We start from the raw sequence: 136,576 nt of genomic DNA, 5'->3' as shown, positions 1-136,576 counted from the left end.
TTGGGCTCACTCATTAAAGGGAAGTCTGGCCCACATGTGAGGAGAAGTGTAGGAAAATATAAAATATATAAATAAATCTGCCTTATCCTATCAGCTTAAGCTTTTGGGATAAGTGGTAATTTCAACATGATCCACTTCATCTGTTTATACCTATTTAATAATCATGTCGAGGTGGGTTGCTTGTTTTGACATGCTAACCATGGATGACCCTTTACGCATCTCAAATGGGGTTAAAAGATAGGTATAGACCCAACTTAACTCGGCCTAGTTATTAAACAAGTTATGAAGGTTTGCTTAGTTTATCTACTTCTGAAATAAGTCATACAAATTTTGAGCCATTTTAATATAAAAAAGTCAAATATGGGTTGGCAAGTTTTTTCTAATGCCCATGTCTTTGATGCAACCTGAACCTCTCAACCATTGCCAACTTTGGAAATAGCAAACATGCAGTTGCAATGCGCGTTGAATAAGAGAGAGAGAGAGAGAGTAAGTAATAGAGTCCAAATCATTTTTAAAAGTCTAATCAAGTTCAACTTACATGGGAGTTGATATGGTGAAAGAGATGGAGTTGAATCTATGTTGGCTTATGAAATGGTAGGATCATTTGATTGGAAAAGAAGAGAGAGCGGATATAATAGTTAATGGATGTTTTGGTGGGATAATTAGCATAGTTTATAAATTATAAGATAAATAGAAAGGATATTCTAGTATAAAAAATGATTGATGGAATCAGCAAGAATTATTTCTTGATTTTAAAGCTATCATTTTCATATAGATTATTATTTAGATAGACTAGGATAGCCCTCTTCGGTACTTCTAAATCACTAAATTTATTAGAGGCAGGATTAGATCCCAAATTACTTGGTTTACTTATTGCATATTTTACAAATTTGGTAAGCCGACACCTTTATTATAAGTGTATTACAATGCTTGACATTTTTGTATTTTTTTTCCTAATATCTTTTTAATATTATTTGTTCCTACTACTGCATCTCAACTAAAGGTCCAAGAGCATGTAATATTAACCAAATTTATTGCTTTTGTGAGGACCCGTGCGGGCGTGTGTTTAGTCCCACATCGGTTATTCGCTAGGTAGATCTTGGGTACTTATACAGGATCAAGGAACCCAAACAATACCTTCCGGCTAGCCATTTTGGGTGAGGTCCTGGGTTGTTACAAATGGTATCAGAGCGGACCCGGCCTATAACTTATGTGGACTAGGGAACACTGCAGCATGGATCCATTGGAATTGACTACGAACAGATCGTGGTGTTTGTGATTAGATTTGAATGGATTTGAACCCTTAACCTGACGAGGACGTCAAGGCTTGAACGGGGGGAGTATGTGAGGACCCGTGCGGGCGTGTGTTTAGTCCCACATCGGTTATTCACTGGGTAATCAATCATGATTTATAAACACCTTTTAGGAGATAGATTTATTTGATTTTTCATTTTTGTTCTGGTGATTGTAGACAAAACAAGGTATTTTGTCATTGAACATACCTTCTAGGAGATAGAATTAGTTGATTACCCTTTTTTTTTTTTATGTTTGTTGAGAAATATAATATCTATGTAACAAACATATCCCTTTGTCATTTGATTATCTGATGCTAGCAAAATAAGAATGGCAGTCTACTATAATGAGTCAAATCACTCCTAGATCATTTAATCTTTTTTATTAGCATTCTTGTGTGCTTGGAATTTGGAATTTTCTACTATAATGAGTCTGCTTTTCACAATATTTTCAAACTTTTGACATAAACATACATTTGCACGTACATTTTTGCTGGTTTATAAAAATATAATGTTGGCTCATATTAATTATCGCAACCGTTAATGTTCTAAAATATTTCAATCCATCATTTGGCTGCAAAAATAACAACCATTGCTACTATAGGGATAGCCCAATGGATATCTTTATTTTTAAGATTGTTGGCTTATTTAAATAGATTTATTTTATTTTTTAATCAAAATATATTTTATTTTAATGGATATCTTTATTTTTCAAAAGTTGTTCTGGAGGGAGATTCAGCCTTCTTGATTGATTGCCTTTAGGTGAAGAGACGGAAGGAGGTGGAGCATCCACTTTTGTGCGACATGCGACAAATGCTACGGAAGTGCCGGGCCATCCAGGTCATGCACGTCCTTCGGAAGGCGAACCAAGCTGCTGATTGGGTCGCCTTCTTCGCTGCACAACATTCCGGAAAGTTTATGTGGACCCAACAGTCTTTAGTTCCTGTTGCTTTCTATCGTCTTTTTGATAGTGATGCAACTGGTTGTGCACATGTGAGAGCAATTTGAGCAACCGACCCACCCAAAAAAGAAAGAAAGAAAAAAAAAAGTTGTTTTGGTTTTTTTTGGTACATTTAAGTTATTTTGTTTATTTTTGGATATTTATTTTTAACATGCATTTAACAATGGGCCTGACAATTGTATTGAGATTGTGGGCCGGAGAAGCCCACATTCGATGGAGACAGCATAAAACCCAAAACCCTACGAACACCAAGGGTATTCCAACCCGAAGCTTCTCTCCTCTCCTGCCGCCTTCTCCGCCATGGCCGAACCCGAGGCCCCTCCGAACCCAGATCCTAAGACCAAGAAGCCAGCTCTCTGCGAGGAGTGCGGCTCCAATCCATGGAAGTACCGCTGCCCGGGCTGCTCCCTCCGCACCTGCAGCCTCCCCTGCGTCAAATCCCACAAGCAGCGCACCAGTTGCACCGGCAAGAGGAATCGGACCGAGTTCGTCCCCCTCTCCCAGTTCGACGACGATCGCCTCATCTCCGGTAGGCCTCTCTTCCCTCTTCCTAGCTCTCTTTATCGATCTTTATTGCCTGTTTGATCGTTCCTTGAGTCGCTGATTGGATTTCTTGCCGACTTGTTTGATTTGGGTGGGTAAAGATTACAACTTTTTGGAGGAAACGAAGAGGGTGGCGGACTCGGCCCGTCGGATGCTCGCCGAGTTCCGGGAGGGGTTCAGGTTTAATAAGATGCCGGTGAGGCTCCGGCTGCTCCGGAATGCGGCCTACCGTCGGAGGATTCGGCTTCTGATTCTCCCGCCTGGCATGTCGAAGAGGGAGAAGAACCAGTCGAGATACGATCAGAGGTTCGTTTGTCTTTATATTCTAGATTTTCTTTTTTTGCTGTTTTTTTATTGATTTTGGAATTATTGATTCTAAAGAGTTAAGATTATTAGATTGATAACAGTTTTAAATTTGATACGGTTTGATATGAATTGTTGATCTGTTAACTAGCGCAGGGGGCCATGCCATACGTGTTGGATTTTTTTTAAAAACTAAAACATCTTTTCTGGAGAAAACTTGTAAGCTACTTATATATAACTTGTATATGCTTTTTATATTTTTATTATATAAGTTTTATTCCGTCATATGTAACTTATAGATTATGGCAGGACCATGCAGTTCTTGCACAGAAGCTTAAAATTTTTAATGAATGAATTTTTTCCCCTTTCAAGAGAGCACTCAAACCCACCAAAACCAACTTATTGAGTTTGGTTTTACTGGTAAGTAATTATGTGCAAATGCGATCAATAGTTATATTGTTCGTAAGTTATAAAAATTTGAAATGTATAATACTGAATTGGTGTGGGACGCAATTTTATTATATTGGTCCATTAACAGTTAACAGAAGGAGAAATCATGGTCGAAGTTATCATAACTGGAAGTTCAAATTCATAACTTCCTGGCATTTCTTATTCAGTGGAAGAGGTAGCATTGTCAGTACTGCAGAAAAAAAGGGAAAAAAAATCAAATTTGCTATTTATTAATTATCTCCAAGGTTCATTGTAATGGTGTGTATCGCTCTGTACTAGAACATACCGTACTATACCGATACTAAACTGAGACATTATACAATTGAACTTTTACCTACTTCTTGAATGTGTTTTGCTTTCCTAAACCTTAGGGAAAATTCATTTAGTTCATACTCCTTTAACCAGTTTCAATGTTAATTTTTGGGGCTACCTGGAGGACCCAAATTAAATTCCAGTTTTAGTGATTAGAGTCATTATAACTATTCATCTTTGCATGAGGATCAATCATCATAGAGCAGCAGATGAGATAAGAATATAATAAAACTCTTGCTTTACCAACAATAAACATCTTAATAACAAGCATTACTACAATTTTTTTTGTATTATGCAGAAAACTAAGAGTAGGTAAAATAGTAATAAAGCATACTCGGAATTCTGAAGGACAAAGAATAAGTAGATGTTTTCCTTGCTAATTTCCTTTGTTATCTTGTTCGGAAACTTCTTATTGGGATGAAACAATTGAATCATGTTATAGCTTCCTATATGTATCTGGTGTTATAGCAAATAGTTGAATTTTTCTTTTTATAAGATCAAAAGAAGATGAAAAGACAACATTATCAAACTTGGGATGAAGAAGACCACAGCGTAGCAAAGCTCAACTTCAAAGATAGAAAAGGTTTCCCTAATTAATTTCCTGTACCACTTTAATTGGCACCCCTCAATGAGTTGTACCAAAAAAAATAGCTGATGGATATATAGTTGAGCTAAGGCTCTTCCTTTGTTGGATTGGTGTTGGATTTGACACATAGAAGCCCTATTTTGGGGAGGATTTGGGGGCAAAAAGGGAGAAGTGGTAGAGAAGGGGGGGGGGGGGGGTGCGCGCGCATGAGAGAGAGAGAGAGACAATAAGGGGTTTTACGTTAAGGTTCAATAGCCAGGCAGCCGGTTGGTGGTTGACCATCTATTAGTCCTGCTTGCTAGCATCAGATGAGGCTTACTTCGATGCTAGGCATGGAGGGGAACCCATCTAATTGCTGTCCCCTTCCCCTGTTCTTTTTGGGAAAGGAAAAGGATGTTAAGCTAGGCTGGGTTAATGGGTGGGTTGGGTCTAAGTTTTGAAACCGATCCAATCTGAATTTTAAGTAGAATTCCTTTCTTATAGTTTCGATGGCCATGATTTTTTTTTCATTTTAATTCAATGGATGGTACTTATATATATATATATATATATATATATATATATATATATATATATATATATATATTATAGATCTATTTAGTTCGGATGACATCGATGTCTTGTTTCTCAATGGAGAACTGTAGGTGGAGCTGATGCAATTCTTTGTTGAGGACAAAAATTGTCAGGGTCCTTGCTTTCAATCAATAGGTAATAGAACTGTCACCACTGTCCTATATGAATCTTATGCTCCAGTTTTTAACAAATATGGTCGCATGATGATTAAGAAAATAGAGGAACATGCTAATTTATGGTATTGCTGAGACTGCGTATCCAATCATTTCAAATTAAAAAGAGATTAGTTTTCGTTTCTTTTCCTCCTATGGTCCTTTTGTGTTATGAGCATGTTAACCAGTATCATCAGGATTGGTGTTAAAATGCCATATTTATGCCTGCAATGCCAATGCTTGGCTGCCAAAAGACGTCTCCTCCCTCATTATATTGAGAACAATTGTAAATTCTTTTGCATATTTGATGAGTAAATATATTTGCAGCTTGTCTGCTTTGTGTTGCTGTTATTTATATTGAATTACCCCCCCTTACAATGATACTTTTTTAGCTACTAATCTCTACCATAACATCTATTAAATATTCATCTATTAAATATTTATGCAGCATCTTTACCTTTTTTTTCATTGTTTACAACATTCACAATGCTTGCCTTTCAATATGCTGTATGAAAGGTATAACAAAACATGACATTTTAAATAATCACGTCACGAATGATACTTGAATGAGTGGTTTCCATGCCTCTTTTTTACAGGCATATTGATATTTATGTTATGACAGAAGCCTATATTGATATTTGGGTTCTCTACAGCTGGCCACTGCAGGATATACAAAAAGTTTCTGATAGTAACTTCTTCAGAGCATTTTTGTTCATTCTTGTTTTGTATTATCCTTGTTTATCCTCCCTTTAAAATGCAATCAATAAATTAATATGCATTTTATGTTAGCAATTGTTCTCTTGACTATCTTGTATTTGGTTGAGCTTTATATTTATTACGTCATATACTCTTGTCCAGGAAAAATTGTATCTCTTGGACACTTGAGTGGAGGTTTCACTTGACAGATATCATCCTAATTGACCACAGGTGAGTTTAAAACATGCAGCCACCTTCTTTGGTTAATATATGCCAAATCCTCTCAAAGCCTGACAAATAAGGATTTATTATCAAAGAACCCTACTTTGTTCTGCTATGCATCCTAGGAATCTCTAGACATTCTTTGGTGGCATGATATGTTTGGACTGTGACAGTGTGACTACTGTGTCTTGTGTGCTTTAACCATCAATTTGAAAGAAGCTATGCAAACTTGATTACAATTTCATTCTTCCAGCGTTGGTGAAAATGTGAGTTTGTCTTCTGTCATCGAGAAACATCTAGCACCTAGTCCATGGAACAATCAGTTGAGTCCATTTTGCAATGTACACTTGGATGATTTGAAGTTTTTCCTTCGGAAGAATGCTAAGGTATTATATGTTTAATTGTCACAAATTCTCACATCTTAAGCTTGAATAATATTTGAGGGCAAGATTTTTGATCCTTGCAGGGAATCAAGTCACCATTTCGTCAGTTGAACATAAAGGCTCCTGTAGGCCTGCAACTGAAGGATTCTATTATCGTAGAGTATCCTGTGATATATGTTTTTCTTCCTTCACACTGCTACAACTTTGAAGTCGAGAAGGACATGAGGTCATTTAGTAAGAATGAGAAACCTCTTGATTCTCCTGGCAGCAACCAAATCCCAAAGGGTACTTTATTTAGAGAGGAGGAAATAGAAGAAGGTGAGATGCTTTCAGACACTAAGGTTGTGGATCTGAGGGATCACAAAAATTTAGAGCCTTGTAATAATACTCAAATTCCTAAGAATGTGACTATATCTGAGAAAGAAGTCATTTGCCCCAGTAGGCAGATGTCAGGTGCAGTTGCTGAAGATTTAAAACCTATTTCTAGCGGTAAGTGTGGAGCAAATGTGGAGGAAAGTAATAGACATTCCAGTAGTGGTGCAAATCTGAAGAATTTTCCTGAGGAGGAAATATTTGACTTTCAGCAGGAAATGAAAGATGCTTATTCAGACCTTATTGGGGAAATAAATCCTGATGATTTTCTGTGCTTGGACGGTGGGTACAGTGAAGAAGATGAATCAGAAGAAAGAAGGAAGAATCCCCTGGGTTCTGGTGGAGAACTATTTATGGAAGAGGCATTAGAGGAAGGGGAGATCCCAACTCCCAATTAACTGAAGATACACAATTATATTCTAGAGCAAGAAGCAACATCATAATTCTGAATTAGGACTGCTATTGAAGCAATTGTATCTTTTGAAATCAGCTCATTTTGGTTTGAACTTTCTTCTGCTAGCACTAATAACTGCAATAGCAACCTCTGGATTCTGGATATGACTGCAGCTTCTGTTTTAAGGAACATAAAGTGAATTAACATGGTTATGACAAATAGAGATCCAATACTTGATGCAGATCACAATTTAGAACATCAATGTGTGTTATCCATATTCACCAGCAGGACAGTCACACTCTGAATCAAAATGGCGGTGGTCATTCATCTGTAGCTTGCAGTTTGTTTATTATCTGGCACTTATAGGGGCGTAGTTGTGGTTCAGTTGCTTCTTGTTTGATACTTCCAGCCTTCGCATGACAACTCTGAGATTGCTTTCCTGTCAGCAATTTCGCTGCTGTGTCTCTGCTAGGGAGTTTGAGGTTTGGTGAGAACCAGCAGCTTACTTCACGGCATATTGTGACGAAGTATTCTGAGAAATATATTTATCTTAATGTTGATATAGATACAGCTTTACTATTGCATTTTTTTTATCGGTTACTTCAGTTCTGTTAATTTTTTCACTACAATTTCTAAGATGGCTTTTTATAGCTTCATCAATGGGCCATAGGCAAGATGAAGTATTCTTTGGGGGGTTCCTTAATGTGCAGATGGAAAAGTTGGTGATGCATCCACATAATACAATGCTCCGGTTCATCTGGCTACAGTTGTCGGACATCAGTTGAGCAAATAAGAGACTTTTTCCCCCTTTTTTTTTGATATAATGCTCCAGAGTCCACTGTGATTGTCCCTCTACCACTCGGAAGGCATCTTCTACATGTTTTCTAATGGTTTAACAGATTCCATCTGATGGTTATCAATCTATTTCACATCCTCTCTTCAGAATATATGCGTCGATCCATCCGGGAAGCCACGACAATTGGCATCTCTTGCAGTTAAAAGCTTGTAATTCTCTTCAAAAAAATAAAGGGGATACTTCTCTCTTCACTTGAGAACTAGGAGTTTGATATGTTATTTCTCTATAACTTCTTTTTAGCTCTCTCACTTGTTTTTTAACAACCTAATGAAAACGACAGAATAGAGTTTTTGGATTTTACGAGTTACTGAAGGAAATCATTAGATCTGCTATTTTGGCATGTCAATAATGTATTTTATTCCCCTGAAATATACTGGGGACAGGATGCATATTAACATTCTCTCTTCTTTCCCCAAGTTATAATGATGGGTATTAACTTACAAGCCATCTCATTTTCAATGTACATTTATCAGGTAGAGTACAAGTAGGATCATCATTAAACTTTGTTAATTTATATTTCATCGACGAGAACACAAAAAATCTGTTTGTAATTTGGTGTTATCTCTCGGACATCTCAACTTAAATTTTTAATTCTCTTGATTGCATGTTTGATTGGCCGTGTTGTAATTTACTGATTTATTTACTATTTGGGCATCTTCATTCTGTTGATAACATGACCAGTATATAATGCATCATGACATCTATTTTGTCATTTTATCAACTTGGCTGTTGCAACCTGAACCTCCAATTCAAATGCAGCAAGATCTCAAGTTTTTGGAGTTCCACATTTGCTTATTCCTATGGAAGAACAATTCAAGAGAGAATTTGTAGAGAATTATGCTGTTAAACACATCGAACTTATCCACAAGCATGATCGATTCATAGCCACTACTTTCATTTGAGCATCGGCATCCATCAGTATCTTCCTATCCGTTGCAGCTGTATATCAAAAAAGATCATGATGTTAGTGGATTATGTTTTTGAGAGAAGATGAAGATAATGGATTATTGTGGGGACAAAAATGCTCCTAGCCATAAAAATATATTTTTGTATTGGTCCGTCATTGGAGAACTTTGATGATGCAATTGTAGTTCCACGCAAGAGTTTAAAGAAACATACAGTATTTGTGCTGTTTTTACTTGCACTGCAGACATGGCCTATCTTAGGTCCCATGCTCTTGTGAAGTAGAAAAATTGCAGTACTTCAAGCCACAAATTTTACCAGCCTTACAAGCTCCAAGTTACTTATCCACCCACAGGAGTACTTGCTTCTTTTGCCTCCATCCACTAAAAAGATTCGATCTAAAAGGTTGTGAATGCGAAAGAGCTGAATCCAGATCCGAAGAACTCATTTTAACTTCTGCGCTCACCTTTCGTTCCATTCGCATGCAAACTACTTCACGTTGCATGCAGCTATTTTGGTACTCAACCAAGGGGTTTAGGTTTAGAATCTCTTTCTTTTTTTGTTGAAACGGTTGATTCATACAGCTCTAGTATAGATATATCCAATAAGGTCAGAAAATAACAAGTTTTAGAGAGCTTTAGGCAACTCCTCTTTTCCCCTCTAAAGTGATTGGTTATATATAAAGCTACTCAGTCTGTGGCTCCGTTTATCTTTCGTCTGGTCATTTTGGGTGAGGTCTTGGTTGTTACAAATTGTATCAAAGCAGACTTGCTCCATAACCTATGTGGACTAGAGAATATTGCAGCACGAATTCATTGGAGCTGACCACGGATCGATTGTGATGCTTATAATTAGATTTAGAGTCTCTCACTAACTAGTAGGTGTGTAAATTATATGAACAGATTATTCCGATATATAAAATATAAATTCCATCGGCTTTTGCTACTATGACTTTTCCCAACCATGATGAGATATATGCTAATGTCCATAGCTAGATTCAAATGATCAAAATAATATGATATCACTCTGTAATCAACATCACAAAACTTTAATGTGAGAGCAATATTAAGTTATCTTCACCAATAACCCTTATAAACTTTATATCATTTTCAATGAGGGAGCTTAACAGCATAACCTTTTTCATCATCAAGCTCTTTCTTTTTGGTCCACGTCGAAAAGAGATGAATTAACTGGTTGAAATCTAAGGGAATCACTAGCCCGTATCTCCTAGAATGACGATGATACTGCCTCAAGCTTTCTCGAACGACCGACCAAATTGTTCTGTTATCTCATATTTGATCTCCATTTGCGAACGCTGCTTTCTCGGATGGTATCACCGGCTGAGAGCGTAAGAATTCGATTCCAAAGCAGAGGGCCAAGAATTTGATCCCAGATAGAATCGATTCCTGAATAAAAAAAAAAAAAAGTCCTCTCCAAATCTTAAAGACAAAATAATAAATAAATAATTATTTTTGCTATTCTATCTATCTTCTATTCTTATTTTTGTACTTAAGCCATCGTTAAAAAAAATTAACAATTTCAAAATAAAATGACTAAAATATTTTTAATATATAGATATGTAAAATAAATTATAATATAGTTATTCCATTTTATTTTTAATTAAAATAAATATAATTTTATTAAAGGTGTTAGAAGAATTATTTTATTATGAGTATTTAGTTTTTACAATAAATCTAAATTTTTAAAATATATTCACATAAATTTGAATTTTTTAGGCGAATATTTATGAAAAAAAACTAAATAAATATGGGCATTGGAAATGTGTCCTCGTTGCTCATAATTACGCGCACCGAATCGCATGCTCCAAACGCAAAGTTGGCAGCGATAGGTGTGGAAGTTGGGAAGCGTGAAGGGAGATCAGAATCTTTTCGATTTTTATTCTGCGGAGGGCATCCCACTTACTGATTCGTTCCTTAATCCATAAGGCCCGATCCCAACCGTCCAATCTTTCAATCCTAAAGCAGAGATCGCTTCCGCCGTGCCAAATCTGAGCGCAACCGGGGAGAAAGAGGGGAGAGACTAGAGAGGGAGGAGGAGGTCGGAGTTCGGAAGTCGTCTTCCCGGGCTAGGGTTGGGGTTTTGGGGGCGGGAATGGCGCAGGTGAGGCGGCAGACGGGGACGGTGAAGTGGTTCAGCGGGATGAAGGGCTTCGGCTTCATCTCCCCGGACGCTGGCGGCGAAGACCTCTTCGTGCACCAGACCTCGATCCACTCCGACGGATTTCGCGCCCTCGCCGAGGGCGATGCCGTCGAGTTCGCCATCCAGCGCGACGACGACGGCCGATCCAAGGCCGTCGACGTCACCGGCCCCAACGGATCCGCTATTTCTTCTTCTGCCGGCGGCGGAGGGAGGGGATACTCCGGCGGCAGAGGTAAGGGAAGCGGCGGATATGGAAGTGCTTATGCTGGAGGTTACGGCAGCAGCGGTGGCGGTACATACGGCAGAGGGTGGAGGAGTGGGGGGAGAGGCGGGAAGATGGGTGCCGGAGCTGGAGGCGGAGGGTATGGCAGTGGTGGTTATGGTGGTGGTGGGCCGTGCTATAACTGTGGAAGGACTGGACACTTGGCGAGGGACTGTAACCAGGGAGGAGGAGGGGGAGGCGGTGGCTATGGCGGCGGCTATGGTGGCGGCGGCGGCGGAGGCGGAGGGAGGTACGGTGGCTATGGCGGTATCGGCGGTTGCTACAACTGTGGAGATCACGGTCATTTTGCCAGGGAGTGTCCTCACGGCGCCTGAAGTAATAGTATTGGGACTAATGGGTGCTTCTTCTAAATGATAGCATCGTGGACTTGATCTTGTTTTCCTTTTTTGTGCGTTTTTGATCTTGTGGGTATTTGTTATATCCTGTCAATTTGAATGAAGGCTTCGTCTACTTTTCTTGATTCAAGGTTTACTAAGAATCTTGTTTGCCCACTTATCACATCATGGAACACAAAGTGACTAGGTGTTTGATTTACAAAAAATGTGACATTTGTTGTGTTTATGACTAATGGAAATTAATATTTGGTGGCAATTGTGGTGCCATGGAAGATTATCGCTTTGATGGTACAACTTGCTTGTGATACACAACAGTAGATGAAAGTATGTACTGTAGTATTTATACTTCATTTGTGACTGTATTCTTGTACTAGGATTGGCTGTTAATAACTATAGATGTTTGGCCTCTGTTGTTATCCCTGATATATTTAATATCGTCACTGCTCTACGATGTATTGCAATGAAATGAAACTAGGATTGGTGGGCTCACTTTTGATATTTTCGGGTTAGCAAAAAACTGTTTTGTTTTCACGGATTCATTGGCTCAAAACCAAGGTCACAAAATGGCTTTCAGGGACAAAGAGGAAATACTTTTCAGTCCTTATGGACTGGCTTGTCTTTATATATGCATTTCCTTTATACACTTAAGTTAGCCATGCTTGCTTGTTTGCTGCTATACATTGCTACTCTCCAGGTTGATGCTGTCATATTAGTATTGTCTTCCTGAGCCTTTTTTAATTGGCCAGTGGTTAGTTATGTTCTGGAGATTGTTGAAGGGCTAGAATATTTTTTTTGAACTCTTGATTGACTGCTCATTGTAACTCTGGTATTTTTGAAGTTTAAATTCTTTCCACCATGGCACTATCTTCTGTGGGAATACTGAGGTACATCATCTATCAGGCTCAAGCCTTACGATCTTATAATAGTCATAGATAAATTGCCATTTGATATTAACGTGTTAGTAATTTGCTAATGCTTATTTGCAAATCTATGTGCTCTTTCCTTGAGTTTGGACCTTGAGCTTTTTTAGCGATGTTGTGACCTTGAGATTTTTTATGCCTGGCTCTATGTTTTTGCTGCATGCTGACATATAATGTTTTTTTCTTTTCCTGACAGAAGTACAATGTATGTTTTTGATGCTTGAGATTTTGGGCCTTCTGCATATGCTATTTGTATTTAAATATAATGTTGGTATGTGAGACTTGAGAAGGGATGAATAGTTTGACTGAAACTACAGAAGGGAATTTTAGATTCTCGAGCTTGAAGGTTTACATTATTGCTCTATTATAGTACAGCCTAAAGAATGCATGTGTTGACAGAATATGATAAGCTGAGGCCGTGGAAGATATGGGAAATTAGAGATTTGCCAGACAAATTTTATTGAGCATTTTTTTCCAAATAAGAGGAGAAAGCATGCCTGGATGTATTAGTATGATTCTTGGATATTGAAATAGCACATGGATGCAGATGAGCAAATCTATAGAGGTGGTGTATCAGTATATGGTGGACTTCTTTTGGTCAATGGTTAGAAATAGGCACCACAATTCTTCTTTAAAAAAAAGAAAAAGTGGTTTGGAAGAAAATAGAGCAGCAATAGTAGCAAATAAAGTGAGAATTCATCGAAATGACTTATTCAGTATAGGATAGAAGATTTGGATGAGAGCAATGAAGATCTCCATACACTAACATGGGCTGGAGGAATGAAAGAAGAGAAAATGTTGTGACTCTATGATTCACATTTGCCACTCATCTTTGTTTTTGTATGGGTGGACATTTTTAACTGAAGAGGGGCAAAGCAAAATGTGAGAAGAGAGTTGCCTTTGAAATGCCTGGATCATGCATAGGCCAGTATCAATCTATTTGAAAATGATTGTATTTAATCACATTTCAATTAAAAAAAAAGAGAGAGTGAATGTATTTTTCTATCAGATCTAGGCTATTTTGATTGTTATATGATATAGAGAAAATATCTATTAAATCATGTGTGCATCATGTTTGACTCATCCAAAGAAACACTGCAACTTAAATTATGGAGAACGACCTTGCTCGTGACATCAAACAGTTAAACAAAACTGAAAATTTCATATACACCTCTGATACCAATTTTACAATCTCTAACCAGTATGCATGAGTTAATGACATCTTCATCATTTTAAAGATCAAGGTGACTAGGTTAGCATTACCATTTCTTTTACAAATTTAGATGACTTATCCGCATCTCCAAATATGGTCTACATTCACGTCAATTTCCTTATTAAATTTTTCCTTATAATTTAGTAAGAATAATAAATAATAAAAAGCAAATCATGAGGTAGAGATACGCACAAGTTTGTGTGTTAGTATGGTTGTTCTTAAGTTAATATTGTATAAGGCATATAGTTGGTAATTCTTCACAAGTTGAAAGAAAGCACAAAGTCAGAAGTCTGTGAAAACAGTTTGTAGCAAGACAGGAAAATAGGCAGGGCTCAGTTGGAATTTTGTTACGTTTGAAGTCAGACTTCTAATGGAGTTAATCACAATGATGGAATCTTATTGCTGACTTTATGTTCCAGAGCGAGATCTGTAGAGCCTTGCTAGATATTAGCTTAGCAGGGATGGTAGCCCAATATCTCTCTCGCTCTTTTTGTTCAGAAAAAAACATCACTGCATATGTGAATTGTCATCAGAAATTCTACAGAGAACAGAACCGCAAAATTGTGTATCTCTATGTTTGTCATTCAACTCCTAATGGTCTACTGGTATACAGATCAGGCAGAAACAATTTTTTCTTAATAAGTTGGTTTCTTTTTATTCAATCATTTATGAAGCTTGTTTTTCTGCTATCTAACTTTTCAACATTCTCAAGTTTGATTTACTGAGTCCAGAAAATAATTTTAAAAAGTTTTTGATGTCCAAATTTTTAAAAACTTTCAAGGTTTTTTTTTTTTTTTTTTGAACTTTTCATGAAGAAACTTTTGTTGATATTATTCATCGTGTGAATTTAACACGAGCCTTCTGGTGCATCTGTCAGAAACCTGTCAGAAGCTTCAACATATTTTACTACATTCTACTAAGTCCTTGGCTGCCTAGTTTCATTTATCATGTAATGGCTAGGTAGGCTGGCTTTGCTATATCTTCTTGATGTTATCTTCTCTTAGCAAGATCTACAGATTCCCTTGGAAAGTACAGAATCATCTGCTATCATATTAAATTATTTCAGGGTGCTTCCTTATATATTTCTGTTTTCAAATTTAGGCCCTCATTTCTTGCAACACATCTCTGTTGTACTACCAGAATTTCTTGTGTTTAGAAAAATATTTTTTCCCTTTACTTTTCATTTTCTCATCAAAAAAATTCTGAAAATTTCATTAATTTTGTGGACATTATGGAGTCAAAATTGGTGGGTCATTCAAGTTGAGTGGCATGTTGCAAAAGCTTTAGTGGCGAATCCTTTCATATATTTGGCGCATTGTTAGCGACACCCACAAAAACAGCCCCTTGAAGGAACTCTGCTTACTGATAATGTGATGCAAAGCAAGAGCATTCACGACATATCACATCTAACAGGTTTAGATGAAGATGTTTTTAGCTGAATAGCTTATTTTCAAGCTTGTTTTTACTGTCCTTGCAGTCGACAAGCCAACTGCTGATCCGAGAGTGAAAAATGATTTGATCTGCGTACCAAATTTAACAGTTCCATTCCCTATTATGTTTGCTGCAGTATGAGAATTCCATGTTTTGTTTCTTTAGAACTGAATGCGTGTACCGAAGAAGTTGGTTTGCCGCTAATTGATGTTACAATTGGTTTCTCAATATTTGGAAGGTGCATTTGTTTTCTGTGAAACTCAAGAATTCATACTTTTCTATACATCTGCCATCTTCATGGTACCTATAGTAATTCATTTGTGCAAACCCATACTAGGAACAGAACTTTGTGATAATTTGGCCATAAACTTTTTTGTTGATGTAACTCAGGACTTGTAGCCTAGCAATAACCCAAAGTTGATTTACTTGCTTGTGTTCTTATTCTTGGAGCATCATTGTGGTTAGTTGCAGCACTTGATATTCCCATAACATTGTTGCGTCTTTAGTTCTAGAGTGCATCGAGCTGGTTGAATTTATTAAGATTTTCTATCCATGTCCTTATTAAATCTTCTCATGCCTTTCTTTCTTAGCAACCAAATGACGAACAATGAAATCTGGATATTCACCGAATTAAATGGTTAGATGCCAGCTTAAATCATTTTCAAACCATATTGTTTAGCTAGTCTTTTTTGGACATCTTCATGCAATTGCTGCATGAGATTTGGAGTGTTTTGGACATGTTCTTTTGTCAGTACCTCCCTAAGGGCAACTAAAAATCACCACTATTTGGTGCTTACGGATTTTTTCAATTGAAAGATGATGCTGTAGCTTGTAAAAATCATCAATTTATTAATAACATCCTGGAGCAATCTTTTGCTCATCTGTTTTAAGCTTTCTGGGAATGCTATGATTTTCTGATGAAGCTGCGGCATGTAGAACATAATATGACATGTTAAGCAAGTGGATTTCTAAATTATGACACGCTGAATTTTGTGGGAATAAAGGGTGGATCCGTATGGACTAAAAGATTTCCCCACAATAAACATTTGCTTTGTTAAGATGAGCGCAAGTCATTAATAACTTACAGGGGATAATTTCTTTGATTTTCCTTGGCAGGCCATCTAGTTATCTTTCTATGCATCTCTAAGTTAATTGTGTTTTTCCCCTTCTTGTTTTTAGCATAAGTGAAATCTTAGCTCGCGGACTAGAAACTCAATACTCAAAATTGACATCTTACTCATAGAATCTGGGGAAAGTAATAGTTTGATGCATTGCTATCCAAGTTTGGTCTTTGGTCATGTATTACTATAAGCACAATGATCTTGAGCTTGCAGGGTAGCCACAGGAAAACAAGAGAAATTTTGTCTGATTTGTTTGTTGTGGAGACTGGAGATGCACAGGGGACATCAAACTCTTTCTCTTCGACTTGCAAGCAATCGAGCATGGTCTGGCCCTCTTCTGTATGGCTTCAGTTGGAGGCATCTTTTTCTTTCCAAAAGAGGAGATGTGAATTAGATATACTTGGGACTCTGTCCAGCTGCAAAGTCCCACTTGCAGCAAGTAATGGACTGATGGAAGTACTGATCTAGTGATGAAGACCCCTCAACAACCCCATACTGTGGTATCCCTACATGATGAGCCATTCAGAACCTCCAAAAAGGGCCCTGGTTGAACATTAGCAGAGCTTTGTCCTAATAATCAGTTGCCATCTTTGTGAACTGGATCCCATCCAATGCGAGGATTCGAGTGTTTTATTGTTCCATGTCCTTCGTAGTGTGCTCCGGTCTCTCTATTTGCAACCCTTCAATTTTGACCTAGGAACTTTCGATCATGAGGACCTTGTTAGGGTCAATTTCTTCAATCTCTGTTTTAGGTTGCTGCGAGAGGAAGTGTTTTGAGCATGATAGTGCAATGAGAAGTGTGTCTGAGATATGTAGGAGGGATCAAATTGTTTTGTAGCTATGGTGGATGGAAGCATGTTTAATGTTTCAGATTAGATCAAGAGGAAACATGTAGGGTTGCAAGAGGCCTTGCATGTATGCTTGTCCATTTTCATCCACAGGGGAAGGTGTCCTAATCTCTGTTGCATTGTAGGATTCTCAATGGTGAGAAGCCTCCAAGTTGGAAAGAACAAGGCAAGGTCACATGGCTCAGCCCTAGAGGAGGGCCACCATGTGCCATGCTCCTCTATAAATTTGTATTATTTATGTATGGAGGAGCAGTACCATCTTGTCCTCTTTAAGTGCGAGGTTGGGTTCATACTCTGGCCAATTGGCCAAGGCCATTCCATGAGATAGCTCAAGGCTTTATGCCACTTGGATCCATCCTTTCCATTAGCTGAAGTAGTTGGGTGATCAATGTGGTAGTTTGAGAACAACTCGAGGAAAGTCTGTTCTCGTATGGTACAAAGCTTGATGGTCTCTGTAGGAAAGGACAGCAAAACAAGGAGTAGAAGGTGTGAGAGAGATCGCTTTCTTTGTGTCGGAGCCTTTGCTTCTTTTCTAATTTGGAGGTCCCCAGGAGAAAGCAGCTTTGGCTATGAGTACAAACATGAGACCCCATTTTCCAAAGTCTCGACCTTGCTTTACATCACATGATTAGGTTGGAGATATGGCATCCACCATTTGGGTGCTCATTTCGGTGTCTGGACTGGCCTTCTTATGTGCACATTTATCAGTAATGATCCAGGTCCAGTAAAAGTGAAGGCAGATGCATTCAAAAGTGGGTATGCATGCTATAGGTAGTGTTTTTCCATCTTGTTTTGTTTCTTTGGACATGAAGTTCAGTTACCTAGCTGAGAACATTTAGGTGGCGACAGTGGCCATATTCTGTAGTTAATCCTCCCAGATTTATGAGGGATCCATAGTTCCATGTAGCAGTCTCCAGGACTGAGACTCTGGCTGCAATCTGTAGGCTGTTAATCTTTTCTTTCGGTTCGAGAGGCTGTTAAAGATGCAGCTTCTTCAGCATTAGGCAAGCATCATCCTGAGGATTAGTTTGATACCCACCTGTCCGTCGATCTATTTAATTTCCAGCCATCTAGTTGTCGTAGTTGAATTCCACCTGCATCTTCCCTTGGTGTTTTTGAATCAATGCAGACCGCATGGTGCTAGAACTTAAATAAATACTAGTTCGAGGGTGTAAATCATGACTGCAGCTCTGATCATGAACAATTCCTTCTGACACGAATGCAGTGTTGCTTGTATATGCTGCTCAACATATGCTGGCATTTCACTTCCTTCATATGGTGGAGCATTTTCATGCAGTAATTCTTTATATAAATCATTGTAGATGATCTATATCCCTTCTTTGAGAACTTCAGAATCTGCAAGACATGGTAGAAAAGGCGCTAAAGAATAAAATCGATCCAGCTGGTTTTAATTAAATCTTTCTCCCTTGATTGTTCTAATAGATTTTTTCGAAAGAGGATAAAGAGGTGGGCATATTTTCTGCATTCGATCAGGGACTAAATTGAGCTATCATGTTTACTTGAAAAGTTTTCTTACTGAGTTGTGACTTGGTCAAGTCTTGCATGACTTCCAGTTCTATTTGGTGTAGATTTACTGCACTCCAATCCTTCTGGACCCAATGATGTCCTTGAATCCATGCTGCTACTCTGTGCAGGTGTGAATCCAGAAAGAGCTTTTGGGTTTCCAGATCTATGCTTTGGTACTGGCCATGACTTATTCATGGTAATTATCTACTTTTCTTCATGGACCATCCCATAACACAGACTTTTCTAGGAACATGAACATGCAAGCTCTCTCTACTTTTCCCAGTTACCACCAGACCACTCACTTTTTCTTTTTTTTTTTTGTTAAACAAAAAATGGTGTACTGAACTCCTTGAGGCTGATGGATTACTATAAGCACAAGTTTGCAGTGGTATGGTAGAATATATGCAAGAGGATGAAAGAGGAGAGATATAAAAATATTGACTTTTCAATTGGAGTTGCATTTGATTAGAGGATAAATACAGCATTAAAGTAGGCCAATACTTGAACATACACATGACTTCATTCCTTTTTCTTTTCCCTCAATTTTTTGATGAGTGGGGTGACAAATCTCCCTAATGCTTTGGAGGGCATTGATAGCATTTGGTGAACAGACCAAATGTATCCACCTGTTGGATGAAGTTTAGCATACTTGCCCACCCCCCAAATCCAAACCCAACCACCAAAACCCACACCACCACAAAGCAGTTCAGAGAGTAGAGACCAGCCCAGCCTCCCAACAATGATGGGGGCCTCTCCACAGCATTCTGCAAGCACCAAATACCCAATTAGAAACATCAAACATGAAATATATTAACTCTAAACTAATGGCTATGTGATACTAAACCTCTCTAGCGGAAGCAGGAGCAAAGGTTATCATGTGTGCCATGGCTGGAATTATGTAGACAGTGAAGCTGACGAGCAGGGAACCGACAGTGGAGTTGATGGGGCCGAAGAAGGGGAATATGATTGCGAGGAACCATATCGGTATCACCACCGGGAGCCTCGCAAGCGCCCTCTTGAACATGCTTTTCGTCTCGTGGATTCCGATCAGTTTCTCCCACACAAAGTATAGTGGTGTGCATGCGAATCCAAAGGTTATAAACTGATTCATAGCATTCGACAGACATCACCATAGCATGGAGCAATTAATAGACTGTGGAAGTCTGTCATTTATGTTGAAGCTAAAGAAAGTTGGATTCTCTCACCTGATGGATGAGCATAAGAATAACAGCAGAATCCCTGAATCCAGACCTTGGGAGCAAAGAGAAGGCATTGGAATGGTCGAGGAGCATGTCGCCGAAGGCCCAGTACATCGAAGCAGCTGAGGGTAGGGTGAGCGTCAGCACATACAAGGTTGCCACCAGATATATAAGCTTAAATTTCTGTGGTTTCCACATTGCATGCATGATCTCTCTGCATGAAGAAAACAACAAGAGTTGCACCATAAAAAACAGTGATGAAATATACGAGAATTAGAAGAGGGTGCCATAATGTTCTCTTGTGAATTAGAAGAGGGTGCCAATCCTCAAACCCCTGAGAAGGCCATCAAGGAGGAAAGGCCCGAGCCACAAAGGCAGGAAGGGTGGTTTGGCCTGCAACTTCTCGTATATATAGGCACTTGGAGTTCAGAACATGGTGCGAGATTACTCACACTGTGACAGCATGGCCTCCAAAGGTATAGAGGATGTTGGTAGCTCCAGTGAAGTATAGAACCATCCTGGTTGGACCTGAATGGGTCACACCTTCCACCTAGGAAACAAATTAATTAAGAAGCCATTATAAGAGGGAAGTAGAAGGAACAATGAGAACAATTTGGCAGTGGTATTTGGGATGTTGGAGGATGACTGTAAGTGTAAACTACCTGCCCATGGAGCAAGGCAGCGGTTGTTAGATACCATGCAGTATAAGTAGTCATGAGGAGGCCTAGGAAAGACCAGATCCTGTAATTGTGGAAGGAGGGGATGAAGATTGTTGCAGCACAACAGGCACCAAAGATGTATGTCCAAGTCCTCTTGTCGAGGCTGTCATTGATGTAGTAAATATTGCTGCGTAAAAGAAAATAGTGTAAAAATGTTCGAAGTAGAGGGAGGCAAAAAATAATAGTAATTAATAACATGTACATTTTGGTTTTTGGTCGATCACCTTGCACATGCAATTAGCTGAATCACTGATCCAAAGAGAAGGAATGTGCAGTTGAAAAACAGACCTATATTCCTCCAGTGCTTCCCCAAAAGCCCATCGAGGACTTCAAACCACTGAGGAGAATCAAAATATAATAAAAAAATAGAACAAATTAGAAAATAACAATGAGTGAAATAAAGTGGAGATGATTCCTCCCATAGAAGATTCTTTCTTTCTTTCTTCTTTTTTTTATCATTAGTTTTCGAGTTTCTCTTCTTTACATATCCTGAAAAGAAGGAGCTCCATACTCTGTCTCTTATCATGCAGCAAAGTGGCTTTTCTGTGAAAGATGGTTAAAATAACTATAATCCCAAACTCTCGGTTGTAAAAGATGGATACTGCTTCATGTCGCCATACAGGTGAAAACGGGCAGCATATTAAGACTACCAAAGTTGCAGCATGAGAGATGTCCTTCTAGGAAAATCTACTAAAACTTTTGAAGATGATCGTTAGAAAGTCGATATATAAATCGTTTTAAGTGAAAGAAAGCATTAATCTACCTGGATGACATGGTTCCTGAAATCCACCTTCTCTCTTTCTTTTCTTGTCCTGTACTCCACATAGAGCACACTGATAAGATAAGCAGTCCAACTCCCCATCAGCCCATAAAACAGCTGAAAGAGGATCCCTGACACCATCCCAAGCTGGGAGAATGAGTATGGCAGCGTGAGCAGCACTTGAGCCACCTACAGCAACACCACAACCACCACCCAAAATCTTAGCCAATGTATACGTAAAAGAAGGTTCATCCTTCAGCATTTTTTAGTCATAATTAACATGAGCAATACCTGGTTCGAAGCACAGCTAAACCATGCATCGTAGACCGAGCCTCCATGCCAGAAGTACCTTGAAAGCTTGCTCTCAGAGCCCTTCGAGTCCCCTTCAACCTCCATTTCGACGTAATTCCCTGCAACAATGGTCTCGACTTTCTCCGACGCCATCTATCTCTCAATCTCCTCCCCTCCTTCCTTTTCCTTCTTCTCCTTGTTTGTATTGCGTGCCAAGTTCGAAAGGAGCTCCGGTGATTATAAAGGAGTCTCTGCATCATTTTCTTCTCCCACCACTCAGTTCACTTTCTTTCCAAAGTGGAGCATGGGACCCAGCGTTGGGGCTGCGAACGCGCGGCCTGGCCCACCAAAAAGGTGTTCATGGGAAGCGTAAGCCCGTAAGAGCCGGTCCAGTAAAACTCTAAGGTGTGCCTTTATGCAACATGTGCTTCCACATGCTTGTAATTGGTGTAGGAGCTCGAGTTTTTTTCTTTTTTTTTTTCTCTTTTTTTTTTGGTACAACATCACCTCACCCTACTTTAGTGTAGGATCTGCCAACAGAATCAGAGACTAGAAACTGGCTCAGAAGCGAGGGAGGGGCCCCCTGGTGTGGCCAAAATATCTCTACAGAGTGCTGCGCAGCGTAAGATGCAACCCAGTCTGCGGTCCTGTTCGCTTCTCGGTATACGTGCACTACTGGAAAGGCTATGCAATCTCTCAGCATCAACCTGATGTCGCACAACAGTGGACTGCTATCCCCCCTCCATCCCTCCTCATGTATCCAATCGATTACTGTGGCCCTCCAAGATAATGTGCTCGGTCCCTAACCTCCGTCTCGCATAGGAAACTCCCTCTCATGCTGCCCTGAGCTCCATCCCTGTAGCTAAGAGCCTATCAATCTGTCACCCACCAGCAGCAATCAACTGTGAATCATGGCCTCTGATCACAAAACCTACACCGCCCCCACCACCAACTCTTGGGCCACTACCATCTGATCAGCACCCAAGGGTGATCGGCAGTCTACTCTACTCTCATCTCTACGAGCAAGGGAAGCAGCAAGTGGGCCCCCATGGAGATGGGCCGAGATCATCTCCTAGGTAGGGAAAGGGATGGGTCTCTAGGATGGGGTGAATGATTGCTTTGGAGTTTGGAGATGGAAGTGTGGTGCTTCGCATGATTAGGGCACACGTGTGACAACTGGCTGCCTCTTGTAAATTAGGCTGTGGGGAATAGGGGGCGCTTATCTCCATGTTGATCTCAGTGTACAAGATATGATGAGGGAGCTCTATAAGGAGGCAGCCTCACCTTCTCCTGTGGATCCAGGCTTCTTCACTTCAGACTTTAGATCTTAGTACCAAAGATAAAAGAGTAATTAAAGTATAAACATTAAATTCCTATGGCCCCTAAGTTACTTTTCTATTTGGTGGGTTCTTAGTGAGTATTATGATTATGGTGGTTGAGACCTCTCCCTCTTCTTTTGTATGTTTAAAGGCATGGTTTCTCTCTCCTAATTCAAAAAAGGAAAAAAAAAAAAAAAAAACTCATGCTCTCTCTCTCTCTCTCTCTCTCATGCAAGGAGAATGGGCTAGGGGAGAGATTTTGAAGGAGACTACACCTTACTAGTTGTAACCTGAGAACTTTGGCTGATTGAGACATTTGATGGCCAAATCCATATGATATTATTAGATGTCCAAAAAGTTGTTATTAGCTATCAATATGACTGATTGGTGAATTAGGTTTTTGCTGAAATTTGGCCAATGGATATAAATTATAGTGCAACATTTTTGAATCATTGTCATAACTATAGCAATAAAATTTGCCCTTCACAATTTTCAGCTTTATGTAGGTGTCAACTATAACGGATTATTCTTGCAATGTGTCCCATAGCCAAAAGCCTAATTATGAACTCAGCCTTTAAACAATCCAAAAGGCCTAGATAAAGGATTGATTTAAATAAAGCAACCAACAGATCAGCTATGATTAGATCATGAACCAAAGTCATAATCATCTCGAAAATTGTTACCAGAGAAGAAAGGTAGCAAGTGCATGCCCCCTGTTTGGAAAGAGGCTTCATCAATATCCTTTTTAATCACTAATCTCTTTTAAAAAGTACTATTTAGTAGGTTCCGTGCTATCATCAACTTAACCCATTATCCTGAAAAGATGAAAATAATGCGATCGCTTCGATCAGTTCCTATTCTTACAGTACTTTTGCATTCTTTTTCTTTTCATCAGGCCCCATTATCATACTCTAATCCTTTAGGGAGCATGGTTGGGTCTTTTGATGCCCATCTGTTAGGTGATGCTTGTTTCTAAGACTAAATGGAATGTTACTCCTAGGAGCTGGCCTATCACTAGTTTGAAGGGCTGTGGCACCTTTTAGCTGCCTTTATTATTATTATTATTATTGCTTTGCTTTCATGAATCATTAGATTTGAAGAATAACAACTAACAAGAGTGGATAGCCCTTCTCGTATTCACATGGGCAGGCATGCTTCGATGAATTGCCGGTGGTCTTTTGGGCAATGAGTTTCTTGGTGTTAAAGTTTTGGGTTCAATGAACATTACCAATATAATATCTTGATGAGTATTATAGAATATGATGTAATTAAGGCAATATTTCTTTTAGAACTTTTAGATTTTTCTAAGATTTAGAAGGTTGATTGGTGCAACGATATAGCTTTTGGCGCAACAGCAAGATCGTAGGTTTGAAACATGAAAATAATCTCTTCGTGGATAAAGCTGTATTCATCTAGCCCTCTCATATCACCGAGCTACCCTTTTTAATGGGTCGATTGTTGCAAACCAAGATAATCAAGTTTTGCAAGTTTTAATCAACTTTCGCTTGGAAATCTAAATTGAGATTAAAGGGTTTAAGATACGTAGAATGAACCCTATTTTTATGTTCAAGCTCGTCGAGAATGAAGAAACTAATTCTACAAGAAAATTCATCTTTTGGTGCGGAGAAACATCAATTTTGTCATTTTCGTTAGAATTTGGTTTATTATAAAAATTGAGGTTCGAAGTCTTCAGAGAATTATATACTTTATGGATTAGAGATGCAATTCCCCTACTTTTGTTTCTTTAAAATCAACCCGAACTTACCACAAACTTTTTTTAAAAAAATCAACAAGTAGCAGAATTCTTAGTAATTAATTAGCATAACTTCAGTCCATAATTAATCCACTTTTTCTTATGTGCCCTGGACATGACATCAGAGCTATTACCAGTTTTTTGTGGGCTCGTTGAGCTGGCTGGTTCTACAAAACGAGCCAAGGACTCAAGCTAGCTTTCTTGCATGCCATGGTTCGTCCTCCTTAATTTATCTATCCAAATGCATAACTGGCTAAGTTAAAGGTTTCTGTGTCGTCTTGACAGCTTTATAGGATATCAAATTTCTTGTTATAAGATGTCAAATTTGAACGCAACTTCACTATTGTTCCTGTACAAAAGATTTTCTTTTCTTCATAGCTCAGTAGCAACATAAAGATAAGATTGTTTCTGTTAGAAAATGTAGATTAAATATTGGATTGAGAAGAGATAGCAGCCAAATGATGGAGAGATCTCCACCTTTGATAGGCTCGTTGGGATTCGTTTGGACCTTAGGCGAGCTTCCATGGTGGCGGTGAAAGTCGCGGCTGCCCTCAAAGTCTTGGTTGTCTCCGGCCGCTGCATCCTCAATGACTCTGAGGGCTCGTTTGGTTCGCGGGAAGCATTTTCTCTCCTAGGAATATGATTCCTGGGAAACAAATTCATAGAAAGAGGATGCCTAGGAAAGTGACAAATTTCCAAAGTGCTTATGTTTGGTTGGCCATCCACTTTCATGGGAAAGTTATGTATAATTCCTATTATGCCCTTAATAAAAATTAGGTTTTTAATGCCTTTTTAATGCTGAAGGGACTTTTTGGAAAAAAATAAAAATAAAGTGATTCCTGCCTCATGGGAAAGTAACTTTTCCATGTTTCTCATGGGAAAGACTTTCCCATGAAATATGGGAATCATATTCCCATGGGAATACAACTTTCCCATCTCTCTCCTTTGAAAATTCCAACCAAACAAGAGGCATCTCATTACTTTTCCGTTGACCACACTTTTCCCCCTTCTTTTCCCGCAAACCAAACGAGCCCTGAGGGCAAGCCACCGGGGACGATGGGTTTTATAGAAATATGGTCGATCTTTTTATGCGGGTACGGAGACATATGTATTAGAGCAGGTATGTGCGGATTTAGGCATAAAATTCCTATGCAGAATTAAGTTCACATAAAAATCAACACGCATGCTCCATGCACAATATCGTAAGCAGAAAAGAGAAGATGGTTCACCAATGCATAGATCATATACGTATGTGCAAATAGGTTGGGGTGGGTCATGAGTGACCCCAACCTAATCTGGTTCTTTGTTTGGGTTCTAATTTTGGATCCAGATCGAACCCAATAAGAAGATCGAGTCGGATCGGATCCATATATAATCCGAATCCAACCCAAAAAATTTGGGTTCGATTCGGATCCGAGTCGAGTTCAGTTCGGGTCAACCCATCCATGGCTTCAAAACTTATTTGTATCCTCAGGAGTTGCGGCCCACGGGCCCAAATAATTTTACAGATTCGGATCGGATCGGATCGTAGGATTAAAAACCCCAAATTAGCCAAATTTCAAATGGGTCGGATCGGGTCTGAATTCAGTAAACCCAAATCCGACTCGAAAAATGGAACAACTCTAATTTTGGGACCCAACCCGGCTCTATGGGTGATCCAAAACAAGTCGCGTCGGATCTAAGAAGGTCAGATCGAGTCAGATCACGGATCAAGCCGACTCATTTGCAGCCTTACATATACATCCTCCATGCGAAAGAAATTCCGCATAGAAATATGCATGGGGACTTCGATGGTTGCAGCTAATAGATACCTCTCCTATCGTAACCTAGTGCTCCCACGAATCATAAATATATTATCATATCCGAATATAGATCCGCATAAAACTAAGTATGTGGACATCCGCACCTAATTCCGCGGGATGCAACTTTTGTTCCGGTAGGAAATGGAGTAGCCCGTCTGCTCCGCCACCTCCCCTTTTTACGGGCCGGGCCAGGCACGGCCCGTTTGGTCTGTAGCCCGGTGGGCCCGAGCCGGGCCGGGCCCATCTCTACTGCCGTCTCTCTCTCTCTCTCTCTCTCTCTCTGAGCTAGGCCGGCCATTGTTGAATGCCCAAAAGGAGAAGCTTTTCCTTGACCTTTTTTAAAAGATTTTAAGGAAAGGGATGAGATTTACCTCACGAAACAAATTTCATTGATCTTACTCACACGAAAGCTAACTTTGATTCAATTCATGGATCCTATTCGTGAAATTTACCTCTTACCTCATGCAACAAATTGGAAAGCCAGAAGAAGAAGAAGAAAATGTGAAGATGGTGAAGTTCTATGTTCTCTTCTTCTACTTCTTCTTCTTCTTCTTTTGGTACATAAGCTATATGATCTCTTCAAATGATTGAATAATATGAGATATAGAGTGCCACCTTGCTTGTCAGAGTACTACAGGTATACTTCGAGCTAGAAACATGGACTCTCTCTCTCTCTCTCTCACACACACACACAAATGAGCTTTTTCTTTTTTTGATCTAAAAATGAGCCTTTTCTTAACAAGTTAAATCGCCTCCAGTTGCAGGTTCGGTGCCAAGTCTGACACCCTGAAACACTGAGCAGTCAAAAGAGAACTTTTATAAGTAGGAATCCTTGCAGCTTTAGCGAACATCAATGAAAAGCCACAGATGGCCAAGAATTCACTAAAGCTCTTACCTTCATCTGGACTCTTCCATATTTGATATCAACTCACCCATCAAATTCGTGAGGAACAAAAGAGAGAGGAAACCTCTCGCCTAAAAGGAAAAGCAGGAAACTTTGAAGACAGACAAGTTATATGACAGTCTTCCTCTTTTTTTCTGATATATAACACGGCAGCCAAAGCCTTTCTTCTATTTAAAGAGATAGCAACCCAAGACCAGCCATGGCAAGGGCTCCCAAAAATATGTTCAACGTTCCTGCGCTCTAGTTACAATTTGATAGAATTTAGTTGTCCTTAATGGGTTGTTCATCAAAGTTAAATTGCTTGGGTTTCACTGTTCCATACACACATGCGATTGACAGTGTTATCAGGCACAAGCACCATCAAAAGGATACTACTTGTTATCTCTGGCGACACTGTCAGTGCTTATTCCAGTGTTCCCCCCCTCCTTGTACTCCTCATGTAAAGAGGAAATGCTGAATAGATAGTTTTAGGCCCTTCACAGAGACTCCGTATTCTGCCGTTGTGTGAATTTTTTTATCATGAATATAGTCTCAAAACAACTGCATGCCTGCATTTCAGTCACCAAATAAATCACTTCTTTCACCTGCTTTATTATGTTTGATGTGTTATACAAAAGCTTGTGAATCATTTCTATAATATCTACATTACATGGCAATGGAAGTCTTGCCTCCAATTGGTTCTGTGCAGTTGGACTTGCTTTTCTCCCAGGGAAGCTGATTTCTAAGCATTCCTGCCTCCCTTTCCCAGATTTGATGCACTTTTTGATCATCCTCATCCTACTTTATGGAGATGTTCACTGTTATTGATTCCTACTACTACATCCTATCTTAGTTGAGGGTTGTTTCCTGCTTCTCTACTGATCAACCTGTATCACCTCTTGATCAACCTGTAAATTAAACCTCCTTCTTACTGGTTCTGAAACTGAATTTTCCTGACAGACAACATATATTGTCATTTAGATGCGGATGTTACAACCATGTCTTAGCAATTTAAAATCGTACTACATCTTAATTTGACATTGCATATTAATCAAAAAGAAAAAAAAAACTATGCTACGACGCATCAAATTTGCATCTGGCACGATATCATATGATCAATTCATGAAACTTTGTAAAGATCACAAACTTACCTCCTCTATACATCTAAACAGCAGATACAAAATTATATCACAAAGATTGAACCAGGTGGTTCATAGTTGTATGCTCGTGTTCATCGGAATGATAGTATAGAAACTCTCGAAGCAACCTAGGAATAGAATCCTATAAACTCTCGACGCAGCTAAAAGGAAAAAGTCTCCATGAAATCAACCAAAACCATTAACTGCTAAATTTCTGCAGGCTATAACCAAAAACTATCTAGCATGCATATTATGCTTTGGCTGCAAAATCTGTAACCTTATTGAGCACTTGATCAAACCCATAAAAAAGCAGCAGCCAATTAAAAAGTAAATGCTGAACATATCACCAATGAGATGAACAAGAGATGGACTGCCAAAAATAGCACGAGTCAAATCAAATATAGTCATGATACTTACATGGTTAAGAATTTAAATTCTATCAAATCAAATCACAAACACTAAGATCAGTCTATGGTCGGCTCCAAATAGATCTATGCTAAAATCCTTAAAACTTGTAGCATCTGTAGTTGTCGAGTTCATTTTCTTAGACCCGTCTATCAGACGGGGAGCCAGGTTATAGGTTGTTTATTGCAAAGTGAATAGGATCTAATTTACACTCAAAGATATCTTCTCAAAGTCTAACTTGGGAGATAGAGGTTTTCAAAAACAAAGATATTGGCTAAGTAGGTAGGCTACTATGTTTTGGCTAACCAAGGTCTTGATTTTTTTTTTAAAGTTTAGATGGAAGATGAGAAAATTTGAAAAGATTTTAAATTTTTGAAATTTCAAGGATATCAAACTTTCAGCTGATTAAAAAAAAACCCAAAAAAATATGGACATTAATTGATTTATATTATTCAAGGTAATAAAGGTTGAGATTTTCTCTGGCTCCATAACAAACCAAGATCTCAGACAGAAAGCCAGACGGATGCAACAGTGAAAAGTGGCGACATTTATACGTTCTCTAGATGGGATCACATCCGTCCATTTTTTTTTTGGAATATTGCGAGGACACACGTACCTGATTGACGGCAGATCTTTAGGATGCCCTCGCTATTTGTAATTTGTCTCCTGTATAATTCCGTCGGTTCTTGACGCTCCTGTTCTCCTTCCTTCCCCTCTCCTCTTCTCCGGTCTTTGCTCGTGGGGGCGAGATGGCGGCGGGCGGAAAGGTCTCCTTCAAGATCACGCTCACCTCTGATCCCAAGCTCCCCTTCAAAGTGTAAGCCTCTCTTTCTTTCTCTCGTTGATTTTTTCTTCGATCTCTGGGGTTTCGTTTCCACGTTTGATCCGTCGATTTCATCTCAGTTTCAGTGTCCCGGAGGCGGCGCCCTTCACTGCGGTGCTGAAATTCGCCGCGGAGGAGTTCAAGGTCCCTCCTCAGACCAGTGCCATCATCACCAACGGTATGATCGATCCTTCATCTCGTTTTAGGTTTTGACCGCGGGTGTTCTTGATGTGAAACTGTTGATTCTAGGGTCAGCATGAGAAGAAAGAATTTGATTTGTCGCAGAATAACGTGATTTCGTGAGATTAGTTGGATTTGGGGGTTTCTGTTTCTGATTTTGTGTAGGTTTAGCCTGGATTTTCTTGGATTATTCTTGGATTATTCTTGGATATGTAATACATTTAAATCTTCTGGATAATCGGGACCAGGATGAGATTCCGTTGTAAACATTGGAGATTTGGCGGAAAATGTGATATAAAAAGTCCACACTGGTACTAAGAATGTTGAATTCGATGAATTTTTTAGGTTTTTCTTCGGATTGTATTTTGCCCACGTGATCTTCTTGTGTTATCTTTTTAGAGATTTAAATTGAACAACGTAAGGTTTTTTTACCTGTATCCGTGTCTACGGTCGAGAAAATTTTGTCTATATTTTTTTTTTCTGATCAGTTTCTTTAAGTTGTATCTGAATGTTATCCTCTTTCTTTTATGTTGTGCAGATGGCGTGGGTATTAACCCACAGCAAAGTGCAGGTACACCTTTGTGATCTTTAGTGTTAGTCTTGGTATATAACATGAATGTTCTTCTCAAGTATGTTATGATCTTCTGATTATTGGGAAATATATGTGGGATAGCTACAGTGATATCTGACATTGGTTTGGAGTAATACTTGGATTTACTATCATGATGATATCATGCATATATGTTTTGATTGACATCATCTTCAGTACAAGGGATGTGCCCATTTGGCTTACCTAAGCTATTTTTGGTTTATGAGGGTTCAGCTGGCTCCCTGACTCATATCCTTTGCGCTGACCACTGACTGAATACTCTGATAACAGGAGCTAGTCAACTAGAATAATAAATCTTTCATTGCCGCCTTTTTCAGCTTTCAGTTATCAAATAGCTAGTTCTTGTCCTCTTTCCCCCTCTTTGATTGTTATGGTTCATTTGAAGTTGGGAATTATCATCTCAGGTGGCAACAAAGGGTGCATTTAGTTTGTTTTCTGTTCATAGGAACCGGAGTTGATAACCCGGTAGCAGGTCAGGCTGCAGGGATGAAAGATGCTGATATAAATCATGCATAATAGTTCTGTAGTTAAGTTTGTGATGTAACTGGTTTTGATTAATATGCTCTGTTTGTGCTATGAGTTCCTTTTTGTCTATAAGTTGATGAAGTCAATAACTGTCGGGCCATGGATTCAGAAAATCATCAACATAGGATGGTGCAATTGGTACTAGACTCTATTGATGTGAAACTAGCATAGATATAGATGCCGATATGCCGAAAGCATCCATATAGGTAAGTATCTGCCATACAGGTGGTACCGACAGTATCGTACTGATCTTACCAGTGCATATTGACGATTTTTCATTCTTTTTGATGCTTTTCAGTTTGGTATGCAATGTCAGAACTGGTACCATACCATTTTGGCATAACAAAGGGTATGGGATTGATACCAGTATCTAAAACCTTGTTTAGGGCTCTGTCAAGACAAGTATTTTATAAATTTATGGATTGAAGGAGGCCAATGGTATCTTGTTGGGCAATCCTCTTTTATTCGTGTCCTTTGATTTTTTTTTATGCATCGCAAGAAATGAGTTAGTTGGATGCATTTCTAGTTACCTGTTTCAGGTGGAAGCTGAGGGTGAACTTGTGGTGCATCTTCTTGTTGGAAATGAAAATGAACAACAAATTGAAATTTAAGTAGATGTCATACTTTGCAATAAGAGTTTTCTAGCAGTTTCATAAATTTGAGTACTTCTATATCCTAAATTTACTAGAGACTAATATATTTTTTTGTTGTATTTAAGATTATTTATAAGCCAATTTGCAGGTCAAAGTCGTCAAATTGAAATGGCTAACTTTGGATGAATATTGGCAACAACAATCATGCAATTTGCCATGCCTCTCAAATCTCTTTGTTTGAAGATGGCCTCAAACAAATTGCTACATTCTGATTCCCCTTATTTTGTTTTTCATATTTTCTTAAACTTTAGCAAATCAATAAGCCAATTTCACAGCAAAGTTGTCAGTTTAAAATGGCGAATACTTTGGATAAAGGTTGGCAATAGTGATAGTGCATTTTTCCGTCCCTCTCAATTGTTCTTGTTTGAAGATGGCCTCGAACAAATTGCTACATTCTAATTCCTTTTAGAATACATGTTTTCTGCGATATTAGGTGGAAGAGATTTTCATCTGACATACATTTTTGTAATCAGACATGAATTGAACATTATTTTAAGGAATTTTCTATCCTGTATCTGGAATATTTTTTAGGGTCGTCTTAGGTTTATGAAAATCTTTTCTTTCATTGAGAAAATCATAGAAACATTTGAAGGTTAGCAGTGCTAGCAATTTCACAAATGGTGTTGAATGTATTGCTAAATTTCTAGCTCTTTACTGAAGCTGCTATACATTTCCATTTCGGCTTGCCACTTCATTGCACACAAGTTTGGCTGATAACTGGAATCATATCCCTTGCACCCTCAAATGTGCTATACATAAACATGAGATGGGTGGCAAGATAGCCTTCCTAATAACTTCAGTTTGAATGATATAATAAATAACGTGAGATAGGTACTCTAGACTATTTTAACTTCCTTAGTCTAAGAATCATGTTAAAAAACATAGAATAAAAGGATTAAGATCTGAACATCATACCTCTATGCATGGCACCATCAGGTGCTTGGTTAGACATTCCGGCTATGCTAGTTCCCTATATTACTGTAGTTGATTCAACAAGGGACGTCTTCTTGGCCTATGAACCCACAACAATATAGTTGGGTACAAACGGTCAGAGGATACTACTAGTAGCCTCCCCTTCTGAGCGCCCTAATTGAATTGAGCAATGCCCGAACTGGACTCTGATACCATTTTAGGGCGAGAGAGGAGAGACGGAAACGAGCTTAGAACGGAAGTGAGAAAATAAAAGTTTATTTCTCCAAGCGGCTTCTAAGTTCTGCCTCAACAAGGATGAGGTCCTTTCTTTTTATAGACCGAAAATAAAACTAGATTTCAGATAGCTCTGAAGTCCGTCTGATAAGCTTAACCAAGTGGCCAGCATGAAAAGACTAAAGTAAAGAGAATTTACAAAAGAAAAAGAAGAAAAGACTTAAAGCTGATTTGCTTTTCTAAAAAGGGATTCCCTTTGTTGGGAAAGATGCGTTTCTTCCGTTTGAAGTAACCAATAATTTTGGCAAAAGTTGATGCTGACGTTTTTGAAAGATGCCTTTTGCCGGATGATGTAGAGATGCCTTTTCCAAAGTCAAAAAGTGATGGCCGATAAAGTTGCTTTTGGAAAACGTTGGTGGCACCGAAAGTAGATACCTTTTGTAGTCTCTATTTTCCACCGTAGAAGTTGTCAGTGACTCAAAAGTTGATGCTGATGGATCACATGCATGACTCTGAAGGAGATTGCTCGGTTGGTCATTCATTGAACGGGCTCTTTGCTTTTGCTTGGATTGGTTTTCACCGCTCCTTTGCGGGGTTTGGTGGACAGAATTCTGTCCCACATGTCTTTTATAGGAGTAGACTATACTTCTTCATTAGGATCCTGTAATTCTTTTGCTAGACACACAAATTTGTTGTCGTGAAGATGATGAGTGCCTTGATGATGATTTCATGGAATCATCATCGAAGGTGCTGAGGAACTGATTTTTCATATAATCAAGACATTTGGCCATAATTTCTTCATTGGAGATGTTGGGGTGCTTTTTGGATAGAATTTTTTTTAATTTGATAAAATAATTATCAGTACAGTCAGCAGATTGCTGAGTTATGGCATGGTAATTCATGCTCTTATACAGAGTAAGATTACTCTTAATGGTGGTAATGATATCATATAATTTTTTTTTGGGCATTCCCAACCACCATTTATAGAGAGATTTTTTGTTAACAAAGAAATATTGTTCTTAGTATCAAATCCTGCTGATAGTGTCCATTTTCAAATCCATAAAATTTTATTTTCAATAAAGTACATCATTGGACACAGACCTGAACAAATTTATTCATCAGTCATTTTGTTAATGGTGGGATGATTATCCACCCATTCTTCATATAATTCGAATATTTCAATTGGCAATATTTTAAGATCTGAACCGAAATAAATCCACCATTGATGGAACCAGCTTGGAACAAGCTTCTAAAGAACATCTGGATTAATTTGTATAAACCAAGAGTGCTTTCTCTTGGAATTTTCATAATAAAACATATTAGTGAAAGCTTGGACATAGTCCCTGTAATTTACTAGGACAATCTGCCTGCTTACCTGGAATGGTCTGCCCTTGTTAGGGTCCAGTCTCTATTCTTGCGGTTAAATGACTTTATGTATAGCACATTTGCCATAATTAATATGGCTCCTAATATTGTTGTTTTGGAAATTGTGATTAATTTTTATAGAATCAGTTAGGAGCATAATTGCTTCCATAATCTGTCTGCTCTTTCCTTTTTGAGAAGGATAATCCAATTTGTCAAAGTATTTTTGACGTATAAATCGAGTCATTCAGATTTTGAATGTCATTATGCCCCAAATACATAATTATTTGCTCAGAATGATTTTCTGAGTAGCTGGTGTCAAGAACATTTTCTTGTAACACTTCTTTCATTGTAGGCTTCAATGAAGATGATGAAGTTTCATTACTTCTTTCTACAACAGATTGCTGTTCAACCTTCTTTTTCATATTAAGATAGGTTGCAAGGTCCACCATTTGTGGTTCTATTTCTGCTTCTGTATGAGACAACAAATTTGCCAAACTCATGGAAAGCGGATTGCCACTGCGTCTCCTGCCAATATGAGACAACAAATTGGTTGAACTCATAGGAAGCGAATTGCTGTTGCATCCCTTGCCACCTCGGGAAGACATTCTTCCTCGAGTGTAATTTCCCTTGTTGGGAATCATTCCTACAAAATTCAAGTGTTAGGGAGAGAATTGTCTCAAAGGAAGGATGATAATATTTGTAATAAGTAAAATTTACTTGTTTTAAGATGTCATCAATATTTGATGCCTTTTCTTCCATACTTTGGACCAATATGGTAAATCTTTGATATTTGATTTACCTTGTCTTACCATAGCCTCTTGTTGTGGTTCTCATGAAGAAGAATTCTTCGACTGGCTGTAATAATTAATGACAGTGTTTTGTGTAGCATGACAATCTTGAGTAAATTCTAAACTTTTTAGTTTAAGATTATTCATGCTTTGTTGAGAAGAGCTTGATTGCTTTTTCTTTTTAATGAGAATATTTTTGATCTCATTAATGACCTCTATTTGTGGGTCTATTATAAAAGAAAAATGTATTTGTTTATCTTGTTTTACAGAATAGATTCCTGTATTATCTGTTTTATTGATAGGTATAATATCATCGAAGAATGGTGTTCCTAGAATGATATTTTGAGTTAAAATTTTAACTATAATAAGTGATGTTTAAATGCAAACATCTTTAGTACAGATGCATGTATCTGACAATTTGTTTTTAATAGGTAGTTTGCTACCTTCTGCTATTGTAATCATTTGTACAGTTTTCTCTAGATAGGCTTTAGGAATTGTTCCTTCTTTGATACAGTTGAAGTCTGCAACACTATATACGAGTGCAACTATGTCTTCTAAAACATAGGTTTTGTTTATAACTATGGTAATTTTTATGTACCATTTTTGGTATGTTACCTGATTCAATATATTTAAATATTCAGGTAAACCTTATGTTTCTTGAAGAAAAATAGTTTTATTCTTCTTTAGATTATCTAGGGGTAATTCCTTAGACTCTATGTGTCTATTTTCTAGATTTATTAATCTAGAATCTATCTGTTGATTTTCAACTTTTAACAGAGTTATTTCTGTTTTTAATTGTTTAACTTCTTGTTTCAAATCATTTATTGAAACAGGTTGTTCTCTAATTTGAGAAGCATGAAACCTTTTTAAGACTTCACTTAATTGATAACCAGGACTAGGTAATATTAGTCTAGAGGTTTCTTCCCTTAATTGATTGTCATGCAGCACAAAACACTGTCATTAATTATTACAGCCAGTCGAAGAATTCTTCTTCATGGGAACCATAGCATGAGGCTATGGTAAGACAAGGTAAATCAAATATAAGAGATTTGCTATATTGGTCCAAAGTATGGAAGAAAAGGCATTAAATATTGATGACATCTTAAAACAAGGAAATTTTACTTATTACAAATATTATCATCCTTTGGAGACAATTCTCTCCCTAACACTTGAATTTTGCAGGAATGATTTCCTACAGGGGAAATTATACTCGAGGAAGAATGTCTTTCCGAGGTGGCAAGGGATGCAGCGGCAATCCGCTTCCTATGAGTTCGGCCAATTTGCTGTCTCATATTGGCAGAGGACACAACGGTAATCCGCTTTTTATGAGTTCGGCAAATTTGTTGTCTCATACAGAAACAGAAAGAGTACCACAAATGGTGGACCTGGCAACCTATCTTAATATGAAAAAGAAGATTGAACAACAATTTGCTATAGAAAGAAGTAATGAAACTTCATCATCTTCATCAAAGCCTACGATGAAATAAGTGTTACAAGAAAATGTTCTCGACACCAGCTACTTAGAAAATCATTATGAGCAAATAATTATATACTTGGGGCATAATGACATTCAAAATTTGAATGACCCCTGGTTTATACGTCAAAGTACTTTGACGAATTGGGTTATTGCTCTCAAAAAGAAAAGAGGAGATAGATTATGGAAGCAATTATGCTCCTATCTGATTCTGTGAAAATTAATCATAATTTCCAAAACAACAACATCAGGAGCTATATCAATTACAGCAAATATGCTATATATAAAGTCATTTAACTGCAAGAATGGGGACTAGATCCTAAAAAGGGCAGACCATTCCAGGTAAGCAGGCAGATTGTCCTAGTAAATTACAGGGACTATGTCCAAGCTTTCACTAATATGTTTTATTATGAAAATTCCAAGAGAAAGCACTCTTGGTTTATACAAATTAATCCAGATGTTCTTTAGAAGCCCGTTCCAAGCTGGTTCCATCAATGGTGGATTTATTTCGGTTCATATCTTAAAATATTGCCAATTGAAATATTCGAATTATATGAAGAATGGGTGGATAATCATCCTACCATTAACAAAATGACTGATGAATAAATTTGTTCAGGTCTGTGTCCAATTATGTACTTTATTGAAAACAAAATTTTATGGATTTGGAAATGGACACTATTAGCAGGATTTGATACTAGGAACAATATTTCTGTGTTAAAGAAAAAATCTCTCTATAATGGTTGTTGGGAATGCCCAAAGAAAAATTATATGATATCATTACCACCATTAAGAGTAATCTTACTCTATATAAGAGCATGAATTATCATACCATAACTCAGCAATTTGCTAATTGTATTGATAATAATTATTTTATCAAATTAAAAAAAATTCTATCCAAAAAGCACCCCAACATCTCCAATGAAGAAATTATAGCCAAATATCTTTGACCATATGAAAAATCAGTTCCTCAACACCTTCGATGATGCTTCCATGAAATTAACATCATCAAGGCACTCATCATCTTCAACACCAGAGGATGACAACAAATTTGTGTGTCTAGCAGGAGAATCACAAGACCCCAATGAAGAAGAAGTACAATCTACTCCTACAAAAGACGTGGGACAAAATCTTATTCACCAGGCCCCGCAAAAGAGCGGTGAAAACCAATCCAAGCAAAGGCAAAGAGCCAGCTCAATGAAGGACTGACAGAGCAATCTCCGTTGGAGTCATGCATATGACCCATCAACATCAACTTTTGAGTCACCGACAACTTCTACGGTGGAAAACAGAGACGACGAAAAGAATCTACCTTCGGCGCCACCAACTTTTTCCAAAAGCAACTTTATGTGCCTTACTTTTGACTTTGGGAAAGACATCTCTACATCATCCGACAGAAGGCATCTTTCAAAGACATCAGCATCAACTTTTGCCAGAATTATTGGTTACTTCGGACGGAAGAAAAACATCTTCCCAACAAAGGGAATCCCCTTTTTAAAAAGCAAATCAGCTTTAAGTCTTTTCTTTTTTTCCTTTTGTAAAGTCTCTTACTTTAATCTTTTTATGCTGGCCACTTGGCTAAGCTTATCAGACGGACTTCAGAGCTATCTAAAATCCTGTTTTATTTTCTGTCTATAAAAGGGAAGGACCTCACCCTTGTTGAGACAGAACTTAGAACTCGCTTGGAGAAATAATCTTTTGTTTCCTCACTTCCGTTCTAAGCTTGCTTCCGTTTCTCCTCTCTCGCCTTGAAATGGTATCAGCGTCAAATTCGGGCATTGCTCAGTTCAATTAGGGCGCTCAGAAGGGGAGGCTACTGGTAGTACCCTCTGACCGTTTATATCCAACTATATTGCTGTGGGTTCATAGGCCAAAGAGATGTAAACCCTTAGGATATCCTTTGTTGAGCCAACCACAGTAATATGGGGAACTGGCATAGCCAGAATGTCTGACCAAGCACCTGATGGTGCCATGTATAGAGGTATGATGTTCAGATCTTAATCCTTTTATTCTATGTTTTTCTAACATGATTCTTCAGGGAATATGTCACTGTTGCACCTGAGTCAGTCATTGAATGGCTAATTAGTTAAGGTACTGTGTGATCCTTTTTTTTCCAATAGTTATTGTTTGAAAAGGATTCATGGAGCCGGCCCCATCTAATTTGGGTTTAAGGCTTAATGGAGTTGAGTTGAGAGTTGTTAAAACTGCTTGGGATTTCTCACCCTTAGGAAGTAATCGCTGATGCAAATGAGTTTATTGCAGTGCCTAACAATTTTTAAAACTACTAGTCAATTCTTGCATTACAGTTCTCCTGTCAGTTGCTTGTGGCAACGTAGGCTCTGTTATCAGGGTTGCTTTCTCTTCCTCTGTTGGAAATGGGACCAAATCATTAGAACATCTTATCTCGAGTTCCAGGAATGATGAGATTGATAACTTTAGGGCATTATTAGGTCAAGCATTTTGATTATTTGCAAACTCCAGAGGAAAGTTCTGTTTAATAATTTTCTTTTAATCATGCCGTTTAATTTGACCGAGAAAGTTCGTAAGCTTTAGTACCTTTTATGTCTAAAAGTTGCTTGAGACTAACGGATATACAAAACCTTATGCTCTTTTCTATAAATTATTTTACAATTCCAGAACATTATTAAGCCAATTTGCCTGATTGAAGTGGCACATATACCTTGGATGAAGGATGAATGGCCTCGAACAAATTACTGCATTCTGGTTCCCCTAATGTTGTTTTTAAATTTTGTTGTTATTTTAGAAAATTCACAAGTCCATTTCACAGCAAAGTCATCAAATCGAAATGGCGAATACTTTGGATAAAGGTTGGCAATAATAGTTATGTAACTTTCCATCCCTCTCAATTTTTTTTTTCTGTTTGAAGATGGCCTCAAACAAGTTGCTATATTGCAATTCTTGTCTGAGTACATAAGCTTTATGAAGTAGGTAAATAACATTTTTTCTAATATCAATTTTTGAAATCAATGACAGATCGAAGATCTAAGGAAATCTTTATGTTCTTTCTTTGAACATCATATCTGGGTCCTTATAGGTTTCTGAATGTCTATTGTTGATTTCTTTTCATTGAGCATCTTTTTGATTTCTTCATTATCTAGTTTGAAGATGGTCAAAAACATACTGCTGCATTCTTACCTCCATTTTTAGCTTGCCTAAGCCATTTTGATTCTATGTTAGTTTAGCAGACTGCTGAACTGACATCCTTCACGCTACCGCTAACTGAAATCTGCTCTTGACTGTAAGAACCGATCAACTAGAAGGAATATTAACACTGCTGCCAACCTTGTCAGCTATCAAATAATTACTTGGCAAAAGGAACCCTGAGATCCTCTTATTTTTCCATGCTTAGGCTTTGTTTGAACCACTTTGGAGTAGTTACCTCAGTTGCATTATAAATTTGTTTGCTTTGCTAGGATTAAGAGCTCGTTTGGCAGTAGGTCAGGTTGGAAATCCAGAAGATGCTGATACATTTCATTCTTAACAGTTTTCTGGTTAGATGTGTGTAGTATCAGAAATTGTGATAATGATGTTATTTTTGTTGGTAACCATGCCATTTTACCCAAACCAAATACATACATTTTGTTAGTTCTATTATTTCCTGGCATATATGAGGTCAATAACTTTAAGGTTATGTTTAAGACAAGTATGTTATTAATTTGCGGAACAAAAAGAACAAAATGTTTGATGGTATTGGTTTATTGTTTAATAATTTCCTTTTAAATCATCTCTTTTAATTTGAGAAACCAGTAATTTTCATATGTTGCACGGCAAGAATTATTTGGTCGTAATTCCTATTATGTGATTTAAGCGGGAGATGAGGGCGAATTTATAACATCTCTTGTGGGAAATGAAGATGGTCAAATGGTTAGAATTTTAATCATTGCAATATGTCCAGGAACTTTTCTTTTGAAATAAGTGTGATGGAGCAGCTTCATAGGTTCTAGTGCTTCTATATCTGAAAGTGTTTGAGATTAAATTTTGTGGAAAACCCTTATTATTTTAGTTATGTTTATCTTATAATTCAAAATTATTTATGAGCCAATTTGCAGTTTAAAGTTGTTCAATTGAAATGTCAATTTCTTTGGATGCATGCTTGCATTGGTAGTTGTGCATTTTTTTGTGCCTGAAATCTCTTAGTTTGAAGATGGTGTCAAACAAATTGCTAAATTCTGATTCTCCTTATTCAACATTTTATATTTTCTTGTGCTTTTGGAAAATTAATCAGCCAATTTCACAGCAAAGTCGCCTAACTGAAAGGTGAATACTTTAAAAGTTGGCAATAGAAGCTGTCCTTTTTCCTGTCCCACTCAATTTTATCTGTTTGGGGATGACCTTGAACAATTTGCTATATTTTTGTTCATGTTCAAGTATATAAGTTCTTTTATAGTAGGTAAAGAACATTTTTTTTTCTCTGACATCCATTTTTTATTTCCATTTTTGAAATCACTAATTGTCAAAAGATCATTTTGAGGAAATCCATCATATCCCATCTTTGAAACATCATTTTAGGTTATTGGAAGATATGAGTGGGTGGTTAAAATCTTTAAGTTGGAGATGGTCTCAAGCAAGGTCCGCCGTACCGGTGGCGTACCGATCCGAACCGGTCCCGTACCGGTCCGAACCGGTCCCGAACCGGTCCCGTACCGGTCCGAACCGGTCCCGTACCGGTTCTTCAACAATAAACTACCGGTACCGAATTTCACGCTGATCCGGTACTGGTCCCAGGCCGGACCGGTACGTACCGGCCCGTACCGGCTGGTACGGACCGGTACGGCAGACCATGGTCTCAAGTGTGCTCCTACATTCTTACTTCATTTTTTAACTTTTCAGTTCTTATACCAAAAGTAGGTCAGCAGTATATGTCTTTCAGAATGTCAAATGAGAGATTATTTAAAGAACCTTGCAAAATATGTTGCAGTCACTATATAAATATGATTTCATACTTCAGTTCTTCCTAAGGGCTCGTTTGGTTCGCGGGAAGCATTTTCCTTCCTAGGAATATGATTCCTGGGAAACAAATTCCTAGGAAGAGGATGCCTAGGAAAGTACTTTTGGCATGTTTGGATGACCATGGGAAAGTGACAAATTTCTAAGGTGCTTATGTTTGGTTGGCCATCCACTTTCCTAGGAAAGTTATATATAATTCCTATTATGCCCTTAATAAAAATTAGGTTTTTAATGCCTCTTTAATGCTTCTTTAATGCTGAAGGGACTTTTTGGGAAAAAGTAAAAATGGAGTGATTCCCGCCTCATGGGAAAGTAACTTTCCCATGTTTCTCATGGGAAAGACTTTCCCATGAAATGTGGGAATCACATTCCCATGGGAATACAACTTTCCCTTCTCTCTCCTTTGAAAACTCCAACCAAACAAGAGGCATCTCATTACTTTCCCGTTGACCACACTTTCCCCCCTTCTTTTCCCGCGAACCAAACGAGCCCTAAATGAAAACCTAGCTACTTTCTTGATAGGAAGGAACCATGTTCCAAGTCTTAAATTCTTGTTTCCTGGCATTTTGGATTCTTATATTTTGCATAACTCCTTGTTTTTTATGGTTCTGTAAGATGCATGTTTATGTTTCCTAGAACACAACAATCCAATAATACGTTCATTGACATTAACTAGTTTGCTTTTGATTTGAGAATGTTATTGTTTAATCCAAGCTCGATAAGACAATATTGATTGTCATATCATTACTTAGACCTAACCTAGGTGTGCATGAGTTTTAGCTGCAGATATAAAATAACACATCAATTCAGCTTCTATGAGCCTGTGATAATAGTATGCATGCAAAAATGTGCGCTATATGCTTTGTCAAAAAGCTTGCTGGAATAAATTCTTTTATATTGCTCAATAACAGGCTTTAATTATCTATTAGGTTCTGTATTTAGGGCACGACAAATCGTTTACATTACTTTAGTGTTACGAGTATGGTTTGTCACCGAACAGACCACAAGTTGTAAGAGAGAGAATTTTTGAACTTGGGAAGCCCCTACTTTGAGCTAATTAATGTAAGCTGTTGTATTTGTTGTGTTGAAATTTTGGGTACCCTAATATTGGTAAGCATTTTATCCACTAAATAGGATGTTACCTTGTCTTTATATGATAACCTAACTGAAGCGTTGTATATGTCTTGGGACTGTGTTGGAGCACTTGGACAACAATCCTTTCTTTGAGTTTGATATCTAAGCAGTGTAACATTTTGTAGTTCTTTTGAGTGTTGAAATTTTGAATGCATTATTTGGATATCATGCTGACCATGATGGTGTGGACTGTTATCACCTTCAATGGCTTGTAGTCCATGCAAGTAGGATTATATTTGTTTTTAATATTGTAATATCTGTTTTCATCCCTCCTCCTCTCAATATCGGAATTAGTCCACAAATTGTAAAATTTGATTGGCAGTCCCCTGATTTATAGTGGAAATTCATTTGCATTTTGGATTCATTAGTAATTGTTTTTGTGTGATTTGCTATGCTTATGCAGGTAATGTATTTTTAAAACATGGCTCAGAGTTGCGCCTCATACCTCGGGACAGAGTTGGAGCTTCACCAACCTCCTAAATGTGCCCTTATCTTATTTCTTTTTTGTAAACAAAGTTTGCTTCTCCTCGTTGCTGTCAGATATTGACCAGTAAGCGTAACTGAATTCCATATATAACTGTAATGTTTCAAAACCAGAGAGGTTATCATATGCATGCATGAAATAGATATGTTTTACAGCAAAATGGGTACCATAATTGATGCGGATCAAACGATGATAATTCTGCTGCAATTTGTTAAAGCAGTCTCCCCCCCGTCATATCATTTCTTTTGGTTAGGCGGAGAAAAGGCCTCCTGCTAGGAAACCGACAAGAGTGACATATGTAGGTCGTATCTCTATAGCTCGATTCCTTTACTCCCTGCATGTGACCTGCTGTTGCTAGCTGGTTCTCGATGAAGGTCAAGAAGGGTTGTATTGCTGATAAATGATTGGATTCTACCATTGGCTGATTTAGCTTCTTGTGGCCGCTTCTTCCAACCGTACGTCCTGCACGTGGAGGTGAGTAATTTCTTCACTCGCTTTATTAAATATATTCATTTAACGCTGTTTCTGTGTCTGGCCTTTCTATGCTCGGATTAGGATCTCATCTTGTTCCTGTTTTCTTCGGCGGAAATCCAGCCAAATGAGGATGAGGGCACGGTTTTTTGAACGCTGAAATCGGGAGGAAAACTAGTGAAAATCGGGTATTCGAGTGCCGAAATTGAGAAGAGAACGGCGGGATTTGAATATCTGATATCAATAACTTTACTGAGCCATTGGCTCATGAATTTTAAACCTGATTGGCGTGGATATAAATCTTTTTTTGTTTATTCATTTTTTTGATTATTTATATCAGAATGGCCGATACGAAGCAACGAAATAAGATTGCATGCTACCTTGTGGCACCCGGTTAGTAGAACGTTCCTATTTCGCTCGGGTCTTCTTGGACGACGACCTCATTGGCCGTTTCTCTAGTCCGTAAAATACGATCCAGCTTCTGGAGTGGACGTCGGCAATCATTCCGATGGGGCCGTGGCGCAGAGACATGGTGGCCTGCCGGCCTTAGGTCCCACGTCGTACGTTGAGGATTCCGAGATGGTAGCCATAAATAACGGACTCCAAGCTGCAACCCCAACTTAAAACAACCCATGCGCCGATCAGCTCGTAAACTCGGCTTGGCGTCCGACTCTTGAGCCGAGGAAGTGAGAAAGCTCTAATGCAGTGCTGAACCGGCCAGCCCTTGAAGGAAACCTCGCAATTGTGCATATACGTCCTCCTACCTATGATTTCCCACGACCCTTCCTTTAACAGCAAACAATTCTAAAACTCATTTAATTTTTTGCATTACAGTTCACTAAGCACCAAAAGTAATTTGAACTTTCTAGAGCAAAGTTACAATAGGCAGCAAACTTTTTAAATAAATTTTGGCATCAATTTCCATCCTTCAAAAACATTTTGGGCCACAAAATCCGAAACTAAATCTCATGCCATCAATTTCCGTCATCCTACTTCCCCTATCTGACCAACATTATCTTAATAGTCTCCCACTGCATGATCAAACCTGCCATTCCATTGTTCATCATGCCAAGAACTTTGCGTAAAAATATTTGTATGCAGTCTATATGAAGCTGAAAGGTAGGTCCAAAGAAAAGAAAAGAGCGGCTTCAAAACTTCAAAGATTCAAAGCTGAAGCCCCACAAGCCTGTCATTTTAGTACTCCAATTCTCTCTCTCTCTCTCTCTTTAAAATAGCCATACCAGCTCCTCTTCTCTTCCTAACCCAGTTTCCAGTAAGAAAAATCTCCACCACGAAATATATATATATATAAAAAAAGCGAACTCCCCCCTCTCATGGCCTGGACCGCCGTTATGAAGGCCAAAACTTGCAGCTTGCCCTTACGGGCCCCACATTGCCGCCGTGCCCTCAGGTTCAAGGCACGGGATGATTCTTCCGAGAGCTCGGCCGCCGTCGAACTCCTTTGCCGGCTCCGGATGCGGGTCTTCTTCCTGGTAGTAATGCTCTACGTTGTTGGATTTCTCTTGTGCGCCGGGGGTGTCTCCATTTTGATGCACCCGGCGGCGGCCCCTGGTTCGGTGTACCGCAGCCCGGAGCTCTTCAAGAAGCTCTGGCCCGAAATGCAGTTGGATAACTCCTCTGGAGTTGATGTGTGACTCTTTTTTTATCTTTTCCCTTTTATGTTTCTGATCATTTACGTCACTTATTTTTTAGGTGCTTATGATCGTTAGCTGTACTGGTGTCCTTCAAATTTTGATTTTTTTTTTCTTTCTGGGCTTTCTCTTCTTTGGAGAATGTCTACATGCTAAGCACATGATTCTAACTCCTAAAAGTTGCATCTTGGATGCAGTTCAAGGTTTGTCCTAATAATCTTGAGAAAATGTTCAGCAGATAGTTTGAGAAGCATTTTGTCGTACTTTCATCGTAACTCATCAATGATTTTGCTTCTTACCAGATGGAAATTGGACCAAAGACCATATAGCCTTGCTGTTGTATAGTGTACTTTAAACTGAAATAAAGAAAAAAAAAATCTAATTTTTATGGAAATTTTCATCACAAGGGCACCTCGTCTTCTACATTATTAGCTATAATTTTGGTTTCTTTTAGCATCCTCCTATTACTCGTTTTAACATCTTGATCCGTTCCATATCATTGTTAACTAACCTGCATTGTTTAATAGATGATGTTTGTAATTACTGAATTTATTCATATACTGATTCTACAGCAAGGTATGGCACACATGATTGACAGATTACTAATATGGAGAAATATGATTATGGGATTGCTGCTATTAGCTACGGATAATCCTGGTTTAGTTTACTTTAAAGATGAATATGGTTTGCTGTAGAAACGGTCAGATTGTAGTAATTTGTAGGCAGAATTAAGGGGGTTTATGTCAGTCCTGCATGATGTGGATGGGTGCGAGAAGTCAATGTTAAATTATGATTTGTTTATCATTTATTTATTTATTTATTTATTTTCATGAACCATACCTGCATGTTTCTTTATTTAGCTTGCACTGATGCCCATATTAGACATTGGTGTCATTACATGTGCAACTATAGTAGGAAGAATAAAACTATCATTCTTATTTGCATTTATAGCAACATTGACTTTTGATATAGTGAAGACCATGTGGAAGAATGTTTATTTTTTTCATCACCATATATAATGAGGCAGAATTTTAGGTACAGTTTGCAGACACATTTGATTTGAACATATTCAAATACTCAAGCATTAGAACTGCAAACATTCTCTTCATCTTTTATTTTGTGTTTGTTGACTTCTCGTAACTTGTTTGTCCTTTGTAATAATCATGCAATAGCTGGGATGCAATTACTTGGATATAATTGTTAGTTTAGTCTTTAGTACCCATCTATGTTCTAGTTGTCTCAGAATATGTGCTGTTTGCTTTATAGTTAAATGCAGTATGGAAACATGGGAGGAGATTGAAGCAGTGGAAACCTTGCACAAATAGTTCACTTGAGCATACTGGTATATCTTGTTCTGATGAAGCACTTTTGCTATTTCTCATATCCTTTGTGAATCAGCAAGAGTTACTCTGTGCTACATTTTGTATACTTTGGGTGGGTGATGTTACATGTAATTGACTAGTATATCGTAGAAATTAAACCTGGTTGTTGGTAGAATTTTTAAGTCTATCATTTTTTGGAAAGTTCCAATTTTATGGGCAAACCCGTAGTATTTCATTGGTATGTTAGTTTGGATTTAATATTAGATGTAGTTAGATGAAGTTGCCAATCAATAATTTTGTGCCTAGCTGGTATTTGCTGTAATTGGTGAAACCACTAATTGAGAGATTTGGGTATCATATATCCTAAAATTGAACATAAGTTTCATAGAACTTAATGAAGTGATCTATGCTGTTGAACATGATTCACTCCACTCTCAGTTTAGTTATTGGCTAAATAAAGGTAGTTGCATTTCATCTAAGATCAAGTTTGATGTTTAAATTTGATTTTTTTGATCGAGACTGATTCAGACCAAGCAATCCCTGCATAAATTATAAGCATGATTCTTAGAAATCCCTGCATATGTTATAAGATGATTCTTGTTTTGGCCTTAACTACATTTTTCTGTTTGTGGTTTTACTCTCTCAAGCAACAAGTCCGCCTAAGCTTAAAGTTTATGGTTCAATCAGGGGCCAGCCTGGGCTTTAGCATGACATTAATGGTCTATTGGAGGACGATTAGTCCTTTTAATATGGAAATTTGCTCTTCCTTTTCCTATGCTGACATTTAGGATTATCCTCAATTTCACAAATATTAGTTATCCTTTCAGACATTGACATGTCATGAGTTTTCAGGTGCCACTGTTGACAGTTGGAATACGTGATTTTTTTGAATATTCATAAGGAGTTGAATTTCATCCAAAGATGTCTTAAACATATCAGTATTTTGTGATAATCTTGACACTTACCAAATAAAATGCAAAACTGTGTCTGATAAAATTGATCAATAAATTACCGTTTTTTAGCCAATAACTATTAGATCAGCTGGCTGGCACCCCTCTCTAAAGTGCTTGCCCTTCAAGAGGTCCACTTTTCAAACCCTAGTAATGGTACATTACCATAATATTGCTCAAAAGAAAAAAAAAAAGAGAAAAGAACTAGATCTGCCCTCATAGAATTGCATTTGAAATAAGGGCAAATGGTCTGTTGAATATATTGTTTTACTCAGAGCATGTGTTTTTGTTGGTGATTAGTAACTTATATCTGGTTTACAAGTTTTGCTGATCTGTTGAAGTATTAAGTCATTTTCCTTTTACCTTTCTTTCTTAAATTCTAGATGTTTGTCTTTTTCTCCCTTTGTTTATGGAGAATTTCTGGTTGCTTAGCTCATGGAGGACAACTTATTCTTCTTTTTTGAGCAAAACAGTGGGAAGCCACATCATATTTAATTGATAAATGATATAAGACACGAACAGTACACAAAAAATGAACTAAAGAAAAAAAAAAGATAAACTAATACATCTGCCCTAGAGCATGTTAAAACTCCTTTTTTTTAAAAAAAAAAAAGCAAAAAACTCATGTTATGAAATCAATCCTGTAATTTCTTTTTGGCATGAATATGGTCTTGAAAGTTCTATAGATCAGCAATCCTTTTTTTTTGTTTTGTTAACATTCAGGGTCAGCAGCTCCAAGTGGTTACCTGATTGTTGATGCTAACGGTGGTCTGAATCAACAACGTTCATCGGTATGATAATTTATCCTCAATACAAGAAACAGCTCCGCACAAATAATCAAGTTTCAACATCTCATGGTTGACTTGTTTGTTCAATACTAAGATTAGTCATCTGCCTTTTTTATTCTTGCAAAATTTGATTGAGAAGGAAGCATGTACTTCTGCTGATAACTCCATCAAGCTTTTCTATCCTGAACTCTTAGCTATCTAAAAAGATATATTAGAGAGTGGAGAAGATAAGAGGTTATATTTTCCCTTGCATTGGATAGAAATATTACCTTAAAACAGTGAGAGAATATCATAGAATACTTATAGGGAATTAAGGATATAACTTCCACTTTTATGTTTAAATTGTTAACTGAAATACATAACCTTTGCTGATTTTTGCTGTCATGTTCACATTTAAACAATTTCTTTTGTTTGCATGCCGCTCTTGTAAAAATTTCAGTCTTCTTGTGAAAGTATGTTCTACTCTTATGTATGAGTAGACTAGATTAGTTATAGCATTTTTATCATGACCACATTAACTTTAATTAAAAGTAATTGACTCAAGAAACATGGAATATGGTTGAGATGGGACATCTAATTGGAGTAGATGAAACTTAGGAAACACCTATGAGTTTTGTGTCGCTGCTTGACAAATGTAGCTGTGATAGGAGAAAGCATACACAGATCATATCTTCTGTTAGTAATTGTGATCCAGACAACCGGCTATTCATCTACAGTTGTCCTCATGAATACGATCATCATTGTAACATGTAATGCTACATTTTGATATAGGAAAACTGTCTTCTTCTCCACTAACTTCAATTCAGAAGATGACATATGGTTTGCAAAAGCAAATATTGAAAAAAAGAATTAAATCTTATTAATTTGAAGATGGTCAAGGAATGTGAAAGTTGACTGCCAAATGACACATTTCAAATCTCTAATCATGCAGAATTTTGAATCACTACTTGGTGAAATTAAAGAGCACTGTAGTTCACCTCAAGGTTGATGTCCAGTTTTAGCCTCCAAGGTTTGTGATCTCAGTTGTTCTAAAAGATCCCTACATGCCTCTAGGAATTGCTAATACAACATATCAAGCAAATTTCTGATCAAACTTTAATTTGCATGACTGTAATGAGCCACACTAATTGCAGGTTCCTCTAGTATACCTTTGACATTGTACATTTTGACAGCATACACATGCTGGAAGAAGTTTAAGCACTCAATTTAAATTTATTGGCTAATTATCTATCCTTTCTTTATGAGCATTTCATGCCGCTATGCCATGCCATGCTGACATGCAAAATCTGTATCTGCTGTGCTCTTGTTTGACTTTTTTTTAAAATTTCGAAATGTTATGTTGGCAGATTTGTAATGCAGTGGCTCTGGCTGGTCTTCTCAACGCAATCCTCATCATTCCACAATTTCATTTTCACAATATTTGGATGGATCCAAGGTAAGCAATATATTCTCTCTCATGTGCTCTTTTGATGTGTTCTTCATGGTGGGAGATTCTAGACAGCTTATTATGATGAAAAAGAAGGAAAAGTTGGCATGAGAACTTGCAGACACCTTATCCTGTCCTGCTTAGGTGTACAGAAATATCTTTAAATTATGAAATTTCTTAACAACTACATATCATGCTGAAGCTTATTTACATGCTAAATTATAAATGTTGTGAATAAAAGATTTCAGGTGCAAGCTGTTACTACTTAATCTGTAATACATTTTATAAATGAACTCATCTAGTTCAATTAATCATATGGTCAAATCTGATGATGCCAGGAGCTGATAAAATTAGTAGTTATTCGCAGTCAGTCATTCTGTTGTGAGATCAATGACAAGTCTCCTAGCTTGGATTCTCTCAATTACGAATAATCTGCCACTAATGAGATCTTTCAGCCAATATGCCTTGGATTAGTTCCCATTATGATTGTTGACAAATTTGGCTTTCATCTGCGATTGCAGTTTATATTTCTATTTATCTGTCTTTGGGGAGTCATGATTCTGCTTGGCCTCGTCATACATAGTAATTTAACAACATTATATGGTAAATTTTGAAGATAGAAATCTGGCTTGTCTAGTGACATAATACAACATTCTGTTTTCATCCTCCTTGCAGTAAATTTGGAGATATATATGATGAAGATCATTTCATAAGAACTCTTGATGGCCATGTGTGGGTGGTCAGAAGACTTCCTGAGACAGTAATGGAAAGATTTGGCAACAACATTAGCAACATACCAAACTTGAAAGTTAAAGCTTGGGCGCCAATTAGTTATTACTTGAATGAAGCATCCCCAGTATTGCGTGAGCAAGGGTATGTGCTTTATTTGTTTATTACTCGTAGTCCCAAGTACTGAAAATTGGTTAGGAATTTTGTTCTTGACAGATGATGCCAATGGAGCAGGTTTATTTATATATGATCTTTAGTAGGTCCTATCATGTTTCTGGATTTTCCAGATGCAATCTCAATCCTTTGAAATTCTTAAAGAACTTCAGGAAATAAATTTTCTATTCTGGTCAGAAGAAGTTCTTAGTAAGTTGGAGATGACAACCAACCCAAATGTTCAGACTTTAGCTTGCTTGCCGGCAGCAATTAAATAGAATCCATAATGATAACATCTTTACAGTAGTAAATAAGTGCAAGTCATTATGTGACTTTGTATGTCTCTTCTCTCCATAAATGAAACTATCAATTGCTTGATTTGTGCTGATAGTCACCAGAAATGAGTGGTCAGCAGTTTCTGTTTTTTTTTTTTTTCTTTTTTTGAGTATTTAACAAAGATCATAATCAACAAATAATCATCAATGATTCTGGTGTTATAACCTTTAACATCCAAATGTCAGATGCTAGTTACCTGAATCAGGAGCAAGTGCATGAAGACAGAGAAGCATGGGGGCAGTGGGTGTGAGAGCAACTTATGGTGAGATTCTGAAGTGGGTGAAGCATCCCTGGGAAGACTCAGGCTATGACACATATTTTGTAAATTGTTGCCATCTCCAGGTCCATGTTTGATAAATGGTGTCAAATTGCCTATACACCAAGACGTTCAATCATGACTCTTGCTGAGACCCTCTGTACTTTCAGAAAAGAAGAAAATAAGACGGAAAATAAAATCAGTGAAGAAGACACAGAGCTCTAAGAAGAAATGCACTCCATTAGTAGCTCATCTGCCTAATCTAGAGATAATTGTTTTTGGAATTTGGTAGGAGATTTATCATAAGGTAGGGGAATTAAGTAGCTCCCTTTGATGCTATTGAGAATGTCAATCATTGATGTCTCCATTCGTCTGAAAAAGGTACCTGAGGGAAACACAGATAACATGCTTAACCAAAATACCACACCTACATTACTTACATAAAGTAAGAAAAATGGAGTTGAACAGATCTTAAGAAAAATCAAATCTACATTTAATATGCAGGCCTGCTTACTCCTGTGATAATAGTAATGCATGGAACCAAGTTGACCTTATCAGGATAAGCATGCTTACTTTCTATTTACTATACTTTGATTGAAGAACCTGGCAGTGCAAATCATATGGTGCAATTTACCTAATACATATGGCATAAAGCATGTTTTTGCTAGGTCTCCTGGTGCTCTATAGTCTATAGTGTACATCTTCAGGATACTGCTGATAATTGTCTACATTTTGTTGTATTATTACTCTAATGTTTAACAAGTATTTTGCAGGGTTATTCGCATAAGCCCCTTTGCAAATAGACTGGCAATAGAAACTCCTCCAGATATCCAATCACTTAGATGTTTAGCTAATTACAAAGCACTGAGATTTTCTGTTCCCATAGTCACAATTGCAAAGAAATTAGTTGAACGTATGGTTGAGAAAAGCTCAAATAATGGTGGGAAGTATGTGGCAGTCCATCTCCGTTTTGAGGAGGTATTGATGGTGGACTCCATGAAATTGTTATATTTCTGAATCTACTAATTGTATATTTAATTTGTTTCTCTTTTACTTCCAATGATAGGATATGGTGGCCTTCTCCTGCTGTGTATATGGTGGAGGGATGACTGAGAAGTTTGAAATGGATTCTGCTCGTCAAAGAGGGTGGAGGGAAAAGTTTAAACACAGAGGCCATTGTTCAAGTCCTGGCCTAAAACGTATGAATGGAAAGTGTCCTCTGACTCCCTTAGAGGTAACTTAAAAGGCTGTTTTAATAATGTATCACATTTGGGCTTTTAATTATGTAGTACTCCATATTTTTTCAACTTACCCCCAAAACTGGGTTATACTGTCTGAATCTTTTCTTGACTACATTGTAGTGTGAAGTCCTTTCATTCCATTTACTTTGCTCTTGTCAGCATAGGTAGGAATGATGCTGAGGGGTATGGGCTTTAATAACAACACTCCAGTCTATTTGGCATCGGGGAAAATATACAAGGCGGATAGAAATTTAGCACCTTTACTGCAGCTCTTTCCCCTTCTTCAGACCAAAGAGTCTCTTGCCACTCCAGAAGAGCTTGCTCCATTCCAGGTATTCTTGTGACAACTCTGCAGCCGGGCTATATGATTCCTTGTTTGTTTTGTTTCTCCCATACTTTTGGTTCAGTATTTGGTTGCTTAGGGAAGTAATGGTGGTTTCTTACAGGGTTACTCTTCAAGGTTGGCTGCATTGGATTATACTGTTTGCCTGTACAGCGAAGTGTTTGTTACCACTCAAGGTGGCAATTTTCCCCACTTTATGATGGGCCATCGGCGATTTCTCTACAATGGCCATGCTAAGACCATCAAACCTGACAAACAAAAATTAGCTGTGTTGCTGCATGATACAAGCATTAGGTATTCCCTTGTCTTCGCTTTTATTCTCATTTATATTATAGATCATATGTTTACTCCCCCTGTGGCCCATAGTTTCCTCCTCCCAGAATTCAAAACTAATCTGACTCAATCAATCATATATTAGAAACCTATGGATCCTTGAGATACATCCAATTACGAAGAAAGCGAGCATTTTAAAGGAGAACTGTCTATGCATCATATTGTTACTTCTAGCTATGCCTTAAATTTAATATCTTTTTATATTTGTCCATCCTTGCTTTCTCCTGTTACTAAGAAACAGTATGTTTCATTGGTTACAGTTGGAAGGTTTTCAAGGAAGAAATGGAAAAAATGCTTCATGAGAGCAACCGAAAGGGCGTGATGTTTCGTAAGAGCAAACAATCAATCTATGCATACCCTTCACCAGATTGCACCTGTCACCAAGATTTGATCGATTCAACATCCTTGCCAACCTATCTCAACCATTAGGTTGGCTAGTATGGTAGTAAAGCCATTGGCCTATTATCTTAACCTTTATTAATACTCTATATTCATGGCTTTGCTAACTTGCCACCGCCGTGCCCTTTTTATATCAGCACAAGTGTAAAGCTCAGCTTGCTGGCCCTATCGAAGCCTTTCATGTACATATGATGATTCTCTTAATGACCTGTCATTTCTTCACCCTAGTGTTTTAATCTGTTTCCTAAACTGTTTTAGTTATTCCAGACTCAAGTGAACTAAGATATTGTCAATTTGTGGTTTCGCCAGCAATTTGTTTGTAACCCATTGAAGAAGACCTGCTGAAAAATTTTATCTGCTGCATAAAAGAAAAGAAAAGGAAAAAAAGTCTTCAAAGAAGAAAAAAGGCCAAGTAAATCATATCCAAATATAATGTAGCAAAGATGTGGTGGAATCCATCTCCATGACTGCCGACAAATCCAAGTCCACAACATTGGTTGCAGCTTAGATGTCCACGTGCATCACGTGGTGGCAGCCCTTGTCACGTGCAAGACCTTCCTCTTTTTGTATTTTTTTTCTCCCTTCTTTTAGATCCTCCTAGCTTTACTGTTCACTTACTTACAGCCCCCAATTTAATCCCCCTATCATTCATCTTTTCTTTTTTCTTTAATCCTCAATCCTGAAGAAGGCAATACCACGATAGCATCCAAGCAAATTACCAATGCTTAAGAGTTAAAAACAATCAATTTTTCAAAATAAAGAGGCTCCTTTTGGTGTCACATAGAAGGTTTTACTAAATGATCCAAAAAAAAAAAAAAATCTTTCAAAAAGGAAGATTAATTTACTAAATGATCAAATGCCATTTGAGGTACCAGCATCTTTCAGAAACCTTTCTTAAGCTGACTTGCTACTTTTTTTTTTGTTCTCCATTCAAATCAGCTAGCCGTTTGAATCTTACCACTTACGTCTTCTTTTACCTTTGCACAAGCAAGATTGTGGGGCTCATTAAGCTGGTTTGACCGCTTGATGAATGATAGCTATGGATCGAAAGACCCGCGCATCAAGTGAGCCCAATGATGCCTTATGGAGCGGGCCCCAGCAGGTGATTTGCTGTGGCTCTACACCAAGTTTGCTCCATGAAAAGCTGCACCTGGTCCTTCTATCTGCGACTGTGCTGCCCATGCTGATTGCTAAAATAAACAAGCAAATGATCTTTTGCAGCTAAAGAGCTATCATGACCCATGACCAAAGAGGACCAAGGGGATCATGTCCTATTACTCTCTGTGTCTCCAAGGACTACCAAGCCTTAGATTCTTCTTCAACTCTCAAATTAATTGATATTTGGATTGCTAAGATGTAACAAGGTGCTATAAGTGAGCTCCCACTAGGTCTGTAAGTGATCTATACCTTGCTTGATTACAAAAATGAATATGTTAATGTAACACCAAAGTAGGTACCCTCCTCAAAAGGTCCGTAAACCAACTGAGAAACTCCACAACCATACCTTCGCCCCAGACAAAAAGGAACCTCCTTTGCAGCTTCACCAATAAAAAAGAAATAGACCCATCACTGAAGCACCTCCTCTTCTCTCTAGAATACCAATGCCATCTGATTCTAAGCAGAGGGAGAGCCCTCTTCAAACCTCTTCTCCAATGGCTGAAGCAAAGAGAGGCAGTAAGCCCGTAAAGAGAAGCAATAAGAGTAAGAGACAAGCATATATGAAGGCGGAGAAGCCGCCTACTTTGAGAGCCTTCAGAAGCTTCTTCTCATGCAAGGACTACCGAGTAGTAGAAGGTAACAAGAGGAAGTGCAAGAGGATTGTGTGCTCCGGGTCTCTCTGTAGCTTGAAGGGCAGCTCAGGTGTCGTAAGGCCGGAAGCAACTTCCCCTGAGGTCTATAAGAAAATGGCTTCTAGCAGATGGTTGAAAGCTCCTCCTAATGAGACCAATAGAGCTGTTTCCAACTCCTCTTCTTCTTTTAATTCTTCTGCTTCTATAACTGCCCCTTCATCATCATCATCATCATTATCTTCATCTTCTTCTTCTCTTGGTGGGTCTTTCAGAGGAAAACATCTGAGAAGGTTCTCTGGTTGTTATGAGTGTCATGTGGCCGTTGATCCTGTTAATGGGGTGTCAAGGGCCCCTTCTATGAGGGCTACTATCTGTCCTTGCCCTGATTGTGGGGAGATTTTTATGAAACCAGAGACTTTGGAGCTTCACCAGGCAGTTAGGCACGCAGGTAACTCTTCATTCTCTTTTCCTCTTCTTCTTCTTCTTCTTCTTCTTCTTCATCCAATTCTTTCCTTCCAATCTCCTTTACTTTCATGCCAATCTTTAGTTTTGACGCTCCTGCGAACTGGGGTGTTTTTACATTTTTTGCAGCTTTGAAGTTTAGGTGCGTATGACTGCAAGATATAAGAGAAAAGATAAATAGTGAATTCTGCTTGGATTTAGATCGAAGACTTTTTTAAAAAAAAAATGAGCAATAGCTTTTCCTCTAGAGAATATGACTCGGTTTAAAATTCAAGGACATGATTTACATGCATTTGCTTCTATTTTTGGTAAGAAAATGCTGCCTTCTTTTCCTAATGGAAGGTGTTGTGATGCGAATCCAATCACTCCGGCAACCACTTTATCCTATCTGTTGCGTTGATAAATCCTCAGCCTGAACCCACTCATATTCCTTAAATTTAGTTCATCAACCAGTGGCATCCTAATCCTTTATACAGAGAATTTTCAGTTTCTTATTGCATCTTCCTTTGTATCTCAAAGTTCCTATAACATGTCACTGATGCAGTATTTTCTCTCTGCTTTTCTCCCTCGAGCTAAGCACCGACAAAATAATCTAATATTGCAGATGTTTTAGCTTTTATTAGTGATATAAGCTTTTTCACGTTAGTGATGGCTATTGAAGAAAAGGATTCCAATATCTAATCTCTCTGTTGTTTCCTTTCTCCATTCAGTATCAGAACTGGGTCCAGATGACACCAGCCGAAACATAGTAGAGATAATATTTCAGTCAAGTTGGCTCAAGAAGGAACCTCCAGTGTGCAAGATAGACAGGATCCTTAAGGTCCGCAGCACCCAGAAGACCATAGCTGAATTCGAAATCTACAGAGACTCCATAAAGAGCAGAGCTAACAAGGTGGCAAAAAAGCACCCAAGGTGCATTGCTGATGGGAATGAACTCCTGAGATTCCACTGCACAACCTTCGCATGCTCCCTCGGCCTCTGCGGATCCACCAACCTGTGCCAATCAGCTCCACAATGCAATGTGTGCAGCATCATACGAGATGGGTTCAAGATGGACAGTCTTGGAAAGATCCAAACTATGGCTACCAGTGGAAGGGCGCATGATATGGCTCGGAATGCATCGGGCGATGCAAAGAGGGCTATGTTGGTCTGCAGAGTTATTGCAGGGAGAGTGAAGAAGAGCCAAGATGCTTTGGAGGAATGCGATTCAGTCGCCAATCAGGCAGGAGTTGTTTACTCGAATTTGGACGAACTCTTTGTATTTGATCCTAAAGCCATCCTACCTTGTTTTGTTGTTGTTTACAGTGATTACTAGAGAGATATCTCCATAGATGACTTGCTTTTCACTGTGTGATGGTTGGACTTGACAAGCAGGCTTTGTTTATTTAATCAACTCCTTAGTGGAATCTAATGGATTGCATGTTTCCTTCATTCAGGAGTTTGTGTTTTGTTCTACAATCTTGCCATACTTATGCTTTACTATATATTCTAGTATATATGTTGCTGAAGCTATGTTGGATGCATGGTTGCAAAAGAATGGGGGCATGACGCGATCCGAAAAGGTGAAGATTAAACGATTAGGATCAGAATTTCATGAAAATCAAGTGAGAAAATAAATACTTCATAAGTTTTCCTATGGAACTGTTCGAAATGGTAGATGTGTGAGTTCTTGCATATCAAAGTGATCAAATAAAAACCCAGTTTAAGCGCAGTTTTGTTAAATAAACAATCTTGCCATAGTGATTAAGAAACTGCCTAAAATGTGCTGCCAAATGGGTCCCTGGATGCATGTTTGGATCTTGGATCCCCTTTCTGAACATTAAGTTGAAGATGCTAGACAAATGCTATAGGACATCAGCTGTAGGGTGCAGCTGACTACTTGCATGCCTGAAACAGCCATGATAATACCATACAGCCATTCATGCTCCCCGAAAGGCAAGCAACATGTTCTAGCACAAATCGACTCGTGAAACTTTTTTTCAGAACTCTATGGAAGAAGAATTTTGATCTGGGTTTCCTTAGATATACTGAACAACTGATGTGGCATGTAATAAGCCAAAGCAGATTCACTAACAAACACAAACTTAATAACACTTGTTAATTCAATATTAAATGAGTCGATAACCAATTCCAAGCTGTCAGCCATTGCTCTCTGGTGGAATGTGCTACTGGACTGTAGACGAGGTCCCCTCTATTTAGCTGCCAAACTGATGATATGTGCGGGTTTGTTTATGTCCAATCTTCTTGTCTAATATCACCTACCTAAAAGTCTTTATGTGGATTGTTTTATATGGGAGTTTGTAGTTACCTGTTAAGATATCCAAAGTCTTAACTTGCCACTCATAATGATAGTAAAACTGTGTCCTTATTCGGTTTGTTTTAGTGAATAAAATACTTGCATGCAGTTTCTTATTTACATGGAGGAATCATCTCAGAAAGAGCCAAGCCAACGATGCTCTTCTGGAACTGGCAAGATATAAAAAGGTTTCTAGTGGTAACTGCTGTAAATGGCTCATTCCCAAGTGGTAACTTGATTTCACAGGCAGGTTATATTTCGTTTACCATTTGTTTCTCTGTCTTCTTGAGTGTAAGCCATTTGTTTCGTCCTGTAATATTGGTTTGCTCACTTTGCTGGTGATTCTTTTCCTAACTCGAGCAATATATTCAGTTGAACTCATACTAGACATATGGCAATAATGAATGGGGCCTGATGCATGCAGAAAAAAGGTGAGCAATTCATGCAAATAAATTACTTGCCATTGTTGCTAAAGGAGCAAGTTAATGATTCCAATTATGCTATCATCCATTACTCTCAGGTGGAGTTGTGCTATTACCCTGTGGTTAAGGTACCCCTCCATTTAGCTGCAAATCTGATTGTGCATGCGCTTGTCTGTGTCTAATCTTGTTTAGTGTCACTCTCCTGGTGTCTTTATATGGTTTGTCTTTAATGGGTGCATGTAGTAAAAAGAATAGTTGAGACATCCAGTACCTGTGGCTTGTTTCATGATGGTGTTTGCATTGGAGTACTATTTTATTGTCGCTAGATCTTATGAAAATTGATGTCCTTATCTGGTTTGTTTTATTCGAGTTTGTAGGGAATAATTTGTTAATCTACAGTTGCCATGAGCCTAAGATACAGTGAGGAATCATCTCTGCAATAGCTTGAGGACAAGCTGCTGTCTTTTCTGGAACTGGTAGCTGGTGAGCTCTTTCTTTCTTTCTTTCTCTCTTCTCTTTTTTTTGGAGCTGGGAACTGGTAAGCTCTTTGCTGATTCTCTTGGGAGAGAGCTGAAAGTGCCGCAAGGTCCGAGACAAAGGATAAATGAAAGGTCCGGCCTGGTCCACTGATCCGCCGGCCTGCTTGCAGAGGATGGCCCACTGCCGAAAATTGCCGTCTGTGTCCCTCTTCCTCTTCCTCTTTTTCCTCCTCCGGAAGACCCTCACCCACCAAGCTCTTATCGGACACCACTAGACTCGATTATCATTAGTTAAATCCCTATTAAGTTATTTGTACCCTAGCTTGACCCTTGACTAGATGAATTTATCTTGATCAGACTGACCTAAATTGTACCACCTAGTTGATCATGTCCTTCCTCCATCCTGATTGCGGCATGAAGCCACATACCCTATAGTACTCTAAATAGGGTCATGTTGCCTAATTTTAACATGTTTTTAGTTGTTTTGGGTTTTTTATTATGTATTTGGGTTTCAAAGTTGTTAATTATGGATTTTAATAGCTTTAAATAGGATTCAAAGTTGTTGGTTATAGATTTTAATAGTTTTGAATAGGTTTGGGTGATTTACTTAGTTGAATTTTAAGGATTGAAGACGAAAGAGGTAAGTGGTCCTTATACTCCTTATTAATTTTCGAATTACCACTTGTTTTCAATGTTTATGATTTGTGAAAATGGTATTTGACATTGATGATTCATATTTTTCTCAAATTAAAGATCAGGTACATATATTATGAAAATTATGCTTTATTATTAAAAGAAAGGTTTCATGAATGTTTTAATAAAAATAGCTTGTTTATGGACTATGAACCATATCATGTCATTTAGTACCTTTCAACCTACTTATATATGTATGCTTTAAAAATATATAAAAATATTTTCAAAGCTCATGGATAGCTATGGCAGCCTACAGAAATAGGGTCAACAAAATTCTAAAGCTATTATCCAACGAAAACGGCCATCTGCCAACAGATTAAAATTAGTATTGAATACAAATTATGATACTTTATCAATTACATTATCGACCTTATCATGAGTATAAAGTGACCATAGCATTAAATGTTTTAAGATACTTTATCGATTACGATTATGATACTTTACGAGCAATCTTTTGCACTATGAAATGTCTAAATGCCATATATTTATAACTTTATTTATGCTATACATTTGGAACCACGTTCATGAAACCTTTATGAACCAAAAATTTGCATCTCATCTTGCCCAGTGTCTTCTATGGTTTGTTTTGCATAGCTGTTCGTAGTGCCTGGTTACTACATCCAATGTCTTGTACTACTACTAAGATTGGTTGTAAATCTTGACAAAACCAGGATACTCATCTGATTTGTTTCGTATAAGTGTATGTGGTGAATAAACCAAAGATACACTAAGCAGCCAGGAATCATCTTAGCAGGAGCCTAGAGACAAGCTACAGGCTCTGCTGGAGCTGTCAAGCTCTTTGATGCTTCTCTTGGGACAGAGAAAGAAAGGCAACAGTAGACCAAGGACCATGCACAGAGGGCTGCGAGCTACGTTGCATGAGAACAGTCCATGCACACCAGTCTCAATTGGGTCCCAGGAGACCAGGTCCTGCCTTATAGTTGTGGGACAGGTGCTGGAGTTGGCAGCTCCAAGGACCATTGACCCTACCTTTATTTGGAGGATGGGATGGATGGGCGTTTACAGCTTGCCATCCCAGAGTTGGTACAGATGATCAGAGGAATGGTGCTGTAGGGTTTAATGCTGAGGTTAATTTAGATTAAGATATGGATTTGTCTGAATAAACTGGTGTTGTGCCTTGAGATTGAGGTGTTTGTGATGAAGTGGGCATTTCTTGATTGAGCTTAATCTAGACCAAACCATGAAACTTTCTTTTTTTTTCTTTTTTCCTCTTAGTTTTCTTTATCCCCTAATTACTTGTCCAAATATTTTTGAAGAGTTAAAGATGAGAATAACCAATCATTTTATAAAAATAATGGAAGAAGGACCCATATGTTTTTCCTGCCTTTTTTTTTCAGAAATTCTTGTCGAGTTAGCAAATGTCCCATATGGCCATGCACATATCTGGCCTATTCCCATATGACCATACACATATTCACCATCCATCACCATATAAATCTAGATACATTATTTTAGTAGATACCACCCTCTTGATTGAGATTCTCCTTTTTATAAAAGAAGAGAAACATATCAAATAAATGTATTGAGCTTGTTTATGAGATCAAGTTGTGCATGCTTCCTCTAAGCTGCATCTCACATATGCAATTATTTTACTTAATTAAGAATTTTGCAAAAACACTTGTTACAAACAAGTAAATATTAAACACCACATACAGATCTACAATTATTTTTTCTAACATATACCAAAGTCTAAATTTTATATAATACTCGTCAATCAGGAATTGATATATATAGAACCTATAAATATTTTTTGTCAACATATTCCATTTTCATAAATTTGCTGGCTTTGTGCAGAACTAATATAAGATTCTATAAGATTCAAAAATGTAAGGAATCCATCTAACGATCTATCTATGATTTTTTTTCTCATCTCTATATGTAACTCATAAATTAAAAATCACAAATAATAGTAACAGTAATAGTAGCAACAGTAGTAATATATTATTATTATTATTCTACATAGAGATTGCAAATACATTACAATTTATGTATAGAGAGGCAAACCACAGCGGACTGGGTTGTATCTTTTGTGGCTAGCCGTCCATAAGCTATCCCATGGGAATTTTTTGTTTCTTTTTTCTACTCTTAAAAATTTTGTATGATAACTCTTATGGATATATTTATATGTGCTATATTAAAGTTGATCATTGGTCTGATGCCAGACTTAAATTATATTTATTTTTAGTCAGCCTTTGGGCCAAATTTATTTAAAATTTAAATTTGTTTGTGCCTAAGCCCAGCTCAGAACATGATCATGGGCCGGATTTGTAACATATTTTCACGTGGCAATTTGAACGAATTGTGTGGCTTCAGATCCTGTTATTTAGTTAAAATGATGCCCCCTTTTTCAGAGGCAGAATTCCAGTAACTCAAAACAAACTCATTGAAATTAGAGTTTGACCTTTTAACAGAAAACCACTGCGTTAATTTTTTATTAACGTACGGTAGGCATCTGTAGTGAGCCCCCAACTGTGAACTAAGATAATGGAGTTCTAATTTTTTTATTTTTACTTAGGTTACCTTTTTTTTAAAAATAAAATTACGAAAGACATCCTTCAAATTTGGGCTATTTACATTTAGACCTCAAATATATTTAAAAAAAAGTATCAAATAGCTATAAAAAATTTAAATTGTTATAATATATCTTGTCTGTTTATCTAAATCCTAACACTATTAATGGAGTGAGAAAGAAAAAATAAAAATACCCTTGATTTAGAAAGATAATCTTTTGTCATTCATCCATCTACACAAATATTAAAGTGCTCCATCCTCTGTAATCCATCCACCTGCATAAGTCTCAAAACGCTCGATCCTCTATCATCGGTCCTACACAAATCAAAAAATACTTCATTCTCTATTATTCATCCACATGTACAAATCTTAAAATGCTTCATTCTTTATCATACACGGGCGTTGAAGTGCTTTAGGCTCATCATTCATCTGCAAGCACAGATCTCAAAAAGCTCCGTTTTTTATCATCCATCTATATGCATAGATCTCGAAGCATTCCATTCTCTATTATTCAATTGCATGCACATATCTCATTTCATTTCATCTGCTAACATTCATCTACTTGCACAGATTTCAAAGCACTCCGTCTTTTGTCATTCGTATGCTTGCACAAATTTTAAAATATTTCATCCTCTACCATAGATATTAAAGTACTCCATTTTTTTGCCATTCATCCGTCTATATAAATCTCAAAATATTTCTTCTTCTGTGTTGAAAAAGTAGTTCCCAAATTTTACAAAAAAAAAAATAGTCATCAATTGATCGATAACATTCTTGCAACTGGTGGAGGCATATTATAATAAACTTTAAATTTTTGATGGCTCATTGATATTTTTTAAACGTCTAGGGGATAAGAATAACGGCCAAAACTCGATTGTCTCTGTAATTTTTCCAAAAAACATAAAACGATCGGAGTATGTTTATCACTCGTCCAAACTTATGAACACCACCACCACGCATCGGAGGACGGAGAGCCAGATCTCTTCCTCCGCCGATATGCCGGCCACCGGCGGCGCCTCTCCGTCCTCCTCCTCCTCCACCACCACCACCGCGGCCTCCTCCTCCTTCGCTGCTGCCGCCGATCAAAACCCTAATCCCAGGGGCAACAATTCCATGCAATCTTTGTGGGACTCTATCAATAAGGGTCGATCCTGCATCCACGCACTCGCCGCCCTCCTCTCCGCCCCCGATCTCGCCTCCCTCGCCGACTCCGACCGGCCTGCCCGCTCCCTCCTCGACTCCTCCGACGCCTACGCCGCCGTCTCCTCGGCACTCTCCGCCCCCCTCTCCGGCTCCGGCGACGACCCCTTTTGCAAGTGGCTCTACGAGACGTTCCAGTCCTCCGACCCCGACCTCCGCCTCGTCGTCCTCTCCTTCCTCCCCCTCCTCTCCGGCCTCTACCTCTCCCGCGTCGTCGCCGCCTCCGCCGCGGCCGCCGCCCACCAGCCCTCCCTTGCGGGATTCGAGGCCGTCCTCCTCGCTCTCTATTCCACAGAGGCCAAGGCCCGCGCCGGCAAGCCCCTCCTCATCTCCGTCCCCGACCTCTCTCAACCCTCCCTCTACCACTTCCCCCGCCCTCCCGCCTCCACCGCCGGCCCCCGCGGCTCCGCCGCCTCCGCCCCTCCCCGCCCCGCCGCCCAGCCCTCCATTGGCGTCCTCTCCCCTCCCCTCGAGCCCCAGATCGCGGTCAAGTCCACCAAGCGCGCTTGCATCGTCGCCGTCGCCCTCGACTGCTACTACAAGAAGATCGCCCTCATGCCGAGCCGATCAAAGCTCGATCTCTGCGAGTTCGTCGCCTCCTGGGCCGGCCAGGACTGCAGCTGCCGCTTCGAGCTCGACGACGAGCCCAATCCCTCCTCTACCTCCTCTCCATTCTCCTCGCCAGAAATTAGGAACTTCTTCGAGGATGACGGTGGGGTCGGCAACGCGGCAGAGGAGATGGGTAGGCTAGGGATTCAAGAGAGCCCCAACGGCCACCAATGCAATGGGGAGGAGAAGGAGGGCGGCAGGACTTCGAGGGGGTCGAGGGTGCCGCTCCCATGGGAGCTCCTCCAGCCGGTGCTGAGGATCTTGGGTCACTGCCTTCTTGCGCCGCTGAACCCACAAGAGGTGAAGGATGCTGCGTCCATGGCCGTGCGGTGCGTGTATGCTCGGGCATCTCATGAGCTGGTACCGCAGGCGATCTTGGCCACCCGCAGCTTGATCCAGTTGGATAAGAGCGCTCGGAGGTCAGCGAAGGCAGCGACAATGGCGGCGACACCGGGTAGGGCTTCCAATCCAAACACGCCGAGCAAGCCAAAGAAGCCAGAGATCCTTTTGGTCTCAAAATGATCGGTTAGTACATGATTTGCCTTGAAGGTGTTTGCTTTGTGGTTAGGTGTTTGCTTTGTGGCCTCCTGGAAGAACTGAGATCATTATCAATTGCAGCGTAGATTATGTAACAAGTTTATGGAGCGTATTTTTGTTCTCGTTCAGTGATTATGAATGTATGAATGTATTTTGTGTTTTCTATTAGATGCAATGTTGTTTACCAATGAAAAATTAGTCCTTGCTCATTAGAGATTTCATTCGATGATTCTTGTATCTTGCATCATAGACTATCTCGTTTCTTTTCGTTTTTGTCTCCCTCATGACACCTAGTCTTCACTTGAATTCTAGCTCGGACTGCCTCAAGAACACCAATGGTGGATGAAGGTGCAAATATGGCCTATAACTCTTTGGGACTTGACTCTCAACAATATGTAATTTGCCTAGCCATTTGCTTAATTGCCAATTGGCATGTTAAAGAAGAAAGCAATTGGCAGTGGTTCAGTGCATAAAATTTTATAAATCCAATTGGCATGACTGCCAACCACTCTATAGCTGTCTTTTAGGTCGGAGAGAGGAAGCTGCCTAGAGCATTCTGGGATTCATTGTATTTTGGTTTTTTTGGATGTATCCATACTAAAATTATATAAATCATTCGTTTCATTCGTTTCATTATATATATATATATATATTGGTTGCGACCCTTTACTCTCGCGTAAATATTATTCATTTCTAAATTGATAGTTGTTAGATGACTTCCTGCCTGCAGTTTTATATGTTGGTATGTTTGGAATTTAGGGATAAATGCAGGTTGGGTGGACGGAGTAGATAGGTAGACAGACAAAGTTGGGCCCAAATTGATGAAATCATGTTGTTGATAGTTGTAAAATAATGAGGACAGTGGATGTAATAGCAGCTTAAAAGGAGAGTCCTCGCATCACTGGGGGCTGAAAATGACTTCCCATGGGCCAATTTTGTCCAGCTGTGGAGGAGGCTGATGCAGGTGCCTTTACTTGGCAGCAGCACACCACACACAGGCTTGGATGGTGGTCCCAAGAGTAGAAGCCAGTCATACCTTTTTTGATGGAAAAGGCCTGTCATATGAGTAAAGGTCCATTATCTTGTTCTCTCATGTAATTATATCCCTTGGTTCTTGACATTTTCGTTCATATAACTTTAGTGCAACGGTAGGTCAAGGTTTATGCAAAAGTGACCATGATCATACTTGTATATATGCGCAAAACCTGGTGGATTGCATGATCTAAATGATGTATATGCCTTGCAATCATGTCTCCTAACAAGATCCCCACAGCACCCTTCGCAGCACATCATCTCTTTGAAAACTTTGTTATAATTTCTTAGCCAGATAAAGATCTGCTGCAATCTTTTCTCACATTCCATTCCTTCATCTTCATTCTACCTGATTAGTGGATTGGCGGTCATTCGAGGTATCTTTTGTCGTCTCGGGATCAAGGTTTTAAGTCCTGGCACGATAGAGAGTGTCCCAGCCGGCCTGTTCCTATGAGAAAATAGGATGGGGATGGGATCGAGACTCCAAAACTCATCCATGTAGGGAAATAAAAGAAAAAAAAGGAAAGAAAGAAAGGAAGAGAGAAGACAAGAAATGAAAGAATGAAGAAAGAAAAGAAAAGGATGAAAGAAAAAAGAAAGAAAGAAGCAAATGAAAAGATAAGAAAAAAAATGAAAAAAAAAAAGAAAGGAAAAGAAGGTGAGAGATATCGAGGGTACTACGGGATTCTTGACTAGGACTGTCACTAGCATGAGGTAGGATAGTAGGGCATCCTATTCCATATAAAAATTGGGATACTCTCCATCCCACGGGATTTAAAATTTTGCTTGGAATACTTCTTTTCTTTATTCATATTTCTAAAACTTTTATTTTTCTTCTGTGCCAACACTTCAGATTTACCGTGCATTCTTCCCCTTCGGCTTATTACTTGAGCAGGAGCCAAATGTTCTTGAGCGTCGAGGATGTGGCTGCTGTCTTGAACAGGAGGTGTACCCTTGTTTTTAGACCAGGTTATCACAGAACACTAAGTTGGTTTGAGAGGGCTGTGATTTGATTGCTTTACAATGTTTACAGTTTTTGATCTAAATCTTTGATGAACTAGCTCAGTAGAAGATGCATACGAGCATCTATCCTTTTTTTTATAGCAAGTATCTGACTAGCACACATGATTCCACCTTGTATTCACCAAACAAATCTTCCTTATTGCAAGGAGTCTCCCACTCCGGGTAGGCCTGACATTTGTTTTACTAGGTTTCTTGGTCCTAGGCTATTAATGTTTTTGCAGGCCGTGCATTGGCAGAAGATTTTTGTGAAAACCTGTTTGTTTTGTGATGACAATTTTTTAGCATTTAAATAGATAATTTATGAGGATTACCATCATATTGAGGTGATGAAACAAGTGTATGGCTTTCAGAAAACTGATGCTATTTGACTGCTTAAGTGACAAAGGTGAGAATCTTGGATGCACTGTTTGTTTGAGAGGACTTACAAAAGAAATGGCTATTTTATGGTTAAACTGTTGTCAATGCCTGAGCTTTTCATCCCTAACCTCTAGCTCATTGCTTTGCAAGTTCAAGTGAGCAAACCAATTCTGCAGAGCAGATAAACCAATCTGTTTTCTACTTATTACCATAGCAGGAATTTTTCTCAATTAAACATGCCATTGTTCATGTAATATCTTTGATCTGGAATAGTTGTACAGGTGGGAATACTGATTCTCTTTTTCTAAATAAGAAAATAAAACCTGTGAGAATAAATTGAGGTGGAAATAAACCTGTTACTGAATAACCTCTTATATGACTGATAATAGTCATCGAGGCCTATCATCGATGGTCTTGTAAGAGATTCAGATATAAATATCTGTAAACATATACCTGGGTCTGAAAGAAACAATAGATGCTGAAGGTTAAGGGAACAGGAAGAATCAGAAGGCTGCTGACCTTGCAATCCGAGGATTTTCTTCTGTTAAATAAATTGCAGTCTCTGTGACAAAGATTTGGTGAGGAAGGAGACTCGAGAATGCTGCTTGTAACGCATCCACACAATGCTTCAAGAGCAATTCCCAATATATACAAGAAATTTTACAGAAAATATTGCTGGGAAACCAAAGAGGCTTTAGAGAATATATGATAACCACATCCATCATAAAGAATTACATTAGCCAAATCAATTGGCAAATTTGGCTGAGAAATAACAAGTTAATTTTCACAAATGCTTTGACACCAATACATATACTAACAAAATCAGAATGCAATACCGTGCTAAAATGATCTTTACAGGGAAAGAATAGCCAAAAAAAAAGGACGGTCTCAATGCAGGAGGCTCCCACCATTACATGGTTTGGAGAAGGCCAAATGTTCACACCTTACCATATGTGCGGAAAAGATGTTTCTGTGTTTCTAACCTATGACTTTCATATCTTAATCAAACAATCTTACCATTGCGCCGAGGCAATGAATGACCAACGCTTAGGGCATGCAAGATATAAATTCTGGCTTTACAGTGGAATTTGGAATGGTAACTTCTGGAGAAATTTGTTCAGATTAACATTCAAAGTTGCAAGATAAATATCAATGGGACCATTGCAAGAAGATTTGCAAATTTTGAACATTCTCAGATACCTATAGTAAGGAAGACTTGGCCAAAGCAGACCATCCAGGAAAAGTCACAGTCGTGATGGATTACAATTGACAACTAGGTTATTCTGAAGAATAAGCCTAACATACATCAGACAGTAATCGATGCAGACCAGAAGCAGCAAAGAAATTTGATTATAACACAATTAAAACAACTCTTTTATAGCTCAGAAAGATGTAAGGCAGATCATATGTAAATCATTGCCTCATGCATGCATCATTCGCTTCCAGTGGCCATCAGAAATTCACCCTCGCATACCAAATCACCACCAACATATGCCTTCCCTTCCATCTTCGCTATCCCAAAGCGTTTTTGCAGTTTGACCAGTGTCATCCTCATAACTAAGGTGTCCCCTGCGATCACAGGCTTCCGAAACCTCACTTTGTCGATCCCGGCAAAGAAGAAATTGTCACGAGAGCCACCCACTTCGGGTTGCAGCATTACTAGACCACCAACTTGGGCCATGGCCTGCAAGGCACCTCCATCATTATTTATCAAAAGTACACAAAATGTACAGCGCTGTCTCAGCTAGAAACAAGGTTATGGTGATGACAGAATTGCAGGTAACATCCAAACAAACTGCAAGCACATGGCACTCAGAGAAAATACCATCGGACTTTTACCCTTTTATAGAGTCAATCATTAGGATGGCCTTTCCTTGAACGTATGTGTTTCACAAACACCAAATATATAAAATGAAACATTTTCCTTTCTGTGGGGAACTTGTACACAGTGGAACATTAAATGAACCTATTTCACACGGGACTCAAAAGTACCATGTGGCTATAGCAATGTTAGATTACATGATCTGCAGTGCTTCAGCAGATGAAAAGGCTTGGCTTAACGATTCCTGATTAAGATCATATTGATTTTCAAACTAGCATTGTCTAGTTTCCAGGTACATCATCATAGTGATGCTCAAGCCAAGAAATCAAAGTCTAAGCACTTCTACGACAGACAATCAAAGCTTTGAGAAGTCATGGCAGCAAAGAGTACCTAATGTATGGAACAATGAAGATTTTAGTTTTCAGCTCATAGTATTTGTATTAGCATCACCAAATAAACATGGTTGAAACAATATGCTACTAAACTAATACATTCTGCATCATCTATCCAAGAGACCATTTGCAGCAGGTGCTGTGTGCATCGGCTATGACAAGTTGCCAAGCATGAAGCTCATTTGGGCAGAAATTTGCATACGAATTCAGATTTGGTTCCTTCACTGTGACCATACATTATTGCTCAGTTTAAATTGAACCTAAACACAAAATAACTTAACTGTAGATTTTGAGTACCTGATTTAACATTTACTAGAACTACTTCCAATGGGTTTCTTTAAAATGAATCCTCTTTTATGATCCAAGCTGAAAACAGCCTAACTGAGAAAATCATTGACACTATTTATAGGAAACAGTCTGCTCCAAAACTATTATTGTCTTCTTGCTTAGTTTAATGGGATGCGCTAAGACCACGAGTTATCCTATATATGTTTCAAGCTGGGAACTTAGGAGCTGGAAACAGGACAGCAAAATTTCAAATGATACCTCATGAAGAGTATGCAAGGAACTTTGTTATTATCTTCAAAAGGACAGTAATGACTAGAGTGCCTCCTAACTGGTTCCTTTGCAAAGTCACTATTGACACAAGAGTCAAATGAATAAAAAAGGATTGGCACTAGGAAGTTTCGAGATATTCATCAAGGTTTTCTATACTCCCTTGGCCTACCAAATCAACTCAATAAGATATTTGTATGGTGTAGGGCTCAATAAGGTTTTGTACAGACACATGGTACAGCTGTTATCACACCTCCAGCAACATCCTATGTGTCAATATAAGGGTGTACCATACCAACCCAACCCATACCAGTAAGCTGCCAGTATAGAGTCGGATACTGAGACAAAAAGCCCTAATATTCGCATACCAAAAAAAAGGTCAGAAACGGTCTGAAATCTTACATGAAATAAAATACATGAATGTAATACTTAAAACAAACTATACAGGTTATAGAAGGATTGACCAGACGTTGAGACACGTGCACTTAATAAAGTTATCTAATATTCTCCAAATGAGGCTGATAGTAGTCTATGTTTTCTAGACCTCTGGGTTACCCAAATAGTTCTGCCAATACAAACAACGTGGCTTGACACTTGGGTATGGGTTTGCAAGAAGAATTTCTGTAGAATAGAAATATCCAACATGTCAACATGCACCTACATTTGATACCCATACCCAAGTCTGCATAAAATAAGCATTGGCCCTTGAAAATATCTCAGACCTTGTCTAGCAAGGAAGGAAAAACATAGACTTAAACTATGGGATGAGTATGGCTTCACATAGGGCAAAGGAAGGTCAGTATATACAAATATAAATAAAATGCCTTTTCAACGTTGAACTTGTCAGATGAGCACCAGCATATTACTCGATTCCAGGAAAAAAGAAGAAGAAGAAGAAGAAGAAGAATTGAAAATTAAATATAAATAAAACCACCTGTATCAACTGAGACTCAATGATCTGGTTTCAGGCTTAAAATCATTGTAACAAAGAAGCCACATTGGATGAGCCTCTTTGATGAATAAATTGAATATTTGCCTCTAACATGCATGGATGAAGTAAGTTTTGAGACACAGCGCAATCTTGGTGGCATGATGGATAAAATTGACAAAATCTGAAACCAGATGTCTGTAAGTTCTCAAGTCAAGTGTGAAAGGAAAATTCTAAAGCATGCTCCCTGATAACTTTAAGAATATTAAGATAGAGAGTAAAAATCGGTCAAGCTTACTGTGTGTGCATTCTAGAGAGCTGTTAAGCAGGTCTAAGTTGCGAAGAATTCACCATGCGTAGAAATGTAAGAGGTAAATAGTTAGCACTACTACTAAATTGTTTGGTAAATGACCAAGCAATGAACAATCAGTAGATGCGACATGAACCCTTTAATAAAGCATCATGGATTAACAAAAATTATCATATTAATTACTGCTTTATATTCATAAGGTGTAATTGGATAACAATAAAATAACCATGTTTCTTGTCGACCATCACAGTAGCATAACTCCCAAAAATAATTGAAACGCAAAATAACGGAGCGAACAAAAAGGTTACAAAATTATACCTCAACCATGAGAACACCTGGCATTATTGGGCGCTCCGGGAAGTGACCAGGAAAGAAGTTATCATTGATCGTGACATTCTTGATGCCAACAGCAGTAACTCCAGCCTGGTACTCGACCACTCTATCCACTAGAAGAAACGGGAACCTAAAACCCAAACAAAAAAACGGGGGAAAAATTTAATCCATCCACGGCGTAACCCAAATCTATTGAAATCAAGATCGCCGCTTGACCAGAGAAACCCACCGATGTGGCAAAATATCACGGATCTGGTTGATGTCCAAAACCGTCGGAAAAGGCGGAAACCCTTCAAGATCACATTTTTATAAGAAAAGGCAATTAAATCAGTCCAAACAAGCTATAAATCGGTGATCTGAGAGGAAAAGAACCAAAATGGGACTTACTCTTCTCGATCGGGACTTCTTCTTCCGTCTTCACCGCGCTATCGACGGAGCAGCGAGTCGGCAAGTGGCTCCGCCTCTCCATTCCGAGCGTCCGAGCGGGGGATTTAGGGTTTGAGAGCGATAGAACAGGAGGAAGAGCATTCCTTGGCTGAGATTTGGGGGAAGGAAAGGAGAGGAGGTCCGGATTGGAGCCATGGCGAGAGAGGGACGGATTGGAGTGAAGCGGAGGCGCAGAGAGGAGCGATCTCGCCATCGCGGAGGCTTCCATTTCGAAGAAGAGAGAGAAGGGGGGCGAGGGGAGGAAAAAAAAACAAGTCGGGGCTTCGGCGAGAGGCGGTGGAGGCCGGAGAGGGGGTTTTATGGGTGGGGACTTGAGATGGGAGGGGGCGGAGAGAGCGAGAAGAGGCCGTCCGTTTTGGTGTATATAATTGACACACTGTCCGTCCTACCGGTGCTTCTTCCTTTTTTTTTTTTTTTTTCTTTTTTTTTATTCAAGAGAAAGGGAAGGAGGAAGAAGGGATAAGTCCACCTCCGCATAGCAGTCCCCACTGAGCTCCCACCCCATCAGGAGAATGTTCGATGCGGGCAGAAATGACCATGTGTTGGGCACTTCGGCCGGTTTTACTCATACCCTTTCTATCTGTGGGCCCAGCTCGATGATTCCTTTGGGCTCCGGCACGAACTCTCCGTATGAGTACGTCACATCTGGCACCACCGAGGCTACCAACGGACCAATAACCCTCCCAAACTTCATATCTAAGCAGAGAGCATCCGGTCTTCATAATTTAATCGACGCTCATGCGTTTCGAACTCGGAACCATTTGGTTGGAAGTAAGGTCCTGTTTCACTAAGCTACCACCTCAGTGGCCCTACCGGTACTCTTGAGTCTAGAGCTGATCAAAATCCGAGTCGGGTCGGACTCTACAGCAGAAATTAGGCCCGATGGTCTTGCCCAGGCTCGGCCGGCCCGACTGTCGGGCTTAAATTTTTTTCTAGGCCCGTCCCGACTTTATAAATCTGGTTATAGGCCTGTCTAGCTCGGCCCGACCCGATAGGCCCGATACAACATGCCCGTTTTTTTTCTTTGTTTGAAATCTAGAAATGGGCCAGAATGGCCCGACCAGGCCCGGTCCGATTTTTTTGGTCGGACCGCTTTTTCTGCCCAGGCCCGACCCATGAGCCTTTTTTAATGCCCAAGCCCAAAAAATTTCAGGCCGGGCTGAAAGGCCCGTGATCAGCTCTACTCTCCACTATAAGTCTATAACAAACAAGCGATAGAGAGGCCTCCTGGCGTTAGCAGCCTTGGAGTTTGTGGTGCCAAAACTGTGCCGGGTCGGATGCTTGACCAAAGCTCAGTCTAGTGACTAAGAGTACAATCTTAGCATGAGAGCCAGCCCAATTATGAGATTTTGGACTCTACCTATAAAAAGTAACCATGTCCAATACTTTGTATACTTTATATAGCATTTCGAATCTAAGCATTCCAAAAATGGCATAAACAATGGGCTATTTAATGAAGAAGAAATTTGAGGCCCTTACCTTTGGTTGGTATATTTGACTACTCTAGGTCTGGTTTTCTAGTACTTGAGTTGTTTTACGTCTTCGAAGATGCATAAAATTATAAACACCTTGACTCCTATTCCTTTCTTCATTTTATTTTCTTCGTCCAGAGCGGTTGTTTGCCTTTCTAGTGTGAGAAGAGATTTGTAAGGGATTGAAGATTGCAAAAAAGGATGAATTGGAGGAAGAAGAAAATGAACATCGAGATGAATGTTCCATGAGCCAAATGAGTATTCCTACGGACTGGTCAGTTGACTTACTCTACTTGTAGGGAGCATGTTTGTGTTTTTTTTTGTCATCAAAGATCTTATATTGATTGTTTGATCTCTTTCTTACCAAAAGAATTAATGAAGCAATTGAAACTCTGGATGTGGAAAAGCTTTGTGATAATTTTCGACTAATAGAATATGAGATAGATATAAAGAGAAAACCCTTAATTTCGTTAAAGTGGCATGGTCCCTTCCCATTTGGATTGAGGCTGCTTGTTAAATAAATCTAGAGTATAAAATGTAGCCGACTACAAATGAACATGTCTGAGCAAATATGAAAGAAAACACCAAGCTTTTTTCGAGGAGAGAATGAAAATTTATTGCTCTACGGCCCTTAAACGATCAAGACTTAGTGTATGTTACATAGGAGGCTCTAGCACCGATAGCAATCTTAGTAACATTAGGGAATGGGACATGGAATAGTGATATAGCTTACTAATTCATGTTGCATCTTATGGTAATGACGATTCTCAAGTTTTTTCTCCTCCGAGGGCCTGACTTGTGGATGGAGAATGAAATTTAATCAGGATTCTAGATGAAAAAAATTTCATGCACCGAGGAAAAGTTGAGCCATGAAATGGCTAATAACAGGGGTGAGATGTCATGGAAATCTCCTCGGCAAATGCTTATGTTTATATGGATGTTCACTAGACTGAAGTATCCAATGGAAAAGATTCGGCCAATGGTAACTTTCCAAAATTAATAAGAAGTTTTAGATGCATCCAAATCATCAAAATCCTTTCTCATTTTTCTCCAAATTATCTGTTCTTCCCATAGAAATAAGTGAATCCAGTACAAGATAAAGTTAACACTTATCTTAAATGATCTTCCAATCTTTAAGGAGAATTACTTGGTTCTTGAAAATGGATCAATTTAGAGTAGAGAGGTGCATATGATAGTTAGGATGCCAAATTAAATGGCATAGTTAGGTATCTTAACCCATCATTAGGCTAAGACCCGGCCTGGCTCAAAATAGTTAGTGAACCAAGTGAAGGTTTAGTCTAATTTATTTGAAAAAATTAATATAGATGCAAATAGAAATCCAATATCTCCATGGCAAACCATGCACATCTACATGAGAAAAATAGATGTCCAAAAGCCGAAAAACCATTCTATTGGCGAAAAATTGAAATTTATAACTTATAGCTGCGATGATAAGCCTACAAATCTAAAATCTTATGGTTCTCCTTATACCCGGAGACTTCAATTTTATCTTGCTGCCAATTAGAAGTCTGATCGATTGAGATCCTATTTATTGAGAGTCAAATTTCGAGATGCATAATGATACATTTATATAGTCTTTAGCATGGCGATTTTTTGAAAGCATATAGAGTTGTTTGGTAGGGGTACTACAAGAATAGTTTTATCGAGAGAGAGAGAGAGAGAGAGAGAGAGAGAGAGAGAGAGAGAGAGAGAGAGAGAGAGAGAGATCTATGTTGGCACGCTTGTATAAACTTTGGAGTAAAGATATTTGGAGAACAAAGGATGCTTTTTAATAAGGATATTACAAAATTAGTTAAAATTTTCAAATATTATAAGGGTATTATGGATATGGACATTTTGTTGATAATGAATTTTTTTTTTTTGGTTTATTCCCACACTTATATAGTTTTTATAATTGATCAAGTTGCAAATTATCTTTGATAAATTTGGGATGATGTTGTTCCATGGCATGTGCAAACTCTTGAAAGAGTGCAACTCTTTTCGAACTACTCATGTCTACTAGGGGACAAACAATGCTGCTGATGGAGTTACCTCCCACTTAGCTTATCACTTTGAAAGTTTTCTCGGAGAAAACTACGTGCTTCTCCACCTTTCTGCCAACTCTTTTTTTTTTTTTTATTTTGTTGATTGCATTCACACCTACCGTGTGTGCGGCGTTATTGTACTAAGAAAAAAAAAATTGGGAACAATTTCTGGATATTTTATTTGTTGAAATTGACTATTCTTCTTATATATATATATATATATATATATATATATATATATATATATATATATATATATATATATATATATATATATTGATGAACTGGATGACGTGCATGTTATTAAACTGTGGACACTAATAAAGTAATAATTCCAAATCCAATCTACTGGGCTGGGCTTCGTATTACTTCTTGGTCCAACTCGCAACCGCCTTGGGCGTGGGCTGATCCAAGTAACAAATCTAGCTTGAGAACCAGCAATCAATTCGGCCGGCACGCTACAAACTGGAAACCAATCATAACGCGCCACGTAGATGTTTCAATTTAACTTAGCCTTTTCCTTGGGAGAAGGCTACGCTATCCCAACAAGTCCAAAGAAAAGGAGGACACAGAAAAGAAAAAATAAAAATCGAGTTGTTTTCCAATTCTACGTGCTCTTAGATTCAATTTACGCAACGACCAAGACCCAAGATCCTAGATTGAGACCCAGCTCGGAGAATCGATGAGATTTAGAGGCGGTTGGAGGATCGAATCTGCCTGAAGAACTTCGGATTCCAGTCGAATTTGGAGTGTTTTTCCGAAATTTTGATCCGTGCTTCTGCCGTTTCTTGGAGAGGTTAGGGTTTTGGTGCGAGTTGGATTGGGTGCGGATTCCGGATGGTTTCGGAGGGGGTTTTTGATCTGAGAAATGGGTCTGGTGGCTGATTTCAGGTATGAAAGACGGAATATTTTTTGGTAAATTCCGTGCCTTTCTTTGCTGGGATTAGGGTTTTGGGGAGCAATCTAGGGTTCTGATTCGAGTTCAAAGAAGTTAAGTCTCCTCCGTTCCCAACAGGAATTAGAGTTTTTAGTTGGACTGCAAGCTAATAGATCTGAGGTTTGAGGTTCTTGTTGGGGTTTGCCTGTTGATCTCTTTCTTTCTAAAAGCAGTAACAAAAACTTGAGGGCTTCGAAGGAGGCAACTGAGGCCAAGAAGAATGCAGCCCAGGTATCGAAACCCCGGGGACGGAGTTCGGCCGGGTGGTCCTGCGGGGCTCGGTGTGGCCTCCGGCCGGATTTCGGCCTTCGGCCGGAATCATGGCCGTGGCGGCTTCAGCCGCGGCAACCTGAAGCCCTACAACGGTTCCCGCAAGTTCGACATCCTCATGGAAGCTGGACGGCTTGCGGCCGAGTACTTGGTCTCCAAGGGGGTGCTGCACCCGAGCATGCTCCCCGGGAGTTGGCCAAATGGGAATTTTCAGGAATTCAAAGGGCAGGGCAGAGAAAACCCCGTCCCACCACAGTTTTCTGATGGCAGGGCTTCGGCCCTTACTCGGCTTGGGAACTCAGTCCCTGATGTCGGCCATGGCCGCAGGAGGTTTAACGATGACTATGATCGAATGGGGTCGAGAAAGAGGGGAAGGAAAAAAATGGGCTATTATAATAGAGGTTATGGTCCAGATTGGGGTAGAGAGAGGGGAAGGAATGTGCCATGGATGGATAGAAGTAGAGGGTATTCTGATAGTGTGGAAGATGAGGAGGATTTTGCTCCTGGGTATCGTAGAGAACGACGCAGTGGGTATGATGAAGTTGGAAGCAGTGTCTCGAGGGTTGCTGGAGATGAACCACCATCAAAAAGTGAAGTTGTCGGTGAATCGGGATCAGAGCTTGATGATACTGGATCGAAGGCAAGTTCTTCCAACACTAGGAAAGATGTGCTGCCAGAGGGGGAATATGTGGATATGAACAAAGGGATGGATGATGTGAAGGTCTCAAACTCAGAAAGTGGAGAAGTTAAGAGCAATGCGAGCGGTGAGTTGGAGGAGAAGACTCTGCTGGAGGAGGATGTGGCTGTGAATCCTTGTGGTGCCGAAGATGGCCCAGTGATCAAAGATGGCAGCAATCTGTTAAAATTATGTGGTTTTGCAAAAGTACCTACCAGACCCCGGTCATCACTGTTACATAAAATTCCAGTAGCTGATCAAGCTCCTAGTGCTGAGGGCAGTGACAAGGTTGAAGTTGTTTCTGGAGGAGGGTCTGACATGGTCGTTGAAGAAACTCCAATTGAGAGTTCCTCAAAGGATTCACACACAAATCAAATAGACAGTGCGAAATGTGAAGTACCTGCTGAATCTGGTGTTCCTGTTGTGCAATCCTTGGAAGAATCTGCAGATCTTGTTCCTGTAATGCAATCCTTGGAGGAATCAGTAGACCCTCAACGTGAAACCCTTCAAAGCCCTTCAGGTTTTGAAACTTCCACAGTCACAATAGATGTGAAAAATGAAGATAGTTTTGCGCAACAAGTTCATGAGAAAGGGGAATGTGAATTACAAGCTAATTCATCTCCATCCAGGGCATCTCAGGAAAATGAATTCTCTCAGCTGCATGATGTGAGAGCAACACAATCTAGCACATTTACTGAGATGCCACCTCAGGATGAAGAAATGATTGAGGCAGCTGATCAAGCGAAACCAGATGGTGGTACTTTAGTTCCGAAGGTTGAAGCTGAACCTCTTGTCAAGTTGGAAGAAGAGAAGAATAATCAACCCACTTCATTTAAAATCTGTGACCTTAACCTTATGCAATGTCCTGAGATAACTGAGATCGCTGATGATCCTGTTTTGAACCAAAGTTATACTTCTGCGCCTGCTCTGGAAACTGACACGCAACTTCCCATAAATTTTGGCCTGTCAATAGGAAGCAATGCAAATGATGCATATGACTACAACCGAGTTTCAGGTGTTGACAAAGTGATTCCAGTAATTGATTTGGATGCTGATTCCCCGGTTGAAGCCAATGCCTGTGATTCTTCAAAACCTAAGTGAGCTTCTTTAACATGAAAAAGAACAGCTTTATATGTTCTTGCTAGTTCATTTCTGAACTTTTCAAACATTATAGATGAACTTATGGAAAGCTAATTTCATAAAACAAGGGACCCATTTTGGGTTTTCATGTGCTGCAAAAGTGACCGTTGTTTTATATTACTTATATCATTTGGTAGACTAGCTCTTATTTATATGCATAACTAAACCATAATGTGCTTGTAAAACAGGAATGAGATGATATATCCACCCCTGGACAATGTTTTGAACCACCAGGCACATACAGATGTTCTCCCTGGCATTCAGGATGGCTATGGTCTTGGGATCACTGAGTACCTTGGAGCTGATATATCACAGGCAGACCTTAATAATCTTCAGGCTGGAATTGGTCTTCATGGTGCAGAGGTACTATAAACCTACTAATTATCATGGTGACTCTGTCTCAAAACTGAATGCTCCATCTGCCAGTTAATGATCTTATCATAACTTGGACATCATAAGCATTGCAACTTTTTCCTTACGTATGTTGCCATTACAGTATCAAAAAATACTAAATATTTCTTTTGGTTATCCTTCTTCTAGGGGTTTCCTGGAGTCGATGATTCAATATATGGATCTCTTGGAGATATAGGTACAGTTGATGTTTAATTGCTGTTATGTGAATTTTCTTAAAAAAATGGCAGCTTTACCAACTTATATGATCTGTGAAGTCAATTTACTTCAAGCTTTTAAAAAAGCTTATATTATATCAAGGAACCAGAAGTCATCATTTCTAGATTGAGATCTTTTTCCATGTGTATGTGTGTGTAAGAAGAATTTAGAAAGTAAATCCTTAGATTTATCCAAATCTTTATACTGTGAATAATTGTTGAATTAGATATAGACTTGCTAAAGAGTGAAAGGCAAAAACACAGAGTTGTGGTCCATGTTCACGTCAAAGTTTATTTTCCCGTGCCTTTTCAAGAGGATTATTTCAACAGTCATCTTGAATCCAATTGATATAGTCAAAAAAATAGGTCTAACAAAAGTTAAACACAACATGATATGAAGTGTCTTGGCATCCTTCTTATAATTAGCAGTGTTTTAAAAAGCGGCCGCGATATTTGGACAACCAAGAGACTGAACAACACATATGTACAGTATTTTTTTAATATCTAAAAATAAATAAAATATATTAAGTATGATAAAAAACAATAATTATGATAGTAATATTTTGCTTGATAGTAAATAATATTAATAGCAGGAACAACTAACAATTAGTGCGTACTATCTAAGACTCATTTGGTTCGCGGGAAGAATTTTTCTAATTGGAATGTTTTTTCTGGGAAGCTGATGCTCAGAAATATGATTTCTGAAAAAATGATTTTTGCATATTTGGTTGACCATAGAAAAGTGGCATATTTCAGAGTGACTTATATTTGGTCGAACATCTACTCCATTCTATCTAAACGCACATTTGAAAAAAAAATTATCCCAATTTACAACCGGTAGAAATTTCAGAGTGACTTATATTTGGTTGAACATCTACTCCAACCAAACATGAGGCTTTTCTTCATTTTTCTGCTGACTATATTTTTCCCTCTCCTCTTCCTATGAACCAAACGAGTCCTTCGTACTTAATACTGACAGTGATAGTTATAACATAATTGAAACCCGCATTTAACCTGAACATCAGTTTGAACATGCTTCATTTGCACTAGCCCAAAAGAGTGGGCCACATATTTGGCTTCGTAATGCTAAGTTGGTGACGTATGCAATATTGCAATGCTAATTGAGCTGCTCGGATGACGACATAGTACTAAGTCGATTGTTTTCCTAGCTCATATATGGTATCACCACATATGGGGACCGCATATAGGCAATACGGTGCAATCAAGGGACTGCGTATTTTTTATGCAATCATATATGTGGCTTTATGCGCCACATTTTAAAACATTGATAATTAGTACATATATAGATTTTTGTAATTTTACTCTGATTTTATATTCTATTAGGATTTGGTTTGCACATATGAAACATGGATACTTCAAATCAAATGCCATATTCGTATTGAATATGTATCGGATACCAATACTCTTTGGATAGTTCTCGGATACATGTCTGGCATTTGTGTTAGATATACTATTTTTTTAAATTAATAAAAAAAAGCTGGGGATACTTTCCGGATGTGCTCGAGATACTTTGCCAATACCTCCAAAAATGACGATGGCATTTTCTTTTTTTTAATAATATTAACCTTTTAAGGTAAATGTCAGTTTTGGAGTCTATGATAACAAAAAGTATATATCGGGGCTCATGGATTCAATTATGACTAAATAACATGCTTGCAAAAGTTGATACTGGTTAAGGGTAGAGCCAAAAAAATTTTGTTAGGGGGGCAAAAATTATAATACATTTACACTAATGGATAACTCTTTACAGAAATATTAGATATTTAGATTTATATCGAAATGTTAATGGATCAACTATTTAAGCTTTAAGTCTAATTCTTTATAAGGTCCTATTGGAATAGGGAGATATTCCTTTGATAATCAAAAAATGATGTCAGAATTACTAAAAATTGTAGAAATTTTAAGCACAAAATGCAAGAGAATTACAAGAAAAAAGTAAAAGAAAAATACAATAGTAATCCTAAAAGTGCTATGCTTCTTACATATGATCATCTCTCTCTCTCTCTAACTTGTTCTATGATTTTGTTCTACCCTCAATTTTTTTTTAAAAGGCAATATATGAAATATGAGAAGGAACTTTACATTTATGGATCTTTTAATAGGGATAGGAATTATGCTTGAATAGGCTTTCTAAAATATAGATAAAGTTTTGCATTGATGGGTTTCTGAAATATGGTAGGAGAAGATGAGGGGCAAAAGAATCACAGATTAGATATCTAGGGGGGCCAACCATTCAAATTGCAAGTTATACGAACTTGAAGTCCACATGGATAAAACACAATTTCACCTAGCTAGGGAACACTTGCCCCACCCTATGAAGCACAAATACTTCAAATTACATATGCTGTCCATATCATATCCATATTGGATATTGACACTTGTCAATTACTTCTCGGACACATGTTGATACTTATGTTACATATCCTATTTTTCAAAATTTTAGAAATAACACTGGATATTTCCCAGATACACTTTAGATACTTCCCTAATACCTCCAAAAAATGAGGGAGAGGCTCAATTTTGTAGTATACTGATATTAATATTCAAATATAAAGTTTAGATTATGGTCTATATAATAATGACATAATGAGCTTGTAGAAGTTAATGCTACATGATAAAGTATGGAATGCTATTTTGATAGTCTACTATGCTTCATTAATGCCTTTTTTTATAACAATACATATTCATTTATCCGTGTATATGCATGCATGTGTGTATAAAATAAATACATGCTTATATATGCACGTATGTGTGCTGTGTTGGTGTATCCGTGTCATGTCATATCCATGTTCTATATCTTTGTCCATGCTTTATAAGCCCTACCTCAGCCCCGTGTGGCTCCGCCCCTAATACTAACATATAAAATATATCTATGTTATTGTGGTAGCCTACTATCCTTTTATAGATGCTTGTTTACATGCATACATATGTACAAATATGTTCTATGTAGTTATGCATAATGTATAAAATGCATTATAGTTCTTGATTTCTAGCCGTATCGTATCCTCTTTTTCTGAGATTTACCATATCGGCATATATGTATTGTGTCATATCCGTATCCTCTATTTGTGTCCATGTTTCATATGTTTGAACATACGCAAAACTTTGTGCTGCCAGATTTTTGTCCAGAACCTGTTCTGAATCATAATTTGTATCCTTATTTGGCTAGATATGGATACAGATGTTGAGACAGATGAGAAATGTCTGGTTCACTTTACAAGCTCTGTCTAAAGATTGTAGATTTGTTTCTTTGCAAGTTTTGAGCTTTATCCTGAATAGCATTTTGTGTGATTTGCAGGCTTTATGGAGGTCTGGGACCAGCCGCCTCAGGATTATGAGCCACCTCCGGATTATGAGAAGTTCTTTTGAGCCATTTCCTGAGTTGTGTCATTAGATGTAATATTGCCTGTTCATTTTCCAGCAGTTCACAATTTCTGGACCAAAGACATAGAATATAGGAGAATAAATAATTTCTGGTTGCTGGGTTGTTGTAGTAGTTTTTGTTTTCACTATTTAAGTGCCATATGATTACAAAAGCATGGATCAATGTCTTTTTTTATGTCTAGTACATGAAGCTTCATGTCATTAAATATAGCATTTTCTTTTTCTTCTTGATTGAAGTTTTTATTCCCTGACCAATTAATTTAAGTTGGTATTTGCTGAATTAATATTTACTGGTGTGTTCATTAAATAGTGGGTTGATGAAGATGAATTACATGATTTTTCATTTATATCTTGTTTTCTGAATTTTCTTTCAACTTCAGCTGGTCTTTTATTTGATACATATGTCTCCACTTTATGTTGCACAAGCACACCATGCACATAAATCACCATATGAACATATCTAAATATACAGACTAAATAAAGGACCATGATAGGCTTAAGTATCATTATTGACTGCCAGTAATGTGGTTCTGTGCGTCTATAAGGGGAGGAGTTGATTGCTTGCTTTTCCTGATCTTAGCAAAGGAGTTCACTACAAGAACAAGAACCGATTCTTGATTTTTAAACTAAGAGTTGGTCCTTGCTCTTCCAGTAGACCATGTGGATCCTCTCACTGTTTATTTTCCTACAACATTTTTTTTTTCCCCGGAAGAAGTGCCTTCTTCCATCATGGTTGCACACTTACCCTACATGTCATTCTAAAAGCATCAGGTTAGCTTATTAAAACCAAGGATAATGCTCGATGAATTTGTCTTGGATGACTAAATTCCCATGAAATTTCTGTTTTGCAATAAATATCTGTTTTGAGCAACCTACATGGCACAAATACCTCTCATCTTCCCTTATCAAATTGGATGGACACCGACTAGCTATGACTGCATAGTCAAACTCCCAGATTTGCTTTTGAACTAGTAGTTTAACTCATGATTTTAATAGTTTTTCTTACAAATGTCTGATTCATTATTTTGAAATGACTAACAGGGGAAGTCCTATATGGAATCTCTAACCAAATCTCATCATCAAGTATTTCTTATTATTAAAATTATACTCCTATGAATTTCTAGTTGACTTCATTGTGATATCTGTAGAGATGGATCCCCTTAATTTTCATCTTATTGGGCTCCCATTGAAAGTTGATATTTACCTTTATTTCCCATGCTCCCTAAATCCATTAATTTTCTTGGTTATAGTGCACTATTGAATCTAAACTACAACGCACTCTTCATGGCTTGAAGAATAGCACTTGGGCTACAGCAGATGTATATTTTTGCAATTATTGTAACGTGCAGCCTATAGAAGCTTAGGAAATGTGAAGATCTCATTCCGACTCCTTTTCCCATTCATTCCTGGCTCTTAGATTCAAAAGATTTTGACCGAGATGTGTGAAAACTTCTATAATAAGCATCCTTGACGGTTATCAATATTAACTAGCAAGTCACATAATATTACTGATGTTGTTGGAGAAATGATTTTAATCCAAGTCACCAAGCAACCGGACTCACTTAATTTCTTCTATGTTTCAACATACGCACATGATTACTACTTCTGGAAAGAATCTTTTTCAGATGCTATATGTTATTCCCTTAACTAGAGATCCTTTAAGTAGCCATAGTTTCTTTTGCATCTGACACTTTGTTATTGCTGCCTTTTCCAAGATTGTTTCAGTAGTAATTTTGCTATTTTTCGTCTCTCATGAAGTGAATTGAAGCAGTGTTTTCAGCATCTTGTGGTCTTTAGACAAGCTTGTGCCTCATTGTGTCTGTCTCTGAAGTGAAAAGATTTGTGTGAAATTCTTTAATAGCTTTTCTCCTAAGATGAGTTCCAACAGTTCTCTTGTTAATGAGTTTGATATTGATTAGATTTATCTACAGTGGAAGTGATGTCCCTAGATTATAGCATGCTAAGTTTGACTAGGTGATGCTTTAGTGCTGACTTTAAGAAGAAAGTGTATTGATGTTTGGTACCAAATGAGACCTGTTTATGTGTTCATCATTGCCTTGTTTGTATCGTGGACGTGAAAGGAAAGCATGTAGGAAAGATACCTCCTTGGAGCAAGATGCTGAATATATATATATATATATATATATATATATATATATATATATATATATATATCCTGGCCTGGTGTTTTGAGTGGCAAGAGAAATAGAGAAGCAGCAATGGTTCATGTCTAACTGGCGATCTTGACGTTATTTATATATTTTGCTTCAAATACTTGAAGCTCTGCAGAAGTTATGAACTGCATTTGGGGAGTAGAATATATATATATATATATATATATATATATATATATATATATATATATATATATATATATATATATATATATATATATATATCCTGGCCTGGTGTTTTGAGTGGCAAGAGAAATAGAGAAGCAGCAATGGTTCATGTCTAACTGGCGATCTTGACGTTATTTATATATTTTGCTTCAAATACTTGAAGCTCTGCAGAAGTTATGAACTGCATTTGGGGAGTAGATGATATGTAATGCTGAAGTAGGGATAAATTGGATTGGTGTTTTGGGGATTTCCCTGTAACTTTTTTAGGAGCCAATAGCATTATTCGCCTGCTAATGAGTTTGGTGTTGTTTAGATCTACTTTTTGATACATGTTGGAATGCCGTGAGAAACCAGGAAATCCAGAGTTCAGGTCATCCAAATTATGACTCCACTTGTGGTCCCCAACTAATGAAGACATATATGATGCATGAATGGGGGATGGTAGAAGTTAACATTAATCTGGTTGGGCAGCTTTTTTTCAAGAAAGAATTATTACATATATTTTTGCTGCTAGTTCAAGACAGGCATGCTATAAACAGTTGGACACCAACCTGAAAGTTCCTCAATGCATCAAGTGTCTGAATAACTTGGTTTCAGAAAACACTGACTGCTATTGTTTGGGTGGCTGGATGTATCTGCTGCCATTCTGATGACAGATTTCAGATGATGGGTATCGCATCCTTTTTGAGCTTAGCACCACTTGATTTTTGGACTTACGGCAATTTGTTAATTTTGTTAGTTGATTTGTAATTTTTTGCTTTGATTTGCGTTGCAGCTCTTATTCCAGTTATTGATGAGTATATTAAGTTCAGATCCTATTTCTCATTCTGAAACATGTATCTGATCATGACACCTAAAGCTACTGCATTAGCTTCCATTGATGTACTCGGTGGTTCTGTAACAGCTTGGCTGTAGCACTGTAAAGTCAACTAGTAAAACTCAATGAAAACTAGCGACCAACCAACGGTCGCATCTTCGCAACTTTTATGAAAGTATTTGACCATCATACTATTGGTAGAAGAACACAATTTAATCAACCTTGCCGCATGCGATAAAATTGAGACAAAACAAGGTGGGCATCAATAGGGAAATGTTAAAATTTTGAGAACATATTTGCATAGGTTTTATGCTTCTTTTGTTTTTTCTGAGGCGTCGTTTCGGTGAGCCTGATTCATGTCATTTCTTTGCGCGACAGTCATGTTTAAGAGTATTTGTAACCATCCCATTCCACGCATTATAAGACATCCGCCCAGCCAATTCCAAGTTATACATAACTCATTATCAGCCCTCTAAACTCAATCCAACGAACAAAGAAGGATCCAAGAAAAGGCAAGGCAGGATGGTCACGGGGTAGGGCGGATCCGGACCCACACCCCCTGGCTGGGCAGCCCGGCGTGCACCACGAACCAGAGGTAGTACCCCGGCGGCGCCACCTCCGGCGAGGGCGGCGCCTCCGCCTCCGCCACGTACTCGAAGGGCCCCACCTGCGTCACCCTCCCAACCGGCAGCACCACCGCACGCTGGTTCATCCCCACCGCGTGCGTCGCGAATCCCGGCGCCATCGCCACCACCTCCACCAAGCCCGTCCCTGTCCACTCCACGTACGCCACCACCTCGAACCGCACCGCCACCACCTCCCCGTACCCCACCTCTGCCTCCTGCGCGCCCACCGCCACCACCCGCGGCCCCGCGGACGCCACATACGGCGGGCGGAACGCCTCTAGGCTCAGCTCCGTCGGGTACGTCACGTTCGTGAAGTTGTACCCTACGTGCGGGTTGCTCCCCCCGACCAACACTCGTCCGTATGGGTCCAGAAGCGCGGTCGAGTGGTACAACCGCGGGATGCTCGACCCGTTCAGCACCGTGAACCGGAGCTCGGCCGAGGCGCCTGGGCTGTAGAGAACCGGGTTCATGACCGGTTCGCGGGCGAGCTCCCAACCGGCGGTCCCGGCGGCGGCGCCGTTGACGATGAGGACGTCGCCGGTGGGGAGGAGGACCATGTCCCCCATGACCCGGGGCATCGGCATAGTCTCCATGATCCAGGCTGGGTTCGGGTCGGCCGGGCCGATCCGGCCGCAGGTGGTGGCGGCGGGGAGGAAGACACCGCGGAGGGCGCTCTCGTAGGAGCCGCGGGGGGCGCCGCCGCAGATAAGGACCTCGGGCCGTGGGAGGGTGGTGCCGCCAGGGGCCAGGCGGAGGGGGAGGAGGACGGAGGACCCGGAGCTAGGGTAGTTGCGGGGGACGTCGTCGGGGATGGGCGGGAGGCGGCGGAGGACCTGGTGGCTGGCGATGTCGAGGATGACGGCGCGGGTGTTGGCGAAGACGAAGAGAGTGCCATCGGGAAGGAAGTGGAGGAACGGGTACAGGTTGTTCTCCGCGTTGGCGTCGCGAGTCTCCTCCAAGAACGGGAACGGAAAGAGAGCTCCGTGGCCACCACTGCCGGCGGCGGATTCTTGGCTGGGGAAGAACTCGTAGGAGAACTGACGGCGGCCGCCTACGATGAGGACACGGCCGTCGGGGAGGAGCTGGTCCGAGGCGTACCAGCGGCGGACGGCGAGGTAGGAGGGGAGCTCTTGCCAGTCGGCGAGGGGATCGCCGGAGACGGAATCAAAGAGGCGGATGGAGTGGTCCCCGTCGTTGAAGCCGCCGGACTGGAGGAGGGTGCCGTTGGGGAGGAGGGCGCCGGAGGAGCACCATGTGTCGGAGAGGAGGGTGAGGGGGCGGAGGGCGGCGGAGGGGAGGTCGAGGAGGACGGAATGGGCGGTGCAGTCGATAGGGAGGGCGAGGTCGGCAGGGTCGGAGCGGCAGCGGCCGCCGGGGAGGGAGATGTTGGAGGGACCGAAGTCGGTGCGGTCGAACATCACCACCTTGTCGCCGGGGAGCAGCTGCATGTGCATTGCCGAGATGCCGATGCTCGCATGGAGAAGCTGCCACTCCCCGCCGCTGCCCCACGGCGGCGCCACTACTCCCTCGACCAGAAGAAGAAATGAAGCCAAAAGAAAGGTGGCGGTGGCGTTCCTTGTTCTTGTTTTGGTTCTTCTTGTTCCAGTCGGAGTTGGGATGGTTTTCTCCATGGCTCTCATCTTCTTGGGGTGTTAACCTGGTGGTGGGTTTGAGGGGTTTTAGAGGGTTTCTTGGGTTCTTGAGAGTGAGCAGATGGAGAGGAGTTGGGAGGAGGAAAGCACACAAAAATGGGACGATTTCGATGCATGGAGGAAGGAAAGTAGCGCACAGGTGACATGTGGCTCGTTTTCTTCACAATCGACGTCATTGACGAGTTTGACCGTAGGGTCAATTAGAAAGGTGGCTTTGTCAAGGTTGGTGAGTAGCAGGAGAGAATTGTAGAAAAGGGAATGGTTGACAATTTTTGTGGCCGTTGGATTTTTTGGGCCGCTGGGTGTGCCGGTGGTTAATTAGCTCGAGCTGCATGCTTGTCCGCACTGACTCACCGAGTAGTCTATATATATATATATATATATATATATATATATATATATATATATATATATATAGATCGGCTGCTCATACTAATTTCTGACCATAGCCAACAATGTCAAGATAAAAAAGACAGCTTAGTAAAAGAAAAACAATAGAACTCTGGGTCCAAAGAAACTTGTTGGAGTAATATACAATGTAGGAGGCAACCCAGTTAGCAGCCCTGTTTGCCTCTCGGTATACATGCATGGTCTGCAAGGTATCACACTCCCTTACCAGCCACCATATATCAAGAATATGCTCCCAGCCCCAAACACATATCGTATAGAAAATTCTCTCCTATGTTGTCTTGAGCTACGTTCCAATGGCTAATGCCTCGAAAGAGTGTCGACCTCCATCCCCCCTACGCAACAACCAACCTAGAGTCCTGGTTCCTAATCCCAAATGTAGCTCAGCTCTGTCGCCGCCACTTGGCATGCTTCCATCAAAATTCATCTTAAATTGGTCGGGGGTGGAGGTTCTGAAGAAACAAGGACGAATAATGTAGTAGCAAAAAGGGGGTTCCAATTTTTTCTAGCCATCTTAGATGAGTAGTGTTTTTCATCCAACTGCATTCATTTCCATGAGATGCTATCCGTGTTCAAGGAGATCGCTTTCATATGGAAATCTCGGCCTTGGATCTGATCCTAAGGATGCTTAAAAATAATATATAAAAAAGATATGTATGCAGTGAGAGATGATTTCTATATTTTTAAATAGATGATATTAAAACCAAAGTGGAGCAACTTTATCATCACATCGCAATATGTTCTTTAATATTATGAGTTACATTCAAGTGGAATAATATTCTGCAGTTCAGAAAATATAAGGGTAACATCTTAGCTATTTCATATAAATTTAAAATTTTATGCTGTCTGCGACTAGATCATTTGTAGATTTGGAGCAAGGATAGCATGAAAGAAGGCCGTAGGTGCAAGGTATTCCCGATGTTCGACATTTTTTTGTTTGGGGTGGCACATATATTCTATTTGAGAGAAATTTTAGACAGCCTCCATTTTCGCACCTGATTTCATATAGGGCTCGTTTGGTTCGCAGGAAGCATTTTTTCTTTTAGGAATATGACTTCTGTGAAGCAGATTTCTAGAAAAAAGATGCTTAGGAAAGTACTTTTGGCATGTTTGGTTGACCATGGGGAAGTGACAAATTTCTAAAGTGCTTATATTTGGTTGACCATCCACTTTTCTGAAAAAATTATGTATAATTTCTATTATACCCTTAATAAAAATTAGGTCTTTAATATCTCTATAATGATTCTTTAATGCTGAAGGGCCTTTTTGGGAAAAAATAAAAATTGAGTGATTCCCGCCTTATGGAGACTTTTTCATGAAATGTGGGAATCATATTCCCATGGGAATACAACTTTTCCATCTCTCTCCTTTTGAAAACTCCAACCAAACAAGAGCATCTCATTACTTTTCCGTTGACCACACTTTCCTCCCTTCTTTTCTCGCGAACCAAACGAGCCCTATAGTTCTTTTGCAGCAATCCCTCCTACTCTGATAGAAAAATGTAGTTCCATATACCCTAATTGCAGCAGAGGACTCGTACTTTTAGAAGAAATTATCCACCAACATGGCCATGCACCATGCCAATTTTGTCATTCTATTTTTACGAGCCAGTCATCGAGATGAGTGCCTGACGAATAAGGCTAACAGAAATGAACAAAAATCATATAGGCAGGGCATCAGAGAAATATAGAGTGAGCTTCTTATTTTGCCATGTTTCCTTTAGCACCTATCTTAAAGAAAAAAATCTAAAAGCTAAAGACTCCTCTTACTAATGGAGCCATTAGTTTCGTAATTTTTTTTAAAAGAAGTATGGCATCCTTTTTCTTCCTTATTTTCAGAACCTAATTATTACTAGTATACATTATATAATCAGATGATGCATACCAAATAAACTAATCATAAATCAAGTCAATACACATCTCTAAATAAATCGATACATAATTTTCAGAACAAAATATTCACTAGTATACAATACATAGTCTGATGATACACACTTAGCAATTTAAACAAAACTATAAAATAATGTACTAGTATTGTTGAGCATCATTTTCTGAAAAATGTATTTAAATATGTATATTGGCTTGCTAGATAATTAATTTATTTGATGTGCATTACATGGCTATATAGTATGTACTGATAAAAAAACATACTCTGAAAACTATGTATCGATTTGCCTAAATATGTGTATTAGATCAATGTTAGGTGTGCATCAAAGAGACCTGCAATATGTATCAAGAAATCAATGAGTGTATATCACCCGACCAGAGAGTGTGTACCGGTAAATATGATGTTTCAAAAATTATGTATCAATTTATTTTGAGATGTGTATTGGATTATTAAATGACTAATTTGCCAAGTATGAATTATCTAGTCGTGTACTAGAAACTACCTATTAATTTATCTAGAGATACATATTAACTTGTTAGATGATTAATTTGCTTGTCATGTATCATCTAACTATATAATATGTACTGATAAAAAGTATATTCTAAAAATAAGAATAAAAAGGATGCTGCATTTTTTTCGTAATCACGTGATTGACTACTTTATTAGTAAATTAGAAAAGATGTTTTTTTTCTCTCCTCACAGTGCCTTTACTTTTAGGAATTAAACAGGATAATGCTCGATTGAAATCAGGACAAGGGCAACATTGAGCTAAAATTACCAATATCTAACAGCTAATGGCATCTTCTCGAATTGTTAAAATTCCCAAATTCAAACACCGTCTAGGTCATCAGCTTAGAATGTTGGAGTCAAATGGTTGATTAACATATATAATTAGGGGGGCCAAACCCACCCATGTAGCAGCTCTTACTGGCTCTTCTTTCATCAAAAAATGTTTAAAACAGATTGCAAGTGTGCCCTCTTCGGTTTATAAGTTGCTTCATAAGTACGAACTAAGTAGAAGGCATTCGGTCTCTATATTTAATTGACGTAGCTTGGAATAGGTTGCCGGGTAGTTCTATATACACCCCCCCTATTGCTCAGGACACCCCCCAAAAACCAAAAATAAAATACCCAAACTAACCTTTAGTGTAATTACCATATTGCCCTTGAAATTTTCTCATACACCCCCCTTCCTCCTCCTCCGTTTCGTTTTGAAAAGAAAAAAAAAAACATCCCTCAAACCCCCCTTAAACCCCTCCTCCCCCGTTCCCCCTTCTCCCTCTCGTCGCCGGCATTCTCCCGATCTCCGACCACCTCGCCGGCTTCTCCCGGAACCACCTCGCCGGCTTCTCCCGAATTTTTTTTTTCACGGTTCGTGCTCCGTTCGGCACTGGATCGCCGAACAAAAGGCTTCTGTTCGGCTGAACAGTGCCGAACAGAAGCCTTCTGTTCGGCAACCCTCAACCGAACAGATCTGTTCGGCTGCACCGTGCCGAACAGAAGGCTTCTGTCCGGCACTGTTCAGCCGAACAGAAGCCTTTTGTTCGGCGATCCAGTGCCGAACGGAGCACGAACCGTGAAAAAAAAAATTTTCGGGAGAAGCCGGCGAGGTGGTTCCGGGAGAAGCCGGCGAGGTAGTCGGAGATCGGGAGAATGCCGGCGACGAGAGGGAGAAGGGGGAACGGGGGGGTTTTGGGCGTTGGCGAGGTGTTTTGGAGGGGAAGAGCGGGGTGGGGGGGGGGGTTTGGGGGGTGTAGAGAGCAATTTAGGTGAGGGGGTGGGGAGGGTGGGGGGTAATTTAGGAATTTTTAATTTTTTAGGGGTGTCCTTAGCAAATGGGGGGGTGTAGAGAGTATTTAATTTTTTTTAAATTTTTGGGGGGTGTCCTGAGCAATAAGGGGGGTGTATATAGAACCACCCTGGGTTGCCCCGATAGAATTTTAGCCTCGTTTCAGCGGTGCTACCACTTGGGAGCTCTGCCATTTTTTTTTTTTTTCAAAGCCCATTTAAAGCGATTCGTCCTCGTGTTCTCCGATCCGACTTCGAGCATTCGACAACTGGAATGAATACGGAAGCAAACGAAACGGAACTCGCCGACGCGAGTTAAACAAAACGGCAGGGAGAAAGAGAGGGTTGGACGAAGACACCGTCCTGAGAACCCAAGCTCTGTATCTCTCGTGGGCTCCGCCCCTCTTCTCCCCCACCTTATAAACCTTTCTCTCAGATCCCCTCTTCCTAGGGTTCCTCTTTTTCCAAGGAGAAGAAGGCGGCGAATTGAAGCCCTGATCGACGGATCTCGTCATCGAATCACGCCCGTCATTTAATGGTGGAGGTCAGAGGTGCGCTATATGTCGTGAATCGTTTACTTGCTTTTTTTTTTTTTTTTTCTCCCCATCAAGATTCGTTCTTGATGATTGTCTTCTTGGTTTCAATTTGGTATCTCGGACGGATGGTTTTTGGTTTCCTGATGGGTTTCGAACGTGTGTGCGGTTTCTTGGTTTCAAGTAGGTCGGAGATTTTGTTGATCTGGGAGCTATGGGAACTGATCGTGGCTTTCGTGATGCGCGTGATATGACGAAAATTTATTCCTATTTGTCGATTTGGATGGGTTTTCGAATTAAAGATGGTTGTCTGGTTTAGTTTAGTTTTTTCCCCCTATGTGGACGATTTAACTATTCTTAATGTGCAAATGCTTGGCTAAATAAGTAAAAATTAGAAGTAGAAGAAAAATATGAACTTTGAAATTTTCGGCTTGGAATTTGAGTAGGGTTCTTGAAATTAATTTTCCTTCCCAGAATATAAAAAGATGGATGACGGGGTTTCATCACTGGAACAGTGCTTCTTTCTTTTGCTTCTCTGTTAGATCAAATTCATGGTTTCTCAACCCTTTCTCTTTTCTGAGCTGAATTTGTGGAAAAGGCTTATTGTCAGGTTTTATGTTTAGAAACATGGATTTCGAATTTCATCAACTTTTAATATTGCCCTCACATTTGGGTTTCTAGAGTCAAAATAACGAATGAACTCCTCAGATTGAAAAAGGTCAAATTTAGTTATCAATGAGACTAGCACACAGCAGTTAGATTTACGTAGTAGGAGATGTAAAATACAGCTAAAAAAAACTTTGCGTATGGTGCAATTTGTCCATTCTCGAAGAAGTCTTTTTCTTGTTTATTTCAGAAATATATTTATTTGAGTATTGCTTTTTGTTGCTATTGTTGAAGCTTCATTATGGGAAAAAAAATGCCTGGCAGGTTTGCATGGTGTCAAGTCTTTCAGTTGAAAGTTTCTGCTGTTCTTGAGCAGTAGGAAATTAAATAACTTCCTTGGAAGATATGAATCCATATATTTTTGGCATCTTTGTCCCCCTTCTGTTCTCTTTTGTGTTACGGAAAACAAGGGATGGGAAAAAAAGGGGAGTGCTTGCTGATGTTGGTGGAGAGCCTGGATATGCAATTCGTAACTACCGTTTCACTTCCCCAGTGGAAACACAATGGGAAGGGATCAAAACACTTGCTGAGCTGTTTGAGAAATCCTGCAAGCTGTTTCCGTACAAGCCTTTATTTGGCTCCCGGAAGCTTCTTTCGAGGGAAACAGAACAAACTCAGGATGGTAGATCTTTTGAGAAGCTCCATTTGGGGAACTATGAATGGATGAGTTATGGTGAAGCCTTCAAAGCCGTCTGCAGTTTTGCATCCGGTCTAGTGCATCTCGGCCACAAAAAGGGTGAGCGCGTCGCTATCTTTGCTGACACACGGGCAGAGTGGCTAATTGCCTTGCAGGTGGTTTATCTGATCCGATAACTTTGGTATGCTGGAAAGGAAATTTGTTATCTAAAAACTGTTCAATTTGATGCTGTATGCATGAGAATTTTACTTTTCTTTATGCGTAGTAAAAGATAAAGATTCTTATGATGTGTAAGCACAGAATGTGGGCATAGGTGGGTATATGCTTCTTTGCATTTTTATTTTAGTTAGATGTGCTTTATAGTGATTAAGAAAATGGAAGTTTAAAGGGTGAAGTATCTTATTTTCATATTACATGACTATGATCAAATGCTAACGAAATTTAAATTAAAAAATTTAAATACTAAAAATACAAAACCACATTTGCTTAGCATAGACTAAAGAGTATTATTATAAAATATAGGACACAATTCAACTTGGAACTGTCATACAATATGAGTATGTTCTATAAGCAATTACTTATTGAATTTTATCTTGTTTTTTGTAAGTGGCATGTTATATCCCAACACTATTTAAAGGTGTCTTAATTTTCCCACTTTTCAATTCCCACAGTAAACCTAATAGACTTCTCTCTTGAAAAGTTTATATTGTTCTAATCTAATCCATAAAAAAATGGATTCTAGCATTGATGGACTCTAAGTTGAAGTCACCCAAAGAAACAATATCCTTAAGTTGGGATTCCCAAGATTTTTTGCCTAACAAGAGTCGCATGTCTGCCAAAATCCAAATTGACAGTGATTTGTTTATCATAGCAAAATTTATTTTTTTTTGCATTAATGCAATATAAAATAAATCTTAAACAATGTATTTGTTGGCTTTATATCTAATATCTTTGGCCATAGCCATGTGCATTATAACTAGTAATCTTGAAATGCAAATTAATGTCTTGCAAGATTTTTACCTAAGGTTTTTGACTTTGTGGCAGTACTAAGTGTAATGCATAACAGTTACATTATTTCCTGCTGACTTTCATTTTCAAGTTGCTAATGCTGGTCATTTTGGCTTTTCCTGAATAGGGTTGCTTCAGGCAAAATATCACAGTGGTCACTATATATGCTTCCTTGGGGGAGGAGGCTCTTTGTCACTCATTAAATGAGGTCAGATGTTGCACATTTTCTCCACATTTAGAGTCTATATAATCCTGCATCAATTTGACTAAAGTTTGATGTATAACATGCCCTGATGATTTATATGCTTTCAAATTCTGCTCACATTTCAGCTGATATAGCCAGATTTATGTATTTCAATCTTGTGACATATATAGTTAAGCGTATGTGGTGGTGTAGGCCTTGTTATGCTTAAAAGTATTGTTATTGTCCTCTTGTAATATTTATTCTACTCAGTCGGAAGTGATTTGGTCATTCAAATGTGCACTTTTCTGTTCCTAAGCTTTACATTTTATTTATACCTAAAGTGTACTTTATCTATATCCATAGTTTACTTATGTTTTTCCCCATTCCATCAATCTTTTTCTTGTAATGGCGTTGCATTGATATTTCCAGATACTTAACAGGTTTTTTCATTATTATTGTTCAGACAGAGGTTTCGACTGTAATCTGTGGTCGTCAAGAATTAAAAAAGCTGGCTAATATAAGTGGACAAGTTGACACCATAAAGCGTGTGATTTATGTGAATGATGAGGGTATCTCAAGTGAAGTATCATTTGCTGAGAAGAATACTAGTTGGACTATAACATCATTTGTGGAAGTAGAGATACTGGGTCGGGAAAATCCTGTTGATGCAGATTTGCCTGTCTCAGCTGACATTGCAGTGATAATGTATACGAGTGGTAGCACTGGCTTGCCTAAGGTTGGTTTCAGCTCTAACATTCTTTTCTTTATATTAGTTTACATAGTATATTTTATGATGTTTTTACAAATCATTTTATTTTTCTGACTGGTAAGCTGGGTTTGAAGCTATCTTATTGCAGGGTTAACAATGTTTTAACCTTACGACCTCAGATTGCTAAACATTTCAAATTTGCTGAGCTATGTGATTACAGTTTCCTTGTCATGATATGTACTATACCTGTTATTTAACCACGTGTCTTGATTAGTAATTTTGTTCTGTCAGCCATCAACTTTGATTCTCTGAGAAAGTTCAGATATGTGCATGCATTCATACGTCTATCTATTCGCTATTTGCTTGATCACTAAACAGTTATTTTAGTTACTTTATTTGTTAGTTATCAAATTATTTTTTTTATAAAGGAGTTCATCTACATGCATAGCTAGTTGGTGTTGAAATTCCTTGGCCTCCTTTTATTTCTTTGCAAGCTTTACAAGAAAAATCAATTATTCTGAAATTTCAATTTTTATATGCTTTGTTACATATCCTTGTCATTTTCTTTTATCTCTAACTGAATTTGTCACCGTATCCATATGCTTTGTTACATATCCTTGTCATTTTCTTTCCTTGACCTCTGTATATTTCTAAGTCCTCTGTTTCTCACTTTCAATTGAAAGCACCTTTTTTGTCCGTGGCTGTCTTTTGGGTCCTTACATTTCATACAAACTGTTTTTGCCTACAGTGCCCTTTTTTGAACTCCCTAGTAATTTTTTTAATTATTTATAATTAAATTTGCTGTCAGAACTCTTATTTATATTTGTTTGCTTTTTTATAAAGTAAACCGTACTTTCTTTTGCTATTGCTTTCACTTCAATTCTTGGTTATATTTTGGTAATATGATCCATGAAAAATATTGCATACGAGGAATGGATCCCCATGAGAAATCAAGGGCTCAAGATTTCAGAATGACAATGTAGGTGGAATAGTGCCGGAATATGTTACTAGTTTGTTCAAAAGCCTTTCTTCTTGTCATGTTTTAGTTCCTCATTAATAAGAAAGCTGATGTCGTTAGCATGGATCTATTTACAGGATTTTTTTTAAAATAAAAAAGCTATTTGAAGGACCTTAGTTTCTAATTCTCTTAATTGTTTTATTCTTATTGAGAGATGACCACATTCAAATTTCAATGTTGCCACCATTAGGGAAACAACCTTAAGTTATAGACTTTGAGCACTCAGAATATATGGGAAGATGGGGCAACACGGCCTTACCCAAAATTATTTTCCCACTAGAGCGCCTAATATTTGGTAATATCTGTCTGTTGTTGAATTAGTCTATATTTTGGTCTCAACCATGCTTTTGATCTTCTTTTCACTGAAAGCAAACTGATTGTTTCATAAAAATCAGGAAATTAACCTCCATCATCAATTTGTCATCATTAGCGTTGAAGCTGATTGCCCATGCAACATGAGTTTGTTTTTTAACAATTCGAGAATTATTTTTGCTGCGCATGAGAAAGTCATGATTGTAACCTAGATGAGTAAGTAGTAAGTGGATAGTTGTCAATAATAAGCTCATCTTCTTGGTGCCTTACGAGCAGTTCCAAACATTCTATGTTAGCTTTTGTATCATTTGCGGCTTAGATGCTTTCAATCTCCTTTTTGCTATTCTCTGAACCATTGTTTAAATTAGTAGAGAATTTTGTTTGTGTAATTGTATGAGTTTAAAGATACAAGTTTGGAGCCTAAATCCTATCATGGTGAGTATCTGAATAGAGAATCTATGATGATAATCATGATTGACATCTAAAATGCCTGAAAACCTGAAATTAAATGTTCCAGGCTTTCATAGATATGTAATGAGTGGTAAAAAACCACTGCTTTTTTACATCAGTATAACTTTCGAAATTAGTCAAACATGGCTAATTTGGCTCATTTTGTTAACTTTTAAATGTGTAAATTGTGATTAAGAATGGAGAAGTACTAGTGCCACAAATAAATCTCACAAAAGAAGTTACAAAGGTGAAGTGTAACTTTTCTATTGCACCACTCACTGACAGCCTGTATCATGTCAATGTCATTGAGCAAAGCAATGAGAAGTTACATGTCAGATGTGCAACTTTTTCATGTGAGATTTCTGTGTTACTAAAGCATTTTGCTAGACAACATGGATCCTTGACTTACACGACCTGCCATCTGTTTTGTTGCACTAGTTCTACTAGCTGTCATATTCTATTCACTTGATACACATGTCCAAACCTTCAAGAAATGTAGGTTCTATTATTTGGTCATCTTCTATATATTTTGTCATCTCTTATTAATAAACGTCTAGCCCTCCTTTCTTTAGATAGCAAATGATGTATCATGCACCAAAAGAATCTGGGCTCGTATCGTATTAATGAAAGTCTAGCCCTCCTCTGTTTAGATGGGAAACTGTGTTGGGATGAAAACTTTTGAGTACAATTATAGCTGACCGCCTTTCTCTGTGTGTGTATGTGCGTGAGTTCTCATACATGCATGTTTGTTAGGATCCCGTTGTAGTGAGTATGCATGGGAAACAATCATTTAGATCTTTGTGTTACCAAAAACATTGTAATGCCGAGGATTCTTCTTAGGCTATTTATCATCTAATTATTTTTTCTGGCAACTTTCATGAAGGGGGTAATGATGACACATGGCAATATCCTAGCTACTGTTTCAGCTGTTATGACAATTGTCCCTGCACTTGGTAGTAAAGACAGATACCTGGCATACCTGCCTCTAGCTCATATTCTTGAGTTAGCAGCAGAGGTAAGGTTTTTTCAAATTATATCAACTTTGAACTTAGATTAAACTTTGTGCATGTCATTCATTATTAAGCTTATTCGTTTCTTTAACTGATTTTCTGTATCAACCTTATTTCCCATGTAGCATGTAATGGTTGCAGCAGGAAGTTCTATAGGATATGGGTCAGCTTTGACTCTTACTGATACATCGAACAAGGTAAAGAAAGGAACAAAGGGTGATGCTTCCGTCTTGGGACCAACACTGGTGGCTACTGTACCTGCTATTCTTGACCGTGTTCGTGATGGCGTGCGGAAACAAGTAATGCCATTTTCCATGTGTATTTTTGACTATATTTCTTCACATGATTTCTATGAGACTAATTGCATGCATTCCTTTTTCTTTTTCCCTGTCTAAATTTCAGGTAGATGCAAAGGGTGGCCTATCAAAGAAATTATTTGATATTGCATATGCTCGTAGGTTGGCAGCTATTAACGGAAGTTGGTTTGGAGCGTGGGGTCTAGAGAAAATCCTATGGGATATTCTCGTCTTCAGAAAGGTTCGAGCAGTCTTGGGAGGTCATGTCCGTTTTCTACTTTCTGGGGGGGCTCCTCTCTCTGGTGATACACAGAGATTTATCAATATATGCCTTGGGTTAGTATGATACCCGGAGATTTATCGATAAACAAAAATAATTAAAAAATAAATTATGAGTACCTATTACATGCATTTGCAGGTGTTTTAATAGTATGTGTTGTAAATAAGAATTTATGCTTTCATTATTCTATATGTTAGGAAAAGATGAAGTAGCAGCTTAAGGACTGTTGCTTCATGCAAACATAATTCTACAATAGTTTTTCCTTTGGGGATAATGGAACAAATACAACAAAATAGAATAAATACTCTTGTTGATTTTACCGATTAGTGTGTGCAGCTTAGAGCCTGAGCTGTTTGCATATTTTGACAACATTTCTAGTGCTTTTTGAGGAAGTTATTTGAGTATTTTTGTTCTTATAATTCCTGAATTTTCTATAAGTCAGTCAACTATTTTGAATGTGATAGGCATTGCATTTCATAATTCTGGGCAAGTGTCATTGAGAGATCTTGAGTGTCAATAAGTGGAGCCATGTAACTACTTAAAAATGAAGGTGCATAATTGGGCTTGACCTTTATATTTGCTGGAAAATTTAGTTAGAGGAACTCTAGATCTTAGTGTAGCAAAGAAAAGGTTGGGGAAATTTCGAAAACAAATTCAAATGTGTGGAGAGGTTTCTAGATGAACGTAAACTCTCATAATTAAGGAATTTGCTAGAACCAGTAATCTTATATCATGGCATTGTTAACTCCATAGATTAAGCTGATTTCTCAACTTGTCTATTCCTCAACCAGAAACATAATCCCCATGTTTAGTTCCTACAGAGTGCAGAAGGTTTCCATCAGGGTGGGTAATGCTGATGATAGGTGGGAAGAAATCTCTGTCTAGTAGTTTCAGATAAAGAATGCTACAAATGAGTTCCTAGATAAGGTTTGATAAGAAATATATGGTATTGAGATTACAAGAACAAGTTTTAAGTGCGATTTCAGCTTTGAATGCTGGTTGCATGTGTGGCAATACACATTGTAAAACAAGGACAGCCATCATGGCTTTTAAGAAGGTTGGAGATTTGGAAGTGATATCTCAGATTTATTTTCTCCTAAGAACTACAAAAGGTATCTTTGCCTTTTCAAGTTATCTTTTTCAATTCAATTAAACTGGAAATTTGGAGCAGCCAACATAACATCCAGGAAATATTGACTACTTTTGTCTAGTTCAAAGTTTGTACAGAAATGTCAAGACATGTTGAAAAGGTTGTTAGTTATCTTTGCCAACCTGGATTCCTTGTTGGTGACGATACCACACGAGGAGGTAAATATCCGGAAGTGTATATTATATTGGCCATTGGGCCTCATGCATGTTTGAAATTACTTTCTGCTGACATAGATTCTTTATGAAATGGTCCTATTTATTTGACATTTTTAGTAAGTTATCAAGTTGGGGTTGTCTTAATGTTGCATCCTTGCAGTATAATATCCAAGATCAATACTAGATAACGTCAACGTCTTGCCTTCTTGAAGCCATTTATTCTTCTTCAGTGACCACAGTTTTGAATGCTGGTACCAAACTCCATACCGTTTTTCCATTGGAATGGTACAATATTGAGACACTGACGCTACTATTGAACCTGATAGATTCTAAAAAAATCGAAAAACCATTGGTACCAACTGGTACAGCCCGTATGGCACCTTTGTTACACATTAGTATAGACCGGTATGGGTTGTATGTATTCGTACAGCTGTTTCAGTGTCCTGCACCTACACCAGTGCTGGTTTTGTGCCAGAAATGTACGGAACCGGCTGTACTATCCTGTTTTAATGATTTTTGAAACCATGTCAGTGATTGTCTCGTGCAATTTTAAGACGATTCTTCTGTAAAGAAGATATGGGACATGTGCAAATCCATTTTTAGTGCAAAAACTTTGGTTTCCAACTCATTTGGCACCAAGCAGCTTTCTTATAGGCGACCTTGCTATACTAAGCGAGACATGTCACTAGTTTTCGAGTTTGAATTCCTCTGAGGTTGGAAGTATTACAGCTTCAAATGTTGAGTTAATCAATTATATGTAAACATGGATCGCTTCTAGTCAATAGTTTCATTTAATTATTTGACCTAACTATATTTGCATTTTTATATCTGTTGTGGCTAAAATGCCTGTGAACCTTTAAACTGACCTGCTTTATATGATGTCCAGCGCTCCGATAGGGCAAGGATATGGTCTCACTGAAACTTGTGCTGGTGGAACATTTTCTGAATACGACGACACATCTGTTGGTCGTGTTGGTGCTCCGCTTCCTTGTTCATATATCAAGGTAAGAATGTTATTTGTTCATTTCTTTGACAAGAATAGCTTGTTGAGGATATTGTTTTGGCATGACTAGTTCCTCCTATTTCTAATGGTTTCTTTAATGCTTTTTATCATCTGCTTTCCTATGATTACACCTTTATTTGGGAAGGGAAAGGATAAGAGTTTACGATGCCTTTGTATATGCTAATCTTTGACACGTTCTTTGTTTTCATGAAGTCCACTTTACGAAGTATTCATTGTTTCATTGATTTTATTTTTCATTCTTTTATTGTTTATTACTATTCATTTCCTAAAGATTGGCAACTTTCAACGGGAGGCATAACAATTATTTTATCATTATATCATATATTGTTGGCAAAAATGAATGTATGTGGCATAAGATCGAGTCCACATGAATCCAACCCCTAGTAGTTAGTTGATCTTTTAAGAGTATATGACAATGACAGTTGAAGAACTTTTAGTTTATATAGATATATGTTTTCTTTCTACACTTCATTACTTGTATATGTTCTTAATATTCTCATTGTAACCTTTGTTATATCTTTCTCTTATCAAAATGATCAAACTACCTCTCATGGTACTATGGCATTAGAACCACATATTCATGTGGTTTTGAGGAAAAGTACCAGTTGAAGGATAAGAGGAAATCATCTTTAATTTTAGCAATATTCATGTTCTATTTCCACTCTTGTTTTTAATATCAAAGCCTAATAAAACCTCATGGAAAAAAATCAACAACATGAAGAGGTAATAGTATCTTTGCTGCCCTGGATGTTCAAGCTTTCTGAAGACTAGCCCGTGGAAGCTCATTTGTCAGGGCAACTAGATAGTATTGAGAACTGCAATTGATAAGAGGTTCCACGCATAATTTCAAATCTGATTTATTCACTATATATGCATCACCATCCAATATTTTGTAATTTCCCTTATATTCCACATGAAGAATACTTATTTTTCACTGAACACAGATGTATTGACTGAAAAAATGTCCTTTACATAGTTTTTCCTCTTATTAAGTGTAAAACTTCCACAATCATTAACATAAGGTACTTCTATGTATCAGCTGATTGATTGGCCAGAAGGCAGTTATTTAATTACAGATTCACCAATGCCTCGAGGGGAAGTAGTTATTGGGGGTCCAAACGTAACTCCAGGATATTTCAAAAATGAAGAGAAAACAAAGGAGGCTTACAAGGTAGGTTGCTACCACGATGCTGTGGGAACCTGTTTTATGTAATTCTTTCGAGGCTAATCACCAGGTATTGATGTCTTATTGCAAAGGTTGATGAAAGGAGGATGAGATGGTTTTATACTGGTGATATCGGGCGTATTCACCCTGATGGTTGCCTTGAAATTATTGATCGTAAGAAGGATATAGTGAAACTCCAGCATGGTGAATATGTTTCTTTAGGCAAGGTATGAAAATTTATATATACTGTCGTATTATTTCAAACCAACTTCACATATGAAGATTGCTCGCAAAGTCATGTTATTATCACAAAATAACTATTCCTTCACAGGTAGAAGCTGCTCTCGTTGTGAGCCTTTATGTTGACAACATCATGCTCCATTGTGATCCTTTTTACAGTTACTGTGTCGCACTTGTGGTGCCTGCACAACAAGCAGTAGAAAATTGGGCTATAAAGCAGGGAATTGCTTACAGTGATTTTGCAGATCTATGCCAAAAGGATGAAACTGTCAAAGAAGTACATGGATCATTAGTACAGGTTTGCATTTTTATTTTTCTTATTATTATATTATTACAAATAATTATAAGCAACTGTGTTAAATGCAAGGTGGTTCCCTTGGTTTCATCAAGTATGATTTACTGGGACAGCTATCCTCGTTGCCTCCAAAAATAGTTTTAAGGTTTCTAGTTTTGTAAAATCTGGTTGTAAGTTGTTAAAATGTCATTATATAATGCTCATTTTAAAAATATGCTAAGTTAGTAGGTCTGATTCATGTTTATTATTACATGTCTATTAGTAGGAGTTAAATTTTCCGAATCAGATTTAAGGGATATACTAGACATTGTTGTAATTTAGAAAATGAAACATGATGCAAACAAGAAAAAATAATCCATCTGTAGCATCTTTTTTTCTGCAAAACCTGTTCTTATGTCCTAATTGAATGCCTAGATGTATGACAAGCAAAAGATTATGACTCTGACTGACTAACATGAAATGCCTGCTGATTTTCCACACCCTATTTGGTAACTTACCATGCACTGCTAAGACACCCAGGCTATTGTATGGTGACCCTACTGATATACTCTAGGACAGCCCTACCACATTTTTCCATCTCAATTTAATGATGGTGAGAGCAGTTTTTGAAGTTTCATAATTATAGAAGAGCTTTATGATAGGGCCCATCGTGGATGCAGCTGAGAGTTTCTTTCTATTTTGTTTTAAAGAAATCTGTGAAAAATTTATTGTTGAAAGAAGTGAGGATAATAATGTTAAATTTGGAGGGGTCTATGCTACGAGCTATGTTAATAGGCATTTCCTTAGGTGGCAGTTCAAAGAAGTGGCCTATCCTGAAAGGGTCTTGCTGCAAGAAATCAGTGTTGTCAAAGGTGCACCTAGACGACATGGCCCATGCAAAGCTCAGGCCTTGCACCTTGCCTACCCCAAGGCGAGCCCCCTTTGCTTAGATGTCACAAAAGCGCGCCTTTTGTATGACTGTTGATAAAAAGCCGGGGCACAAAAAAGTGCGCCTGATTTCTTTTAAATCTCAGCTGTTGCTAATAATCATGATTTGGTGGCTTATGGTCAAAAGGGGAGCAAGATATGAAGGCAGAATCAAGAGAAAGGTGGATTGAGGGAAGATGCCAAATCCAGGGTTCTGGCATCCAGATAAGGTTTCTGATCCTTCCATCTGGTAGATTTCTTCATTCTTGTTCTACCACCAGCAGAAACAGAGGATGCCTCTGATCTTCTTCTTCGTCTTTAGCTGCTGCTGCTTTTCTCCTCTTCTTCAGCTGCACGCCTGCAGCCATTTTTCTATCCAGCAGAAAGGGAACTAGCTCCTTCTCCTCCCCCTCCCCCTCTTCAGCTGCAGCTGACTGGTAGGCCTGCAGCCATATTTGAATTTTTGATGTTTGACATGCCATATCCGGCATGTATAAATCTGAATTCTAATGCTTCTTTGTTTGTAGTGATGTTCATAAATTGATAATTCATTGTTAGAATCATGCATTCACTATTATTTGTATCTATGCTGATATTTTTGCACCTCACTTTGTCAAGGCTGTCAAGGTGTCCGCCTTGCATTATACCTTGCACCTTGCTCCAAGAAATCTTGGCGTGTTGCTGCACCTTGGGACTTTGACAACTATGCAGGAAATTAAATGAACAACCTCTAATGGAGGACAGCAATCCCACCTCTCAAATGTCTCGAGAGTGCTAAATTTTCCAAAAGTGGGAGTTAGAACACCAATTTCTTTTTTTTGTTTTTTTGGCTAAGGAATTTTCAATTTTCTTTTTAACATATGATGCTTACACATTGGTTCATAGCTCTGCTAATTATTCTGTTGTTGCTGGTTCCCGTCACTGCTACTCTATCATATGGTTATAGGGCACGCTCAATCTTTCTTTCAAGGTTGTATCGTTGCATTATTTATTTTTTCTATGGCCTTCTGCAACTGATTTATTTATGGTTGATTTCTTATCATTTATAATATTTGAAATGACCCACAAAACTGCTGGTAGGTATGTTTTCTTGTACTTGCGGCTCCCAATACTTTCTACAATGGAGAAACAGAAATACAATCAGTTGCTGATTTTTCATTTTGATCTGATATGGTACAGGCAGCAAAACAGGCACGCTTGGAGAAGTTTGAAATTCCATCCAAGATCAAATTGATTCCCAAACCATGGACACCTGAGTCTGGTCTTGTCACGGCTGCACTCAAGCTGAAGAGAGAAAACATTAGAAAGGCATTTGCTGATGATCTTGCCAAGTTGTACGCTTGAATCATAGGTTCATGAGGCTTTCAGTTTGAACAGATGCAGCAGATGGTTATTTTTTTTGTTGATGTGGAACTGTCCTTATTAACCCTATGTTCTGTGCAAGCTAATTTTGTTTTTCAATCGAAATATTTAGTTTTTAATACAGCTTATTTTTGGAGAATCTGCAATCTACAATTGCATTATTTTCAATAAGATATTAAATAAGCTCATGAACTCTTGAGTCAATGAATCAAAGAATTTTATTAAGGTGCAGAATAGATGTCTGGTTATGATACCATGATGACATGTACCAGGTGTTCTAACAGCAACCTCGCACATCTAGTAAGAGAAATTTTCTATCATATGCAAGACAATGAAATTGAGGTTTAGGGAAGCTGCACTGCCACTGGCACTGCAAGGCCGAGTCATAACAGAAGCTGCACTTATGGTGAATTTCGCCTCCACTGAAACTACTGTGATTTCATGAAGCCTGTGACAAATGTTGCTGCGGTATGTGAAATACTGCTCAAATCCAAATTGTTTATGCTTTTATGTGTGTGGGCATGGAATCACATTCCTCCAGCGAGCATTAAGGATTAAAACCCATTCATACTGTTGGGCATGCCAATTAGCAACACAAAAAGCAAGACCATTGGAAGTGCCAACAAAATAAGGAAACTGCTGTCTATAATCCAATATTCATTTCAGAGAGACCCATACATCCCAACGACCAAATTTATCATGTTCAGTTTATGTGAAGGAGACCACCAAAATAATCCAGAATATGATTTAAAACCATGTGTAGATAAAGTACACCCATGATCCTATATTTTCTTTACAGCTTCTATTCTTTGATTCCCTTATCTTCTCTTTTTAATTTTCTTTTGAATTTAAAATACTAGAATAAATTAGGGCTCGTTTGGTTCGCGGGAAGCATTTTCCTTTCTAGGAATATGATTCCTGGAAAACAAATTCCTAGGAAGAGGATGCTTAGGAAAGTACTTTTGGCATGTTTGGTTGACCATGGAAAAGTGACAAATTTCCAAGGTGCTTATGTTTGGTTGGCCATCCACTTTCCTAGGAAAGTTATATATAATTCCTATTATGCCCTTAATAAAAATTAGGTTTTTAATGCCTCTTTAATGCTTCTTTAATGCTGAAGGGACTTTTTGGGAAAAAGTAAAAATGGAGTGATTCCCGCCTCATGGGAAAGTAACTTTCCCATGTTTCTCATGGGAAAGACTTTTCCATGAAATGTGGGAATCACATTCCCATGGGAATACAACTTTCCCTTCTCTCTCCTTTGAAAACTCCAACCAAACAAGAGGCATCTCATTACTTTCCCGTTGACCACACTTTCCCCCCTTCTTTTTCCGCGAACCAAACGAGCCCTTAATCTATGAACTCATGAGCACAGATATACTGCTTATCGAAGGAAATTCAAATTTTGACTCCAGAATTGCTCATTTTACTTTCTGGTAATGCAACTGTTCTTAATCCTTAAAAATCACCACTCTTTTTAAGGAAATTTACAACATAGACGATGAAAGGACAAATACAACACAATCAGCTCTTAGTCGGGGAAGAAAAAAGAGGAGGAACGTAATATGCTGACAATTTGATAATTATGAATAAAAGAAATACAATTCTAATGAGCTACATGGGCCAGTGGATGTGGATGATTATACAGAAATATGATACTGCACTCAGAAGAACTGATATTTGTTTTTGTAATCAATATAATTTTTTCTTGAAAAGGAGGAAAACCCATAAATTTAATGGATAATTCCTTAGCTTTTAGTTCTATAATAAATTAATAGTTTAATTAACACATCCATGGATTTGAAGCGAAGTCTTGGGATCTATTATAGCCATGCACTCGGTGCGCCAAAAGAACCATGTACCGTACCAACACTATGCTAATGTGGACCAGTACGAGATCTGGTACTGAAACGGCGAATCTTGATGATAGTACAGATAATTCAACAAACAGAAAAAAAAATTATAATTGTTTTAGGAAGAACATGTTATGAATATTTATCAGTGGAGTAAGTCGATAGCTACTAACTAGTTGATAAATGGAGGGGGCGGGTGAAGTTGCAAGAAACTGTGTTTTGCCAGTCTGCATAAGAATATGAATTGAATTAATACACACCAAAGCTCTTGACCAGGTATCAAAACCCAATTCAATTTTAGAACCATTTAACCTCAAACAATTTTTTTCAACTAAGGGGTACCTTTTTCATACCTTCGTTCCATACCACCTTCACGAATGATCAGAAACACTAGCATGCACAGCCATGACAGGGAGAAATTAGAAGGTAGGTAAGTCTAAGTGGAGATCAGACGAGTAACTCAAAAAAGAATCGAATCACTTGAGGAGCAACTATACCGCAATTAGAGCCCGGAATCAAACAAATTCAAGAAATGTTACTTCAAAGGAAAGATCGAAATCAAGAAAAAGAGCTCATATACCAAGAAAGAAAGATCAAGCATTGCAGTTATTCCAAGTCCACCACCTCAAAACCCGCCAACTTCATTAAAAAAACGAACGACCAAAAGATTTCAAAGAGAAGGGAAAACGGATTCTTTACTCTTCAGTCGACACCAAAAAGGGATCTTTCCAGCGAAAAACACCGAAGGCGATTCCATATTCCTATTGATGCGATAAATAGAGAGGGAGAGGTTAAGAACAAGACCTTCTCGTCGCAAGGGCGGCAGAGGGCGTCCTCGTCGGCGGCGCAAAGCAAGACCTCGGTGGCCGAAGCTCAGTGTGATCTTTTTTTCAAAAAAATCCTCGGCCATAAGATTCTTGATGGGTCCGGGCATATTGGCCTTCCCATCGTGTCATGCAGGCTTCATCGAGACCTCGGATTAGTGCTGTTACCCAAGATATATGACGACCATTGTGCCCACCTTGGGCTATCAGCATTCTCCCTGATGGCAGCATGATTAAATAATCTTTAACAATCCTTGGAATATATACATATATTTGCAGTCATGCTGATTCTATAATCACTGAAAAAGGTTCTGCCGCATTCGCTCGAGTGTCATCTTTGGGTTTCTCTAACAGCACTCACCAAGCTTCATTTAGGAACTGTTGCTAAGCTAAGTGCCCAACAGTTGTTCTTCAGATTTGTGATGGATTCAGAGGACAGCTGATGCTAATTACATCGACTCTTGCCAATGACCGAGTTGATAAATAAACCAGGGGAGGACAGCTAGAGGTTTCAGGTTTCACTAAGAAAAAGAAGATGGGGCTCTGTGTCTATGACTTCTAAGTGCAAGAAAAAACAGAGAAAAGAAGAAAAAACACTGTTTTCATTGCCACGAAATCAGCTAGGTGTAGGCGTGCAACTTGATGTTATGTTAATGAAAAAGTGTAAGCTGCATCGAAATCTATCCATTATTTGAGTCTTAATAGCATTGCTTGCTTTGTGATATTTAGCTTTGAAATTTTCTACCACAAATCAGGAATCGTCTCGTAAACAATCCATTGCTTTGTGCGGTCATATAATATATATATATATATATATATATATATATATATAGAGAGAGAGAGAGAGAGAGAGAGAGAGAGAGAGAGGGTTATCAATCAACAATGGACTCCCTGCAAGCATGGGGTAGAAAAATATACCAGTTTTCAAATGCTTTTCTAGAAAATCAAACAGCAAAAAAAAAAAGAGTTCCCTTTTGCTGGTTCTTGAGACTCGCCGAATGGGCAGGAGGTTGGCTTTCTTTCTAGCTGCACACATATATCGGAAGGCGAACAGAGCCGTAAACTGGGTCACCTCTTACGTTGCTCGGCATACCAAAGAGTTTTTTGGAACTAGTGCCTCTAAGATTCTTTCTCCTTTCTATCATTTTATTATCTCTGACTTGGCAGGTTGTACCTATGTAAGAGCTATATTGAATGCCGTTTTCACAAAAAAAAATTAGAATCGAAACCAAATACTAACTCTAGTATCAAGCAATCCCTTAGTTTTTTATCAAAAAAGAGAGATGAAGGGGCTCCAACTAAAAATCGAAGCGTATTTACGAGACATGAGATCACGGCATTTCACGCTTTCGCACGATCGCATTCATCGCACGTGGCAGTGCCGGTGAATAGGCCAAGTTGGGATGCTCTCCGGCTTCGAAAGGTGGGCGACTTTAGCTCGAGATACGAACAAGCCTACCAGCCTTTCATCCACGAGCGAAAACTCCAAGCATGGACATGCAAACAAACCTACGTGTCAACCTTGCCTTTCACTACCATCCTTTTCTTTTTACCAACAACTATTCTCTCTCTCTTCCTCCATTGCTCATCTCTTCGAACCTTAGCACCATGAATGGCTATGGAGAAGAACTCCCACGCTGCTATTTCCACCCAAGGCAAATCGTTGTGGGGATATGTTCCCTTTGCTTGAGAGAGAGGCTCCTGTGCTTGGCCGCAAAACAAGGCCATCAGCACCAGGCCAAAGACACCCACAGATCTTTCCGAGTTCTCAAAGGGAAGCTCACCATCTATCTTCCTAGATTCTTTGTTCTGAGCTCAATCCTCCACCGTTTCAGATTCCAACATCAAAGAACGAACGACAGCTTCAATGAAGGCTCGGACGTCGCCAGTCAAGGTACTCATCCAATCTCTGCTTCTATCTGTTTTTTTTTTTGATATTGAAAGAAGTAAAAGAAGTTCTCGCAAAAACCATCTAGATGTTTCTTTTTCTATCGTTTCTTAAATCATATGAAGTATGTAGCATATATATATGAAGCAAATTCAAGATGTTCTGAAATTGACAGTAGTTGAGCTCGGTGCATCCGTTTCTTCTTTACCAGATTCATTCATGACCATCGAGTTCGACAACGAGCAGCATGGACCGCAGGGTCATGAAAGATCGACCATGAAGGCTTCCTTGAAGCTTGTGGACTCCACCAGCAGCAGCCACCAGGCCATGCCATGGCAGCACAAGAATGGAGGAAATGTGGTGGAGTATGAGAAACAACCTGGTGTGCCAAGGTGGCGCAAGCGGATTGGCCGCCTGTTCAAGCTTGCAAGGTGGAAGATGGCGACTCGCTAGGCCGGGCACGTGGAAGGGGAGGATTGAGAGGAGGAAGGGTTGGATAAGGAAAGGAGAGCCATAGGAGGAGGACCACCTCAAAGTAAAGAGAAGGAAGGAAGAAGGTGGAGGCAGAAAAAAAGACACAACAAGCTTCCACCGTGACAAAAATATTTAGTGCTCTTTCTTTCTGTTGCCAACGGTGCATGTAATTAAATGTATGAGGGAATTAAGATGGACTTCATTAGCAAATTAAATATATATATATATGGATCTGTAATTAGAAATTCTAATTTAGATCTTGACAAGGTTCTGGTAGAGATAGCTCGCAGATTTTTGTTGGTAGTGTCGGTCTGGTTGCAAAGTAGCAGGTCTCTAATTTGTAGTGCAAAAGTTACTTGCAGGAACATGTTGAAGCATGTCTACTTTTCCTAAGGAATCAGCTTCTTGTCTGCTTCCAAATGTAGTTTATTTTGTTATACAGAATCCATTCTCCAGAGAAAGTTGTTCCAACTTGGTTTACCATAAATAGAACTAGCTAGGAAGCATCAAAAATTCATTGAGATCGATGATCGTGATGGAGAACACGACTGTTGCTGTGTGCTGCAGCAGAACTAAAATCTGAGGTTACAAATTATCTTTAAGTTTGTTTAATATATACTATGAGGATTCTTTCTTATTGCTTTAAAATTCTCTCTTAGATTACAACATTGTGTTATCCTTGCACTCCTTGATGGTGGTTTGCTGCTGCATGAGATAAATTAGGAATTGGATGCCCTAGCCGATCGATAAGCAGCAGAAAATATACAATATTAGTTTTCCTCAAATAGATATACTAAATTTCTTTTCTGAAAATGACAAACTAAAGGTGTTGTTACAGAGTAGTGATACATTTTTTTTTGGAAATGTTAAAGAGTCTGATGCACCCAAATCGACAAATGATTAGACCGATTCACTAGCTATGTATATATGTATATATATGATAAATTGATTCATATCATTCTCTACGCATTTCTAGCATCTAAATTTAGCATTGGATGATAAATGGTTAATCGAATGCAACAATCTCAAACAGAACATCAAGAAAGAATGGGACATATCACGAGGGAGTTCATCATGTACCAACCGACAGGTTGTCTATTTTGGAAGCACATCCTAACTAGCTATTCTATCAGTGGAACAAGAATAGACCTGATCAGGTTTAATCTTTGTTTTCTTGATAGACTTTCACCATTATTACACTCTTTTTTCCCCTCTCTCTCTCTCTCTCTCTCTCTCTCTCTCTCTTTACGCAATAACATGACAACATGTAACTGTAAGTAGTGTTCCATTTCAATGGCCATATCACATATTTTCAATTTCCAGTTCAATACATTAATCCAACCACATCTCACCATATCAGTGGGTACAGAAAACACTGCATGGACAGCGCATTTAAGCAAGACTCTTAACTGGTACTTCCTTAGCTTTAATCATGCACGATTAATTAAGAGACAAAAACAGAGCATAAGAAATGCCATGCAAATGGTTAGAGACATACAAGCAGCCACGAGAACAAGTTCTCCACCACATGGTCTTGCTCAGGGAGTGGCCCAATCTTCCATCCATGCTTCACCAACAAGAGCTGAGATTTGATGGTAGAAGATGACGAGACAACAAAAGGGTCTGCAAACAGAGAGAGAGAGAGAGGAGATTCTTTGTATACGATCTTAGGTAGGATATCACATCCATCGCCCACTTGGCCGTGGCCCCTTTCGATCCTTACAACAAGTGGTACATTCGTTAAAGCACATGATAAACATACGGCCGCCATCACATTTGTATGCATGCGTTGGGGAGTGGTCCAAAGTCATTGTGCCCCCTTCCCCACCTTCACAAGCTTATGGTGTGTGGCATTCATCATCATCAAGACTGTAGGAATTAGTTCTTCAGATATGTTTTGCCTCAACAACAACTGTTCTTCATGGCTTGAAGATTTCAGTAACGACGATGACAGCAGCGAGCATGCATGGCCAAAGCCGCCTTCTTTGAGTCTTATTTGTGTCCATATCTCTAGAGATCAAATAGCTGGTTATTTGGGTAAATTGCTGAACAGAATGCTTTAAAAAAATATTATGGGAGAATTCTGTATGAACTGGTTTTATTAGAAGTATTTTTGCGCATGATGGGGTGAGAGTGGGGACTACTTCCATTAAATTCGGAAGAGTAGCAAGTCTAGTTGAGATTAGTAAGACAGGATGTTTGCACAACTAGTTGGCTGGATAACCTTTTGGTTTGAGGTTGTCCTATTACCTTTTGGCTTGACCATGATAAGATCTTTGAGAACTTGAAAATTATTGCTGTATATAAAGAACTTTTGAAGTTAAAACTTGCCATGAAGATTGAAGACAGTACATCCAGCCATATTGGTCATAAGGTGATTATTTGCTTGCCATGGTACTTGATGGTCTTTCTGAGCGACAGAAGAGCAGATATATTCGTAGCGAAAGAAAAAAAAAAAGACAGAAGAACAAATATACAAGCATATAAACCCATTTTCCTTTGTTTCCTCCAATCATGCAGTGCATAAAGCAAAATATAGTTCAAGGCAGGGCTAAAAAAAGAACTTGGGATGGCACAGTAAGTGACTGTTATGCTGGAGGAATTGGTTCTTTTTTTTTTTTTTTATCACGCAATAATGGAGCTAAGTTATCCAAGTACAACAAGACTGGATCTATTCTCCCACCTTCAAACAATTTGGTCAAACATTTCTACATCACAATACTTGTCGCTTTTCGAGAGCAATTGATTGCCCATTGCACCAGGCCATGATTAAGAAACTGGAAGGAGGTTCACATGCTCCTATTTTCAGGATACCATGCCATTCAATTCATATGACCCTTAGCACATTCATCTCCAATAATGCCCCGCCGAACCCTCTCCACCATATGTTTGTTGGCCTGTTTCTTGACCCAACCACCTGGTGTTACTGCCACTCCAATCTTCATCTGCCCCTGCTTTAAATTTTTCCATGGATGAACTCTCCAGTTTCCAGAGCAGCACCCTGGCATATAGAAGGTCCATATTGAGACCATCCCCAGAATTATGTGCGCATGCAGCACCATGAATTAATCCACATGAATGTGTCATTTATCATCCTCTGCTAAGTAAGCATTCCCTGAGTGTCTGCTAATTAACCCCTCTCCTTCATGTGGTTGTTTTTTTTCCATACAATCATTCATCTCACACCCATTGTAATAATCTAAAAGACCAAAGTTCAGATGTTGCTTACCCTTCATATGATGTCCATCGTCTTCACAAGGAGCCTAGACAGCAAGAGCAATAACCGCAACAACCTAGGTCGCGTTCGGTTATCGAACTATTTACGCCCAAGGATTGCAGCATTTTGTTATCAGAAATGGAGACTACCCTCTGCTTAAGTTTAGATTCATGGCTTTCCAAAAGTGAGTAGCTTGCCATGCTCATGATCAAGATCGATACTTAAATTGTCGAGCTTGAGCCGATCAGAACTGGCAGAGTCATCACCCTCTCCCCTGATGGTCTGATCTTTCTCTCAATAGTGCCATTGCCTGTAATGTGGGTACACATGCTATGCACCAATTTCTACTTGGAGAGCAATCTCCATGTCCAATACAGCAATTTATGCACTCAGGTCAGACACTGCAGTTGCAGAAAGACAACAAAGCAGAAGCTTTCAAAAGATAAAGTGATAATACTCTTCCTTCGGCGACTACTTAAATGAAACAGAGCACTTGCAAGTACAGAGTAACACATTTTTGACTCCCTTCGGTGCCAATATTTGGAAGTGGTGGTGCCTTGAAAAACTAGACAAAAAAAGTTACTGGAGTAACATTTAAATCCAACAAGCAAAATTATTTTCATAAAGTTATCTGAATAATCTGGACCAGAACAAATCTAGGAAGCTACTTCTTTGCTGTGGCGAGTGGATTGTCAAAGTAGCTTTTGGAGGGTGTTTTCCCTGAAAAAAAGAGTTGTTGCCTGCATCGGTTATCTCCAAGGAACCCCAGTCCGAAAAAAACTCTCGGAACTTCAGACTTCTTCCTGGCAGATAACAAAAAAGATGCTAAAATTTCAAAACAAACATGGCCTGCCTGATTCTAGTATCCAACACATCCACAAAGTAAGTTTTGCAACGACATGAAGCTCTATGTGGGCTTATATTTCATAGCTAAAAGTGAATTTAGAATCCAATGATTCCAATCTAAGCACCAAAAGGGAAATTGATTCTCATTTCTCGTTTCAGAGATCTGTAGAAAATATTTTGGTATGGTAATTGGACAAAACTTTCGAGCAGGACTGATTTGGGTAGAAAAATAACAGTCCAAAGCCAATTTGCAGCCCAGCAATGCTTTGATTCTGAAATCAAAAACCTCACTCAAGATTATATGATACCTAAAATGGAGTTAGAATTTAAACCCATTATTGAACTAGCTGTTGCTGGATGTAGGAGTAGAATCTTCAGCAGGTTCAGCAGCCTCTTCCAGTTGCTCAATGGAATCTTCAGTATCTGAAGCTGTTTTCGCAACACCAGAGCCTGTGGAAACTTTGACCTGGGCTGGCCTTAGAAGCCGATCTCCTAAGAAAAACCCACGACGAATTTCTTGTGAAACAATGCCTGCCTTGAACAGTGGAGACTCTTCTCGGGCAACAGCCTCATGAATCTACATACCAAAAGAAATATAGGAATGTTATGAAACTGAAGTTTGATCATGTGAAAGTGATAATTCATACCATGCCTTTACAAACATGATATGAAGCTTACTGGAATAATTCGTCGTATCAGCCCGAACTGGACAGTACGGGCCATACTGTGCTATACCGATTCGGTTCCAGTATCCAGTACGGATGACGTACTAACACGCGATACACCAAAAATATCCCATACCATACCATACCGATACAGTGCTAGTGTAGCACTAGTACAAAGTCCGGTACTGAGATGATGAACCTTGCTTACTAGGAAGACACGATAAAATGCAAATAGAGGCAATATAGAAGTAACTAATAGAAGCCCGTAGAGCTAAGCACCCAATATTATAGCAAATTGGTGATTATAACTTCAATCCAGTATAACGGCCCATTACATCTTAATTACTTCGTAAAATTATATCTTTTCTTAACATAAGTTTCTTAAATCCTTCTTGTGACATTTATGCTACGTTGCAAAAGATCTTAGGGTAAACAAGCATAAGTGGGACCTCATAAGGCCCCACAAACAATTTCCAATGCTCGATTACAACAGCGGATCCACATTATTTTCTGTTATTAAAATGAACTCTGTTTAATAAATCATAGTTAAAGCTTATATATAGAGATATAAAGAATTATCTACTGTGTAAAGGTGACTTGGTGTCACATTTCTTGCTGTGGGCTAGACCCCACTTAAAGTATTTGATTTGTGCAGGACCTCGCCAAGTTCGGTTCAACTTCACTTTGTATAAAATAAATACTAATGCGCCCTGAAGAATATAGATTCTAGCTTTTTTGCCTTGGCAAGTTTGCCCATAAGACATATATGCCATGTGATCACCTGGCTTGAGTCCATTGGGCATGGTCTTTGAAGGAGCATCGACTCATCTTTATATGGCAACATGCGGCACAAAATTAAGTATGATGACCTTTTGAATAGATGACCCTATCCAATTGTACCAATTTAACATGTAAATTGACCTGTAAGTCTTGTGTGACAATCTAAATATGAATGAAGTATTTAGTGGGAAATTGTCGGATGATATAAAGTACCATGATAAAGCAAGGTTGACACATCACAAACACATTTGACTTAATCCCATCAAGCCAATTAATATATGCAAATTCAGTCAAACCAGCCTAATATGACACCATGAATAGTATGAAGTATCTAGTATTGGGAACGGTGTCCTAACTACATGATAAAATTAAGATATCCCAAGTAAGAGACAACTCGAATTGGGAAGAAAAGAAGTAGAAAACTCCTAACAATGGCCGAGCATGTATAGAATGACTGTTGGGAAGCCAAGCTTGAGAAGAAAGAAAACTAGCTATACTATTCCTCTTCCACAAGTAAAGCACATCTATATAGTTCAGTTACAGACTAATCCTACACACTCAACTAGTTCTAAAACTCCCAAAAGACAAACTAGACTAGCGCTTGGACTATAATAAAGACAAACTTTGACTATGCAGCCACGAATAAAATGTTAGATAACAAAGCCTAACAACTACTCCTATCATATTTCAGATTGGATATGGACACCTTTTCTCCAAACAATGTATTCGAAGCCTTTGGATGGACCTGGACTCCCATGCATCAAGAATTTGTTCTCATCATGCAACTTGCGGTGCAGGTATGCCAATGACTACCTTGAAAGAATGAATTACATAGTATGAACCAAGTGAGCTGAGCAAACTACATGATAAGTTGGATTTAAATAGGACTAAATAATTAATGTTTAATTTGAAGGTTGGCATGCATGGTATATGGAAGATATGGAGATTGGCTTAAATGTTTCTTGGAAGCATTAGAAAGCAGGTGCATGCACACGAAGATAATTCTGGGGTGGAGTAGCACTCTAAGATCCTAGTTGTAATGACAACACCTTTTTGGGTGCTGGAAGCCATGGAAGAAGCCACACTTCTCTCCATGACTTGGTATCTTCTCATTGAGAGGAGAATAGTTAAGCCCTTCTATTAGGTAAACATTTGGATTCCTATGCCCATGAGATAGACATCTCCCCAGTAGTTCTCACATGACTTTGCAATTATCAGCTTGGCAACTACATAGCAAGTGTCTGATATACACATATTTAGACCTACTTGGAGGCACATATACCGAAAACATAATAAGCTTGCATGTGCGAAAGATCATGTACCAAAATCACATGCTATGCATGTGACCTTGACCACCTAGAGAACTAATTCACATATTCTCATAACTGAACCAATACCAAGTGAAAGCATTCCTAAATCATTCTCATGTGGGACAAGCAAGTTGCAGCCATGACATTATAAAATTAAATCGTAGATCCAACCTAGTCTGAGCTGTACTCATATTGGGGCCTCATATTGGGGCCGAGTACAACTCATGCTAAGCATGAGTCATGGGTGTGAAGCACTTAATGCATCAGCTTGTATGGCTTCTTGGTCCTACATATTGCCGTCAAAATAAAAGTTGGCCTAGGTCAAGCGACAATCTGCATCATCAGGTTCAAGTACCAATCAACCCACCTTGATCAAGCACACAAACAAGACAAAACCATGGTGTCCTCTTGCATGCAAGGTGTCTGCCATAGCACTTCTTTCATCCCTTTTCCAACAAACAGAGCAAGCATGATTTTCATCCATGTGAAGCAAAAGAATGACTGAACCAGTGGGGAAAATTTCGACAAATTTGACAATGAGATGCATCTAGCAAACATTTCTATAACCAAATCAACACCCTGTACGACTTCAGAGACACATGCATATATTTGAATTTTCTTCAAAGTTTATATGTGAAACAGAGAGCTCTGACACTCATAATGCAATGTCCAAAAATGATGGATGTTTAGACCCAAGATGTGCTACGTACTCACATAGCTAGTCATACTTATAAAACCTAAAGTGAAATAGAAATTCTCATTATATCATACCATTTATGATTTTTCTGCTTGGAGGCTCCATAATGAATAATAATTCATAACCTTCCTAGAGAGAATAACTAGGCTTAGGATCACTTGATTCATTTTCCATAAAATAAACCCTGCTTACTTGTAATAGGATTTAGAATACTATCTGATTCAAGTTGACCAAAACAAATAATATACTTTCTAATTTCTGTAGATTCAAAGAATTACCTCAGAACAAGCTTAACGGTTCTTTATTCTGTTAGCAGTTAACCATGAAAGGAAGCCGCCCCCCTGCTCCAACCCACAAAAAAAGGAAAAAAATAACTGGCCTAGACAAGTGTTGCGCTTTCATATTATGCATCTAGATAACCACTGGTTTTTTTATGCACCAACACAACAAATTTCATTCCATTGGCAAAAGGACAGTGGAGGACATCTTTTTCCAGGAAGCTCCACAATATATGAAAAGAATGTTAAAGAATCTTACAACTTCCTATCAACCTAATGTCAAAAACTATGCACAGTTTTCTGCATGACAAAATTTCTGGTTGGAATAATAGGACACTAAATGAAAATGTTCCAATCATTTAACAAAAGGAAAATTGGAATTGATGGGAAAAAAGAGTATTGCCTATGGTTTGAGTTACCAACTTTGCAAATGCTTGAACAAAACCACATATAGGATATCCTTTATGCATAGGAAAGCTGAAAGTCATAATTATATTGAATAATATCAACTATAAAAATAATAAATATTATGCACAACTGGAAATAACCTTCAAGTTCTCAAAGTTACTTTAATCTGATAAAAATCAACTAACACTAACTGGTCAAGCTGATGCTAGAAAATTTTTACAGGGTCTTTAATAAAAGGAGAGTTTATCTACTTTTGCCAGAAGCCATTTGGAAGAGTGTCATTCGGGACAAGATATACTATTTACTTGGTTAGCCATCAATAAAACACTTCACTCCGGAAAATCTAAGGAAATTGGTCGTCTCCAAGTTCCCATGCCTTTGTTCTCTAGAGTAGGAAACTACCAACCATCTCCTCTTCGGCCGTAGATATATGCTTGGAGACATTTTAAACACAAGCTGAAGTTTAGAAATCTGCCTAACTCTCAGATTTCTCTGGACAACATGGAGGTGAGATACTAGACCCAAGTAGAAAAAAGGATGGGATATTTTTTGTGGTTATTCCTTGCTGGAGCAATTGGTTAAAGAAGCAGCATGGACTTTCAAAAATTCCAGCAAGCCCAGTTTGCAGACTCCAGAAAGCATCAAATTCCTTGTCAAAAACTGGTCTGGAACTACACCAGAAAGAAACAAAAAAAGAGCTTTCTCATGTTTTCAAAACCCTTACGCTGATGTAGTTTTATTTTGCTTCCTTTTTTTTTTGTCCCCCTCTGTCTAGAGCTCTAGGAACACCATGTACCATGTTTTCCTTTCCATTATTTTAATGAAAAGCTAATTTGGCTTTGCCCAAAACTTTCTCTCAAAAGCTAGTCTGGTGGATGCAGTTTTCCAAATCTATGCTGGCAAAACATAATCAAAAAGGCAATCACATAGTTCTGTTTAAGATATTAGTTAAAATACATTCAAAACGTATTATAGTTGAACTTAAAGTTCCACTCAAGGTTGGGGAGGACTTCAACAATATATCTACATATGAAATAAGGAAGATTAAAAGGGAAAAAAGAATCTTGCAATTATATTGGTAAAATTGCTCAACTCACTAATGAACCTATGCACATGACTATGATAATATAAAATAATTTTATGCAACAAGACAAGCCCATGGTTCTGTAGTATAATTTTCTTTGCTTGATATGCAATTAAGAAAAACTGCTAAATAACCAAAGAAATCAGTAAGTTATATCCATTGATAACTCAACAAACAGAAACTACAGCCAATGACTCAGGGAAACACGGGAAGCATATGACTGGAGAAATAGAATGGTCTGTAATATTCCACTTACTGCAGGATCAAATGGCTTGCCAATTGTCTCTACTACAGATACACGAAAGCTTCTCATGATCTCCACGAACTGCTTGTATATACCCTGATAACTTGCATCAATCTTCTTCTCCTTATCTGTTTCTGGTTTCATCTTCTGCTTGGCTTGCTCAAAACTGTCAACCATGGGCAACAAGCTCTGAAATACTTCCTCTTGAATATCTGATGTAAAATTAAGACAGTCCTTCTCAAATTTCTTTCTAAAATTGTCAAAATCAGCTTTCAAGCGGAGAAGTCTATCCCTCCCAGAAGCTATTTCTGCTGTTATTTCTGTACATTTCGCAGATAAATCATTCTTCTTGTTCTCAGCAGCACAAAGTGCCACCTCCATTTCACAAACACTCTTTTCATCTCCATCTATGATAGCCTTCTTGTAAGCTTGAATTAGCATCTTCATAGCAGGTATATCCTTTTTATCTTCCTTGTCTTCTGATTTATTCTCCGGGGTCTGGTTCTCCTCATCCCCATTTATTGCCTGAAGAAAAATGAACAGTATCAATATGCCATGTTTGCTGGATAATTAAGGATTAGCACTTAATAGAAAAGGCTATCATTGCTGTTTGAATGGATTCATAACACTATCCTTACAATTCTGCAAGAAAGTATAGCTTCATGCCATCGAAGAATTCGTGATCTTTCAATATCTAGTTTGCACTAGTAGGAATATTCTAAAATAACAAAATAGATGATGTCTTCTACATCAATAATAAAAATCTGTTGATAAATTATCCCCTTAAATTGATCAAGGAATATCATTTTATTTTTGGTAAGTGGATCACTTACTCATTCCCGAAATGTCATATTAAGCACAAGTTATTCAATGATTTGTGAGTTTCACAACATATTAACCACTTGTGATAGCGAGTAGCAGAAGTGCACAATAATGGCAATAAAAGTACTTTTTTGAACAATGACATATCATTTTTTCTTTTCGCTTCTGGTGTTGTTACTGCAGCTATTCTTTCTTGTCATTGCCTCTCAATTTTAGCTTTCATACGCAATATTACACACGATGATCCTTCTTTTCATTTTACTCATTCATCAACGTTTTCAAACTCATTTTACTCATTAGTGGATGCCAAACTTGTCATCATGAGCGAACCCACCGATACATGCATGCATTTGTAACTGTGTGTACTACTAGCCTGAACCATTGAGAACCTGGGCTTTCACAGCATGCTTTGTTATAAGGTCAGGGAACAAAGATGTTAAAATATATAGAGAGCAGTATCTCCTTTCTGCAGAATTGCTGCAGTTAAGCACAGAAATCTTACAGAATTGGCCACTATAATATGTCTCCAGGGCCCCTTTTCCTTTTTCCTCTTTCCCCTCATCGCAAACTCTCTCCATCACTAATAGCTAGAAAATTTGGAATCACCCTCCCTCCTAGTCTCCCTTCCCCAAAAGAAACCTACATATCTTCACAGTTCTTCTGAATAAAGAGTTTTTTCTCTTTTTTTTGCATACACGAAGCTAGATATTATTTGTAGCACGTGCGTAAATAACATAATCAAGGCTACCTTGAGCATATATATCAAAATGATTGAAACGATCACCTTTAGCTCTCGATTCTTATGTTTTCAAGAATTATTCCACGTATAAGGTAAAAATAACCCAAAAACAAGAATCTTAGAACATGCATGAAGAAAAGAGATTGGGGATACGGCTAAAAGGAAGAACAGCCACACGCATTATTCCACAAAACATTATATAGAACCGGAATAGTTGGATGGGAATCAAAGAGCAAAGAAGAGGAAAATACGCACTTTTGGATCTGTTTCCGCGACCTTTTGAGCTGCCCTGAAGGATCTCCGGGGAAGTTGGGAAGCGAAGAGGGCTGTGGGCGCTGAAGTGGATCTTCCGCTAGGGTTTTGGGTGGAGGGGAGAGCAAGGGTTAGGGTTTTGACGGGTTTGGGCGGGGTGGGCGAGAAGAGAGGGCGAGGGGCGAAGGAGAGGGGGTGGGTGGAGAAGGCGGCGGCCATTGACGGCATTTACCGACCAAGCAGCTTCCGATCTCTCTCTCTCTCTCTCTCTCTCGCGGGGGAAGGCCGCGGATAGCTTATCCTAAAATTCCGGATTTGCCATCGGCTCGTATTCTATCTGCGCCTTATTGGTTGCTTCTGACCGTCTGATCGGCGTGGTCTACTACGGATCTGATCTGGGGGTCCATCAGAGATTCGAAATGCCGTTCCACCCGTTCTCGCGAACCAGCTAAAATGGTTCTCGTTTTCTTTCTCACACGCTCGAGCACACAGACAGATATATATATATATATATATATATATATATATATATATATATATATATATATATATATATATATATATATATATATAGTGTGTGTGTGTGTATTACTTTGGTTTTAATGATCGGACCGAATATAAACAGTTTCAATAAAATTTTATTTTTGAAAAAAAAAGAAATAACAGATCTATACACACACACACACACACACATATATATATATATATATATATATATATATATATATATATATATATATATATATATATATATATATATAAATAACAGGGAAAGCTTAGGGAGTGGATAATCCTAGTTTACAATCCGACAAGACAAACACCAAAAGCATCAGCAAAATTGATGATACATTATTTCATTATTTTTTTTAATAGAAGCAGATTGGACATGTTATATAATGCAACTCGTCGATGGCCAGCTCAAGTGCATAGAATAAAGAGAAATGCAGTAGGAGTTTAAATTATATTCGTAGAGGTAGGTTAGAGGATCTTGGTTTATGGGTTGTGATAGATGTTAGAATCTATTAATTGATTGATTATGCCAAACTTATTCGGCCTTATTAAACTTTATCCTTATTAAACTTAGTCGGTCTTAGCCTCCTAGTCTATATAAAAACTGCTCCTAACTTCTGTATATTGTAAAAGACTGGCAGAAATACAATTTTCTTTCTCTTTTTCTCTTATTTTTCTCTTCTTCCCCAAATATTTCAACAGAATATTTCCCTCCACCTTGTGCTCATGAAAACGAGCAGCGATCATAACGGTGGAACACAGAAATGCAATTACTCATACAATGGTACATTCAAGTGGATGAATCCTGAGATTGTGTGTGTATGTGTGGGAGAAGCCCCAGAATGGTTACTCAATCTTATGCTGTCCATAGGAAATCCCAGGAGAAATAGGTTTGACACAACTATTAGCAGGTGTACTTTTTCTTCCAGGCTGCCAAACCAGGAAACATTCGTAAGTCCTTCTTACCATTTCAAGAAGACCACAAACTCCTTCCCATGTAAGAATTGAACAGGCATAGCGTATCTCTAATGATGTTCCAACTTCCAACCAAAGAGATCAAAGCCCACCCATCATTTATGGAGAATTCAATTAAAAAATAAAAATTTCGGCACAAACACAGACACACGCTCAGAGAGAGAACAAGAGAGTTCATTACATCAGAATATTTATAATTCAAATTATACATGAAAAACCAGCATAATGAAGAACCCACCAAGATCTTAGTGAACTACAAAGTACCCAAAATTATTACATAATTGGGATGAACCTTTTCAGTATATATCTGCAAGCAAAATGAACATAGCAAGAACTATGACATCGCTCCTTCCATTCTGGGTGATGGAGGGGGATCACCCCCACCCTATTCGAGCCTTTTTTTTCCTTGCTTTTTTAGGAGGGAGAGAGAGAGAGAGAGAGAGAGAGAGAGAGAGAAAGCAGCAATAAGTAGGATTTTCTTTGTTCCCCCCTTTCCCAAAAGGAAGAACATGAAATTCTTATTCTTTCCATAGGAATCAGGATATTGGATCCAGCCATAAGAAGAATGATTGATATTCTTATCAGCCATCACAGAACCATGTAATACCCTCAGAACAAAATAAACAATAGTTCAACACATTAGCATTTTTCACCATATGTGAGAAAAAGGAAAGAATACATATTTCTTGGTACTGAATTAACAAAGATAACCATGAACATAATGGAATTAAAGCCTTAATAAGCTATTTTCTACCTTTGCTTGCTTGAGTAACTATTATCTCAGTTTTTCATAGATAAGAATGATCAGAACAAATAGTTCAGTATAATGGAAAAACCAGAAAAGACACCTCCTGGTGTCAAGATGTCAGCAAGTAGGGCTGACACACAGCAGGCAATCCCTCATCTCAGGTTCAAAATGAATAATCTACTAAGGATCCACGAAACTACGACTACAAGGAAAAAAGAAACAAAAAATAATATACCAAATGGTGGTGCCCCTCCAAACCATCAAGAGGGAGATGAAAATTGTCAAATAGCTCACACAAATGGATGGTTCAAATATCACAGAAATTCAGTTTTCAGTGTTACTACATAAGAGAGACAAGGTAGGACTTAAAATGCCGCTTGCTAATCCTGTGACTTGAGTCAAACCAGTACTGGTGCAAGAGTCAGATGCTAAATTTAATCTCCATCCTTTCTTCATCAAATACATCTGCCAAAGAGAGAAGACAACAAAAGCATTACGTAGCTTACAAGGACATACACAAAACTTTAATTAAATAGTATCTAAATAAGATACTACAAATTAGGCCATGGCTTCCTAATTTAAAATGTTATATACTATGAGGGAAAATGATATACTAGCTTCTTAGGTCATTTCTCTTAAAGAAACCATATTTTGGTAATCCATATTTGGAATAAAGAGGCTCACGCCAAGGAGGCCTAGAATTTCCAAGGTAGGTGAAGAGAATATGCCAAGTTGTGAGCTATTATAGCATTTTGCTTTTACCACGAACAAACAAGCAAAATAACATAAAACATGTCATTATTCTGCCCTGTCCCCACATCCCTCAAAGTTGCTGAAGAATATTCTAAGCATTCATTAAATATCATAAAAATCAAACCCCCTACTTGGTTTCTTTAACAAAAAGGCAAAGGAAAGTAAAATAAACTAGATGATTTCTCAATGATCTCATAAAATGCCTCAATAGCAGAATGATCTTCTAATTCAGGAATACCTCTCCTACAGGCCAGAAAAATGAAAATTAGCTTGTGAATTTGATACCAGACTAACTAGCATCACATATAACATATGTATGCTGGAGTCATCGCGAGCTCCAAGAAATTAATTATTTTTTTTTGGTTCCAGTGCTGGTCCATGTTGGTTAGGTTAAAGACTTTGGCACAATAGATACAAAGTCCAGTCTTGACAGCAAGGTTTGTTGTACCGTACTATACTGGACGTACCATATCGACACTCGATACGCTAAACCTTACAGTACCATACCGCATAGCAACACTATAATAGGATGGTAACAGTATAAGGTCCGGTATCAAGACGGCGAACCTTGCTTGATGGAAAAAAAAAATAGTTGATCAGTTAGATATGGATTATCAAATTGAAGGTTGTCTTTTAGTAAGTAGGATAGAGTTGAGAATGTACTGCACAGTGGTTTTAGAGAGAGTTTATGGAAAGAGAGATAGTGTGGCATGCTTTTACTTTTAGACGAGATAGGAAAAATGATTAAGAGAGTTTTTTCTTCATATTTCATACATAAAAATATTCCCTCTATATTATTTTCTTCTCTTCCATTACTTATATTTTTATTTGGCTGGTGCGATTTTTGGATCTTGGGCTAGTGCATTTGATCAACATCGAAAAGCACGCCATTCTACATGGTATCAGAACCATGGACTATGAGATGTGGTAATTCAAATGCTTCCAGTAATTCGCTACATGGCAAGTGTTAAGACTCTTATTGGTGAGATTCGATGGATGAATCATCATGGCTAATGCTACTATCATCTTTCTCATGGGGATTATTCTTCTATTGCTTATTGTTATGCTTCCACTATTATTAATCAGCTAGAATCCACTTCTTATAATGAGGCCAAGAGTATTGATAGTTTGGAAGGATGCCATGGAAGAAAAGATTTCAGAAGAATGAGACATGGGATTTAATTCCTTTGCCTAGTAGTGTTTCTTACTCTTGCTTGGAAGTGGATGTATAAGGTGAAAAGGAAGAGTGATGGCTCTATTGAACTTTACAAAGTTAAGCTTGTAGCAAGAAGATTTTCACAAAAATATGGAGTTGATTTTGATGAAACCTACAGCCTAGTTACAAAATTAACTACATTCAAAGCACTTATTTTCTTAGCAGCTAGCAAGGATTGGTCTTTGTGAGATGGATGCAAAGAATGCCTTCTTATATGGTGATCTTGACAAGGACATTTATCTATTCCAGCCTCTTGGCATTGTTGACTCTCATTCTGAATTTATTTGCAAACTTAAGAAAGCTTTATATGGTCTCAAGCAGGCATCCAGAGCATGGTACGAAAATATTGCATAGTATTTATTATTTTGTGATTATTCTATATTTTCTACAGATTCCAGTTCAAATGTGAAGCACGCTAGTAAACGTATAGTTAATTGTTGGCCTCTATGTTGATGTCTTGATTGTCATTACAATAATGTTGATGAGGTCCATAGTGTTCATGAATATCTATAGCTACTTCAATTTTCTTGGCTTTGAAGTAGCTAAACTCAAAGATGGCTATTGTATTGTCAAAGAAAATATGGTATTGAGTTCTTGAATAAGTATAGATTGGCTAATTGCAAGCATATGTGGAAAACAATTGAATAGAAACCTAAGATTCTTGATGGTGCTACCACATATAAACGAATTGTAGGCATTTTTGGGTGACAGAGAAGCGTTTGAGAGAGTTTTTCTCTTCATTTTTATATTAAAATTTTCTCTATATATTATTGTTTTCTCTTCCATTATTTATTTTTTTTATTTTATCAGTGCTTGTTCTAGATCTTGGGCTGGTGTGTTTGATCAACATCAAAAGGGCCAGAGTACTTCATTGTCATCTGCCTCAACTTACAAGACTAAGTGCCAGTTCAAAAAGTAGATATGAGGATGGAGAGCATTTACATGTATATATTGGTGCATAGGGAGGTGACTATCAAGGAATTTAAAAAACAAAGATGAGCTCAAGGTGCATCATTTAGCATAATCATAAATTACAAAAAAGGTATTGAAGATGGGACCATCTTATTTGAGGTTCCCCAAACCATGTACTACGCGAAAGCAAAAACAACAGCTTTTCACTAACCCTATTAAAGAACAAGAGGAAATGTAGGATGTTATTGAGAAAAACATTGTAAAGGACTTGGTAGATCTTTAAAGTAGCAAAAGGCATAAAAATAAAATTTTACCATTTTGGATTGAAAAATTACCATACATCAGCAAGAGTCCCTTATGTTTAATATAATTCAACATGAAAAAGCCGATCGACAATGTAAGGAATGAACAAGTGAGAAGAAATGAAGGAACCAGAAAGATTCATAAAATTATCGATCACACTATACTGCTAAGATGTTAATCTTTATGAGATGTGTGCACTGTGGTAGGCAATTTAATTTTACAAAGCTAAATGGAATCGTTGTATACCATGCCAAGTAAAATACCTGTATTTATGATATAGAATGTGAATATTATGTACCCCATCTAAGTCACACTAACAACTTTGCTTTTATCTCCTACAATCTATTAAAGCTTGACTCCATGTTATCCTATTTTTGGATTTCTTTTTTTTTGGACGTAGCCCTATGTTTGGATTTTAGAGGAGATAAACATATTTTCAAGCATTTCAATTGCTAACACTCATTCCTTGTACAGAAAAAAAGGGGCTTTCTTCTATCAATGATGTTTTATATCAATCAAGTACTGTCATGCCTAAGAACTATTAGAAGGTTATAGCAGATGGTACTAGTAAAAGCATCTGAATCCAAATTAACTTTGGATTTCAGAACTATCACCAATTTCACAATAAATGCCTATTTAGGAGACCCAGGTGATATTTGGTTCTGTAGATATATAAAACAGATATCACAAAGCTTGGCACAGAAATATTGATGAAAAACAGATGAAGAACTGCTTTTTCATTAAACAGATTTTTCGGTATTCTGCCTCATCAGTTTTTCCAAAAACAAGTTTTATACAAACCAACCAAATAAGTATTTTTATAAGACTCGTTTATTTTCAGATTTTGCTTACACTTTAGGCACATTTTAGTAGAACTTGTCAAACATATATCCCATCAACATCATCTAATGCATAAATAGTAAAAAATTAACAGGCCGAGGATGACCCTCCAAGCTATTCTGTAAATACCAGAAAAATTCTCCCTTAGCTATTAAATTCTATCCACTATTTTGACTTTTGAGTATTCTGGGACCTCCAGTCATCAGATTGTTTATTTATGTGCCCTTTTCATGATTGATATGTCATAAAAAACCGAATCAGGGAAGTAATTTTACCTGAACCATAAATGCTCAATAAACGAATAGTGCCATGCATCCTAATCAAGTTTATTTTCTTCATATATGAAACGCAGGTAAATTAGTTATATGGCAAATCTGACCTTCAAAGCTCAGACACCTATCTAGAGTGCTTAATTATACAGTGCCAAGTAATCCCTGAATCACAAAAGCAAATTTCTCAAAATCAAGAAACTTCTTTCTTGTCTATTAACGACAGTGAAATCTCCACTCATCACTTAGTGTAACCCTACACCTTAGCATAATGTTTTGTCCATCCTAAATTACAAAAACAATTTGATGCACGACAAGATCAACTTTTGTTCCCAATATGATAACAAAGCTTTTAGAACTTAAATTTCCAGGATCACTCCTGCAAAGAAAAGACATTCGACACTACTAAAAATCAACTCCAGCAAATAACTGCAACTATAAAATTGTTTACTCAAACTCCAAACACTTAAACTATACAGAAGTGGCTTAATTGCTCAAATTTTCAATTCCAAAAATAGCCCTTATTCGATTTATCTTTTAAAAGGTTTAAAATATGCTAGACTTAAGGGACTCCAAAAACTTCAAAACAAGATATGTCAGTATATTTGGACTCTGAAAGTTTTAAAAGAGCAGCAAAAGAGATGCTTTTGAATAAGGTCTGCGGAACCGTCCTGAACCACCCAGTTCGGGGTGTCCCAGGCTGTACCGGCAGCGGACCGAGACGGTTCCGCCATTGAAACCAAAATGCCTTGCCGGAGGGGAAGGAGAAGAGGAAGAGAGAGAGAGAGGAGGAGGGAGGGAGAGGGAGAGGGAGAGGAGGGAAGAGAGAGACCGGCTAGGAAGATGTGTCGGTATGGACCCGCGCCTCTCTCGTTCTCCCTCTCCCCCGCCGTAGAAGATGTATCGGTACGGGCCCGGCACGGCACGGCGCAGGTCCGTACCGACTCATCCCACTGGGCAATCGATACGGTGCCCAACTGCCCGGTACCAATTCCGCCAACATTGCTTCTGAACCTAAAGACTTATAATGCATTTCAGTTAATTATGGATTAATTATTTTCAAGTACTTTTAGAATTTAGTTTTTAGTTCAATTATCTGAATCTAAAATCTTTAGCAGTCACATCTAGCTATATGTGCAATATAACTAGTAAGTTTGAATTGATTTTATTTCCAAATTGTTTGCTGGAATTGCAAAGATAGGTATAATCTGTTGGTCAGTTAAGAGTTTGGATTTTAACATCTCTTGCAATAGGGTAATGAATTCCAACAAAAGATGCTAATCTAAAAGGTTTAGCTCATATTGTCTTAGAAATCAGCCTCTTGTTAATTAGTATAGGAGAAGCTATGATGGAATACTCTTACAAACAATTTTACCAAGATAAAAAAGTAATCTCAATTTTCTTATTAAGTTCCAGATAAAAACTTGACTACAAGAGGCAAAGGATCACTAATCCTATGCTGAACTCTAATAAATCATACGTTACATTTAAGTCTTCCAAAATTTAGCTAACAAAAGAAAATAAAGACACCATAAAAGTACAAAACTCAGATAAATGAAACCCTACATAGTATGCCACTAAGACCACTTTAAACATGATCATACGAACTTCAAAAGTTTCGTTATTGTTCTCTATTTCGGGTTTGGAAATGTAGACAATGATTTGACTTAACATAAGACTTCAAAACCTACCACAGGATAGACACAGAAAACAAATTTGCATATTACAAAAAAAATGTAAAAAAAAAAATCCTGCTTCTAGACTCTTAAATGAAGGAATCTTGACATCAATCTTGCCTCTCCAAGTCACCCATTGATAATAGATCCTCCAATTATGATCAAAACACCAGGAGATCATCCCAAAAGAAGTTCTATTTTATCATGAATCTCAAATGGTTGTTCTTCTCATTGATGGATTCAAAGTGAGAATTATGACAACTAGGGGTCCTCAAATAATGATGGACGACGATGATTTGATAAAAAGCATGTACCTTATGAAGCATCTTTCTGCTTTTAGTAACCTCCATAAATCAGATATTAACCTTATTATGTAATCTTGGATTATCATCATGCTTTATTCACTCTAAACTAAAATGGATCTACCCCATATCTCTCTGATGACTGTATCTTTGCCAACATTCCAAAGTAATTTCAGATTTAAGTTAAATTCTTAAAATATTGACCATTTGATGCTGCCCCTTTTGTCCAGAAATGGTTTGTGCTATTTCCTTATTAGTTCAAATCAAGCATTCAACTTCTTAAAAATCACATCTAGTTTCTCTAGATCTCCACAAAACTCATCCCAATGGAAGAACTCCAACTTACCAAGCGAGCTGCTAATTTTTGTTAGTAGTTACCTAAATTTACCTGTTACTTTCCACCTACTACTCAATTCCTAAACTTCTGCTTGTAGTAGGGAAAATATACCAAAATATCAAAACCCAGTGGCATTAAAAATTTAATAGAATATCACAGTGGTTAAATAAATCTTAAAAAGTGCTCATAAGAAAGCAAAAGAATGCATGTACAGAGCATGGCACTTAATAATAACCCTCCTTGGCACGTGCTGTCAAAACTGTGGTGAAATTATCTTTCAATAGTTTCCATGTCAATGCTTATCACTTCCAGCAAAATATGTCAACTCCGATGTCACTTCAAGGGTCTAGAACTATTGAGCTATTTAGCTTCCAATCTAACAGAAATTACACCTTATAACAACCATACACAACTACATAGATACATGTTCGTACAACTGTGTTAAGCACTTGAACTCACTCCATATGTTTATTTAACATTTATTTTTTAAAAATATAAATGCCACGCCTTTGTGTCTTCTCCAATTTATTTTCCTCTACAATTAATATTTAGGTTATATTTTCCATCATTGTTTTCTTGCTTTTTAACACATACCAGACCATTTTTTGAGCTCCCATATCCCTGAAAGTCCTTACCACCCAAATCAGAGAACCCCAATTTTCACTGAGGTTGTATCTAGCCTTCAATACAAGGTACCTTGGTGACAACCCTACTTCATCAGAGTTTGATCTATCTGAATAAAACCTAATTATTACAATGATAATGAGATGGAAACTAGGACAATGTCAAAGAGCATCCCAATGCACGAGACTCCTACCACTGTGGGGTTGGGGAAGACCAGATATATGCAACCTTACCCAGAGGTTGTTCCCATGGAAACAGGGACAACATGCACTCAAATATTTAACAAAAGAATTCTGAAGCACCAACTTGCTAAGGTGGAAAATTGATGTCTAAATTATTTGGCAGCACTGATTAATGAATGTTAACCCAATAGCAGTAAACAACAAAGGCAATAGATCAAAGATAATTCAGTTTCAGAAGAAATCTTAATTACCTAAAAGTAAGCAAGCATTCGCTCAGGTAATTCAGTTGTTGCCCTTGAGAACTCAAATCCAAGAATATACATTAGCTTCTGATTATCAAATCTAAGTATTTGAAAGCAAGGACTGGTATGAGATAAAAACAAAATAGTGATGTCACCTAGGCATTTGAAATTTTGGGTTTTTTGACATGTCATACACTTAGAAATGGATACTCCACATTATTTCATGACACTGCATGGTCAATTATAATGGCACCATCTTTTTATGTCAATGCTTGGCTCTTCCAGCAAAATGTGCCAAGCTAATGTTATCTATTGTTTTACTCATATTCGTTAGCCATGTGTTAGCCAATCCAACTAGTTATGCATTAGGTATATATCCAAACATATTTATTCAAAAGGAGATAATTTGTGACATTAGCCTTCACCATGTTCCTTTAAAATCCTCTCTTGTGTCTAGTGTTATTATTCTAAAAAATATAACTAAAAATGAAAAGATGGCTTGACCTAGCAATAAAAGCATTCTGCAGATTAATGGAATACATATTTGTGTTATAGTTAAAAAGACAGCAGTTTTGGCTGCAAATAACAAAGTTAGTGTTTTTCAAATGTTAAAAAACCAGTGACTCATGGCACTAATATCTATGTAGATGCATATTAGTTCTTCATTCCTCCTTCAGGTCCACCTTTAATCAACCTTGAAACCATACTACCACCTAAAGAGCCAAGTTATTAGTTCACTTATTTAACAAAAATGAGGGTCATTAATCATGATTCTAGGTGCAGTTAGCGAGTATCGCGGCTTGTGTAATAAGATCAGTTATCTTCGAGATAGAAATGAGAAGTTATTAGTGCACAGAATAATATAATATGAAATAATGCACAGAAACATAATTCGATCACTCATACATGCACTTGTACCTGAACACAGAGGGCGGATCTATGTGGATGATCTGACCGAACAACTGAAAAGAAGGCCTAATATCTTCTTTATTTGGATTGCGAACTGCAGTAGCATGAATCTCCATGCCTTGGAAATGGATGCTACCTCGGCTGAGAGGAAATGAGCTCTCTGATTGTGATGTATTTGCAACATTCAACTCCTTAGAGACCTCAGTTGGTTTCTGCAGCACACCATTGCTAAACCGATTATCAAAGTGCAAGTTATGAGTATTGCTGGGTGCAAAACCGGGACAATTAGGTACACTCACTGAATTATGCCTGGCTCCCTGCATGCCAGCAGGAAACAAATTGTGACTGAACAGTGATGGTGCTGCACTGGCCATCATCGTATTACTCATTCCTGTCATGGTAGAGGGCATTCTTCCCTCTGAATCTATGAGTAAATTGGAACACTGTAAAATCCTTGGTCTGTTTGCGTCAGAGTTTAGGGTTTGCATCTGAGGAGTGGCAGAATCTAAGTCCACTTGCCAAGGACTGACACTTTTAACATCTGCCGAAACCTCTGCATCATCCCAGGTAACCTAAATGGTAGAAACAGTAAACACAAGATCAGTTAAGTGAGCTTACATAATACACATTCATAGTCAAATTGCTGTCTACTCTTTTAGTTTCTACTTGAATGAATTGAATTTCGTAAGGAGATGCCGAAAGAAGATATGGAAGGACTTTCAGCAAAATAAGTCAATTGTTGATGCCTGAATTTATTTTTGTGATGTCTGTACAAAAAACACCATTACAGTAACACGGTAGCATGTGTTGCTAGCTAACAAGACACTCCTCTGTGTACCCTCCACTTGACAGCCACAGTTTCAAGAAAAATCTAGCAGTTTCAACAGTAACTAATAAAGACTTGCAGGAACATAAACTGAGGAGATAAATTACCTCAACAGAGCACCTCAACAGCAGGCGGAGTTCTATAATCGGAACCCCACCTAATGGAAACAAACAGAGGAAATAAATTACCTGAAGCATCCGCCACGGAGAAAGGGGCCACCGGTCTTGGTCCTGGGAAGTGGTTCCGGAGATTGTTCCCCGTAACAGTCTCGTCCTGGACAACCCCCGTGTCTCCAACGACATCCTGACCCTCATCCCGGCAGTCCAAGGCACACTCAACGCCGCTTTCACCTTCTCCACCCCTACCACAAAGTCCGCTGCCGGGGCCTTTGGATAGTGCACCACCTCAAACGGCCTCCCCATCCTCGCCAGTCTCAGCGCCTCCGCCACCGCCTCCGCCGGAATCCTCCCGCTGGCGTTCCTCGAAAAAACATGTCCGGCGCCCACATTCACCTCAAACCTCCCCTCCGGGGGCGCCGCCGCCGGGGGAGGAGGAACCTGGGGGACGCAGGCAGAAAACCTCGACGCCCGCCTGATTCCCACGTAGAGCCGGCCGTCCCGGTTCTTTATGAAGACCAAGGAGTCGCCGGCAATGAGCTTCTTGGCGTTAACGAACCTGCTCCACCCGGTGGTCAGCAGGTGTCGGCGGGGAACCCCCCGGTAGATATGCCGGAAGGTCCACACCTTCCCATGAATGTCGCGGATCGTCAAGTTCTGGGCCGGAGGCTCCGCAGCCATGTCCAGCGGCGGAAAGATAGAGTCCGCGCAGAACCTCGGCACCGAGAACCCCCCGCCATTGTTCGCATCGCTCGACGTCAGAACCTTCATGACCGCCATCGCCCCGACGTCGTCCGGTTCCTCCACCGAGGACGACGGCTGCTCCGGCGAGAAAGGCGGCGGCAGAGTGGTGCGGGGCTCGAGCAGGATGCGGGCGAAGACCTCGTCCGTGTCGGGGTTGGCGTGGAAGCCGATGGCGGCGGCGCGGCAGAGGAAGAGGGCGGGGCACTGGCCGCCGGCGGTGGAGACGGGGAAAAAATCGGGCGGGGAGGAGGCCTGCTCGGCGTGGCCTTGGGGGAAGTACCAGACGAGGGAACCGACTGCAGGGAGCTTGGCGGCTGTGCCGGCGCAGGCGTACCAGACCTGGGAATCGACCGCCGGCAGCTCGGTAGAAGCATTGATCGCCATTGGGGTTTCTAGAGCTCGAGATATCGGCAAAAAATAGATGGAGGGTTCGGGTTTCTATCTCTCCCTCTCTATATCTCTCTCGCTTGCTCGCCTCGGTCGCTGGCTTACTTGGAGCTCTCGGTCGGAAGAGCTTATATAGAGTGCCGGCGCGGAAACAGGCGGAAACGCGCTGCCAATTTAGATGGACGATATTGCCCCTAGAGAGCCGCGTGGATTGAAGTATATCCGTAACCGACTACTCCCCCCATTTCGGAATCCGGATGAAATCCGGTTTACAAGGAGGGGGCGTTGTTACCGTTGTACGAGTGCGAAATCGTAGGAGAGGTGGGTCCCCGTGGGAGTCCGCCAAGGGGGATCGTCTCCCCCGTCCGATCGCCACACCGCGCAGCGTTGGCAGCTGTGTGGACCGTCTGATCTTGAGATTCTTACCAGATACCCAGTCTTAGATTTATTAAGCTTTTGTAAAGTTCGAATAATTAGAAATTTAGATCCGGGTGGGACCACGGCGTCCAAACTATTCAATTCCACGCGCACTTTCGTCGCTAAATTATTTAAATAATTGAGCTGAAAATTTCATTAAATTTAATAATAAAATTAATATAATAAGCAAAATTATTATAATTTTGCTGATTGTACTAATTAAATTTATTGATTGAATAAATTTTTAGTTAAATTATCTAAATAAATTTTATTTTTTTAATTTTTTATTTGAACTTTCAATTTGTCGCTACGATGGAGACATGGAGCCATGCTTGACTAATTAATTAGCTTTCCATGACTGCAGTCCACGCAGAGGCGGAGGGTGACCAAACTGTACGTAATATGTTAAATAGATGAGTAGTATGAAGACAAAAGAGGACCTAAGCGTGGGGTGTACCACGTACGGATATCTAGCATTGTCGCGTACGCTCCAACGGCCAGCAGCCGTCAAACGGTAAATAATATGCCATGACACTTCCTTCCTGCGTGGGGACTGGGGAGATGGTGACAAAATAGTTTGGAAACTTGATAGAATAACATAATCAGTGATTACTTCGCTTTTTTAAATTTAATTTATAACTCAACAGCTTCAAATGCTGTTGCACTCTAAGAAAATTAAAGTACCAACTAGCTAGTTTCAAATTTGAATCCGGCCTAACCCAAGCCGAGCTAAACAAATTTTTAACAAATTAAATAAATTTAAGTAGGTTAAATAGATCAAGCAAGTCGGGTTAAGTAGATCATAAACAAGTTAGTAATTGAATCGGGTGCGTATGTATATAATAGACAAGTCAATTTACAAGGGGTTGCTGCCCAGGAGCAACATGCAAAACTTCGCTTCCTAACCCTGCAGCACAATCAAACACCCTTTTTTGGGCTCCGCATGGTATTGCACCATGTCCATCTTCTTCTTCCCCATAACCTGATGCGAAGGGATGATCCAGTAGCATCTCGGCCGTCCACCTGTTCTTTGGGTCCTTCACTAAGCACCTTTTCAAGAAATCCTTCCCCTCCTCCGAAAGGCTCTCCGGAATCTCCGGCAAGACGTCGCCGCGACCGATCCGAAACAACACCGCCGGCAGCTCGAGGTCGGCCGGGAAACTTCTTGCTGGCTTGCCGGTGACCAACTCGATCAACGTACACCCGAGAGACCATATATCCGACGGCGGCTCGTACTCGTTCCGAGCCACACCCTCCGGAGCCACGTACAGTGGTGTGCCTCGAATAAAGAACCCTCGGGACCTCTCCTTAGCTCTCTTGGCAAGCCCAAAGTCGGCGATCTTGACCTCGCCGGAGCCGGACACGAGGATGTTGTGCGGCTTGATGTCGCAATGCACGTAACCCTTTGCATGGATATGGGCGAGGGCTCTAAGGATGGACTTGGTGCAGTGCCGGACTTCGGACTCGGAGAAAGGGCCGTGGGAAGATCGGAGGACGTCGAAGAGGCTGCCGAAGGTTGCGAGCTCAAGAAAGAGACTGTAGGTGGCCTCGCCATCGTCGTCG

General features: G+C 38.7%; 12 protein-coding genes, 1 long non-coding RNA gene, 3 other non-coding genes and 3 pseudogenes across 19 annotated transcripts; 13 read left to right on the top strand and 6 right to left on the bottom strand.

Annotated features, from left to right (window-relative positions):
- Positions 1-2,489: 2,489 nt before the first annotated feature.
- On the top strand, positions 2,490-8,291 carry LOC103701256 (uncharacterized). The gene is made up of 5 exons (XM_008783254.5): positions 2,490-2,782; positions 2,898-3,102; positions 6,031-6,099; positions 6,344-6,476; positions 6,557-8,291. The coding sequence occupies exons 1-5, from the start codon at positions 2,554-2,556 to the stop codon at positions 7,241-7,243; spliced, it is 1,323 nt and encodes a 440-aa protein (XP_008781476.3). The 5' UTR covers positions 2,490-2,553; the 3' UTR covers positions 7,244-8,291.
- Positions 8,292-10,797: 2,506 nt separating this feature from the next.
- Positions 10,798-11,959, top strand: LOC103701257 (cold shock domain-containing protein 4 pseudogene; annotated as a pseudogene). Its single transcript, XR_015977392.2, has one exon. The product of XR_015977392.2 is annotated as a cold shock domain-containing protein 4 pseudogene (transcript).
- Positions 11,960-19,263: 7,304 nt separating this feature from the next.
- LOC103701258 (auxin transporter-like protein 3) lies at positions 19,264-22,049 on the bottom strand. The gene is made up of 8 exons (XM_008783257.6): positions 21,806-22,049; positions 21,518-21,703; positions 20,979-21,091; positions 20,698-20,881; positions 20,488-20,585; positions 20,042-20,249; positions 19,681-19,938; positions 19,264-19,600 (listed from the first exon to the last, which is right to left on the bottom strand). The coding sequence occupies exons 1-8, from the start codon at positions 21,956-21,958 to the stop codon at positions 19,409-19,411; spliced, it is 1,392 nt and encodes a 463-aa protein (XP_008781479.3). The 5' UTR covers positions 21,959-22,049; the 3' UTR covers positions 19,264-19,408.
- A 7,639-nt stretch (positions 22,050-29,688) lies between these two features.
- LOC103701259 (ubiquitin-fold modifier 1) lies at positions 29,689-43,413 on the top strand. Its single transcript, XM_008783259.5, has 4 exons — positions 29,689-29,923; positions 30,010-30,107; positions 30,648-30,680; positions 43,173-43,413. The coding sequence occupies exons 1-4, from the start codon at positions 29,856-29,858 to the stop codon at positions 43,247-43,249; spliced, it is 276 nt and encodes a 91-aa protein (XP_008781481.1). The 5' UTR covers positions 29,689-29,855; the 3' UTR covers positions 43,250-43,413.
- LOC113462353 (small nucleolar RNA snoR86) lies at positions 31,985-32,105 on the top strand. Its single transcript, XR_003384553.1, has one exon. It is a non-coding gene; the product is annotated as a small nucleolar RNA snoR86 (small nucleolar RNA).
- Positions 32,170-32,292, top strand: LOC113462354 (small nucleolar RNA snoR86). Its single transcript, XR_003384554.1, has one exon. It is a non-coding gene; the product is annotated as a small nucleolar RNA snoR86 (small nucleolar RNA).
- On the top strand, positions 39,453-39,579 carry LOC113462355 (small nucleolar RNA snoR86). Its single transcript, XR_003384555.3, has one exon. It is a non-coding gene; the product is annotated as a small nucleolar RNA snoR86 (small nucleolar RNA).
- A 156-nt stretch (positions 43,414-43,569) lies between the features above and the next one.
- LOC103701261 (O-fucosyltransferase 10-like) lies at positions 43,570-53,874 on the top strand. Of its 2 annotated transcripts, XM_088720501.2 has the most exons (11): positions 43,570-43,727; positions 43,848-45,373; positions 46,643-46,718; positions 48,372-48,439; positions 49,783-49,871; positions 50,538-50,735; positions 52,110-52,314; positions 52,403-52,570; positions 52,742-52,909; positions 53,024-53,214; positions 53,514-53,874. In XM_088720501.2, the coding sequence occupies exons 2-11, from the start codon at positions 45,059-45,061 to the stop codon at positions 53,680-53,682; spliced, it is 1,647 nt and encodes a 548-aa protein (XP_088576627.2). In that variant the 5' UTR covers positions 43,570-43,727; positions 43,848-45,058; the 3' UTR covers positions 53,683-53,874. The 2 variants fall into 2 exon arrangements, with proteins under 2 accessions (XP_088576627.2, XP_089786405.1); XM_089930279.1 differs by lacking the exon at positions 43,848-45,373 and having other exon boundaries at positions 43,626-43,727.
- A 212-nt stretch (positions 53,875-54,086) lies between these two features.
- Positions 54,087-57,335, top strand: LOC103701262 (uncharacterized). Its single transcript, XM_008783260.6, has 2 exons — positions 54,087-55,890; positions 56,615-57,335. Exons 1-2 carry the CDS (start codon positions 55,254-55,256, stop codon positions 57,217-57,219), a joined length of 1,242 nt encoding a protein of 413 aa, XP_008781482.5. The 5' UTR covers positions 54,087-55,253; the 3' UTR covers positions 57,220-57,335.
- A 5,901-nt stretch (positions 57,336-63,236) lies between these two features.
- LOC103701263 (uncharacterized) lies at positions 63,237-64,896 on the top strand. Its single transcript, XM_039133219.3, has one exon. It carries the CDS (start codon positions 63,266-63,268, stop codon positions 64,655-64,657), a length of 1,392 nt encoding a protein of 463 aa, XP_038989147.2. The 5' UTR covers positions 63,237-63,265; the 3' UTR covers positions 64,658-64,896.
- Positions 64,897-68,256: 3,360 nt separating this feature from the next.
- On the bottom strand, positions 68,257-72,276 carry LOC103701264 (uncharacterized). The gene is made up of 4 exons (XM_008783262.6): positions 71,812-72,276; positions 71,654-71,714; positions 71,410-71,554; positions 68,257-68,768 (listed from the first exon to the last, which is right to left on the bottom strand). Exons 1-4 carry the CDS (start codon positions 72,077-72,079, stop codon positions 68,517-68,519), a joined length of 726 nt encoding a protein of 241 aa, XP_008781484.4. The 5' UTR covers positions 72,080-72,276; the 3' UTR covers positions 68,257-68,516.
- A 3,645-nt stretch (positions 72,277-75,921) lies between these two features.
- On the top strand, positions 75,922-82,660 carry LOC103701265 (uncharacterized protein At4g26450-like). The gene is made up of 4 exons (XM_008783263.6): positions 75,922-78,368; positions 78,600-78,774; positions 78,952-79,000; positions 82,339-82,660. Exons 1-4 carry the CDS (start codon positions 76,546-76,548, stop codon positions 82,407-82,409), a joined length of 2,118 nt encoding a protein of 705 aa, XP_008781485.4. The 5' UTR covers positions 75,922-76,545; the 3' UTR covers positions 82,410-82,660.
- A 2,139-nt stretch (positions 82,661-84,799) lies between these two features.
- Positions 84,800-86,094, top strand: LOC149767832 (uncharacterized). Its single transcript, XR_016400365.1, has 2 exons — positions 84,800-85,436; positions 85,542-86,094. It is a non-coding gene; the product is annotated as an uncharacterized LOC149767832 (long non-coding RNA).
- A 15-nt stretch (positions 86,095-86,109) lies between these two features.
- Positions 86,110-87,678, bottom strand: LOC103701389 (aldehyde oxidase GLOX pseudogene; annotated as a pseudogene).
- Positions 87,679-92,082: 4,404 nt separating this feature from the next.
- On the top strand, positions 92,083-105,532 carry LOC103701266 (long chain acyl-CoA synthetase 9, chloroplastic-like). The gene is made up of 12 exons (XM_039133217.3): positions 92,083-92,495; positions 93,408-93,935; positions 94,916-94,996; positions 95,436-95,708; positions 98,345-98,476; positions 98,597-98,770; positions 98,874-99,103; positions 101,239-101,356; positions 102,416-102,547; positions 102,634-102,768; positions 102,873-103,079; positions 105,162-105,532. The coding sequence occupies exons 2-12, from the start codon at positions 93,489-93,491 to the stop codon at positions 105,324-105,326; spliced, it is 2,094 nt and encodes a 697-aa protein (XP_038989145.3). The 5' UTR covers positions 92,083-92,495; positions 93,408-93,488; the 3' UTR covers positions 105,327-105,532.
- Positions 105,533-109,473: 3,941 nt separating this feature from the next.
- On the top strand, positions 109,474-110,638 carry LOC103699511 (uncharacterized). Its single transcript, XM_017841088.5, has 2 exons — positions 109,474-109,915; positions 110,121-110,638. Exons 1-2 carry the CDS (start codon positions 109,513-109,515, stop codon positions 110,360-110,362), a joined length of 645 nt encoding a protein of 214 aa, XP_017696577.4. The 5' UTR covers positions 109,474-109,512; the 3' UTR covers positions 110,363-110,638.
- Positions 110,639-112,977: 2,339 nt separating this feature from the next.
- On the bottom strand, positions 112,978-122,201 carry LOC103701315 (Co-chaperone GrpE family protein). 2 transcript variants are annotated; one of them, XR_015977391.2, is made up of 4 exons: positions 121,729-122,078; positions 119,925-120,437; positions 113,613-115,023; positions 112,978-113,384 (listed from the first exon to the last, which is right to left on the bottom strand). XR_015977391.2 is itself a non-coding variant. In XM_088720499.2 (4 exons), the coding sequence occupies exons 1-3, from the start codon at positions 121,951-121,953 to the stop codon at positions 114,790-114,792; spliced, it is 972 nt and encodes a 323-aa protein (XP_088576625.2). In that variant the 5' UTR covers positions 121,954-122,201; the 3' UTR covers positions 112,978-114,403; positions 114,755-114,789. The 2 variants fall into 2 exon arrangements, 1 of the variants encoding a protein (XP_088576625.2); XM_088720499.2 differs by having other exon boundaries at positions 112,978-114,403; positions 114,755-115,023; positions 121,729-122,201.
- A 1,672-nt stretch (positions 122,202-123,873) lies between these two features.
- LOC103701391 (auxin response factor 18-like) lies at positions 123,874-134,701 on the bottom strand. Its single transcript, XM_026802258.3, has 4 exons — positions 133,538-134,701; positions 132,823-133,095; positions 132,533-132,735; positions 123,874-124,423 (listed from the first exon to the last, which is right to left on the bottom strand). Exons 1-4 carry the CDS (start codon positions 134,591-134,593, stop codon positions 124,414-124,416), a joined length of 1,542 nt encoding a protein of 513 aa, XP_026658059.3. The 5' UTR covers positions 134,594-134,701; the 3' UTR covers positions 123,874-124,413.
- A 1,163-nt stretch (positions 134,702-135,864) lies between these two features.
- Positions 135,865-136,576, bottom strand: part of LOC103701392 (mitogen-activated protein kinase kinase kinase 20 pseudogene) — an 831-nt pseudogene continuing 119 nt past the window's right edge.

Source organism: Phoenix dactylifera, chromosome 4, assembly GCF_051530095.1.
Source record: "Phoenix dactylifera cultivar Ajwa chromosome 4, Ajwa_hap1_PhDact_Kaust_v1.1, whole genome shotgun sequence".
NCBI lineage: Eukaryota > Viridiplantae > Streptophyta > Magnoliopsida > Arecales > Arecaceae > Phoenix > Phoenix dactylifera.
The sequence above is the reverse complement of the archived record's forward strand: the minus strand, read 5'-3'. Positions and strand labels throughout refer to the sequence as shown.

Bases quoted from the DNA above. Each gene is read 5' to 3' on its own strand.
- LOC103699511 (XM_017841088.5), top strand. From the start codon at position 109,513: ATGGACATGCAAACAAACCTACGTGTCAACCTTGCCTTTCACTACCAT. The intron at 109,916-110,120 runs GTACTCATCCAA...CTTCTTTACCAG, and splicing joins CTCGGACGTCGCCAGTCAAG to ATTCATTCATGACCATCGAG.
- LOC103701265 (XM_008783263.6), top strand. From the start codon at position 76,546: ATGCAGCCCAGGTATCGAAACCCCGGGGACGGAGTTCGGCCGGGTGGT. The intron at 78,369-78,599 runs GTGAGCTTCTTT...CTTGTAAAACAG, and splicing joins TGTGATTCTTCAAAACCTAA to GAATGAGATGATATATCCAC. The intron at 78,775-78,951 runs GTACTATAAACC...TCCTTCTTCTAG, and splicing joins TTGGTCTTCATGGTGCAGAG to GGGTTTCCTGGAGTCGATGA.
- LOC103701264 (XM_008783262.6), bottom strand. From the start codon at position 72,079: ATGGAAGCCTCCGCGATGGCGAGATCGCTCCTCTCTGCGCCTCCGCTT. The intron at 71,715-71,811 runs GTAAGTCCCATT...GTGATCTTGAAG, and splicing joins AGAAGTCCCGATCGAGAAGA to GGTTTCCGCCTTTTCCGACG. The intron at 71,555-71,653 runs GTGGGTTTCTCT...TTTGGGTTTTAG, and splicing joins CGTGATATTTTGCCACATCG to GTTCCCGTTTCTTCTAGTGG.
- LOC103701315 (XM_088720499.2), bottom strand. From the start codon at position 121,953: ATGCCGTCAATGGCCGCCGCCTTCTCCACCCACCCCCTCTCCTTCGCC. The intron at 120,438-121,728 runs GTGCGTATTTTC...ATTTTTCTTCAG, and splicing joins TCGCGGAAACAGATCCAAAA to GCAATAAATGGGGATGAGGA. The intron at 115,024-119,924 runs GTAAGTGGAATA...TTTGGTATGTAG, and splicing joins GCAAGCCATTTGATCCTGCA to ATTCATGAGGCTGTTGCCCG.
- LOC103701266 (XM_039133217.3), top strand. From the start codon at position 93,489: ATGAATCCATATATTTTTGGCATCTTTGTCCCCCTTCTGTTCTCTTTT. The intron at 95,709-98,344 runs GTTGGTTTCAGC...ACTTTCATGAAG, and splicing joins GTAGCACTGGCTTGCCTAAG to GGGGTAATGATGACACATGG. The intron at 98,771-98,873 runs GTAATGCCATTT...TCTAAATTTCAG, and splicing joins GTGATGGCGTGCGGAAACAA to GTAGATGCAAAGGGTGGCCT.
- LOC103701262 (XM_008783260.6), top strand. From the start codon at position 55,254: ATGCCATCTGATTCTAAGCAGAGGGAGAGCCCTCTTCAAACCTCTTCT. The intron at 55,891-56,614 runs GTAACTCTTCAT...TTCTCCATTCAG, and splicing joins CCAGGCAGTTAGGCACGCAG to TATCAGAACTGGGTCCAGAT.
- LOC103701391 (XM_026802258.3), bottom strand. From the start codon at position 134,593: ATGGCGATCAATGCTTCTACCGAGCTGCCGGCGGTCGATTCCCAGGTC. The intron at 133,096-133,537 runs GTAATTTATTTC...TCTACCATTTAG, and splicing joins CTCCGTGGCGGATGCTTCAG to GTTACCTGGGATGATGCAGA. The intron at 132,736-132,822 runs GTGAGTGTACCT...GGTGTGCTGCAG, and splicing joins AGGGAGCCAGGCATAATTCA to AAACCAACTGAGGTCTCTAA.
- LOC103701261 (XM_088720501.2), top strand. From the start codon at position 45,059: ATGGCCTGGACCGCCGTTATGAAGGCCAAAACTTGCAGCTTGCCCTTA. The intron at 45,374-46,642 runs GTGTGACTCTTT...TTTGCTTTATAG, and splicing joins ATAACTCCTCTGGAGTTGAT to TTAAATGCAGTATGGAAACA. The intron at 50,736-52,109 runs GTATGTGCTTTA...AGTATTTTGCAG, and splicing joins CCAGTATTGCGTGAGCAAGG to GGTTATTCGCATAAGCCCCT.
- LOC103701263 (XM_039133219.3), top strand. From the start codon at position 63,266: ATGAACACCACCACCACGCATCGGAGGACGGAGAGCCAGATCTCTTCC.
- LOC103701258 (XM_008783257.6), bottom strand. From the start codon at position 21,958: ATGGCGTCGGAGAAAGTCGAGACCATTGTTGCAGGGAATTACGTCGAA. The intron at 20,882-20,978 runs GTGATCGACCAA...TCTTTTACGCAG, and splicing joins CAGCTAATTGCATGTGCAAG to CAATATTTACTACATCAATG. The intron at 20,250-20,487 runs GTGAGTAATCTC...TTCTTCATGCAG, and splicing joins GGAGGCCATGCTGTCACAGT to AGAGATCATGCATGCAATGT.
- LOC103701256 (XM_008783254.5), top strand. From the start codon at position 2,554: ATGGCCGAACCCGAGGCCCCTCCGAACCCAGATCCTAAGACCAAGAAG. The intron at 2,783-2,897 runs GTAGGCCTCTCT...GGGTGGGTAAAG, and splicing joins CGACGATCGCCTCATCTCCG to ATTACAACTTTTTGGAGGAA. The intron at 3,103-6,030 runs GTTCGTTTGTCT...ACTCTTGTCCAG, and splicing joins CAGTCGAGATACGATCAGAG to GAAAAATTGTATCTCTTGGA.
- LOC103701259 (XM_008783259.5), top strand. From the start codon at position 29,856: ATGGCGGCGGGCGGAAAGGTCTCCTTCAAGATCACGCTCACCTCTGAT. The intron at 29,924-30,009 runs GTAAGCCTCTCT...ATTTCATCTCAG, and splicing joins CCCAAGCTCCCCTTCAAAGT to TTTCAGTGTCCCGGAGGCGG. The intron at 30,108-30,647 runs GTATGATCGATC...TATGTTGTGCAG, and splicing joins CAGTGCCATCATCACCAACG to ATGGCGTGGGTATTAACCCA.